Genomic DNA, 138,986 nt, shown 5'->3' with positions numbered 1-138,986 from the left:
CAGAGTCCATCACACCATCACCGAGTGGAGAGACCCCCTCTCCCCAGGGCCCGAGGGGGGAGTCCCTCCAGGGCAAGGAGAAGGGGGTAGGGGTGGGAGGGTGGGGGAGACTTATCCCTCCAGGACGAGGGGGGGGGGCAATCCCCTCAGAAGGACGAGGGGGAGAACCCTCGGGGGCTGAAGGGCCAGCGTGTCCTCCGCCCGGTGGCTCCCGCAGTCCGGGTCATGGGGCTGCCCTGCAGGATGTGTCGCTGGGCTCTGTGCGCCCTCGGAGGTGCCGCCCGGTCCCCACGGATGCGGTGATGTCATCGCCAGGAGGAAGCGTGTCCTTCCGTCCGGAGTGCCGGCCGCCCTTGGGGTGAGGGGGCCCTGGGCGGAGCAGATTGCCCTTCCCCCACCAGGAACGAGTCCCCACCTCCCTCCCCTAGAGGCCTGGCCTGGTCCCCAACACGCCCTCCGCCCTCCCCGTTGGCAGGGCCTGTGTCCTGTTGACTCCCTGCCAGCAGCAAATCAGGAGCGTCCTCTGGGGAGGAACTCGGGGAGGGAGCAGCTTCCTGCATAAGAAAGTCTCCCTGCAGCCTGTGACCTCACACAGCCTATCTCACATAGTCCTGTGACCTCACCCAGCCCTGTGACCTCACTGCAGCCTGTGACCTCACACAGCCTATCTCACATAGTCCTGTGACCTCACCCAGCCCTGTGACCTCACTGCAGCCCTGTGACCTCACACAGCCCTGTGACCTCACCCAGCCCTGTGACCTCAGACCAAATGCTGGTCGATACCTGCTTGTCCACAGAGCCTGGGAGTGTCTGTCTCACTCAGGGTTGTGCTCCCAGGCCTGGCGGCTCCTGCCTCCTCCTCTCCTTCTGTCTCATTCCTTCCTGCTGACGCCTCTCACTGGCCCTGCCGTCCCAGGCAGTGCAAGCAGAGACTCCGAGGGGCACAGCAGGCGTGGGGTCAGCATAGGGAAGGGGTCTCAGAGGAGACCTGAGACCTTCCCCAGAGGAGAGGCTGGGCCCCAGAGCAGCATCGTCCAGGCTCCTCTGCGGGGTCAGTGCGAGGCTCTCCATGACATGGGGGCAGGAGGAACGCGGCCGCAGAACTGGCCACAGATGCGGCAAAACTATGGCCTGGGGTCCGTGATCCAGTGCCTTCGCTACGGCTTAGCCTCTGAGCTGCAGAGGAGGACGACCAAGCTGAATTCCGTGTGTGTGTGTGTGCATGGGTGTGCACACATGTGTGTGCACACTCGTACATGTGTGCTGGCAGCATGTGGCCTCAGGCGTGCGGGCCTGCTGACGTCAGAGAGAGCACAGCTTCCCAAGAAGCGCTGGTTCCAGCCTTTTGTTTCTTTTTGATCAAACCGTCAGCTTCCTGCTAGAGCCACAGGCAGGGTGGGTGAGAGCCAGGCCCAGCTGTGTGGCTTCTGTTCGCTTTGTCATGTCACAGGGCTCCGCGCTGCTCTCGGGGTTCATTGGAAAGAACCCCTCTGTGTCCGCGAGCCGACAGCGTGGCTGCACGGGTTGGACTCTCTTCGTTCGTCCCAGCAGCAGGAGGGAATCACGTGCCCTGTGTGTTTGCCGTGTGTGTGTGTGTGTGTGTGTGTGTGTGTGTGTGGTGGGGCCTGTGTGAGTATTGGAAACATTCAGCACCTTCTTTGTGCCTGAATGTTTGTCAGCCTGAAGGTGCTGCCCTCACGTTACCTGTTCTTCAAATATTCATTCACAATGCCCCTAAACTGCAGTGTTTTCATCTAAAGAAAGCAATACCTTAATTCAGTGCAAAGTGAATTTTTCTTATCTTCTGAATTCAAAACACTAACAGATTTCATTTTAATTAGATGCAGTTCTGTATCTAATACAAAATTAGAGATCAGAGCAACGGCCAAGGAGGGTCTTGGGGCTGGTGGGACTGACACAGGCGCACCCACGGGGGCTCCCGGTGAGGCCCCACCCTGACGTCCTCCACGTCCTCTCCACGGCCACCCAGTCCGGTTCCAGAACTTCCTTTCATTTTACTAGAAACACAGCAAATGCAGGAACGCCTGTTTTCTAGAATCTCAGAGGTCAGTGGCTGCTTCCTGCAGACGTCCAGCTGGGACTCTTCTCCCTAAGGGCTTCCTGCCTCGCTCACACCCCGCCCCCCTCAACCCTCCTCCTCCCCCTTCCCCACCCCCGAAAGCGTGGAAGTCCTTCCCGGACAGGACGCCTGGAGCCCTGGTCCACCCGTGGGCGCAGCAGCGTTGGGGTGCCTTCAAGGGGTTCCCAGGAGGCAGCACGGGCACCCCGGAGCCTCAGTCTTTACACTGAGACCCTGGACAGACCCTGGGAGCCACCGGACTGGCCGGTGCTGGGCCTGTGGCTCTGAGCTCTCCTGTCTTATGCACAGGAGCCTCTTCCTCTCAATCCACCTTCTCAGCCCCGCGTGGCTCAGGGCTGAGCATCCTCCTGTGAACCAGGAGGTCAGGGTTCCGTTCCCGGTCAGGGCACAGGCCTGGATTGCGGGCTCCATCCCCAGTGGGGGGCGTGCAGGCGGCGGCCGATCCATGATTCTCTCTCAGTCATTATGTTTCTCTCTCTCTCTCTCTCTCTCTCTCTCTCTCTCTCTCTCTCTCTCTCTCTCTCTCTCTCTCTCTCCTCTCTCTCTCCTCTCTCACTCTCCTCTCTCTCTTCTCTCTCTCTCTCTCTCTCTCTCTCTCTCCCCTCCCTTCCTCTCTGAAATCAATAGAAATATATTTTAAAAATAGATGCACCTTCTCAGTTCCTGTCACTCCCTCATGGGCCCTCCAGTGACCCAGTTCCACCCGCCCACCCACCTCCGGGACCAGAGACCAGTCCCAGAGCGGCCTTGCCTCTGGCAGCTCCACCTTGCGTCATGAATTAACATTTACCTGTCCCCTTCAGGCACAGGACTCACACAGAGGGGGTGAAGGCAGACACATGTGTGAGGGGGAAGGCAGACACACGTGTGAGGGGGAAGGCAGACACACGTGTGAGGGGGAAGGCAGACACACGTGTGAGGGGGAAGGCAGACACACGTGTGAGGGGGAAGGCAGACACATGTGAGGGGGAAAGGCAGACACACGTGTGAGGGTGAAGGCAGACACTCGTGTGAGGGGTGAAGGCAGACACACGTGTGAGGGGGAAGGTAGACACACGTGTGAGGGGGAAGGCAGACACACGTGTGAGGGGGAAGGCAGACACACGTGTGAGGGGGGAAGGCAGACACACGTGTGTGAGGGGTGCAGGCAGACACACGTGTGAGTGGAGACGTCCAGGGGAAACAGCCTCTTCGCGCTGGAGCTTCACCTATCTTACTCCGGAGACCCTGGAGTGTTCGGCTCAGGGTCCCTCTAAGGAGTGGGCGGGCCTGATGGATGAGGCTCCCTGTTATCAGAGCCCTGAGGGTGGCCCGGAGCAATTACCAGCATGTCTATTTGAGCACAAACTTGCTGCCTGGTTATGGGCCAGAGGGAGACCTGCAGCCACTGCCCGGAGCACAATTAAAAAGAGTAGGCCCAGGCGGCCTTTGTCATGCTAATGTGTGCAGCGCCAGGTCCCACCTGAGGGGGGCAGGGCTGTGTGAGAGCCGCCCACCGGGAGGTCCCGGGAGACACCCGCCCGCCCACGGACGGCTCATTAAAGCACCTGGCACAGACCGCCGAGACCATCTGCTTGTCACACTCATCAGATGATTTCTGAAATCTTAGCCCGGATCCCAGACTCACGGCGCACGGACGCCCTCTGCCTCGTGTCCCAAAGACACATTTCCCCCGGTCACATCTCTAATGCTCGTTAAATACAGAAACAAAAGGCTCACACGAGTCCCCGGAGTATGCCCCGCGTGGCCGTGGCTGCTGGCTGGCTCCTTCCCACAGAGCCAGGCTCGGGGTGAACCCGTGGACGCGGGGCATCCAGAGAACAAGCTTTCCTGGCGCGTCAGAAACAGGCTTGGTGCGCTGGGCTTCCTGGGCGTTGAATCCTTCTCCCCTCTCCATCCTGCCGGCGGCATTCAGTGTTGGGGTGAAGCTCAGTGGGACAGACACTCCAGGCTGCAGGGAGTTCGGCTGGAGGAGAAAGTGCACCCCACCCCCTCCACGGTCAGGGACCTGAGCCAGAGGGACGCTGGGTCAGGCAGGGCTGGGTTCTCTCAGGGTTGGGTCACAGGGCTGTGCGTGCCCCTTGAACCTGTGACTGCCCATTCGCCGGCACCTGCTGGGGATTGAGACCACACCTGAGCCCTGGCCGGGCATGGAACCATGACCTCCAGGTTCATAGGTCGACACTCAACCACGGAGCCACGCTGGCCGGCTGCTTTGCCTTTGTAGACGTTGAGTTCCTGAAGGCAGGAGTGCTTTCTCACTGTGTCCACGCAGCACAGGCACTCGGCATTATTCACTGAACACAGCAGCACAGGAAACTCACCACCTCGTCCGTCCTGCGTGTACAGTCCCTGCATGTACAGTCCCTGCGTGTACAGTCCCTGCGTGTACAGTCCAGGCGTGTACAGTCCAGGCGTGCCAAATTCACTCACATTGCTGTGCAGCCCTGAGAACTTTTCATCTTGTAGAACACGCTGTCCACCTGCCCAGCACACCTCTCACCTTCCCTCTCCCGAGTGGGAGTGGATGGGTGCCCTCATGAGGATCACACGGGGTTCATCCTCCTGGGGCTGGCTCACTGACTCAGCACCGAGTCCGCTGAGTGACACCTGTCACAGGGTGGCCGGCACTTCCCGTCCACTCACCGTTGTCCATGGACACCGGGTGGCTTCCGTGTGTTAGCCATTGTCATAGTGTCGCTGTGAACACGGGTGGACACAGACCTGAGGCCCTGCTTCGATCTCTTTGGGGTACGCACCCAGAAGCAGGGGTGCTGTGACAAATGGCAGCTCTGAGTTTGCCGTTTGGAGTAAACCACCCTGCTGGCGTCCACAGCATCTGCCCCACTTTACATCCCACCCACAGGGACCCCAGTTCCTCCACATCCTCCAAACACTGTTCTTCCTTTTGTTGTTTTTAATGACAAGCACCCTGACAGGTGTGAGGTTGTGTCTCGTTGTGGCTTTGACTTGCATTTCCCTAATGATTACTGCATGGAGCATATTTTCACATGCTTGTAGGGGATGTATATATTACTATGGCCTGGTGCATGAAATTTGAGGGGGGTTCCCTCAGCCCAGCCTGCACCCTCTCCAATCGGGGACAGCTGGCTCCTAACAGTTCACCTGCCTGCCTGCCTGATCACCCCTAACTGCCTTTGCCTGCCTGTCTGATCACCCCTAACTGCCTTCCCCAACTGCCTGCCTCTGCCAGTCAATTTGGTTCTGATTAGTCAGTTTTTATGCCAGTCAGCATCTCTGGTCCTATCAACAGGGCCTGATCAGAAAGAGGCCCTGATTAGCAGGCCTGGAGAGAAGTGGAGGTCTGGAGAGAAAATGGAGGCACAGCCAGGAGAGAAAGAGAGAGGCAAGTGCTGATCAACAGCTGCCACAGAGGCTACAGATCAGACCCTGCTTGTCTCTTTAGGCCTCTCTCTGGCCTGACTGATTCACAGCCCCCTCAGCTATCAGTGCTGGGTCACTGGGCCTGCAGCCACAGCAGTGTTGGTGGTTAATCCTCACCCGGGGATATTTTCCAATGATTTTTAGAGAGAGGGAAAGACAGAGAGAAACATCAATTGGTTGCTCCTGCACAGCCCCCACCCAGGGCCCAGACTGGGGAGGAGCCTGCAACCAAGGGACATGCCCTTGATCAGAATCAAACCCGACGCTCTACCCAAGCCAAACCGGCTGGAGCCACTCTGTTCTTTTCCAAGGTTGTCAGGGCTCTTTGTGGTTCCGTGAGATGCCACGTGGATTGAAGACAGATTTTGTACTTTTAGAAGGATGGCGCTGGGGCTGGGGTGGAGGGTCACTTCTGGAGGGAGGTCACAGGGCCCGGGGCGGCAGGAGGCGTCTGCCTGCTGACCCTGTGCTCCCCGCGTAGGGTACCCAGCACAGATCGGAACTCGCTGCCTGCCTGCCCCTTGTGGGGCTGTGTTTGTGGAGTTCCTTTGATTTAAACAGAATCCCTCAGCACATCCTTCACCACCATCTGGAACTCCAGTTAAAAAGCTTTTAAAAAGTCTTTCAAATGATTTTGACTATAACCCCCAAAGGCACCCCAAAGGATCAATGGATGCTTCATCTGCTTTTAATACCAGAACACAAACAGCAGTGAATACCCTTCAGCACAGCACACGAGAAAAATTAGACAGGCCGAACCGCCGGGAGCCTCTTCACCGACATGGCCTGGGTTCAGGGGCCGCGGGGGACAGGGCACTGGGGCCCCAGGGCCTTGGCAGGTCACGGAGTCGTTAGAACCGACTCCACAGCAGAGCCCGGTGCACAGGCCTGCACGGGCCCACACGCGGGATCTCATGGTGATGGAGTCAGCTGAGGAGGAGGCGACTGGCCCCGGATTCAGTTCCCTGGCTCAGACGGACAGAGGCTGCCTCTCAGGGGCACTGACGGACAGGGGCTGCCTCTCAGGGGCACTGACGGACAGGGGCTGCCTCTCAGGGGCACTGACGGACAGGGGCTGCCTCTCAGGGGGACTGACCGCTCCCCCGTTTCTTGGCACGTGTGTCCTTGGGGGCAGTGAGCCACCTCGGAGCCCCCCGTCAGGGCTCAGGGAGGCAGGTGTCCTGGAGGCCATGCCAGGCTGCTCCTGGGACCTGTGGGCACAGAGAGGCAGACAGAGGACGGAGCTGCGGCCGCTCACCCAGCTCTCACAGGGGCGGGGACCCGGGGGGGGGGGGGCTGAGGCTGAGGGGTGGTGCCAGCGACGCCCAGGGCATTGGGGGCCGGAGACACTTGTCCCAGGAACCCTCACACCTTCCTTGTCCCCAGCTCTGAGGAGCCGACCTTCTGTCAGCTTCCAAACGCTGTTTGTGGGCCAGGTTGCCTGTGCCGTGTTGTGGGCCATGTTGTCTGTGCTGTGTTGTGGGCTGTGTTGTCTGTGCTGTGCTGTGGGCCATGTTGTCTGTGCCGTGTTGTCTGTGCCGTGTTGTGGGCCATGTTATCTGTGCTGTGCTGTGGACCGTGTTGCCTGGGCCGGGCCATGGCCATGCTCTCTGCTGTGTCCTTTGCACTGACCGCAGGGAATGTGTCCTGGCTCCATGTGCCTCTGGAAGCCCAGCACGGACGTCATGTGCAGCCCCCTCTGCACACGTGTGAACAGACCTGCAGTGCAGACATCTGGCCTTGGTTCCAAATCAGAGCAGAAGCAGCAACAGGCTCTGGATTAAAATGTGCGCTGCCGGGCCGGTGCAGGCTGGGAGGGGGTGCAGACTGTGAAGGGGGTGCAGGCAGGAGGGGGTGCAGACTGGGAAGGGGGTGCAGGCCGGAGGGGGTGCAGGCCAGGAGGGGCTGCAGTGACTCCCCAGGAGGGTGTGGGGTGGCAGCTGCAGAGCCTGCAGGGTGCTGATGGCAGGAGGGGGCAGGGGTGAGTCTTCCATGAAGAGGGGGTGGGGTGGGGGTGCCTGCACACGTGTGTTACCGGACCTGCCTCTGAGCTCAGGCCACCGAGAGGCAGGACGCCGGCTGCGGTCTCCGCTGCGGGTTTGCTTCTCGCCGAGAAGCCGGCGGCTGGACCTGTGGCCTCACTGTTCTTCTAGCAGAGCCCAGCCCGGAGGAGGCCGCCGCCCTGCTGGGCACGGCTGGCCACGCGGGTCTCCGATGCCGGGTTAATGGGCTGAGATTCAGGGCTGGGGGCAGTCTTCCATCCCTGGGGCCCATGCCTTATCCTGGGACCACAGGCCCCATCTCCCTGCCGCCTCTGGCAGTCCCGAGAGCCTTTGGGGGGACTCCCTGCCCCCTGAGGACGCTGTCTCTGAGCAGACACGGGGCCCCTGGCTGGAGCCTCCCCAGGTCCTCCCACGGACCCACCCCACCGAGCCGCAGGCCTGGCCCCGAGGAACTTCCACCAGGGCCGACGTCTGCTCGCCGCAGAGCCCCACGCGGTGGCCCTGAGGTGGCTGCCAGCAGCTCTCCGTGGCCCCCACGGGCACCGCCCAGCAGGGTTGGGGCCTCGGCTGTGTCTCTCTCGGGGCCCCTGAGGCCGGGCCCGGGTAGTGCTTCCCGCACTCACGCCATCTCACACGACTCTGACCGGCAGCTCCTCGCAGGCATGAGACTCGGTGGGCGTCAGTGGCCGAGGGAGCCGCTGTCTCCCTTTAACTCTGCAATGTTAGGAGTCACTGCACCCCCTCCCGCCTGCACCCCCTTCCCAGTCTGCACCCCCTCCTGGTCTGTATCCCCTCCTGCCAGCACAGACAACACGGCCCACGGCTCCGGAGACCCACTGCTCCGGAGACCCACTGGTGGCCCCGCTCCCCCGGACCTGGCCCCGCTCCTGGTGGACAGTGGTCACGTGACACCTCCCAATTAGCTGATTTCACAGCAGCCGGAGCCAAGCCCCGAGGGCCGTGACTTATGTCCTCCTGCCAGGATGCTCCCTGCAGGGGCCCTGGGCACCGGGGGCTCCAGCCCCCCTTCCCAGCTCTGACCCAGCCAGGCCTCCCTTCCCCCACAGGTGAGCCTGCAGGCTGTCAGGATGGGGGTCCCAGGACGGGGTCCCTGCGCGGAGGGTGACCTGGGCGGCCAGCCTCAGGCAGAGGACAGGCGCCCGGAGCCAGCCCGCCCAGCTGCTGTGCGGCCGCCCGAGGTGGGGCAGGGGGGGCGGCTCCACGCTCACAGCTGCAGCCTTTGATCTAAATCCCTCCTGCACTCAGCGCGCTCCGGCGGCTCCTGCCCAGTTTCGGGTTCCCTGGCCGTCAGGCTCCGTGTCCTCCTCCCGCCCCCTCGGGCGCCGGGGCCTTGAGTGATGACAGCACGTGGGTGTTCGCCTGTCCTCCGGGGAGATGGACGGTCCTCGCCGCCGCCCCCCGTGCTGATGGGATCCACAGAGGTGGCCGCAGCTCACAGCTGTCAGCCGCCGCCCGGCCTCGGCTGCTCCGAACGCCGTGTGCTCCCAGCTCCCGGCAGAGCAGGCCCGGGGCCCGGCCCCAAGGGATGCAGCAGAGTGGGAGGCGGTGTGACCTCGGGGCTTCCCTCCGGAACATTCTGTCCCCCTCGTCGCTGCCCTGGGACCCACACCGGTGACTGAGCTGGACGCGAGAAGCCTGGCTCGAATGCCGCCTGAGGACGGAGGCACAGACCGGAGCCGCCCAGGACGGCCAGAAGAGGCCCAGACGTCTGTCTGTTTCCCTCCTCTCTCACGTCCAGGTCCGACCACGCTGCCCGGGTCCACTCGGCTTGGACCAAGATGCAGAACGGTGCCTGATCAGCTGCCTCCGGGCCACCTGCCCTGAGTCTGTGGCAGCCACCTCCGTGGGTCGGGCAGGCCCAGGGTCCCTTCTGCTCTGGCTACTCAGCCCTCCCTGAGCTCCTGCCCCCTCCGGCCCCAGCCCCACGGGCCACCTGGGCGGTCAGACCAGAGCCCCGAGGTCTTCCCCCAGAGCACGCTGTGTTGGCTCGTTAGAGTGATAGGTTGTCCGTGTTAGTGACGCGGGGACCTGGGCGGAGGGACAGAGTGCACAGCCCCGGGCGCCTGGGTCGCATGTGCTCATGTTCCCGGGGGTCTGCGTGGTGGGAGCCACGTGTACACACGCCTAAGGGCTGCCTCAGCACAGGAAGCTCCAGTCCCATTGGGCCGCGCTCATGGAGCCACGCAGCGATCGCAGAGACACGCGGTGCTCACAGAGACAGGCGGTGGTCACAGAGACATGCGGTGGTCACAGAGACACGCGGTGGTCACAGGACACACAGTGGTCATGGAGACACGCAGTGGTCACAGGACACACAGTGGTCACAGGACACACAGTGGTCATGGAGACACGCGGTGTTCACAGAGACACGCAGTGGTCACAGAGACACGTAGTGATCGCAGAGACATGCAGCGATCGCAGAGACACGCAGTGGTCACAGGACACACAGTGGTCATGGAGACATGCGGTGGTCACGGAGACACGCGGTGGTCACAGACTCGCACGGTGGTCACAGGACACACAGTGGTCACAGAGACACGTGGTGGTCACGGAGACACGGGGTGACCACAGAGACACATGGTACTTATGGAAACACGCGGTGCTCACGGAGACAGGCGGTAATCACGGAGACACACGGTGATCATGGAGACACCCGGTGGTCACAGAGACACGCGTTGCTCATGGAGACACATGATGGTCAGAGACTCACACGTGGTCCCTGCTCCAGCTTTCAGGAACAGGCCCGCCCGCCATCCCATACAGGCTGGTCTAGGACCAGACGTCCCGCCCCAGCCGGGAGTAGACATGGGCCACGCACTGAGGGCTGGCTGCTGCAGCCCCCGCCTCAGCGTCTCAGCTCCGGCTCTGACCCGGGAGCAGCGTCCAGAGCGAAGGCCGAGTTGCCTAAGGAAAGGCCCATGTGGCTGTGCAGCCTAATTACCCTCAGAGCCTGCGTGTGTGTCTACTTCTCCTCAAAGTGGATGCTCTTATTGTCTCCTAATTAAAAACATCACTTCCCCAAAGGCAAAGACACTCCAATTCATCGATTTTTCTTCCTAAAACATCCTTTGCTTTGAAGCTGGAAACCAAACGCCCAGGTGGGGAGCCAGCCGACCGCCCTGCAGGGCCCGCGGCCCGCTGGGTCTCCTTTCCCTCACACGGAGCGGACGCGTGGTGAGGACATGGAGAGACGGCCAAGCCCCCTTCCCAGCACGGCCTCCGGGAGGACCCAGGGATGGCTGCCGTGTCCCTCAGCGTCTCGGCCCCATCGGGGCCGGAGCCGGGCCCACGGCCTGGGCCACACCAGACCCCCGTCATGGAGGACGCCTGGGCTGCAGGGCAGCTGCTGGGCAGGAGCAAAGGCCATCCCTGGGGACACGGCGAGGGCACAGCACCCCGGTCTATAGCACCAGGAGCTGAGCCACAGCTGTGCCGGCATCCAGCACAGCCCCTGGCACTTAGGAAGCGTGGCCTGTGTTAATTACCAGTGCCCGGAGGTGCTCTGTCCAATCATCATTATGCCAGGTTACAGTTAGGATGAAAGTTACAATAGGTTAAAATTAAATTAAAATATATTAAAAGAAATTATGACCCAGTTAAAGAGTCAAAACTAAGGCAAATGAAAAAAGCATAATACTAATAATTTAGATGTGAACATCCAATTGCTCCCAAATAAAAAGTACTAAGGATGACAGAGCACGGAGGATGACGGAGCACAGAGGATGATGGAGCACAGAGGATGGTGGAGCACAGAGGATGATAGAGCACAGAGGATGATAGAGCACAGAGGACGGCAGAGCACAGAGGATGGCAGAGCAGGGAGGGTGCTATTGGACTCTTCTCAGGAGGGAATCGATAACTGAAGCTCTCGGGAAGGCATGGAAACCATCTCAGCTAGCAGCTGAATGCTCCACCCAGTTGACGTCTGCCCAGCGCTGTCCCCAGCACTGGCTCATTTTCTTGTCACCTGTCCCATCCAGCCCCGAGCTCTCTGTCTGCTGCTGGTCATGCACGCTCTCCCCCGCCCCTGTTCCACCTAACATTGCCGCTCAGGATCCTGGCTCCTGACTCCCTCCTCCTGGCAGGACACCTGGTCTGGGGAGGGGGACAGGGGAGGAGGGCCCAGGAGGGCCCTTTGCACTGGCCCAGGGCCCGGGCTCCCCACACGGCTAACGAGTTTGCCTGAGTTTAAGCTGGTTCCTCTGTTGCACTTGACGTCACGGACTCCCTTCTCAGCAGCTCGTTAATCGAGGAGACAATGGCTGCAGGAAGGAGAGGGGACCTCAGGCCTGGGGGAGGGGGAGGCAGGTGGGTGAAAAACAGTACGGGGTCATTGGGCTGCTGCACAGCCTGGACGGGCAGACAGGCCGCCACCTTCCACCCCTGTCCCAGGGGGAGGCCACCGAACAGGACGAGTGAGCCTGCACCACTGCGAGCGCCCGTCCCCGTCCCGCCCTGTCTGTGCTGGCAGCACCACCCGCCTCAGCAGGAGGGCAGGAGGGCAGACCAGACCAGACCCTCGCAGACCTGGCCTCAGGGCAGCATTCTCACTAAACCAGCGCTGTGGGGCCAGATGCACGTGTTCATCTGCCCGGTGGCTGAACTCGCTGGACAGCTCCCGCCGACGGGCACGCATGGGCGTGGGAATCGCAGACACGGCCGCTCGCTGCCTCGACTCAGGAGGGAGCGCGTGCAGGAGAGCCGAGCAGTCCGGGCCCAGAACCGTGAGAGCTCACTATCGTGCCGGCAGGAGGAAGCAGAGCCACCCGGCCACCGAGGCGGGCTGGCTGGGAAGGCCGGGGCTGCTGTGGCCGCTCAGGCGGAGGCTGAGGGCAGCCAGGCCCCGGAGGGGACGCCGTGGACGCCCGCCGTGGACGCCCGCCGTGGACTGGGCGCATCACCGACCGGTTTGTTAGTCGTGACTCAGGGGCACAGTCTGGTTCCTGGTCCAAATGTTCTCCCCAAAGCACAGGTGTTTGCACCTGACCTTGAGAGGGGACGTGTGTGACCCTGAGGAAGACAAGGGACACAGGCGTGGGCGGGAGCGTCTGTGCCGGTCTCACCTCACCTCTCTGGTCAGCCCAGTGTCATGTGGCCAAGGCCAGAGAACTGAATTCTGTCCAACTCGGCACCAGGCCTTCTGCCTGCGCTCGGAAGGGTCAGGCCCCTCCGTCACTCCATCCCGGCCACACGCCTGCACGCCGGGAGGCACTGACCACCCAGGCTCTGGCTCAGAGGGACAGCACAGGCGGAGCCACCAGCCCACCAACATCTGGGCTCCGTGTGGCGCCCACAGGGCTGGAGACTTCACAGGCCGGAGGCGTGGACACTTGCCTCCCACGTCCTGCAGCCCACGTGGATCTCGCCCAGACAGCCCTGGGCCCGGAGCCAGCACGGGTGTTCTCAGGGGGTCTGGCTACCACTGTCCACCGGCCGCTGCCAGGGGCCACCCTCCCCGGTGACAGATCCGGATTCATCCAGGGACAGGGAGTGGCCGCACTCAGCGGGCACCCGGAGGCCACGGCCCCTCCCCAGCGTCCTGTCCTCCTGGACCCGCATTCCGTGGGGTGTTTGTGTTTAGTGACATGGGATGCCACTGCGCCCGCCGTCAGAACCCCGAGCCCAGAACGCGCCAGCAGGCATGTCCGTGGGGCCTCCTGTGTCCCCTGGGCCGGCTGCATGGGAGACCCGGCCTCGGTGTGAAGGCCTGCGTGGCCTCACACTCGGAACTCCCTGCTGTCTGCTCAGTTCTTTCCCAGGACGAGCAGCCCATGCCTGTTGTGTGTCCCCAAAGTCACCTGTCCCCGAGGTGGCCTGTCCCCAAGGTCGCCTGTCCCCAAGGTCGCCTGTCCTCGAGGTGGCCTGTCCCCAAGGTCGCCTGTCCTCAAGGTCGTGGAAAACCAGACCCAGCTTTTGGAATCGTGCCTCCCACGCTGTGTCCTGGAGCTGGGGCGTCCCCCATGGGAATGCTGGGCAGCGGCCCTTCTCCCGGAGCCTGGAGCCCAGAGCTGGAGCTAGGAGTTGGGGTCCGTCCCGATGCTGATCTGTCCCATCAGGTGCCATGTGCCAGGTGCCAGGTGCCAGGTACCAGGTGCCAGGTGCAGGGTGGGAGTCACGAAAGGTCCAGTTACCAGATATGTGGGAGCCACTCAAGGCCGGGGCCTCTGTGTGAGTGTGAGTGTGTGTGTGTTAGTGTGTGTGTGTGTGTGTGTGTGTGTGTGAGTGTGTGAGTATGTGTGTGTGTGTGTGTGTGTGTGTGAGTGTGTGAGTATGTGTGTATAAGTATGTGTGTATGTGTGTGGGTGTGAGTGTGTGGGTGTGAGGGAGTGTGTGTGTGGGTGGGTGTGTGTGAGAGTGATTGTGAGTTGTGTGTGTGTATCTGAGTGTGTGTGTGTATCTGAGTGTGTGTGTGTGTGTGTGTGTGTGTGTGTATCTGAGTGTGTGTGTGAAGGGCTGGGTGCAGAGGGTCCTGAGAGTGGGTGGTAAGTTGGTGGTAAGTTGGCAGCCCAGCATCGCACTGCAGCCCGATATGAACCCCAGATTGGGGCGGGGGGGGCGGGGGAGGCTCCAGGCTGAAGGTCACGGCCACAGGGCCACACGTCCGCGCACTTGACTCCGAGCACCCGGTGAGCTCCGGGCACGATGAGGCACAGCCCAGCCCAGGCCATCAATCACACAGGACCGCCGAGCGCGGGCAGATGGCTGTGGACACAGAACTTCATTAATTAGGGGACTGCGTTCCCACAGAGGAGGGGCTGCGATGGGCTGCCTGAGCCGCAGGCTGGGCGGGGTGAGCGGAGCGAGGTGGAGGCGGCTTCAGACTACGCTGGCAGGCGCTGGGGTTCAGGATTCGTGGTCACATCCGACCCTGGACCAGAACTTGAGGGAGAGGGAGAGGCTGTCCCGGCTGAGGTCTCAGAGCCTGACATGCCCCTCCCGGGGAAGGCGAGGGCGTTGAGGGGAGGAGGGTGCCCCTGGGTGTCAGGAGCTGGGGGACGAACCCCACGCCTGCAGAAGCCCAGAAAGCAGCGTGCTCGGTGCAGATAGGCTGCTCAGTCTGCCCCACACAGACTCCAAATGCAGCTGAAGCCGGTGAGACCCTGCTCCCACCCGCCCCCCAATTAATCACCCCCCACACGGCGAGCCCGGCCCCGCCCCACCGTCTGTGCTGGGAAGCCGGCCTGGTCCTAATTGACTCTGGGCCAGGCCTGATTGATGAGAAGCTCAGCCGCCCCGGCTGCGGGTCCGTCTGGGAACCGGCAGACACCCGCCCACCTGCCTGTGAGGCTGAGGACCGGCTGATGGCTTCACCTCCAACGACAACACCTCCACCCTCCACCTTCCGCCCTCCGCCCTCTGCCCTCCGCCCTTTACCAATGGGGTGTGTGTGTGTGTGTTTGTGTGTGAGAGCCGGCGCTGTGGCCATCCACATGAGCCACCCCCAGCGCCCCCTCCTGGGCGCACACAGTGAGACCGGTACCCACCACAGCGTGTGCCCATGGCGAGGGGTCACTGCGGGAAGGAGGGCAGTGACCTGGGCACAGAGTAGCCAGGGCGTGGGGACGGGGGGGCTGGAAGCTGAAGGGGGGCAGGCACCTGAGAGGGAGGGCCAGGCTGTCCAGCAGGCGATGCTGGGCGTGGGCCCGCCCCCCACCTCCCGGGACCCAGGCCCTCGGGGCTCATTTCCACCGTTGCCGGCTGAGCCCGGGTTGTGAAGACAATTCCCGAGGCTGCACAGGAAGGGGGGGGGGGGTTCGACCTGCTGCTGAGTGGGAGCAGAGGTTTCTGGAATGCAAACAAGTGACTCTGGCCCGGCTGGCAGGCTCAGGGGACCAGAAGGTCACAGTTCTATCCCGGTCGGGGCACAGGCCCGGGGTGTGGGCTTCATCCCCAGTGTGGGGGTGCAGGAGGCAGCCGGTCCGTGATTCTCTCTCATCACTGATGTTTCTGATGTTTCTCTCCCTCTCCCTTCCTCTCTGGGACCGATGGAGACACACTTATGGTGAAACAGGCAGAGCCGGGGCAGCTGGTGCGTCCGTGCCGTCTGTTGGGGCGCGGAGGGGTGAGGTGCGCTGGCCGTTCTCCGGGAGGACTGGGCCCCCTCTCGGTGACATCGTCCCCCCTCGCCTCGCGGGTCAGACGCGGCTGCCCCCGGCCTCTCCACCGTCACGGCGTGATGGCAGGCGGAGGAAGGACTTTGTATTTAACCGGTAAAAGCGACAATGGAACGCCTTCAGCCTGTTTTCCAGCATAAACGCAGAACGGCGTGGGGAGCGCACCAGCACGGACACGAATGATGGGACCCTCCTCTGGAGGGAGGTGGTGGCCGGCTGCGTCCGGGGGTCAGGTCCCCACACCCTCTCCGGGCATGGACGCCACGTCCCCGGGGGAAGAGCTGGCAGGCCGCACCCAGAGTGTGTGTGGGGGTGGGGCTGAGTGGGGGGCCGAGGGGCAGCGCGTGAAGGCTCCTTCCTGACGGTGGGACTCGGAGACCCCCACAAAGCAGTTACTTCTTGTTTTAAACCTGACACGTCGGTAACGCACGGCCGAGGGGGGTGGTGGTAACCTGCCAAACGGGCCAGTGGAACCAGGGCGGCTTACCCCTCAGGAGCCGCTGGTCTCCGCCTCTCAGCCCTCGGAGCACGCACAGATTTCCCCAAATTGATTTAAATCGGATTCCCTTCCCCTGAGCCCCAGGATGGCGTTAGAGCACATGGCGCCCGATGACACAGCTGCAAACCGCCACTCCCTGTGCAGACATCGGTCCCGGGGGCCCCTGTGGCAGACAGACGTGCGTGGGTCCTTCTGTTCCATTTTCTCCAAGGGGGACACACCCCAGTTTAGCTGCTTTGGGGTCTCAAACCAGGAAACCAGGCAGTGACCGGCCCCCAACACCGGTCAGATGGGCAAATCTGAACCCAACAGCGCACCCCGCACACGAGGCCCCTCGCCCACCAGACGCCCTGCCGGTGGGGGCCGCAGCGAGGGGAGGGGCGCGGGTGCAGGAGGCTGGGGTGCTTCCCCTGGGGACTGGGGGCACGTCTTCCAGGCCCGGAGCCTCGCGTCCTCTCTGCGCCCCGGGAGCTGCGGCCGGAGCTGTCGGGGACCCGGGGCCTCCGGACAGCAGGGCCTGGCCGTCTACACCCGCCAGCACCCTCCTCCCACCAGGAGCCTGAGGGAGCTCACGTGCACCCTCGGGCGAGCCTGCTGCCCGGTGGGGAAGGGACCGCTCACCCGATGGGAGCCGAACGCTGCCCCGTCTCCCCCGAAGCGTGTTCTGTGGGAAAGCCTGGGCGCTCCACCCCCGGTCCCCGCGGTCAGCACCTCTGCCTCCCGCCTCCTCTGACACCGCCGAGCGGCACCTCCCCACCTGCACGGAGCCTCCGCTTTGCTCTCTTTGCAAAACACGCGGTGACATTTGGGGAAACACTTGTGCTCTTCTAAAAACATTGTAAAACTCCCGTCTGTAAATATTTTTGAATTTAACAAGTGCTGCTCAGCAAGTTTTCTTAACAGCTTTACTGAGACAGCAGAGGCACAAGAATTCGAGCAGGAGTGGCCTTCCTCTCCCCTCTGCTGGCACCGGCTTCCCTCCGGCACCGGGACCGGCTCCTCCGGCTGCCCACGGGCACCAGGACCTGGGCCGGCTTTGTCCGGAATGACGTGGGTCTAATTAGCACCCTCTCACTATTATGGATAATTTACACTTAAACTTTATTCCGTCACACACACCGTTCTGTGGGTTTGACAGAGAGTGCGCGGCCGTCAAACTGAATGGAGAACATTTGTCCACGTCCCTGCTTCCTGTCCCACGGCCCCCACGGCCCTCCTGCCCGTCCCCACGGCCCCACCCCCCTCCTGCCCATCCCCACGGCCCCACCCCCCTCCTGCCCGTCCCCACGGCCCCCACGGCCCTCCTGCCCATTCCCACAGCCCTCCTGCCCGTCCCCACGGCCCCACCCCCCTCCTGCCCATCCCCACGGCCCCACCCCCCTCCTGCCCGTCCCCACGGCCCCCACGGCCCTCCTGCCCATTCCCACAGCCCTCCTGCCCGTCCCCACGGCCCCACCCCCCTCCTGCCCATCCCCACGGCCCCACCCCCCTCCTGCCCGTCCCCACGGCCCCCACGGCCCTCCTGCCCATTCCCACAGCCCCCACGGCCCTCCTGCCCGTCCCCACGGCCCTTCTGCCCGTCCCCACGGCCCCACCCCCCTCCTGCCCGTCCCCACGGCCCCACCCCCCTCCTGCCCGTTCCCACAGTCCCCACCCCCCTCCTGCCAGTACCCACGGCCCCCATGGCCCTCCTGCCCATCCCCACGGCCCCCACGGCCCTCCTGCCCGTCCCCACGGCCCCCACGGCCCTCCTGCCCGTCCCCACGGCCCCACCCCCCTCCTGCCCGTTCCCACAGCCCCCACCCCCCTCCTGCCCGTTCCCACAGCCCCCACCCCCCTCCTGCCCATCCCCACGGCCCCCACCCCCTTCCTGCCCGTCCCCATGGCCCCCACGGCCCTCCTGCCCATCCCCACGGCCCCCACCCCCCTCCTGCCCATCCCCACGGCCCCCACCCCCCTCCTGCCCGTCCCCATGGCCCCCACCACCCTCCTGACCATCCCCACGGCCCCCACCCCCCTCCTGCCCATCCCCACGGCCCCCACCCCCCTCCTGCCCGTCCCCATGGCCCCCACGGCCCTCCTGCCCGTCCCCACGGCCCCCACCACCCTCCTGACCATCCCCATGGCCCCCACGGCCCTCCTGCCCGTCCCCACGGCCCCACGGCCCTCCTGCCATGGGAGGCTATGTTGGGGAGACCAAGAGGTTGAGTCTTGGCTGCTCTGCCATCGACGCCGCTGCTTCCTCACTCAGGTGCTGACACGGAGGAGGCCCTGCTGTCATCGCCGTGGTGACTGGCAGACGCCCTGCTCCTCCCAAAGCACTGCCTGCACCCTCGAGGGCAGCCTGCAGGGCGGCCCGGCCTCCACCGCGTCCTGCTGCCTCTACCCCCCCCCCCCCCCCCCCCCGCTGCTCTGGGGTGGGTGTTCCTCTGGGAAAACAGCTCAGGTCGACGGGTCTGGAACCTCACAGAAGCCAGTGTGACGAGGCCTCTAGACCAGTGACCGCTCGGGAGGGGCCACCCTTAGCCCAGCTCGGCCGCTCCTGGCGCCACCCAGACCCTGCGTGGGGCACCCGCAGCAGCCCGCCAAGTGGCCCGCAGAGAATGGGGGCCTCAGCCTCTGTGCCCGGGGTCAGGGGTCCATGGCACCCCGAGTTCCATGCCGAAGGCCTAGCCCCAGCACCTCAGCCCGTGGCCTTACTTGGAGATGGGGTCCCAGCAGAGGGGAGGCGAGGTCACGGCAGAACGAGGTGTGGGTGGGGGGTGGCTCCCTTTGTCACTGTGACACAGATGTGCAGAGGACCTCGGACATGGGTCAGGCCGGAGCCCAGCGCCCTCACTGCAGCCCCGGGGAGGCGGCCCGCCCACACCCCGGCCTCCGACCCGGCCTCGGACCCCGGCCTCAGACTCTGGCCTCCCACCCGGCCTTGGACCCTGGCCTCGGACCCCGGCCTCGGACCCCGGCCTCGGACCCCGGCCTCAGACTCCGGCCTCCGACCCGGCCTCGGACCCTGGCCTCGAACCCCGGCCTCGGACCCCAGCCTCGGACCCCAGCCTCGCACCCCGGCCTCAGACTCCGGCCTCCGACCCGGCCTCGGACCCTGGCCTCGGACCCCGGCCTCCAACCCGGCCTCAGACTCTGGCCTCGCACCCCGGCCTCCGACCCGGCCTCGGACCCCGGCCTCAGACTCTGGCCTCGCACCCCGGCCTCAGACTCCGGCCTCCGACCCGGCCTCGGACCCCGGCCTCGGACCCTGGCCTCGGACCCCGGCCTCGGCCTCCAGGTGAGAGAGAAGCTGCTGTTGTAAAGCCCTTCTGGGCGTGTGGGCCGGGCCGCTGGGAAAGCACCGCCCCTGGCAGGCCGAGGCCCTGCCCTTGTGAAACGGGAGTGAGACGAGAGGAGAAAATAGAGCCCAGCACACAGGGGGCCTTGCACACGCGAGAAACCGTGCACACGCGCTGACCCTCCCACACGCGTTCGAGCCCCGGAACCGCTGACGCCGGCGAGGGGTGGGTGGGCTCCCCAGGAAGGAGTCACAGTGACGTTGGGAGCCAGCCTGTGGGCGTTGAGACTCCACGGCCCGGGTCCTGGGCGTCTCCTGCCTCCTCCACCGTGTGGGGTGTGGACAGGCTGGGGGCGGGCACCCCGCTGCTCCCGGCGGACACAGGGTGAAGGGACGTGGGGGTGGCGTGCAGACTGGCCGTTAGCACCGCGTGGCGATGACCCCTGAGTGGGGAAGCTGGGGCCAAGGACGAGATGCCAGCCTGGCCACCGTGGCCTCAGGTTACATCCACTGGACGGGTGTCGCTCTGGGTAGAAACCGCGCCCGGAGGAACCAGGGCCCTGGACAATTGGGGGAGGGAAGGGGGCGCTGCAGCTGTGAGAGGCGGAGAGCCTGGGGCTGGGCAGCGACCCAGGCGAGCGGACGCCAGACCAGCTCTGGGGGTCTCAGCGTTCAGGCTACGCGGCTGATCCTCCCGGACACCTATGGTCCCGGCCACACCGCACCGAGCTGGCTGCCCTCCCCGGCCTTACAGCCTGTGGACGCTGGGCGCACGCTCCTGGAACAAAGTGAGAATCCACACCCTGGGAGCTGCGGGGCTCAGAACACCCAGGTCGGAGGGCAGAGGGCGGAGGGCGGAGGGCGGGGGGGCGGAGGGCGGGGGGGTGGAGGGCGGAGGGCGGGGGTGGGGGTGGAGGGCGGGGAAGGCCAGCTAGGTCAGAGCAGGTGCCCAAGGACCCCCCCCCCCCAACACTGAAGACCAGGCTGGGCCTGGGTGCGGGGCTGGCAGGGAAGAGGCCCCCCAGACCAGGGCCCCCCGGAGGAGCCGGCTGCTGATGGATGGGAGAGAGCGGCTTTGATCTGGGCCGGGGCCCGCAGGGGACCGGCTGCAGCCAGACCTCCTCGCGCTTCCGGCTTCTGTTGCCCTGAGACCTGCCCTGTGCCCTGACCTGCCTGGGAAGCCCTGAACCCAGAGGATGTGGCCCCAGAGACACCAGGCGCTGGGCCAGCCGGCCTCCGCCCTCAGCTCAGTGCCCCGTCCGTGGTTAACCCTCACCAGAGGCTGTTTTTCTCATTGATTGTCAGAGAGTGGGAGGAAGGGAGACACACAGGCAGGAGAGACACGTGGACGTGCTGCCTCCCTTGCGCCAGGGGCCGGGGGCGGGGACCCAGCCTGCCCCTGAGGAGTGTGCCCTCGACAGGACTCAAGCTCGCGCCCTTTGTTCGGGGGCTGATGCTCTATCCGCTGAGCCACACCTGCGGGGCAGCTCAGCACTCTTAAAGGGGAGAAACGCATTATTCAGGCCCGGGCGCTCCCCAGCCTGGCCCTCTCTGTTCCTGAGGCTGAGCTGGAGGTCCCAGCCCTGCCCCCCAGGCACACCTGGCCTTCCTCAGCGCACGCCCCTCCTCCTCCTCGTCCTCCAAAGCTGTGGGCACCCTAAGACCCCCTCGACTGGCAAAGCACCGAGCCTTGTCGGAAGCGTTCCGGGAAGGCAGGTGTGCGGCTCGGAGGGGGCGTGGCCGCGGGCTGCTCGGCCCTCCTGCTGCACATCCCAGGGCTGGTCCAGGTCCGAGAGGCCGCCCGGCCACGGGCCATCGGGAAGTCCCACATCCTGCCCTCCCTTCCTGCCCCATCCACGCTTCTCCGGTCCGCGGGCAGACGGGCTGCTCGGCGGTGCCGGCGGAGCGTCCTGGGGCGCCTCTGTCCCCCTCAGTCTGACGGGGCGGCCCTGCGCTGGGGGGCCACCAGGGACCGTTGGCTGGTTTCCCCGCCGGACGCCAGCCCCGGAGGAAGGCACCGGCTCCCGGCACCGAAGCGAGGGGGTCCCTCAGCCCCTGTGTCCGCGCGTCCCCCAGCCTCTGTCACCCCCGGGGCGGCGGCCTGGCTGTGCTCACTCCGGCGCCGGGGAACAAAGGAGGCGGCGGCTCGGCGCTCGTGTGATGGACGGACCGGGAATTTATGGCCGTGGCCCGTGTGCAGGGACGCACACGCATGACGATGGCACTCAATAATTCACGCGATGGCTCCCTGAGGCCGGCCGGCCACGGGCCACGCCGCCCGGATCTGTGGGACGGCCGGGTGGGGGCCACCCCGGGCACTCTGCACGGCGGCCCGTCAGCGGGAAATGAGGTCCCTTCCCTCCGAGCAGCTCGCCGGCCATACATCACGGCGCTGCCGGGGTTGCCAGGCGACGGAGGTTTCATAACGGGACCGGCCACGACTGAATCAGCGGCCGCTACGACAGCACTTGCCAAGACAAACACTGCGAGGCGTGTCAGCGAGCGCCCGAGGGCACAGCCTGATTACCAGATGGGGCCAGAGGAAGCCGCCCTGCCCGCCCCCTCCCCACCGGCCTGGTCACCGTCCCCTCGCAGACCCGCCCGCACCGACTCCTCCGCGTCAGGAACCTGTTTCCTGCGTCTACGGAGGCCCCGCCACCGTGCGTCAGGGCACAGGACACGCCGAGAGGCACCCTTTCCACGTGGAGCCACGCGTGTGTTAGGTTCCCCAAATAGGAAAAACAAAGAGCGGATGGAGTGCAGGTCGGGAAGGGCTTACATACAAGCTCACACATACTCACAGCACACAAACATACATACACACCACGCATGAACATGCGTGTGCACGCACAAACACCTGCACAATTGCACAGGCATAGACACACGTGTGCACACACCACAAACATGTACACACACGGCTGCACATGCACACATACACTGCATGTGGACATATGCACACACCACACATACACATCCCGATGGCAGGGACTTCCTTTAAAGTTGTGTCTGGTGAAACCCAGGGCTCCTCTGGCGTAGAGTGCAGGGCCATGACGGCCACCATCGCGTGGGCTGCCCATGGCCAGCGGGTCGTCACCTCCTCCACGCTCCCGGTCCACGCCCCACCAAGTCCATCGGCAAATCCCGGCTCAGAAGGCGGCGGCCGTGTGCGGTGGAAATGGGCGGTAAGTGTTAGAGGCTGGAGGAGAGGGAAAACTGGGGGACGGGCCCAGATTCCCTAGGCCCAGCCGTGGCCCACGGGGGCGTCAGGAAGGGGCCGGTGGCGCCCACTCACGGCCGTCATCCGGCTCCTGTCCCTCCTCTGGACCCCGAGTCCCGTCTGACCTGAGACCTGCACCCTCGAGGCCCCTCGGATGACCGGGACGCAGCCCCGCTGCTGTGGTGGCGAGAACGTCCCTGAGGGCCGGCGACTTCCGAGAGGACACGGGGCGAGGCCACGGGGCGAGGCCACGGGGCGAGACCACGGGGGTGTCGGTGACGCTGTGCAGCTGGCTGCACACGAAGCACACACTTAGTAATCATGAGTTTGCGTGTTTGGTTTTTAAATGCACGTGAAGCATTTTATGCATCTGAAGTGGTGAATGTGTGATGTCAGAGCATAGTTAGGTTTGCTAATTAAATTGGTTCAACTTCCAATGTCGGAGGCAGTGTTCTCAGCCAGGGGATTGTGCCTCTGCCCCAGGGGCGTTCAGGGCGCCCGGGACACTTCTTAGTGTTGTCACGCTGCGAGTGCCACAGGCACCGAGGGTGGGGGAGCCGGGACCCCTGGACGCCTCACAGCGAGGGGGGCCGCTCGGCGTGTCCACAGGACCTGGCCGGGAACCGCGGGGTCAGCTTTATCAGCCGGGCAGCCGTCAGACACTGCTCTTCACGGAGGAGCCTCAGTGCTGGATTTATGTTTCTTGACTCGGTATTCGAGCCCCAGAAGGAGCGGCGTCAGATTTATGATGATGCTTCGAAATGTGACCTCGGGAAGGTTCAGTCCATCAGCTGGCTTAAAATATTCATGTGCATTTTACCCGCAGAATTTATAGCTGAGCATTAAGCCAAAAAAAAAAAAATAGAGAACATGAGTCCTCTTCATCTTAACATAAAACGTACCATGTTCATAAACACAGTGTGTAAATCGCAGACTTAGCAAAGACTCTGCTGCTGGGTTTACACCGACAGCTAACCTAGCCTTGAGGCACTGTGGGACGGAGGAGACGGGTGCGGCTCAGGCGTGGCGGGGAGAGCCAGTCCCGGGGATGCTACAACCTCGACACCAACCAGGTCCCCGTCCTGCATCGGGGGAGGGGGCACGGCTCTGGGCAGCTGGTTTTAGGCAGTCCCTCCTGCAGCAGATCTGCCACGTTTCCCATGCTCCTCCAGGGCAGGCGCCTGCCGACGTAAGGGTCAGAGCCAGCGGTGCCTGCGATCATGGCCGGGGAGAGGAGCCACCGAGCCACCCCCTCACTGACCGTCCTCTCACCGACCACCCCTCTCACTGACCACCCCTTCAGTGACCGCCCCCACTGACCACCCCCTCACCGACCACCCCCTCAGTGACCACCTCCTCAGTGACCGCCCCCACTGACCACCCCCTCACCGACCATCCCCTCAGTGACCACCTCCTCAGTGACCGCCCCCACTGACCACCCCCCACTGACCACCCCCTAAGTGACCGCCCCCACTGACCACCCCCCACCGACCACCCCCTCAGTGACCGCCCCCACTGACCTCCCCCCACCGACCACCCCCTTCACCGACCACTCCCTCAGTGACCACTCCCTCAGTGACCACCCCCTCAGTGACCGCCTCAACATTTTGGCAGCGCTGCCTCTGGGTTCGGCTTCTGAGCCCCAGGAGCTCTTCATCGCCTCCTTCACGTTAGCCACGCAACATTCTCTCTCCAGGACCACCCTCTGTCACCCTCTGCGGCTCCAGCTCCTGAGTTCACTGTTCGGATCGGTGGCACTGACCACCCTGTGCCCAGCCCCAAAGAGACGGGAATCCTTCCTTCCTCTCCCTGCTCATGGCCCGGCTGAGAGGAGAGGCTAGACCGGGACCAGGACCAGGACCGGGACCAGGACTGGTGCCGGGAAGACTGCAGATTGTGGGCTTCCAGTCGTGAAGCAAGACGCAGGAGAGAGAATGAAGGGGCACGTGCGTCATTGTAAATCCCACTGAACCCCCAAAACACAGGCTCGTTCACCCCAAAACAGCGCTGACAGGGCCCCCCGTCACTGAGCTGGCCACCCTCTCCTCCAAACTTCCACAACGAAATGGATGAGCAGGAACTTTCTGAAGACGTGCTCTCCCTCCCACACCAACTGCTCAGATGCACTCAGAGCCCAGAGCCAGCTGGTGAATGAGACACTGAGGTCCCTCCCGGGTTGCTTATTAACACTGGTTCACCGGGCAGCAGACAGGAGGTGTGAGGGCTGGTCAGGGGAGGAAGCTGGGATTTTCCAGTCCGTGTTGCTGCTATTAACCATCATTAATAATTACAAGAAGGAATGGAACTAATTCCCGTGGTTTGGGGCCCAGGAGGATGAGCCTAAACCATGTGTCAGGACGTGACTCTGGGTGTCTGTGGCTGCAGCCAGCAAGCCCACCCCAACTCCAGGACGAGGGCGGTGGGCTGCAGCTCCCCAGCCCCGGTGGAGCCTCTGCCTTTCCTTGTCAAACAAGAACCATGAGACCCACTGCCCCATGAGGTGGACGGAAAGACTCCTCATTGCCTACAGGGTGACACAGCACTGAGAGATGGCCCCTGCTCCCCCAATGCAGTACATGCCCATGGTGAAGGTGATGATGGTGGTGATGGTAATGGTGGTGATGGTGATGGTAATAATGATGATGGTGATGGTGATGGTGGTGGGATGGTGGTGGTGATGGTGGTGTGATGGTGATGGTGATGATGAAGGGATGTGATGGTGTTGGTATTGGTGTTGGTGATGGGGGTGGTGATGGTAGGATGGTGATGGTGATGGTGATGGTGTGCTGGTGATAATGGTGATGGTGGTGGTAGTGATGGTGGTGATGATGTTGATGGTGGTGGGATGGTGGTGGTGATGGTGGTGATGATGATGATGGTGATGATTGCAGTTATTATGATGGTGATGATGATGTTGATGGTGGTGGGATGGTGGTGGTGATGGTGGAAGGATGATGGTGGTGATGGTGATGGTGATGGTGATGGTTGTGGTCATGATGGTGGTGATGGTGGTGATAGTGTGATTACAACATAACACTATTTTAGTTGGCCCCTGGCCCTTTCATACATGTCCTGTGCAGAACACAGTGCTGTGGCACTCTGGAGCCCTCAGGTCGATGGGCATCCCCCCGGGTGTGCCTGTGTCCCCAGCAGAGCCGTGCTCACCCAGAACCATGTGTTTGTCTCAAACCAGGCTGTGCCGGGTGTACCTACGTGCTGGACACTAAGGAGGCACAGAGTGCGTGTACATAACAAAGCACACAAGGCATTGCTATCTGAGTGCACAGAGGAAAAGAATCGTCTCTCAGAGAGCTAACATGGATTTCTTTCTTTGTCACTAATGCTCACCCGAGGATATTCTTCATTGATTCTTAGAGAGAGTGGAAGGGAGGGGGAGAGACAGAGAGAAACATCGATGTGAGAGAGACACATTGATTGGTTGCCTCCTGCACGCACCCTGACCAGGGCCAGGGGAACCCACAATCAAGTGCATGCCTTTGACCGGAATCAACCCTGGGACCCTTCTGTCCTCAGGCTGATGCTCTATCTACTGAGCAAAACCAGGCAGGCGCAGTACGGATTCTGAATGACCCTTTAGAGGCGCGTGTCACACCGGACGCGGGAGGCCTCAGGCCGTTCTCCAGATCCCGGGGTCCCCCCGCACTGCCAGCGGAGCGGGAGCCCGGCCCACACAGGAGCGCCCTGTGCATGGTTTGAAAGTGAGATGGATGTTCGCAGAGAAATTAAAGTTGTGGGTTTCTTAGGACAGAACCTGACATTGAGGGAAGAGAACAACAAAGACCCTCATCGTGTCGGATAGATGACCCCCCCCCCATCACCTGACCAGAATCCAGTCCAGCGGGCGTGTGGCTGCCGCCGGCCCGGTGTTCGGGGCTGTGTGAGCCGGGCCGGTGACCGGCCACCCGCGCAGAGGAGCCACCAAGGGCAGGAGCAATTTCCTGACCGGCAGCTGGGTGACCGCCGGGTCCTGGGTGCACTTCCTGTTCGCGGAGCCTCTGAGAGGGCTTCGCTGCCCCTTCCCAGGCGGCGGCGCTGGGAACGGGGCTGCCGGACGGGAGCGGCGGCCTGAGCGGTGACCCTCGGAGACAGATTAAACAAACGTGTAAAAATTAGCTGTAAGACAAACTTCCTGGGCCCCAGCACACACTCCCCGCGCTGCCTCCCCCTCCTTCCTCCTCCTCCTCCCTCCCCCCTCCCCATTCCCCCTCCTCCCTCCTCCTCCCCCCTCCCCCCTCCCCCATTCCCCCTGCTCCCTCCTCCCTCCCCCATTCCTCCTCCCCCCCTCCCCTGGTCTCTCCCTTCCCCCCTCTCCCATTTCCCCTCCTCTCTCCCCCTCCCCCTTCCCCCATTCCCCCTCCACCCTCCTCCCTGTAGCTCTCGCTCCCGCTGTCCACTCACCTGGCGCTAGGCCAGGACGGGCTGGGCTGCTGGGAGCTGCTTCCTTGCCAGAACAGGTGCCCAGAGTGCCATCGGCGGGAGGGTGGGCGGGAGCCCTGTGCCGGCCCCTCTCTCAGACCTGCCTCTTCACCTCCTGAGCGTGAAGCCGGTCACAGCCCGACACTCTGAGCCTCGGTTTCCCCGCTGCCAGGGCGCTGTGAGCCCCTTCTCGGTGTCCTCAGAGCGGCGGCATGGGGCCGGAGGGAGGGGTTGGGTGCCCGCTGTCACCGCAGCCTCCCTCCCGTGCACCCCGGGAAGCGGAGAACCAAGGGCCCTGGGTTCCCTCCTGCCTCCCAGCGTCCCCCGCGGGAGCATCTCCTGCCGCCTCCCTCGGCGCTCCGAACTCGCTGGGTGCCCTGCCGGCCCTTCGCCCACATTCCCTTCTCTCCAGGCTCTCAGGGTGGCAGGGAGCCTGTTCCCCTCCCAGCGCCAGGACATGGTGCTGCAGGCGCGCACCTGCCTTCACTCTCAGCCGTTTCCGGAGCCATCCGGGCGACAGGGGGACGTTGAGGAGCCCGTCTTCCCGCTTTTACTCTTTATGCTAATTAACTGAGGTGTGCCATATCGGTTTCCGGTGCGCAGGTAATGGCCTGCAGCTTGTCCGCATTGGGGATGGTCTCCGCCTGAGGCTAGGTGATGACTACCAGGAGAGGGCCTGGTGACAACAGCAGCCCTCACCCTCACCCGAGAACCTCACCCTCACCCTCACCCTCACCCTCACCCTCACCCTCACCCTCCCGCGCCGAGCCCTCCGGATGCGTGGCCGCTCCGTGGAGGAGGGAGCACTGGCCGCAGCTCCCGGAGCCGCTCAGGGCCTCTGTGTCCGTGGTGGTCGGTGTCCGTGGTCCAGGGCCTCTCGGTGTGAACGGCCATTGGCTCCCTCTTCCCGTGGGGAGGAGGCCGCCTTTCTCGGGGCCATAAATCTGGCGCGGCAGCCCGGCCGGCCGGAAGATGACCCAGGAAACCGGACGCTCCGTCGGAGAGGCTGCTTCGACCTTGCACTGTCTCGTCCCGGGTCAGGGGCTGTCGGCTGGGACACCTGGCTTTTCCCTTCGCTTCTCCCACCTGACACCTCCCTGTGGGACCGCGAGACAAATTAAGTCACGTCCCGCGTCTCCATGTCTGCAGAGCGAAGGCAGAGCCCACAAGACAGCAGCTGATATAGCACACTCATTGCACACATTCATTGTACACATGTGCATACACATTGTACATGTACACACATGCATTGCACACGTGTGCACACACAGACTCCGTATCCAGGACGCAACAGCACTGCACCAGAGAAACACACAAAACTGTCTCTGCTTACATGTAGATCTGCATGTACACTTGAGCACAGGCACACACACGGGTCTGTGCACAGAGGAGAGCCTCACCCAGGAAGTGTGACGGTCTTGGCCACTGTCCCAGGCCTCCTGTCCTCATCACTGCCAGCCACTGGGCTGTGCCCCCCAACTTCCCTCGTCCCGAGGAATCACACCCACCCACACACGAACACGTACATGGACATGGGTGTGCATGTAGTGGCATGTAGAGTGTGTGTGATGGTGTGAACTGGCTCTGAGCACAGACTGCCGTTTCCTGGCAGCACAGACCGTACAGGATGTCAGTGCCATGCCTCCACGTGGGTCCTCTGGGCACGGCAGGAACGGAGCCGACGGCCGGCCGGGCCTGCGAGGCGCCCTCCTCCGCAGAGGAACGTGCCACGGCCGAGCCGGGGTGGCTCAGGGCACGAACGTCGACCCAGGAGCCCGGAGGTCCCGGTCTGATTCCCAGTCAGGGCACGTGCCTGGTGGTTGGTTCGATCCGTGTGGGGCCTGCAGGTGGCAGCTGACGGGTATTTCTCTCTCATCCTTGATGTCTCTCTCTCCTTCTCCCTTCCTTTCTGAAACCAATAAAAAAATATTGTGCTGGGAAGCCAGATTGCTGACCTAGGACATCACCGTGCGGGCTCATGGGCCAGCAGATCCGGAGAGGACCAGCCACGCCCGTGGCCGTGCCCTCGTGGCAGTGTGCAGGCACGGGGTCGGGCCTTGGCACCAGCGGGCGCCGGGCCAAGCCCGGAGCAACAATGACTTAAAGCTCCAGAGGCAGCAGCGGTGACGTTGCTCCGGGCCGGCCGGGAGGCCAGGTCGCGGGGCAGGGCAGACGCACAGGTTTCCGCTGGCCGGCTGTCAAGGCCTCTGTTTCCTCCGCACAGGAACCGGTGCAAACAGCCCGAGTCACTCGCTGATTACATCAAAGCGTGTTTGTCTTGGGCTGCAGCCTGTTTGGGTGAAAACCAAGATAAATTGCAAATTGGCTCGGGCTGCTAACAGCACACACGTTCTCAGTCATTTCTGCTGAGGAATGTAGCGTGTCCAGGCCCTCCACCCTATCCTTCCTTATTCAGCGAGGCCCTGGCAGGAGCCACGGGCCGGCCGCGGGCGTGGGGTGTGGGCCGCGGGCGTGGGGTGCAGGGTGTGGCTGCGGGGTGGGGTGCAGGGTGTGGCTGCGGGGTGGGGTCCCACTGCCCTGCTCCCACCGCTGTGCTCAGCCAGGCAGGTCTCCAGGTCGTGCCCAGAGTGGGTGCTGGAGGAGACAGGTACAGCCAGGCCGGCCCTGCCTCCGTCAGCTGCGGTTGGACATGTGACCGCAGACGTAGCAGCTGGAAGCAGCAGCAGGCGGTGGGTACGGCCAGGCTCCACGCGGGTCTCGCCAGCTGCTCTGCGCTGCTCTGCAGGGTCCTCTGCCAGGGCTCCCTGCTTGTTGGTGGGGCGGAGGCTGCCAGAGGACACCGCTGCTCCAGAGGGTCCCCCCCTCAACCCCCACCCCCGCTCATGGCCCTGCCCACCCCGCCGGGGCCCGCCCCCACACCCGGTGGCCCCACCCACAGCTCCCATTGGCCTCCACCAGCCAGCAGGGGGCTCTGACGCCTCAGCCACTAGCAGGGAAGACTCCGCTCCCCGAGGTGCAAGCGATTAGGTCCGGCCGGGGTGTCCCCCTCTCAGGGCTCCCTGGTCTGGACGGTGTCACAGCAAAATGCCTCCGGCAGCAGGTGTGCTGGTGGCTGAGGGCCGAGGAGGGGCCGCCACTCCATCTGCCACAGCCAGGACCCCCTCACCAGCTCACACAGCTCTCCCGCAGCCCGACAGGGGTGGACAGCAGGACAGGGATGGACAGCAGGTCAGAGATGGACAGCAGGACAGGGACGGTGGACAGCAGGACAGGGGTGGACAGCAGGTCAGGGATGGACAGGGGTGGACATCAGGACAGGGGTGGACAGGGGTGGACAGCAGGACAGGGGTGGACAGGGGTGGACAGCAGGACAGGGGTGGACAGCAGGGAGCGGCCCTGACAGTGAGTCTGACGTGCGGTCAGGACAGCTCAGGCTGACCTGGCAGGCCCGGTGACTGGCAGGCCCGGCTGTGCGGCCACGGCTGCCTGACAGATGTTTTAATCTGCGGGTTGAAGGATGGCTTCTGCTCGCTCTGCTGAGCGAACATCTGTTTCTGTTCAGAGCAGCGCAGGCATTTCAAAGGCGGCGGCCAGACCCCACGGGCTGAGCACCATGTGCTCCCCGGGGCCTCGGCCCAGGTTCCCGGCAGCGGGCGGGACACGCTCCTGCTCTGACCCCCGCCGTCCACTTCACAAACAGTGAGCTTCCCAGGCCTGGCCTCATCTGCCCACAAAACACCAGGGGCAGAAGCTCGGACTCACACGGGGTGGCTCCCTGGCTTTGCCACAGCCATGGCCCACCGCGGCCACGGCCCACCGCGGCATGACCCGGCACGGTCCAGGCCCACCACAGCCACATCCCACCGCGGCCCAGGCCCACCGCGGACACGGCCCACCGCGGCCCAGGCCCACCACAGCCATGGCCCACCGCGGCCACGGCCCACCGCGACACGGCCCACTGCGGTCCAGGCCCACCGCGGCCACGGCCTACCTGTCCCGCCCACAGTTGCCTCGGACGGACGGAGGCAGCGGCCCGGGGCCCTTGGCAGAGTGGCACTCCCCACATCTGGTCCGGTCCCCGGGGCCGCCCCTCCTCCACCCGGGTCTGACCGGGTGTGAGCCGGGCGCAGGCATCTGCTCGCATAGGCAGATTCTTATTCTTTGTGCAAATAGCAGCTTTCCCTGGAACTGGGGTGTGGGGAAACCGAGGTTCGTGGGTCACAGGGAACGGGGGCCTTGGCCGAGATGGAGGGAGAGGGAAGAAAGACACCGGCTTCCCCCAGCCACTCCCTGCAGCTCCCCGGCTCCCCACGCTCAGCGGCACCTCCATTCCGCGCAGGGCCGTCTCGACGTGGTTCCTCGGCTGAAGTGAGCCAACCTCAGCCGGGAGGGGCGGCCCAGGTGACCTGGTGCTGGGAAGGGCCCAGGCCACGTTTCCCGCGAAGGGAAGGTCCACCTGGTTTTGCGAGCTACTCCTCACCTTGAGACGTTGCATCCACCATAGTGTCTCTCCCCCGCCACCACCCGTGTCCTGAGGCCCGTGTCCTGGACCCGCCCCACGTGCTCGAGTCCCGTGCCCACTGTTGTTCACGGAGACATTCACCGGCACCGCTCACGCTTCTCCAGAACGTACCGTGGAGCCTGCAGTCCGGCCTCACTTTGAAAATTAACCAGCACAGCCCTAGCTGGTGTGACTCAGTGGGTAGAGCGCCGGCCTGTGAACCGAAGGGTCCCGGGTTCAATTCCGATCAAGGGCACGTGCCCAGGGTTGTGGGCTCGATCCCCAGTGTGAGACTGTGATTCTCTGTCATCACTGATGTTTCTCTCCCTTCCTCTCTGACATCAATAAAAATATGTTTGTTTTTTGTTTTTTGTTTTTTTGTTTTTAAGAAAATCAACCTGCACTCCCAGGATCGGGGAGCCGGAGGGCAGAGCTCGGACGAGGCCCCGTGGGGTGGGCTGAGTGGCCGAGATGCTTGCCGTGTCTCCAGGCTGTGGGGTGGCTTTTCGCTCGGAGATAAACGAGGCCCCAGTGAAATGCACCCCGACAACCCCACACCCCCGGGAGAAGCCGGGTCCCTCTGCTTCTTTTCCTCCTCACAGCGACTGGAGCTGGGAAGGGACCGGGTTTGAGGGCACAGTGGTGGCTGGGTGAGGGCAGAGGGGACGTGGGGAGGTGGCAACTCGCTGGGGGCTTCAGGGTCCCCGGCGGCCCCAGCACAGGAGAGTGGGGTGCGAGGCCGAGCTGCGGCCCAGCTGCACGGGCCCGGGCCCTGCGGCCGGCACCGTGGCCTCCCTCGAGGGGAACGTGCTGACCTCCTGGCTCACGGCGCGAATCCGACGGCTGGCTGTGTATGAACGTCTGGATCTCTCGGTCTGGGCCTTGGGTTCCCGCTCTGCCTCCATTAACAGTCCCCTTCACCCAGACGAACTGCGAACGGCCCCATGTTTACGGAGCCCATCGCGTGCGGGACCGGGACTGTTTGCACGCGGAGTAAATATTTAAGACGGCCGGTCGCAGGGTTTCTGTGTACGTTACCCCGCTCCCTTTCCGGTCTGAAGAAGGGGTTCGGGGAGCGGAAGCAAATGTCCAAACAAACACGTTTCTTCCTCCAGCTGGTGGGCCCCTCGCCTCCGGGAGCCGGGGGTCCCGCTCTCAGTCAGGCTGCGGGCTGCGGTGGGGCTGCCGGGGAGCACCAGGGCGAGGGCGGGCTGGGTGTGCCGGCAGAATGGATGTGATGCGGGAGGGAGGTGTGTATGGTGTGTGTGTGTGTGTGCGCTGTGTGTGAGGGGAGGGGACAGGAGTGTGTAGAGTGTGGTGTGAAGGGGAGGTGGTGTAGGTTGGGGTGTGAGGTGTGTGTGCATGCGGGTGTGTGTGTGTGAGAGAGAGAGAGAGAGGCAGAGAGAGTGGGGGGCAGAGAGGCAGAGAGAGAGAGAGGCAGAGAGGCAGAGAGAGAGGCAAAGAGAGAGAGAGAGAGAAAGGGAGAGGGAGAGAGAGAGAGAGAGAGAGAGAGAGAGAGGCAGAGAGAGAGGCAGAGAGGCAGAGAGAAAGGCAGAGAGAGAGAGGCAGAAAGAGAGAGAGAGAGAGAGAGAGAGAGGGAGAGAGAGAGGGAGAGAGAGAGAGAGAGAGGCAGAGAGACTCGGAGGTCGCAGCTGGAGGCCCCGGGAGGGCGCCTGGAGGGAGTTCCCTCCCTGGGGGTCCCAGCTTTTCTCTCCGTGTCCAGGACGGGGTGCGGCCCACCACATCTCACACGTCCACCGATTTCAGCACCAGTCACTCTAAAACGTACCTTCTCGGCCACGTGAACACGGGGGTGGGGCCACGTGAGGACAGGAGGCTGATAGTGGAGGGGTGCAGCCAGGAGCCCCAGAAGCTGAGGCAGGAAGGACCCTCCCTGGAGCCCTCTGAGGGAGCACAGCCCTGACACCCCGATTTCAGATTCTGGCCCCGGAACGGGGGAGCACAGTTCCTGTGGGCGGAGGCCAGTCTGCAGCCATCGGAGCAGCAGCCCCAGGACAGGGACCCTCCTTTGGGGGCTTTGCGGGGTTCTGGGAGCAGCGGAGGCCTGGGCCCCGCAGGGGGGACGCCACCCCGCCCTCACCTCCCGGGCCTCCTCTTCCTGGGGTTGACAGGAGTCAGCTCCTGGGTTGTGGGCTCAGAATTCCAGATGCGTGTGCTGCTCTGCTGGGCACCAGCCACAGGGACACGTGTCGGTAGCGGTGTGGTGGGCCCAGGTCCGCCAGGCTCGGGGTTAAGCAGAAAGGGCTGGTGGTGGCCACTGCACTGGGCCTCGGTGTGGCTTTACTGCCCAGCCTCCGTCTGCCCAGCTCCACGCCGAGGAGCCCACGTCCCAGCATCCCCTTCTCCCAGGGCCTACACAGCCCTGGCTGCAGGCACACGACCTGCACTCGGGGAAGGAAATCACCCTAAGACCCGAGGAGAGACGAAGCCACTGCCCATACCGTGGCCAGGAGAGCTGTGTGGACGACCCTGGAGAGCCGGTGCAGGAGGGACCAGGCTGCAGAGAGGCAGAGAGGCAGGAGGGTGGTGGGCGGGAGAGGAGGGGGAGGGGATGGAAGGGCGGGGGAGGGGATAGAGAGGAAGGGGGAGGGGATGGAAGGGGAAGGGGGTGAGAATGGAGGGGAAGGGGGGAGGGGATGGAAGAGGAGGGGCGGGAATGGAGGGGGAGGGCAGGGGTCAGCATGCATGGGCCACGTGGGGCCAGACACACGTTAATGATCTCAGCTGTGCCCTCCTGCCCGGGATCCAGAGGCGGCAGGGAATGGCCTTTGAGGAGCAGAGGGAACAGCTGTGCGTGTGGTGCGGCGCCTGGTGTGGGGGCGGCGGCTGCTGCTGCTGCTGGGAACTGTCACCCGGGACAGGGGGCACCGCGGGCAGCGTGGCCAGAGGCCGGCTCTGCAAGGCGGCAGCGTGGAGTGAGCCTGCAGGGACCAGCGAGGGGTCCTGTGGCCCCTGCGCTCCGAGAGGGCCGGGACGGTGAGGGTGAGGGCAAGGACGGCGTGGCCCAGAGAGGAGCCAGCACCACGGCCCTGCGGACACGGACACAGGCCATGCTTCGTGGATGGAGGAGGAATTCTCCATCAAACCTGAGTCGGCTGACCTGGCCCATAACATAACAGTGATGGGTTCCCACCCACCCCGGCGCCCTCTGGGTCCCAGGAGGCCACTTCCCTCTCGCCGAGTGTCCCCCTCGCCCCCGCGAGGCCGAGGAGCTGGAGGCAATAAACAAGCCCGGGAGCAGGCGTCTCAGAACAAACGGATCCGCCGCCTCTTCCCGTCCCGCTCTCCCCAAGCGCTCTCCCCGTGCTGCTCTGCCGTTGCCACGGAAACCGGGGGACGTGGCTTTCCTGTGTTCGTACGTATCTCCTACGTGACTTCCAAAAGGTGCGCCCAGGTCAGTTTAGGTTTCTGGACGACGTCTGTGGATTCCACAAACATGCCCGCTGCATGCCAGCTCTGCCGTGCCGACCTGCCCGCTCTGCGTGGCGGGGCCGGGCACCAAACGGAAGCCCTTTGGGGTGGCGTGATGGCGTGATGGCACCGGCCCGCGGCTCCTGCTGGGACGTCCTGCTGCGGACCCGCGACGCCCAAGAACAGCGGTGCTCACGGAGACCTGTGCTCTGAGCGAGGCAGGGACACGGGACGTCGGCTAAAAGCTGGTGTGAAGCTGGTTAGAGGTTAACCCTCCAACAGATCCAAGGAGTAAAAAAAAAAAAAAAAAGAATCATCTTTGTAGAAGCTGAGGAAGATAGACTTTAATGACATCAGATTAGATAAATGCTTTCTTAACATGATAAGGTACATACATCTCAGCCCTAAAGACAATAACGAGTGAAAACTGTGTACAAATAATACAGGAATTTAGCAAGCGATCAGGATGTAAAATTAACACAGAGAAACCGATGGCTTCCGGAGATGAAATGGGAGAAACGGCCCCCATTTAACAGGCCAAGAACAAAGACGAAGTATCTGGGAATAAACTGAAGTTAGTATCTGCAGGATGAGCTTTTCAAACCCCTCGGAAGTTCAGACAAGGAACTAGTGTGAGCGGACAGAATGAACAACCGGCCATTTGTTAGCAGAGTTAACATCTAGAATGGCAAGTTCCCCACTTGTCTTATAAATTAATTTGACTTCAGTAAAAATAATAAAAGTCAATTTTTTTCTGGATCTTTGTGTTTTAATTTTTTTTTATTGTGGGTGAGGACTAGGCAGTCTGACTCTAACATTCGAATAGAAAAGGAACAAGAACAGACAGAAAATCCTATAAAGAAAGAGTTAAGAGAGGGAGGCAGCCCCACTAGGTCCCAAATCGGAATAGTCCTAATTACGACCTCGCTGGGCTGGCTCACGAACAGACACACAGAACAATAGACAAACACACAGCGCAGGAGACACACAGTACGTGGAGAATTAATAAATTAGTATGTAATAGAGGCGACATCCTAGATAAGCAGTGAAAAATGACTGTGATCAATGGCATTAGGACAACTGAGTCGCTATCCAGCAAAACAAATAAAATAAGTTACACCATATGTCACACTGTACATCAAGATAAACAAGTCAATTACTTAAATGTTAAAAATAAAACCATAAAAGTACAAACAGAAATCATGAGCAAATCCCTTTACAACTTTGTGGTCAAGGGTAGACTCTTCTAATTAAAACAAAAAATCCAAAAGTAGTAAAAGGATAAACTACGTAACAATAAAATGTCTGCACACACACAAAAATAACCTGCCCTCTGCACATTTATAAACCAAGATAGACAATGAGAGAAATAAGCATTTCACCTTCTACCACAACCTATACCTTTCATATGTAAAGAGCTCCCAGAATTCAGTAAAAAGACAAAGATCAGCAACCCGACTGGTAAGTGGGCAAACAGCACCAGAATCCAGTGAAGAGAAAGTACAGAGATCTCGGCCTTATTGACAACAGAAACCCTGCCTGGGTGGCAAGAGTCGGAACTTTCTGATAGTGAATGAGCCAGAGGCATGTCCTGCGTCAGTGAACATGCCCACAGCCTGTGTGGAGGATCACCTGGAAGCAGCTACCCGCCACAGAGGCACAGGCTTGTGGAGCAGTTCCACTCCTGGGACAGGCAAGAGGGCATCTGTGCCGGCTTTTGTGCAGCACGATTTGTTATAACAGAAGACTCCCATGGTGGGCTTCCAGGCTGCCCATCGATAGAGCACAAGCTCACAATGGAACACTGCACACCTTTAGAAAAGGAGTCTCCATGTGTGAGATTCCCTGACACATTCCCGTGAGCAAGAGCTGGTGGGGCGCAGGACACTAAGATACTCCTCTCTGAGTAAGAAACGGGGAGCGGAGTGCGTGTATGCACTGAGGTCTGTTCACATAACCCAGGAAGCCCAGGGCACTCAGCGAATCACGGCTCCCGCCTCCACTGGGAGAGCGCCGAGAGAGCAGCAAGAAAATAACTTCCACCTGAGCACATGCCGCTGACGCCCCGTGGCCAGCAAACGGCGGCTCGCGAGCCACAGGCGGCTCTTTGGCCCTTTGAGTGTGGCTCTTCCACAAAATACCACGGCCTGGGCAAGTCTATGTTGAAGAAGTGGCATTAGAAAAAGTTTTAAAAAATTGGCTCTCCAAAGAAATTTCAATCGTTGTGCTGTATTTGGCTCTGTTGACTAACGAGTTTGCCGACCACAGTCTTAGGCCAGTTTCAGTCACTAGGAAAGCATGTGCTTTGTGTTTGCGATCGGTGTCGTCACAGGCACAGGCTTCTCAAGCACCACAAGGTGTACGTCATTGACGTGATTCCGCTTTCTCTCTCTCCCTGACTGGTCACAGACTCAGAGACCACTGACCAGCTGCTTCCTGGAGCCCAATGTCCATCCCATCTGCAGCCTAGGTTTCTGCTGGCGGGGCCACGGGCTCCCCCTGCTGTCCGCCTCCGCCCGTCAGCCCAGGACAGCAGCTGCCAGGCCTCTGCGGAGCAGCCTGTGACCAGAGCATCCTGGCACAGCGGCCTGGGATCCCATTAGTCCCCGAAAGGCTACTGCTCACACCCTGCAGGGCCGGCCAAGCCCCCCAGCCAGGCCGGGCGTGACGTCTGCAGCCCCGACCGGCCAGCCACACAGCCACGTGAGCGGCGTCTCAGGAATCAAGTCTCCGCAGAAATCCCACCCGACTGGCTCTAGCTCCCGACCTCCGACCTCCGACCTCTGGGGTGAGGCCCGCCTCGCAGGGTGGGGTGGGGTGCTGACGTCCTGAGGGAGTGCCATGACGTGCCTGAGGCGACGTGGGTGCGGGAGCACCCCGCTGCTCAGCCACCCGCCGGGCCCCACACCCAGGCTGTTTCCACGCCTGGCCTCAGACCGGAGGGTCGCTCTGTCCTGGTCCCTGCCTGTGAGACACGCCCAGAACACAGAGAGGGCACCATGGTGTTCCTGTCCCAACATCCAGCTGGGCCACGGGGACCTGTACCCTCCGCACGTCTGGAGCAGCTGGGCGGGCGGGGAGCTCTGAGGGCCGGCGTGGGCAGGAGGACACGGGACAGGAGCGGAGCCCGCGTGGCCTCGGGTGCTGGACGCCAGGGCCCACCTGCCGAACCGCAGCGTCTGGGCGATCCCCTCTCAGGGATCCGCCTCGAGAGGGAGGGCGTGAGGAGGGAGGCAGGGGCCAGCCGGCAGAGGAGGCCGGAGCAGCAGCCATGCCCTGCAGGAGTGGAACCCGGGGCGGTGCCTACGCCGCAGGGTCTGTGCCCCTCGCCCTTCAGGGGAAGGCAGGGGCGCCGCTGGGGGCCCCCAAACGAGCCTGGCTCAGGGGCCTCTGAGTCCCGGGAAGGGACAGGCAGGGCAGAAAGAAGGCCTGGGGGGGGGGGGAGATAGCGAGGGGAGGGGCAGCCAGGACCCCCGCCATCTGGATGCTGCCCCCTAAGGAAGCAGCACGGCCGCCATTTGTCCGCCTGCGGGACGCTGCACCTCGGCCTGTGGTGTCGGCTGCTCACACCTCCCGGTTTGTCCCGAAGATAAACACCGCAGGCAGATGGGCTGACGGCCCAGCCCCTCGGGTCTGTGTGTGTGTCCATGTGTCCATGTGTGTGCGTGTGCGTGTCTGTGCGCGAGGTGAAGGCCCATTGATGATCTGTGAGTGCAGCCTCCTAGACCAGGGGTCCTCAAACTTTTTAAAGTGGGGGCCAGATCACGGTCCCTCAGAGAGATGGAGGGCCAGACTATATGAACTACTAATTCCTACTGTAACACCTCGGCTGCGCTCACTGCCCAAAAAACCTGGCGGGCCGGATCAGACTCCTCTGCGGGCCGCATGTGGCCCGCGGGCCGTAGTTTGAAGACCCCTGTCCTAGAGGAAGGACGGGAACCGGGACGAGGCACTGGCTCCCCATGGCAGCTGCACCCTCACCCCTGACCCCTCTACTCCCGGGTAGCAGCCTCCTAGTTGTATTCTGCAGCCACTCCCTGTGCACGGAGGCTGCTTAGCACCTTCTCCCATTCCCTTCCTCCCTCTCCCTCCTCCCCTCCCCCTGGCCAAGCCTGCCACCATCACCTCCGCACGCCCAAGCTCCAAGGGCCCTCCTTTGCCTCCATAACTTGTCTTCCTCAGCCCATTTCTTCCCAGGAATTGCTTTTTCTGTCTGTTTTACCGAATCAATGTTCTCTTGCAAAAATAAAAAGCGAATCCATGGGCGCTCACTCTTCCCCCGGCAAAGCCCCTGAGCAGAGGACAGAGCCCTCGGTGGCGAAGCTCAGTCCCGGCCACCACGCCTTGCTCAGGGCGCCACCCCGTGGCCTGCCAGGGAAACGCGCCCGAAGCCCCTGCAGCAACCACAGGGGAGGCGAGCTGCGCCCAGAGGCCCAGCTTTCCTGCAGCAGCTCCAGGCTGAGGCAGCACCACCTCCGAGGCTTGTTGCCTGTTGCTGGGGGCTTTCTCCTCAGGCAGAGCCCACGGCCCTCGCTGCGTCTACACCCGGGTGCCCGCAGAGGGCACTGCCTGGGCGGGACCACCACTCCCTCAGCTCTGACCCCGAAGGGCAGCACCTTTTTAAAAAATATATTTTACTGATTTTTTACAGAGAGGAAGAGAGGGATAGAGAGCTAGAAACATCGATGAGAGAGAAACATTGATCAGCTGCCTCCTGCGCCTCCCCCGCCCTTTCCCAGAGAACTCTGGTGGCGAGGGCCCTGGTGATCACACACAGGAGCAGGTCGGTCTGAGTGAGGGTGTGCCCAGCACCGGCCTGTCCCCTACCCTCCATCCCTCCTCGGGCTCGGCATTTCCCGAGGGCCAGCCTGGCCCTGCCTTCCCGGCGGGCTCCTGCTGGCTCCATGCTGGCGGCAAGTGGCCCAGTCGCCCCGGTGCTTGTGGGAAGAACTCGCCCAACAGGCCCGGAGGAGCGGACCAGCCGGGACAGCAGGGGGAGGTGGCTGTGTCCGTCGTCCCCTCCACAAGCCCCTCCCGCTCACGTGCCCCTCTCCCCACAGCCATCCTGGGCCTCGGCCGGCACGGCGCCCGGCCCGCCCTCCTCACGTCCTGCGTTCGTCTGTGCTGGCGCCGGGGGCGCGTGGCCGGCTGCTCTCACCCCTGAGGGGACTCGGGGGCTGGCAGCCCCGGGAGAGGCTCCCCGTGGGCGACGTGGCCGTGGGCGATGTGGCCGTGGCCGCCGGGCGGGGACCCGGTGGGGCCTCTCCACTCCCCACGCCGTGGAGAGTCCCGGGGACAGGCAGCCGGCTGTCAGGCCTGAGCCACACCCTGAGGGCTCTCTGAGGCTCATGCAGCAGGAGGCCTCCGGCCTCAGAGACGGTGATAAGTGAGTGCAGGAGAGCAACATGCTGCCACTTTGTACCACCCACGCCGTCAGGGACTCACCGGCCCACGGAGGGCAGGCTGGGAGGACGGGCGAGGGCTGACGGAGGAGGACACGGCACCACACAGGGACCGCGTGCTCAATGGCGTGCTGACAGAGGAGGACACGGCACCACCACGGGGACCGCGTGCTCGATGGCGTGCTGACAGAGGAGGACACGGCACCACCACGGGGACCGCGTGCTCGATGGCGTGCTGACAGAGGAGGACACGGCACCACCACGGGGACCACGTGCTCAATGGCGTGCTGACTGAGGAGGACACGCACAGCACCACCACGGGGACTGCGTGCTCGATGGCGTGCTGACGATGGAGGAGGACACGGCACCACCACGGGGACCGTGTGCTTGATGGCGTGCTGACGGAGGACACGGCACCACCACGGGGACTGCGAGCTCAATGGCGTGCTAACGACGGAGGAGGACACGCACAGCACCACCACGGGGACCGTGTGCTCGATGACATGCTGACGGAGGAGGACACGGCATCACCATGGGGAGCGTGTTCCTGGCACCACCCCCCCTAGACCCCCGTTTGCAGCCTGTGACGTCCATCCGGGGAGCTCCTGGCGTGACGGAGCTGCTGCCGTGTCCGTGGGGGCGGGCTCTCCGGGAGCCCCCGCTCCGTGGATGAGCAGCTGCCGCCTCTCGCTGAAGGCCCAGATGCCCAGCAGCGCCGTGTACGTGAGCCGGGCCGCCTCGCCCCACCGGTTCCTGCCAGGGCTGGTGCAGGCCGCCAGGTTCTCGGTGAACTGCAGGACCGACTTCAGGAACCTGGTAAGGAATTCACTTCATCTATCCCACCCACCGAGCACAGAATTCACCTCTACATCTATCCCCCTCTGAGAATGGGACGGGGATGCGGATGTTTTCTCTCTGTGGGAATTACAGCCAAGTGCTGAGTTCACTTTCTGTCTGCAAACTCCAGGAAGAGGTGCCCACACACGGACACAGCCCGGGTTCCGTGAGAGAAATGCTGCCACGGCACCGTCCCTGGGAAGTGGATGGGCTCCCGGGCACAGGACACCCCAATGGGCACAGGACCCAGCCCCACCGGGCACAGGACTCAGTCCCCACCGGGCACAGGACCCCCCACCGGGCACAGGACGCCCCAATGGGCACAGGACCCAGCCCCACCGGGCACAGGATGCCCCACCGGGCACAGGACACCCCAATGGGCACAGGACCCAGCCCCACCGAGCACAGGACCCAGCCCCACCAGGCACAGGTCCCAGCCCCACCGGGCACAGGACCCAGCCCCACCGGGCACAGGACACCCCAATGGGCACAGGACCCAGCCCCACCGAGCACAGGACCCAGCCCCACCAGGCACAGGTCCCAGCCCCACCGGGCACAGGACCCCCCACCGGGCACAGGACGCCCCAATGGGCACAGGACCCAGCCCCACCAGGCACAGGACGCCCCACCGGGCACAGGACCCAGCCCCACCGGGCACAGGACCCAGCCCCACCGGGCACAGGACGCCCCAATGGGCACAGGACACCCCAATGGGCACAGGACGCCCCACCGGGCACAGAACGCCTCCGGGAACCACCCGCTCAGGACGTCAGTGGAGGCTGAGACCCGACTAGACTGCAAACAGCAGCCGGCGGCTGCCACTCGCTCACCCTCCCCGGCTCTCACTCTGTGAAGTGCCGACTGTTCTCACGTTCCCTCTAAACAAGCCCCGAGCTGCCTGCGGAGCCTAAAGCTGGGGACACTCGGAAGTTTGGGGGAGCAGCCGCGGCAAACACAAGACAGATCCCGCACCTCTCCTGGGTGCCTGCTGCTGGAAGCTCTGCATGTAAGGCGGGTCACACACGTGTAAGGCAGCTCACACACATGTATAAAGTGGGTCACACGTGTGTAATGCGGCTCACACACATGTAAGGGGGTTCAGATGTATGTAAGGTGGTCGTGTGTGTGATCTTGCTCTCAGAGCCCAGGTCTGGGCTCCTAACGGGGGCGTCCGAGCTGAGAACATTCGCTGTAAACATCACGTCTGGTGTGTGCCGTGACCGAGGCCGGGGCCACACAGGACCAGCCCCGCAGAGGTGCCCCCGCAGGCGTGCAGGGGGCGCTCGGGCTGGGCAGGGGGCGCCCTGTGCCCGGTGGGGGCTCGGGCTCTCGCACCGACGCTGGAGGTGCCCATGCAGGGAGCAGCGAGGCTCAGACACCTGAGGCCCGTGCACAGAGAGGCCAGGCAGAGGGTGGGCTCAAACCCACCACGGCGGCTTTCTCCGGGCGGACACCCACCTGAGGTACCGCTGGCGGCCGCACGGCTCTTCTCCACAGACCCCGTGAACGCTGACCAGTTCCAGCGCCACCAGCAGCACAACCAGGGACAGCACCGTGGACAGCAGCTTAACACTGAGGACAGTAAAGCAGATAAAGTCTGTTCAATAAAATGTCTCCAAAAGGGAATGACAAGCCCTTCCCACCCAGAACAGGTAATCCAATTCCAACCAGCAGCTATGTTTAAACAATGTGTCCATTTACACTTGAATGGCTACACCTTTTGATAGCCTAAGGGCAAGTTTACATGTAAACAAGTTTGCTCTCAATTCCCAGGGCAGAAAAAAAACAAGGTTTAAAATTATTAGATTTTAAATTTTATTCTTAGAAGTGTAAAAGTTTATTAATTAAAAACAACAACAACAACAACAAAAGGAGATTGAAAAACCTGATGAACAATAATAGCGGTTCATTGTAGTAGAGTCAGTGATATGGGAGGGGAGTGGACTGACTGTTCTGGGGGGGGGGAGGGGAGGAAGAGACTGAACATAAACTGTGCACCTATGGATGAGGACAATGGGGGGTGGGGAGGGGGCGGAGGGTGGGGTGGGAACCTGGTGGAGGGGGGAAGAAATGAGGAACCTTTGTAATAATATGAACAATAAAGATTGATTTAAAAAATAAATAAAAAATAAAAATAAAAATAAAATGTCTCCAATTTCATAAAGAAAATGATGTTTCACCTGACCAGCCCTATGCCACGCTGCCCCCAGCCAGAGCCCTGGGCCACGGCTGGGCCACGGAAGTCCTTGGGGCGGGGGGAACGTGGTCACCTGCCACCAGGCCTCCCTCCCCACGCCCTCTCGTCTAGTTCTGAGCCTGCAGAAGAGGAGCTCTCTGGACGGGAGCCCTGGAGGGCCTGGCCTGCCCGAACCCGCCTGGCCCCTCCTCTGCACCCGTCAGCGTCTTCCTCACAGCCCGACGGGCAGTGAAAAGCTCGCAGGAAGAGCAACGGAAAGCTTACGCGTGAAAAGGTGTCCGTGGCTCTGGAACTCAAAGCAATCCCACCTAAAGTGAGATCCCCTCTTCCCGGTGAACTGGCAGGAGATGCTCTGCTCCGGAGGATGTGTGAGCAGCCCTCCTATCGCGAGCGGCCGGCAGAGCGTAAACCAGAGTTCGGAAGCCGTGGGCACCGAAAGCCGTACAGACGCCCCTCGACTCAGTGCTTGGCATCTCCCCCCGAGGAGGCGGCACACGCCAGGACACGCGACACAGGAAGCAGCCCTAACGCGGCTCCCAGGTTTCCACTGCTGTGCGTGCGATCCACTCACCCGGGGGGTCTTCCCGGGCTGCACCACAGTAGCGTGTCCCATGACTTCCCTGAAATCAGTATTTCTGCCAAAGTAAGAACCAGAACTGCTTCCAGAGGCAACTCCTGCCCCAGGCTCCTCCGAACCAGGCAGAGGCACTCACCTGTTCACCGCGCAGACGGCACACACTCACCTGCTCACCGCGCACACGGCACACACTCACCTGCTCACCGCGCACACGGCACAGCGCTCACCTGCTCACCACGCACATGGCACACACTCACCTGCTCACCGCGCACACGGCACACACTCACCTGCTCACCACGCACACGGCACAGCGCTCATCTGCTCACCACGCACACACTCACCTGCTCACCGCGCACACGGCACACACTCACCTGCTCATCACGCACACGGCACAGCGCTCATCTGCTCACCACGCACACGGCACACACTCACCTGCTCACCGCGCACACACTCACCTGCTCACCGCGCACACGGCACAAACTCACCTGCTCATCACGCACATGGCACACACTCACCTGCTCACCGCGCACACACTCACCTGCTCACCACGCACACGGCACACACTCACCTGCTCACCGCGCACACACTCACCTGCTCACCGCGCACACGGCACACACTCACCTGCTCACCGCACACACGGCACACACTCACCTGCTCACCGCGCACACACTCACCTGCTCACCGCGCACACGGCACACACTCACCTGCTCACCGCGCACACGGCACACACTCACCTGCTCACCACGCACACGGCACACACTCACCTGCTCACCGCGCACACGGCACAGCGCTCATCTGCTCACCACGCAGCCGCTCACCTGCTCACTGCGTACACGGCACACACTCACCTGCTCATCACGCACACGGCACAGCGCTCATCTGCTCACCGCACACACGGCACACACTCACCTGCTCACCATGCGCAGGAAGTTCTGCCTCTGCCGGGAGCGCAGCGTCTTCTCCGCCCACTGCCGGCCCCGGAGCTCCAGGGAGGCCGCCACCTGCCGGGACACCTGGGCGCAGCGTGAGCTGATGCTCCGGAGCACCGTCAGCACCTCCAGGACGGCCCGGGGGCAGAACAGGGTCGGCACACGGAGGCTGCAGACGTACGTGAGCGGCCGGGGCCACCTGCGGTCAGAGCACGGTTCTGTGGGCACGGCCCCGTGGGCAGGGCTCTGTGGGCACGGCCCTGTGGGCACGGCCCCGTGGGCATGGCCCTGTGGGCATGGCCCCGTGGGCATGGCTCTGTGGGCAGGGCCCCGTGGGCACGGCCCCGTGGGCATGGCCCTGTGGGCATGGTTCTGTGGGCACGGCCCCGTGGGCACGGCCCCGTGGGCACGCACGGCTCTATAGGCACGGCCCCATGGGCACGGCTCTGTGGGCACAGCCATCGCCAACCTCCGGGTGATGCCACCTGCTGCACTGAATCCCGTGGTAGCCAGCTTGCGTCTGCTCTGGTTCGCGAGTACAGCTGTTACACACACCGGGGTTCGAGCCACGCAGGCTCCCCTGGGGCTGCCATCACAGACCAGCCACGTCGAGAGCACCGAGTCAGCTACTGACTCCTGCGGGAGCCCCGTGGGGGCTGACCGACCACCTCGCCTATACACTTTAACAGAAAGCAGCGGTCCGCGGCCCGGCTCACTCAGGCAAGTCCGGACGAGGGCAGGAGGACACTGACCTCTCAACAGGAAGGCTCTCCACACCCTGGAAAGGGCAGTGGTGCCCGGGCACGTGGTGGCACAGCTCAGACATGATCTTCATAACCAACGGCTCACAGGCACTGGCTTCCGCACTGCCACCCAATCTGGAAAACAGGAGGCATTTACGCGTACCTGACATAATTCAGATGCCCGGCTAGCGCCTGTGCAAAATCACATTCCTGTGCCCGGTTCACTGAGGAAAGTGCTTAATCTGAAAATGGTTCCTCAGCTATAAATGAAAAGGCTGCAGCTGGAGGCCGTGGTAAAGTCCTGGTGCCCTGGCGGGGTGGGGCTCAGTTGGTAGTGATAGGGGACTTATAACCTGACTAGAGGCCCGGTACATGAAATTCCTGCACAGGTAGGGTCCCTAGGCCTCCCCAGCGATCATGGCTTCCTTCATTCTGCACCGCCCCCCCCTGGTGGTCAGCACACGTCATAGCGAGCCATCAAACGCCTGGTCTACCAAATTCCTGAGGGGACAGTTTGCACATTAGGCTTTTATATATATAGATAGGTAGAGTACCTGAATCAATTTAAAAAATAATCATATTATATCAAATCTTAGAACAAATATACTATGTGAATAAGGGGCTAAGTTTCTCATATATGATTGAGGAGGTAATTCAGCTGTGAAACCAGTAAACAGAACCAATAAGCATGGATAGCCAACTCACCAGGAGTCAAAACACCATCTCACCACACCATCTCACCACACCATCTCACCCACACCATCTCATCCACACCATCTCACCCACACAATCTCATCCACCATCTCACCCACACCATCTCACCCACACCATCTTATCACACCATCTCACCCATATCATCTCATCCACACCATCTCATCCACACCATCTCATTGCCTGATGACAATAGCTGTTGTTTGTCCCTCAACCCTTTCCCCTTTATAGTTCTGTCCCCTGCACCTGCTGGAAGACAGGATTTGAATGCCTGTAAGCATCCTGTCTTCTTGGTTGGCAGGCCTTCTCCATAAGTGCCTTAAATGATTCAACCCTGCCTTTGTTATTGGACACAGCAACTGGCAGCCGGAGCCCAACCGGGGTTTCCCAATAACAGTTGGAACACCGTCCTGTGCATTGGAGGATTTTGGGTTTGATTCCCAGTCTTGGTGTATATGGGAAGCTATCAACTGATATTTCTCTCTCACATCAATGTTTCTCTTCTTTCTCCCTACGCCTCTCTTTAAAATCAAATATATATATTGCCGAAACCGGTTTGGCTCAGTGGTAGAGCATCGGTCTGCGGACTGAAAGGTCCCGGGTTCGATTCCGGTCAAGGGCATGTACGTTGGCTGCGGGCACATCCCCAGTAGGGGATGTGCAGGAGGCGGCTGGTCGATGTTTCTCTCTCATCGACGTTTCTGGCTCTCTCTCTCTCTCCCTTCCTCTCTGTAAAAAATCAATAAAATATATTTAAAAAATAAATAAATAAAATAAAATATACACACACACACACACACACACACACACACACACATATATATATATATATATATATATATATATATATCCATACATCCATCCTTGGGGGAAGATAAAAAAAAAGTCAATGGTACAATATGCTAAAAGCAATATGCTTTGTTGACTCCTGTGATCTGTCTCTTACTCTACAATCCAAAATCTCTCTGTTCCCACTTCTAAGAGTCAGACCCCCTTTCTGATTGTCCACATTCTCAGTCTCTGTAGAGAGGTCCTGGGAAAGGCCCCTGAGCTGATTGTCATCTGAATCCAGCAGTGCCTGGCAGAGCCATGACCTGGAAATATTGGAAACATACCTTGCCAGAGGCAGGTGTGTTGTCAGCTTGACCTTCAGCTCAGGTTCAGGGAGTTGGGTTTCATTATCTAAATCCAGCCAAGCACCAGGAACAAACACGATTATCCAGGCCCACCCAGAAGTGACAATTACAAAGAAGCCACAAGAATCTGGGGGAGATAATAGATCAACTGAACGACTTGTATACATGCATATAAGTATGACCAATGGACACAAAACTCTGGGGGGGGGGGGAAGAGTATGTATGGGGGAGCAATGGTAAGATATGTACACAGATAATAATTTAATAAAAAAAAAAATAAGGGAAAAAAACAAAAACAAAGAAGCCACAAGAATGCACATAATCTCCTTTGTCTTGGGCTTTAGTAAAACTCCCTGGTATTTTGCTGTATAAAATAAATATAAAATAAATGTGCTGTATTGGCTCTGGGTCACTGTCCATCAGAAGACAGTGGTCCCACCTGGCCCCAGCTTTTTCCTTCTATCTCTGTGTCTGTCTCTTTCCTTCATTTTCTCAATCCCCAGCCACCTCTACTCAGGAACCAGACCGCTCTCTAGCCGCACTGTCTGTGGAAAAGAGAGAAATATTTATAGGTCTCCACAAATACCCACCCCCAGTTGAGCTCTGAGCTGGGCGATCACCCTTCTTCCTCTCCACCCCCTACTCAACCGTCACCAGGCCACAGTCCCTCCCAGGCATTTCCCGCCCCACAGCCCGCTGCCTCCCGACAGCTGTGAGGCCTGCGCCTCGGGGATGGAGCTCACCGGGCCGCCTCCCTCGCAGCGTCCTCAGGCAGAGGCAGCAGAGGCCACGACAGGATGCTCTCCTCGCAGCTCAGCACCTGGAGGAAAAGGCCCAGCTTCTGAAGGCTTTGCAGTAAGGTTCTAGAAGAAACTTCGTTGTAAAACCTTGTTTTTAAATGGCTACAGGTGCGCCAGTCACTTTCTAGAAGCCTGTGTGTAAAACTGCTACGGGTATTATGTTTGAAAGGCAGGTGGTGGGTGTCGGTTATTCATTATAATGAGGTACAGAAAGGCCAGAGACAGGACAGGTCCGTGGGAGCCATGTCCGAGGCTGTGGAGCTGTCCAAAATTCCGATGCCTGCGGTCAGGACAGGGCCAGTCCCTCGGAGTGGGACTCCCTTAATGGGCACAGTCCCAGGAGCCTGTGGGCGGCGGCCGTGGGTGGCCTCCCAGGCTGGGGGGAGGGGGTATGGGGGGGAGTGGGGCAGGCATGCTGCTCCCTGGTGCTGTGGGCTACACGCTCTGGGTGAAGACCTGGCCAAATGCCAGCACCCGGTTCTCGTACCAGACGGGCCCCCAGCCCCCAGCCCCAGCCCTGACCCGCAGACCTGTAGGAGTCAGTGCTGCTCAGTTGGAAGGCAGGTCGTCTCGTACACCGAAAGGTTACGGGTTTGACTCCCAGGCAGGGCACTTACCTCAGGGGTGGGTTTGCTCCCCGCTGGGGAGGATAAAGAAAAGTAAGGAGATGAAGTGGCTACGGTAGACACCACTGCCCGTGGTGACTTCTATGCAGCACGTTCTGCAGAGACCGCACACCTGAGCCACCATGCGAGGCCAAGCCTCTGAGTGATGCACTGTGGTGGGAGCGCTAAGCCTGCCGACCCCGGAGTCCGCCCGCCCGACGAGGCAGCTCTGAGCCTTGAACCTCCGAAGCAGGCGCGCAGCCCTGCCCCCGAACAGTCATCCACAGCTCACCTGTTTTTTAATCAGCGCGACGGGGTGGAAGCGGGCACAGTAGCCCTCCGCCAGCCTGACCAGCGCCTTCACTGCAGCCTTCTCCTGGGGGAAGCACTCTGGTTAGGCTGCCAGTGTGTTCTATGGAAGGTCGAGCCCATAGGAGTCCGATTCCTCAAGACTTCCCTCCGTCTCATCCCGTTCAGCTGTGACAGCTGAGCTCTCCCCAGAACAGGTGTGAGACGGAAATCACAACATTGTCAACAAAATGATGTTCGACGAAGTGATGATAGTGATAGATTAAAAAGGCACACCCACTCTTGTCCACAACGCAGCAAACACAAAAAGAAATAAGAAGATCCCAAACATTTGGGAAATTTGAGAGATTCTCCAAAAAAATAGGATATAGTAGAAATGTAAATGTAAGAGTCAACACATGTAACCACTGCTCACGTACGTGTGCTGTCGGAGGCACACAGTAAGCCAGGTAAGTGAAGCAAAAGACGACGGAGTGAACGGCCTTTAAAATAAACCACGTCTCTCAGAGCTGCAGGGCAGTGACCTGCCTGTGTCCCTCCCACCACGCTACCTTGACCTCTGACGCCAGGTCTTCCTCCGCGAATCTCAGCAGCAGCACCAGGGAGAAGGCGAGCAGCTGCTCGGCCAGGCCCCTGGGGAACTCGGGGAGGCTGACTTCCCCGTGGCTGAGGTGATCCCGCACGCGGGGGCCCTCCTGGTGGTTCAGGAAGTCCCAGAGAAACTCCTTTCGGGGAGACAGAGAACACGCTCGTTAGCATCCTCAGCGGAGGGAGGAGGGCGCGGAAGCCCAGCCGGACAGGCGGAAGGAGCATGCTGCCGGGAACCGCTGACTCCGGGCTGGGAGACAGAACCGGACAACCAGCAGCTGGCAGGCCCGGCGCAGCCAGTGCTCACAGGCGGCTGCTGAGACGAGGCATCGGGCGGAGGGCTCAGCATGCTCTCTGCGCTCGGCACAGGCCAGTCAGTGCCACGTCAGAAACATGCAGGTCACACATGGAACACAACAACGGCAGACCAGCCAAGGCCTTACCATGGCAGGCTCCCCGAGGACAAGAGGAAGTTGATTGATCTCGCCGTCACTCAGGTGTTGTGCCAGCATCTGAAACACCGAAAACAGGCACGTGAGCTGGGCCTCAGGCACGTGAGCTGGGCCTCAGGCACGTCAGCTGGGCCTCAGGCACGTCAGCTGGGGTCAGGTTCACACAGGCCTTCCTGCCTTCGCTGCGAATTGTTAAATACGCCCAAGCCAATCAGGGGAAGTGAAGGCGTCTCCAAGGAAACCGCCACCAGGCCAGGAAAACTTCTCTTCACCCGTGTAATGGCCTCAGGACACACACCTTTTTAGCTGTGAGGGTGTGTCTCTCTGTGTGTATGTTTATGCGTGGCTACATGCATGTGTGTATACTTGTATATGTGTGGGTATCTGTGTATGTTTGTGTACATGTATGTGTGGGGTATGTTTTATGTATGTATCCATGAGTATTTATGTCTACTTGTAGATGTTTGTGTCTGTGTCTCTCCACATGTACACGTGTGCTTGTGGGCTCCGCATCCACCAGTTGCTTCACGAGTCACTCTGCTCACGAGGATGATGGAGTCCAAGCAGGAGCCAATCCTGAGGCCCGAGTCCTGTACGGACCTGACTGCTGTCTAGTTCAGTCCCCACAGCCCCAAACACACACCCCTAACAGTGAGTCATTTACTGACGGGATAAATCTGCCGTGAGCAGGCTCCTTCCTAACCCCTCCTCCAGGTCCCGGAGCTAGGTTATCCAAAGGCAGAGTGACTGGAACCCGCCCCCCCCAGGGCTCTCCCGTCCTCTCCGAGCTGCCGTGGTGTCACAGGCATTGGGGTCTGTAAGGGTTCCACCCGAGAGGCACACAGAAGCCGTTACATTCTCCCAGGGACAAAACATTCCCTGTGACTTTCACTTCCCACCCTCCTCCTTCAGACCCCCCAACCCCGCAGATGCCTGTCTCGGTGACCACCACATGCTCACGGCAGTAGCTGAGGTGTCTTGCGCTCGCCGTAACTGATGTTTGAGCCCCTAACAACCGCAGCGCTTGATGCTGGTCCGGCACTTTCCAGCCTGTTTCTGCGGCTTTAGCGGCTTGGTGAGTCATTCTGGGCCCACTGGGTTATCCTGAAACCGATGCTCAGCTTTAAGGCTGCTTCTACTTACACGACTACCAGCGATTTCCTGTAAGCTTGTGAATCAGGCTAATCTTTTGCTTTGGATTTAAAAGAATACAGTCTTTCATTTCAAGATAACTTGTAAGTTCAAGTTCACTTACTTCATCAAAGGTGGTGTACAGAGCTGCCGACTTCAGAAAATGGAAGAAAGGAAATAATTACAGCACAATACGAGCAGGTGAACCGTTCAAAGCAGGCAGTCTCGCACGCTAACAACCGCACACCTCATCTAAGGTCAGCCTCCACCCAGCAGCACTTGGGAAGAATGTGTGGACAGACACCCACGTGATGGGACGTGGGACCCCAGGGCGCCCGGCCACTGGAACTCCGCCCCTGCTCCCTGTCCAGCTCCACATCCTGGCACCTCCAGGTCCACAGCATCACACACCACTGCCCACATGGGTGCTTCTGCTGACGGCATGAGGCAAGAACAACGGGACATCTCCCCACAACAGCCCGGCTCCCACACTTCTGTGTGACCAGTACAGTCTACAGACACTGGCGGCGGGCCAGGGACCTCAGCTTGGATCCCTCCTTTGACTGCTGCCACGCAGCTCCTCTGCACAACAGCAGGGGGAACCAGCTGGAAGCCCTGGGACCTGTGTGCGCGGCACAGGGACGCCACGTGGCTGTGGACACTGGAGGCCACGGAAGATACAGGAATACGTGTTGGTTTAGAAGACATTGAGTGGCAGAGTGAGAATGGGTCAGGAAGGAAGAGCAGTGTGAAGACTGGAGGGGAGAAGAGCTCAGGGGAGGGGGACAAGGAACCAGGGAGGCCTCAGGGAAGAAAGAAGGGACACAGAATCCATCACGGAAGAACCAAGAGGCTGTGGAGAACAAAGTGCAGACAAAGACAGGGCAGGGCTAAGGTTTGGTGCCAGAGCCACCGAGAAGCCAAGAATGAGGAATTTGTAGGAGAAAAAATATGCTTTTTAAAACTAAAGTAAGTGTGAGATGCTGCAAAGAGGTGTCCATCTGACTCAGGAGATAAAAGAACTGGTGAGAGCCAATGCTTGAAGACCCTGGAACTTAATGCTATGAATTGTCCTCTTAGCTGCTTTAGCTGCATGGACAGCCTGTGATATGTGGGACTTCCATTTTCATGAGGTTCCAAGTGTTTTCTAGTTGTGGTCCCTGCAGAGGTGACAGCTTTAGGCATGGGGTGTGTGAGACCTCCCAAGGAGCAAATGTAAGGAGAGGACAAGGTTGAGAGGAGAATTTTGAGGAATGTTGACATAAGGGGCAAAAAGAGGAAGATGAACTAGTGAAAGAAATGAGAAAAGGAGACATGGCAGATGCTGCTGCTCACCCTATAATTCAGGGTCCCCTTTCCTTATCCATGGATCTTTCAATAGTTAACTGGGCACATTGCCACCCAAGCCTCCCACTGCGGGGTGGGCTGAGTTCTGGCCAAGAGGAGTGGGGTCCTCAGAGAGGGCGCATGCTGCAGGCCATGGACCACCTTGTGGGCTACGGTGATAGCAAGTGTAGCCACAGAGAGGAAATGCGTGATAACTAGTTCTGTGACATCACCGAGTTTAAAAGAGCACTTTTAAAATATTACAGAGCTACCAAAATCAATCACGAGTAAACATAAGTCCTATAAAACATTATAATAGAAAGGACAGCTAAGTCCTCAGAGGGAAGCTCTTAGCTAACAAGTTCATGAGCTGCAGACAGAATGAGATGCTAAGATCATTTAAGAGGCACAGAAGCCCGCCACGCCCACGTGTACCTCGGCCGTCAGAAGTCTCCGGGGACACCGGTTAACCGTGGCGAACAGGTGTCGCAGCCCCGTCTCCAGCTGTGTCAGCAGCAGCATGGCACAGTCGGCGAACCTGTGACACGGAAAGAAAGCACACCGCTGTGAGGTGGGCACAGCCGGCACGGGGCAGTGTCCAGGCGGGACCACTGTGTCCAAGTGAGATGGAAGCAGAACCGGCCTCCTGAGGCTCTGATGCCTGATGGGCCACAGTGAGTGCCTCAGGAGAAAACGGCATCCAAAGCCGCCTCGTTCCCTTTCCAGAAAGTACTCAGACCCAGGACACGAGTGGGCTCTCGGTCTCCACGTGGCTGTCCCGGTGACACGGCCCACCCCTGAGGTCTGAGCACCAGCTTGCTCCTCGGCGCCCGAGACACCGATTCCCGATTTCCCGGTTCGCCAACGCTGGACACAGGGTTTCACTCACAGAGAAAACTCAATGACTTTTCAAGTTGATTCTAAAAAACAATCATCTGCCGAAACCGGTTTGGCTCAATGGATAGAGCGTCGGCTTGGGGACTGAAAGGTCCCGGGTTCGATTCCGGTCAAGGGCATGTACCTTGGTTGCGGGCATATCCCCAGTGGGGGGTGTGCAAGAGGCAGCTGTTTCTAACTCTCTATCTCTCTCCCTTCCTCTCTGTACAAAATCAATAAAACATATTACAAAAAAAATTAAATAAATAAATAAATAAATAAATAAATAAATAAAAATAAAAAACAATCATCTTCGCGGCTGTCCCGTGATCCCAGGCCGTTCTCCTGGTCAGGAAGGGGTTTCCCACAAGGCCCCTCCAGGCAGCCGCCTGCCCAGGCCGAGCCGCGCGGGCCCAGCGGCAGGGGCTCCGGGAAGGACAGGCGCCCAGACCCAGGAGCCACCTCTGTGCCACCTTCCCCTCACCTGTGTGCCCGGAACCTGGTCAACACGGCTTCCCAGTACGGCAGCATGATCCTCAGGACGAGAGAGGATTTCCGCACCACTTCCTCCCACACCGAAAGGACCTCGTCAGTAGCAGCTGCAAGACAGCAAGAGGCCGAAACCGGTTTGGCTCAGCGGAGAGAGCGTCCATCTGTGGACTGAAAGGTCCCAGGTTCGATTCTGGCCAAGGGCATGTGGATTTGCTGTGGGCACATCCCCAGTGGGGGGTGTACAGGAGGCAGCTGGTTGATGTTTCTCTCTCATCGATGTTTCTAGCTCTCTATCCCTCTCCCTTCCCCTCTGTAAAAAAATCAATAAAATATATTTAAAAAAAAAAAGACAGCAAGAGGCTTCAACACAACCGCAGGCACTGACAGAGAAGCTGGGACACCCTCGGTCCGAAGCCGGCGTCTCTCCTCACACAGGCGAGCTGTGGCCCAGCCCAGGGCAGCTCGTGGCCAGTGAGGAAGACTGCCTGGCCCTACGCGGGCAGGGGACCGGGCTTTGGAGGAGGCAGACACGGACCCTGCATCTCATTGGTGATGCGGCTGTGACCTTCCTGAGAGGTGTTCAAGGTGGAACAGGTGGCTGCCGGACCAGGAAAAGGAACCCCCACAGGACACGGGAACCTCAGGTGAGTGCTGGGTGAGCGACACACTCGGTGGGTTCATCCTCGGTGACAAATGTCCGTCTCGGGTGCTGACATGGGGGAGGCTGTGGGCAGGCAGCGGGGAGAATGGGGAATTTCTGGACCGCCCTCTCGGTTTTCTTAAACCTTAAAACCGCTCTAAAATGTCCTCACCGTTTGTATGTGTTATTGGCCGTCACCAATGACCGCCAGGGTCCGTGCGCGGAAGGCCGAGATGTGGGCCATCGTGAGCCACACTCTCACTGGCAGACACAGAGCTTGTACTGCAACGACCGGTGAGGGGCAGTGGGCTGGGAGCAGGTGAATAGCTTTCAAAGCTCTGGCCCCTCCTCCCGCCGTTGGGAAGGGGCTCGGGCACGGGGAGGATCCACAGGTGAGGACCATTCCGCAGCGAGGGCTCGGGCCCAGCGAGGGCACAGGCACTACTGTGCATGGGCGGCGGAGGCGCCTTCCAAATGGCCTGACACCAGGCACGCCAGTCCCTCTGAAGGACAGACTGAACCCGCCACCAGCCCGGACCATGGTCTCCCCTCAGCGCCGGGCGGCGGGAAAGGTTGGGTCTGGGTGGCTATGCTGCACACACGCTTCATGCACTGTCTCCCACGTCACCCTGGAGAACACGCCCCGGATGGAGCTCACGCCTGTGCTCCTGGATGACAGCATCCCTGGGGCCCCCGGGGAGACGGGGTACTTGCCAGGGAAGATGGTCCAGTCCTCCGAGTCCACGAGCCTGAGGAGCGGCCGACGGGCCAGCGTGCGCTCCGTGTGCCGCAGGTAGGCCTCCAGCCGCTGGCCCAGCCCCGCGGCCAGCAGCACCAGCATCGAGCAGTACCTGCGGGGGATGCCGGAGACCTCAGCCGCGCACATAAAAGGCTCTCCTTTCAGGAGAGAACGTTCACACGTAAGAAAGCAAAGTGAGCCGAAACCGGTTTGGCTCAGTGGATAGAGTGTCGGCCTTCGGACTGGAAGGTCGCAGGTTCCATTCTGGTCAAGGGCATGTACCCTGGTTGCGGGCACATCCCCAGTAGGGGGTGTGCAAGAGGCAGCTGATCAATGATTCTCTCTCATCGATGTTTCTAACTCTCTATCCCTCTCCCTTCCTCTCTGTAAAAAAAATCAATAAAATATATATATATATATATATATATATATATATATATATATATATATATATATATTTTTTTTTTTTTTTTTTTAAAGAAAGAAAGAAAGCAAAGTGAAGCGATGCCACGTTGGCTGGGACCTCAGACCCGCAGGAGCTGGAACCTGAGGACCCTGCAGGGCTCCGCTAGGACACCCCACTTCCCGCTCCACGTCCTGCGGAGATGTCCTCCCTGCCCCACAGGAGAGGTGAACCCCGGTGCCCTCGACGGGGAGGCCCTCCTGCAGCACCCACCTGGGGGGAACTTCCTGAGGGGCCGCGAACCCGTGCCACAGGACGTTGCGCAGGTTGAGTCCGCGCGGAGAGCCCACGAAGACCGTCAGGACGTCCATCTGGGGGGGGACAGGGAGGGTGGGCAGTGCGGTCGTTAACAAATCACTGGGTGCAGCAAGGAACGCTTTCTCCTTCCAACCGCCACTCCCCCTCGTGCGCGTCGACGTGTGGAGGTAACAACAGCCATCAGTTCCTGAGCAGCTCCTGTGTGCGCCCGCCTTGCCCATCCTCGGCCCGCCAGCGAAGAAGGCGCGGCCATGAGGCCTGCTGTGCAGGCGAGAGGAAGTGCAGAGGGGACCCCGGGCGGTGAGAGGTGGGACCTGCCCCAGGCGGTGCCGGGCATCCAACAGCCCAACGTCCAGACAAACAGACCCAGGAGGCAGCTTGGCACAGAAGCGCCACAGAGTACCGCATGGGCTGTGTGTGAGCAGGACGGGCAGCTCGGAGGGGAGCCGAGGCGGTGGCCGCTCCCCTCGGGAAGCTCTGAGTCCCCTCCACCTGTGATGTGACAACACTCCCATCAGCACCTATTTCTGAGGTGCGCCAGGGCGGCGGGCGCCTCCTCTGTGGCTGTGGGGGCAAACTTACCACAGGCTGCCCGAAGACTCGAGCAAGCTCCGCAGAGGCAAGCAGGTCTCTTAAAAGAAACGGGCATTCCCTCCCCACCAGCAGAAACACCTAAAATTCAAACAAAATTCATGTAACACCTGCATTCCAAGGAGCCGAATGATATTCAGAAAAAAATCACCCGTAAGGCAACTGCTTGGACAAAGGGTGGGAGACAATGACTGAAGTCACCCATGTTTTAATTTCACAATCATAAAAAAAAACACTAAAAATCTGTACCGAATAACTGCACTTCATAGGAGAACGATAATTAAAATCAAGGAATCTTAGGGCAACTACAGAGCAGTTTAACATTCACTCGGTACTTTAGGGGCCAGACGAGGACAGCTCTCACACTCACATCGCCCAGGGCCCGCTCCAGACACGCCGTCAGCTTCATGAGGCTAAGAGCAACCGCAGGGGGCTCACGGCTCTCCAGGGCATCAAATATTTCTGGAAACAGCTGTTTCGAATAGACACGCTTTAGAATTTCCGCTCAGTAAGAACTGCTTCTCAAGGTAACAGTGCTGTTCATCAGAGTCAACCCTCTGAAGATTTTGATGATTATATTTTAATGATTTTGGGGGTATAGGTAAAAATTTTCTACAAATATAACATCTACATTGAGTGGCCAGATTATTATGGTCTCTGAACACATAACGATCTGGCCACTCAGTGTGTGTGTGTGTGTGTGTGTGTGTGTGTGTGTGTGGCCTGGTGCATGAATTCGTGCATGGGTGGTGTCTGGCCAGCCTATGCAGGGGGAGGGGACATGGGCAGTTGGCCGACATGCCTGCTGGTTGAATTCCTGGTGGAGGAAACAATTTGCATATTAGCCTTTTATTATATAGGATAGACACTGAGTGGCCAAACTATTATCCATTCAGAGATCATAATAATCTGGCCACGCAGTGTAAACAGTAAAAAAGTAATATCTAAGGAGTTCTTTAAGTGTTCTTTGTTTAATATTGATTGAAAACGGGAAGTGTGGTATAACTGCACATCGAGCAGTCAATTTTTTTTTTTTTTTTTTTTTTTTTTACAGGGGAGAGTGTGAACGCAGTGCAGTCCCCCACTACCACAATTTATGAGTTTCCCACATTTGGGGGAACTGCAGGGGTCAGCACATCCAGAGTGCAATGGATAAGCCTCACCCTGGGAAAACCACCTTCGTGATCATGGTATCTCCCCTGCCAGAATTGTGCAGTCAAATATTTTTACCTCAATCTTATTTCCCATTTGGATTAGTTCTGAAGATAAACACACGGCAGCTCCCCCTGCCGCTTGTGAGAGCTACTGCAAAGGGAGCAGAAGTGACCCTTTCACACTGACGTAGGAAACTCCACGGGTTCAGAAGCAGCCTTGCTAGAGTTACTGCTCCACTGTCATTTAATGCACCCCGTGACACAGCTGGTTTTCACCAACGAACAAAGCAGTTAAGCCAGGTTTGGGCCTCCAAGGACCCTCTACCTCCAATTCAGCAGGACCGAGCCCAGCCAGGCCTGGGGCCGCTGCATCAGATGACCTTGCTCTGCCAGCCGGCTGTCTCTCTTCTGCAGAGGCCCCTTTGCCTCTATCCAGGACCAGCACCCACATACCAAACTCCCTCCCACCCCCACCCTGATGCTGCACCTCGATACTCCCCTTGGTCAAAGGGTGTGCTTCTCAGCTCAGACCCAAGACTCTGCAGAACAGTCCCAGGATTCCCTCTGGGCCCTCCAGAAAGACCCCTTTAAAATTAGCAAGTAATAGGGTTTCTAAGTGGAATTTGCAAAGGCCGAACCTCTGGAGAACTTGTCCACTGGAACCACGGTGCATACTGGACTTCAAACTGCCCTTTGGTCAGAGATGAGAAATGCATGTGGACAGCCTCACACACAGGGCCCAGCAGCCTCACGCTTCCCTCGTAATCCAGACCCTGGGCTTCAAAAATGAAAAGCAAGTTAGCACCTCAGCTCCATATCATGGGGAGAGAAAGATCTCCAAGTCATCAGAGGAAAAGTGCTCTAATTACAAAATTCCCACCAAGCCCGTATCCAGTTTATAATTGAACTTACAAAAGATATACACCTACACTGAAATAAGTTATATGGTACTTATCTGGTAATAAAATAAAAATATGCTATTGGTAGAAGACTTGGAAAATACAGAAAGATTCAAACAAGATTCTTTACCTGAATATAAGTTTATAGAAAATCAGGTTCAGACAGTATATATAATACTTTAACCTGATTACTTGTTTAAGAAAAATATATTTACTGATTTCAGATAGGAAGGGAGGAGAGAGATAGAAACATCAATGATGAGAAAGAATTATTGATTGCTGCCTCCTGCACTTCCCCCACTGGTGATTAAGCCTGCAACCCAGGCACATGCCTTTGGCTGGAATTGAACCAGTCCACAGGCTGACAACCTATCCACTGAGCCAAGCCAGCTAGGGACTGATTTCTTTTTACTTAACAGTAGACTGTGTGATCTCCAATGATCTTAATTATTTTAGAACATATTTATAATATGAAATATTTTATAAGTTTGGGTCTGAACATTCTCATGGTTCATGATAAAAAAATATATATAAGAGGGTAAGTCTCCCTCCTGGCCTCTGAATTCTCCTTCCTAGAGCAGCTGCTGTTATTAATTCTTTGTATATATTTAGAAATATTTACACACATTAAAGCAAATGCAAATATATGATCCTCATTTTTTCACTTAGTAACACAGCTCCAAGATTCCGGTGTTCAGAAAGCCAGGCCTCCTCATTCTTTTTCCCGCTGCATAGTGTTCCTCTGGGAAATGTTCATGATTGTCTTAAGCGATCCCTACTGCCTGACATCTGGATGTTTCCAATGTTTTTTCTTCTTGGCTATTACAAAGGACATTGCAGGAGAACCCTTGCTGACACACAGTTGGCTATCTGTAAGAGTGCCAGTCCTATAAATTCCCGGAATGGAACTGCTGGCCAGAGCACATTTATTTGTCATTTTTATAACTGTTGTTAAATTTCCAGGCCAACTCCCTGCTTAAAAAAAAAAAAAAAAAAAAAAAAAAGTGCAAAAACAGATGGAAGACATCTAAAATAATTGTGTAACATGTTACTGGTCCTTTCATACCTAATTTATGACTTGTATGTTCTACCCTCTTCCATCTGGACTGCTGGCCTGGAGCCGAGACCATCACCCTGACTGCCTCCCAACCTCCCTTCTCACACATGGGTTTCTTAGCCCAGCTTCCCCTGAACTCCTCTCTGCTTCTTTGGCCTCATTCCCTCTTTTCACAGCAATTCTTTTATCTTTTGAGTGAGGTCATTATGATAACACCCTCTGAACAAACAAACAAAAAAAGCAATGGTAGGCAAGGGGAATACTACTGGAGGCCAAGACATTTTAAATGAAAAGCATCCATGAGCCGAAACCGGTTTGGTTCAGTGGATAGATTGTTGGCCTGCGGACTGAAAGGTCCTAGGTTCGATTCCAGTCAAGGGCACGTACTTTGGTTGCGGGCACATCCCCAGTAGGGGGTGTGCCAGAGGTAGCTAATCAATGACTCTCTTTCATTGATGTTTCTAACTCTCTATCTCCCTCCCTTCCTCTCTGTAAAAAATCAATATATTTAAAAAGAAAAAAGCATCCATGGATGTTTGGGGTGTAGAGAAAGTGCAGACCTGACTGGGCACCAACCACACAATCTGTGATTGTCTTCCAGCACACATCCCCGTTCCCAGCCACAATGCTACTGATAGCACGATGTTCTTGGACTTCACACCCAAGTTCACAGATCAGGTGGTACACCGGGGCAGAAAGGCATGTGGTAACAGGATCCTCCAGGGATATCTGAAATGTAGAACATAAAAGATACTGTCTTACAGGAAATAAAGGCACACAAGTACTAACTATACACTTAACCCAAGAATATCCTCCTATTTAATAAAAGGCTAATGTACAAATTGACTGAAGGGCAGATCAACTGGTTGCTATATCTGTCACTGACCACCAGGGGGCAGACGCTCAACATAGGAGCTGTCCCTTGGTGGTCAGTGCCCTCCCACGGGGGGAGCAGACTCAGCCCGAAGCCCTGCAGCAGCACTAAGGGTATCTGACTGCCGGCGTAGGCCCGCTCCCCAGAATCGAAGAGGGTGAAGGCCGCGCTGAGGGAGCACCCAAAGTGAACGAGTTTTGTGCATCAGGCCCCTGGTTCTATCTTAAGAACAGAATATACACAGGTCTAACTAGTGGGAGAGCTGTTTGTTAAAACATCGTGATTAAATTTAAAGATAATTTACGTAACGATTTTCAAATACAAACGTTCAAAGATTGAAATTTAATTATTCATAGTACTAGTTCAGTGTCAGTTTACAAAAGCACAGTGTTTTATGGCTAGCGCCTTAGTCTTCCAGCATTCCCACCTGCCGCGACCACTCTACCTCCATGACTTCTGGGTCCGGCAGCCGGCGCCGCGCGATGACGCGGCTCGCCCCGCCCGCCCTCCGCGCCGCTCTTCCGGAAGCACTTCCGGCCTCCGCGGCGCAGGCGCGAGATGAGCTCTCGCGGGAAGTGGCGGCGGCGACGTTGGGCTCCGCCGGTCAGAGACGCGGGGCCGGGCGGGTCGCTGAGGCGGGCACGATGGAGAAGCGCGGCCGCGGTATGAAGGCGCCCGGGACTCCGGCGGCTCAGCAGTCCCCGACGGGGCCTCGGAGGGAGAGGCGGGCCAGCATGTTCGAGAAGGAGGCAGTGAGTGCTCGGGTGGGGCCTCCGGTTCCCAGGCCGGGCGGCTGGAGGCTGGGCTTTCCCGCCGCGAAGCGGAAGCCGAGCTTGGCCGCCGGTCCCTCCCCAGGCCTCCGGGACTCCTCAGCTGGGCATGTCCCAAGGCCCCCGAGAGTGTGGGTGTTCGGACAGAAACACAGGGCGCTAGGCCTCTTTTCACCTGTATTGTTGGAAGCATCACCACGCCCCTTCTCCCTGCCGGGACTCCCAGCCCGCCCCGCCTTCACCTCTCTTTTTCGGAGCCCGTGGGCTGTGCCTGTACGCACACCGGTTCTTTGGTTAACCAATATTGTCCCAATTATGCCCAAATTAACTGATTATCTGTCTAGACTCGGTGGGACCAACGCAGGTGACAGGAGTCAGCAATCACGGCCTGGTGCTTCAATGTCTAGGCAGCTGAGCCGAGCCGGAACACAGGACACACAGACAGAATTAGTATGCAATCACACAGGGTTATTTACCGACTCCTAGTGGGTCCTGGGCTCCCTCAAAGGCTACCGGCGATGCACACTGAAGGACAGAGACAGACAGGCGGCCGCAGGTGGTTCAGGCTCACACAGCAGAGCAGTCAGGGGCTTGTCTCGGACCTACGTGGAGTTCTCTTATCGGGCAGGAGACCTCAACTGCAGCTGGTCCCGGGTTATATGGACCTTGGTAAACAAGTGTCCTCATCAGTGTGGGCCAGACGGTGTGACTTATGCTGGGAGCAGAGCTTTTACATCGAGATACTGGGGTGTTAATTTTGGAAGTTACACAGAGTATTGGGGGGTTCCATACAGCAAATATTCCACACAATAATTATTTTATACATTAGAGGGGTTACATTATCATAACCCCTTCCCATCTGCCTCCCCTCTGAGATGCCGCAGACTGTTCATGCTGTACTTAGCGCCATCCTGCAAACCAGAGGTGGTATGTCAGCCACAAATGAGTGTGTGAGCGAGCACTGTTTTCAAAAAGAATATCTGATACACCAAGCAGAACAAGTAGATATTTTCAGTTTTTTTTTAAAAAAACAGCAGTAGACTCAATATTTGAAGAATATACAGGAGAAAATACGGCTAGTTGAAGATATTAGGCCCATTAAGTGATTGCCTAAAATGGATGAAAAAATGTTCAATTTTAGGGGTGATATAACACCGGGGTTTCTGTATGACCACATTCTGAAAACCATTATTGTAATCAAGACTCCATATTTTTTTACACTTGAACAGAGAAGTGTTTCCAAGAATACAAAGCTGTGTAGTGGTAGAGCTGAGACTAGAACCCGTTGCAGCCCACTTGTCTTTTAATGGTTTCTTTTCACACCTCCTTTGTGGGAGTCAAGATGCAAAATCATTTTTAAGTCCTAATATATTTCAAGCAAAAAGAGAATCCTCAAAAAAAAAAAAAAAGTCACAGTAACAGTTCAGGTTCTAATGACAGCTCTCTGGTGTCTATGTTTTACAGAGGAAGGAACAAACTGAAGGAAGAATAATAAGCCAAGTTCGCACAACTAAGAAAAACAGCAGAACAAGGCTAGAAACCTTAACTTGTACTTTACATTTCATGCTCCCAGAAACTGCTTTATTGCCTGGCAGTAAGTCTGATAACAGGTCACCAGCTAATAATAAAGATTTCTGTATTCTGAGGCAGACAAAGGTGCCTTTTATAATTTTACTGCCTACTAAATATCGGAATTGGTCTAGAGAAATGAGGAAGGCTGAATCCAAAAGGAGGAGATACTTATAGGTACATGGGGTATATGGGCCAAAATCTGGAAATATGGGGACATGGACAAAAGCAGTTCTTAGTTATTTGATAAGGGTGTGATTGATCATAGCTGTCTTTAAAATCTAGCTTCTAGAGGTAAGAAATTTTGAATGGACCCATAATTGGGAAGAGACTTAAGAGAGGATTCCACAAATGCTCACTATACTAAGTGGCCAGATTATTATGATCTCTGAACGCATAATAATCTGGCCACTCATTGTAAATCCTATATAATAAAAGGCTAATATGCAAATTGTCCCCTGGACCAGGAGTTCAACCATCAGGCAGACTGGCCAATCACCCATGTCCTTTCCACCTGGCCAGACTGGCTGGACCCCACCCATGCACGAATTCATGCACCAGGCCTCTAATATATTGTATATATATACATACACACACACACACACTCAAGTGGCCAGATTATTATGTGTTCAGAAGTCATAATAATCTGGCCACTCAGTGTATACCTGAAGACAATTAGTGTGTCAATGAGTCATTTATAACTTGCAGGTAGCTGATAATTCCTATGTTCTAAGCATAGGAAATACAGTAGGTTCTCCGTTTACATCAGCAGATCTGTTCCTATGGAGCAACATAATGTGATTTTTTATTTTCTCCAAAGTCGGAACCTACCTACATAATTACTTACATCCCTCACATGGAGCACATACACAGCAGTACTGAAATGAAACAGTAAAAAAAATTTTAAAGGTAACAATTCCTGACCTTGTGGTAAATAAATAAAAAACAAAGCACATATGTGCAAAAATTATTTATGCAAAGATAAATAAAAGTAAAATAATTAAAATTATAAGGAGCCAAGAAGAAAAATATTTCATAATCCCAAGGTAAATAACATAAAAGGTTTTCCTTACATACTTATCTCCTAGCCACTCAGTTGCCCTTTTTGGAGGACACTCTTGTTTCTAGTTATTTTGCATCTTATATGGTTATTCTTAATATATGCAGGCAAATTTTTGTTTATAGTTAAAAGATACCAGTATATGGTAGCTAGCCAGATTGTGTGTGTGTGTGTGTGTGTGTATGTGTGCGCACGCGTGCACATGTGCACAGCATATTTGTTTACAAAATTGGTAGCCAGGGGTGAATCAGTGATTCTAGGATTTAGTAATCACATTATCATACAAGTCTGTTATAATGGATTTCCAGCTTTGTGTCAGCCCTGTCCCATTCCACCAGGATTCTTAAATCTAAAATTTTATTTTACAATTTAAAAATAATCTCTCCCAGAGAGAGATTAAAAATGGAGGCGGTGCCAAAACCGGTCTTCGGACTGAAAGGTCCCAGGTTCGATTCTGGACAAGGGCATGTACGTTGGTTGCGGGCACATCACCAGAAGGAGGCAGCTGATCGATGATTCTCATCGATGTTTCTAGCTCTATCTCTCTCCCTTCCTCTCAGTAAAAAATCAATAATATATATATATATATATATATATATATATATATATATATATATGTATGTATGTATAAATAAATGGAGGCAGTATAAGAGGATGCTACACAGACATGCTCCCAGGAACAAACTAGGACAACAGCTAAAATACAGAAAAAACTTCCTGGATTATCAACAGAAGACTCACTGGAAAGAACCCTGATACCCGAGAACTGAAAGTGGAGACTGCATAGAGTCTGGTAGGAGGGTTGGAGGCACAAAAGGGCTGACCTGGCACCCACCGACGGCAACTGAAGTTATAAAGAGATATCTCAGCCGAGACCGGGTTGGCTCAATGGATAGAGCGTTGGCTTGGGGACTGAGGGGTCCCGGGTTCGATTCCTGTCAAGGGCATGTACCTTGGTTGCGGGCATATCCCCAGTTATTTGGTAAGGGTGTGATTGAGGCAGCTGATCGATGACTCTCATCCATGTTTCTAACTCTATCTCTCTCCCTACCTCTCTGTACAAAATCAATAAAATATATTTAAAAAAAAAGATATCTCAGCTGTGGGGGTTACCACTTAGAACTCTTGGATCCAATCCCCAAGTTGGGCCCCCTGCAGAGAGCAGCACAGCTGAGAAGGGTACCCACATCTGGCTGTGAGAAGCAGTGGGGTTGCTTTCTGCCGTGAAGTGACAACTGAAAATTCAGGGACCCTCTTAAAGGGCCAATGCACAAAATTCCCTGTGGATCCACACACCTATGCTCCAACAGAGGGAGGGCAGAGTGGGCTGGAGCTGTGAGAGAAGCCAGGATTGGGGACTCAGGGGTAAGAGCTCAGAAGGCAGACAGCCCAGATTCCGGTGCTAAGCCATTCCCTCACACAGTCTAGGACTTCTTTCCCACACAGACATTTGCCTTGGGGGTGGGTGGGTAGACAATTGACACACAGCAGACATACTGGAAAACACCTTGTCCTGAGGCCACTTAAGAGACTAAAAATAATTATTAGCCTCCAGGCAGAATAAACTGTCCCAACCTGTTGAAAAAAACTCTCACCACACTTGAAAATAATTGCCTGGGGCCATTCAAGTCAGAATCCTATCAGTCTGTAGGCAGAGGTGGTCTCTGGAGGTTTTGAGTCTTTGATCTAATAAGTCAGAAACACTGTCCTGCACTAGAGATTGAGAGGCATAGAGAATCTAATACATAGTCACAAACCCAAACAACCAAAATGAGAAAACCCACAAGTTAAAAGAACAAGAGAATTCTCCAGAAGAAGAGAAATGAAGCAGAGATAAATTTATCCAAAATAGAGTTCAGAATAATGATGGTCAAGTTGTTCCACAGCATGATAAAAAGATATAACAACTATGAAAAAAAGAACAATTAGAAATAATGGCATAACACAAAGAACACATTGGAAAAAATACACAGCAGATTAGGGGAAGCTGAAGATCAAACCAGTGAATTAGAAGACAGGGCTGAAAAAAGCACTCAGAGAACCTAAAAGGAAAAAAAAAAAAAAATGAGGCCAGCTTAGGGAGCTGTGAGACAATGTGAAACGTAACAATATTAGAATAGCAGAGGCAGAAAGGGAGGAAGGGATAGAGAACATATTTGAAGAAATGATGGCAGAAATTTTCCCTAACATGGTAAAGTAAAAATTCGTAAGTTCAGGAGGCACAGAGAATCCCAAGCAAGAACCCAAACAGGACCACACCCAGACATATAATTAGAATGCCAAAAATTAAAGACAAAGAATCTTAAAGGCAGCAAGAGAAAAGAAAACTGTTACTTACAAAGGAGCTCCCATAAGGCTGACACCTGATTTCTCATCAGAAACTCTACAGGCCAAAAGGGAATGGCATGAAGTACTCAAGGTAATGGAAAACAAGGATCTGAAATGAATGAAAACAAAAACATCACCCAACTATATTCTTTCTGCAAGAGACCCACTTCAGAACAAAAGATATACGCACATATAAGAATAAAGGGATGGAGAAAAATTTTCTGTGCAAATGGAAAAGAGAGAAAAGCTGGAGTAGCAATACTCATATCCAACAAAATAGACTTCAAAATTAAGGCCACCACAAGAGACAACAAAGGTCACTACATAACACTAAAGGGATCAATCTAACAAGAGGATATAATCCTGGTAAACATATGTGTACCCAATATAGGAGCACCTAAATATATTTAAAAAAAAAAAAAAAAAAAAAAAACTTCTAGAGGACTTTAATACAGAGATTGACAACTTTATAACACCCCACTGACTTCACTAAATAGATTTTCCAGACAAAAACTTAACAAGGAAACAGTGACTCTAAAGGACACACTGGATCAGATAGGTTTAATTGACATTTATAGAGCATTTCACCCCAATGCAGCAGAATATACATTCTTTTCAAGTGCATATGGGTCATTCACAAAGATAGACTAGGACACAAAAAAGTCTCTACAAATTTAAGAAGATTGAAATACAATAATACCAAGCATCTTCTCAGATCACAGTGGAATGAAATTAGAAAACAACTACAGTAAAAACACTCCAAAACATTAAAACACATGGAGGCTAAATAGCATGTTACTAAACAACTAGAGGCCTAGTACACGAAATTCGTGCACTTGGAGGATCCCTCAGCCTGACCTGCGCCCTCTTGCAGTCCGGGAGTCCTTAAGGGATGTTCCACTGATAGGAAGTGGGCCTAAGCCAGCAGTCAGACATCCCCCAAGTGGTCCTTAGCACTGCCACAGAGGCTGGAGAGGTTTCTGCCACTGCCACTGCACTTGCCAGCCATAAGCCCAGCTCAGGGCTTCTGGCTGAGCAGCACTCTCTGCCCCCTGGTGGTCAGTTCACATCATAGCGACCAGTTGTTTCACTGTTTGGTCGATTTGTATATTAGCCTTTTATTATATAGGATGAATAGGTTATGAATGAGATCAAGAAAGAAAAAAATTTCATGGAAACAAATGAAAATGAACACACACAACCCAAAATCTCTGGGACACAGCAAAAGCAGTTCTGAGAAGGAAGTTCATAACACTACAGTCATACCTCAAAAACAAAAACAAACAAAAAACAAGAACCAGCGATAAACTAACCTTACAACTTAAAAGAACTAGAAACAAGAAAAGCCCAGAGTAAGTAGAAGGTAAAAAAATTATAAAGATTAAAGCAGAAATAAATAACATACAAAAACAGTTTTAAAAAATCAATGAAACCAAGAGCTGGTTCTTTGAAAGGATAAACAAAATTGATAAATCGTTAGCCAGACTCATCAAGAAATAGATAGAGGAACCAAATAATAAAATCAGAAACAAAAGTGGAGAAGTAACCACTGACACTATAGAAATACAAAGGATTGTAGGAAAATAGTATGAACAACCATATGCCAACAAGCTAGACAATGTGGATGAAATGGACAAATTCCTAGAAAAATACAGTCTCCTGAAACTGAATCAGGAGGAATCAGAAAACCTGTGTAGGTTTTAACACCAACTAATGAAAAAAAATAATAAAAACCAAAAAACTCCTAGCAAACAAAGCTCAGTTCTGGAGGGCTTCACAGGGGAGTTTTAGCAAACATTCAAAGAACTAACACCTAGCCGAAACCAGTTTAGCTCAGTGGATAGAGCGTCAGTCTGCAGACTGAAAGTTTCCAGGTTCGGTTACGGTCAAGGGCATGTACATTGGTTGCAGGCACATTCCCAGTAGGGGGTGTGCAGGAGGCAGCTGGTCGATGTTTCTCTCTCATCGATGTTTCTAGCTCTCTATCCCTCTCCTTCTCTGTAAAACAATAAAATATATTTTAAAAAAAAAACAAAAACAAAAAACTAACACCTATACTCCTCAAACTATTTTAAAAACCCAAGAGGAGCCGGGACCGGTTTGGCTCAATGGATAGAGCGTCGGCTTGGGGACTGAAGGGTCCCGGGTTCGATTCCGGTCAAGGGCATGTACCTTGGTTGCGGGCATATCCCCAGTAGGGGGTGTGCAAGAGGCAGTTGATCAATGACTCTCTCTCATCGATGTTTCTAACTCTCTATCTCTCTCCCTTTCTCTCTGTATAAAAATCAATAAAATATATTAAAAAAAAACAAAAAAACAAGAGGAAGGAACACTTCCAAAGTCTTTTTATGAGGCCAACATAATCCTAATTCTAAAACCAGATAAAGGCACTACAAATAAAGAGAATTACAGGCCAATATTCCTGATGAACATAGATGCTAAAATCCTCAATAAAATATTAGCAAATTGCATCCAGCAATATGTTAAAAAGAGCACACATTATGACCAAGTGGGATTTATTTCAGGGATGCAAGGCTGGTATAATATTTACAAATAAACGTGATGCATCACATAAATTAAAAGACAAAAATCACATGATCATATCAATAGATGTATAAACTGATGAACGGAATGGATCCAGAGACATGGAAGCATGGAACAGAGTGCGGAACCTCAGAGGGAAGGTGGGGGAGGGTGGGTGGGTAGGAAATAAACAATTAATCCCGTTGTATGCATATACAAGGGGAAATGCTGGAGGGGGATCATTGGGGGAAAAGGGGACATTTGTAATACTTTCAACAATAAAGAATTATAAAACAAATAAATCCTGTCCTATATAATAAAAGCCTAATATGCAAATTGTTCCCCGGGGTGGTGGTTCAACTAAGAGTTTTGACTGCCCACTATGATGTGCGTCGACCACCAGAGGGCAGCATGGAACATGGCAGGCATCAGTGACAGTGCTAGCAGTGGGCCGCAGTGGAGGGGCTGCTGGCCCCAGTGGGCCCTGTCCAGAGTGGGGGATGGTGGATCAGGTGAGAGGGCAGTGCCAAGCCAAGGCGGGCGTGAGCTGGGGCTGATCACCCCACTGATTGCCCCACATATGGCAACCAATGGCGGTGGGCGGGGGGGGGGGGGGGGGGAGGGGGCAGCCCCTATTGATCACTCCGCAGGTGGGATGGTGGAGCAGGTGAGGGGGTGGCACCAGGCCAAGGTGGGGTGCCAGGCAGGGCTGTGGGGCTGTGAGGCTGGGGGCGCGAGCTGGGGCCCGATCTCTGCAGGCCACCCCAGGGAGCCCACCCTTGCACAAATTTGCAAAAAAAAGTTTTTTCAATTGATCTGAGCCACCTATTTGGAACAAAGCACCGGGCCTGTAGTAAATAACTACCTCTCCCCACCTCTTTCTTTCAGTATACACAGATTTTAAAAGAAAGGCTGAAAGAGTCATCTCATGATATTCTGTATGTAGAGCCTCCATTTGATGATTCCATTGCTGAGATAAATAAAGAATGGAAGAATTCTATGGCAAAATTTAGGTTTGCTAATACATATAGAATGGAGCCACTGAGAAAGTTCCAAGCTCATTCAGTAGAAATTAGAGTCCAGCAGATATTAACGGTAGGTTGATAAATGTGTATGACATAATAGCTTAGCTTTGGGGATTTGGTAAACTATATTCAGGTTTATGGCAGTACAGTTACCCTCATTTTTTGTTTTTTTTTTTTATAGCACTCAAGTGAGAATATGAAAGTACTTTGGGTTTGTAGTCAATAATCTTCACATTGCTGCTATGAGTTAGATGAAAGGGAACATGCTTTTATTTCGTTTAGCTCTTAATTATCCATAAACTGTCCCTCTGGTTCCATGTTTTGCCCATAATTGGAGGAATGAGTGAAAAAGAACACATTGGCTGTGTGTATTTGTGTGAAAAACTGGTTCCTGACTATGCTAAAACATCTTTTAAGTATAGACCATCTCCAGCTTAGGCATCCGTTATTTTCTTTCTTTAATTGACTGGAATATAAAGTTCATTAAAAACAGTTGTTTGAAACTCAGACACGTGATCCCAGGCTTATTCAAAAAAGCTTGTTAATTTTACAAAACTAACCCTGTAATAATATTACTACTAGTATTAACTCTACTAGTTTTGGTGTCTGAAGGCTACATTGTTCAGATGTGAGGAATTCCCTTTACCATCTTTTCTTGAAAAAGGACCAAATGACAACATTTTTTATTATAGGAAACTCATTTGAGGCACAACCTTTTCTGAATCCCCTTGTCATCTGTGGTCTCTAGTTCTGGGCACCAGGCACCAGGACTTTCCTGATAAACAGATGCCCTTGGTGGCGTTCCGCCCATCATTCCACTCCTTGTTTTAAAATTACCTCCCCCTCCAGGTTACAAGATGCATTCCTGTGGGAACCCTTAACAGGACCCGCGTGATTAGGGCCCACTCAGGGTCCGGTTTCTGGAGGAGCCACACACTAAAATGAAGAGAGAGACTAGAAGAGTTAATTTGGGACAAATGGGGGGCCAGGCGGGAGTCAACCTCTAGTGGGAAGACTAGGCTCTGGCCTTGCTCTCCCTTTTATTGAGGCTGCTATGGGAAACACCCAGTACCCTGAAGCAGCTATGGGATACACCCATAGCCCTTAAGCAGCTTTGGGAATCACTCATAGCCCTTAGACAGGTAATAAGTGGATTATCATATCAGTAAGGATTTACATGATTACAAGATGGGGAAGTTGCCTCAGTTACTATTGTCTCAATTCCATAGGGTGTGGTTGGCTCTGACCTTTCAGAGCTTCAAGGTTGACCAGCCTTTTTCTATTAGTGAGACAATAATTGGTTTCCGGCACATTCCTTCAGTGACAGCTGATCTGAGCTACCTATTTGGAACAAAGCATAGGTTTAATTTGGTTTGTATAAATGATTAATAACTTTAAATTTTAAATTAATTAGCTTTTATTAATATAGAAGAATAGTTAGGTGACTCTCCAGTTTCTCTACACTGTATAAATATATTTCTAAATGGAACTAACAATTGTCAGATGATATTTGATGAAGATATTATGGCTCATGACTTCAGGAAATAAATAAATCAACTCAATTTTAACACAATAAATTAACTATTGATTACCTTCTTTACTGATCTAAACATTAATAGCAAGCATTTGTGATGTGAGAGTGTACATTCTGGTGTGTCACTCAGTTCTACCACATAGACTGAGTTCAAATTTATTGAATACTAGAGGCCTGATGCATGAAATTCGTGCACGGGTGGGGTGTCCTTCAGCCTGGCCTGCACCCTCTCCAATCTGGGACATCCCTCTCACAATCCGGGACCACTGGCTCCTAACCACTCACCTGTCTGCCAGCCTGATTGCCCCCTAATCACTCCCCTGCTGGCCCGATTGCCCGCAGCTGGCCTTCCATGCCAGCCTGATCACCCACAACTGCCCTCTCCTGCAGGCCCAATGGCCTACAACTGCCCTCCCCTGCCAGCCTGCGCGTGGCCATCTTGTGGTGACCATTTTGCGACAGTGTGGTGCATGAGGACCACCTAAGCTTTTATTATTATAAGTGGTAGGATTTCAAATCATATTTAATTTGATAATTTATAGAGTTTCATTGGGCTTGATGAGGCCTAGAAGAGCTTATTGGGGATGTAGGTGGATGACTGGGGTCATGAAGAGGTCAGGGATTTCCCTGGAGTTCAGGGAACACTGAATGTAGTTCTAGACACAGAAATAGTATATATTGATGGAGCTTGTGGGTATTTTTATATAGGGAGTGCTTATTTAAGAGCCCTTAGGTAGAGAAAACGTGGGGTATGTTATGAAGATTCAGAAAGGAGAGTGGTGGTTGCTAAGTGTCCACAAGTTAGAGCCACAGCCAAGCACCTGAGGGAAATCAATGCTTCTAAACCCCAATTTTAGACCAGAGCATTCTAGAAGGAAACCAAAACAACAGGAAAGAGCTAGTTCTTTGGTTTTACATGCCTATATATTAGCTAGGAGTCCATTTATTATCACTCAGAACCCAGAACATTGGCTAATGTATCTTTGGTCCCAGTCAGCCAGTCAGAGGCATATGCTGTCTGCTCCCTAGGTGGTCCAGGCCTGCTGATGGTTTGGAGGGCAGTGCAGTGCTTCAGGGCCCACACCTGTCACTGCCCTCACAGCAGTGTGCTAGCTAATTCGTTAAGCACGCCGAGAAACCTGGTTTCCTTGGCTTTTCCTTGGCCACAGGAAAACTCCACCGAGTAGGAAGCATAGGAAGAGGTCGGGAAGAAGTGGGCTTTAGCCAGAAGAGATGGAAGAGGGAGACAGGAAAGGCCCAGTGCAGCTCTGGACCAGGGAAACCCACATTTGAGCTTTAGCAAGTATGTGCACTTTAAGAAGTTGGCTTCCTCTACCGAAGAGTTCCCAAAAGCTTTCCTTTAAAACTCGCCCCCCCCCCCCATGTCTCCCCAATTGTCTGTAACACAGGGAAACTTACATTTTAACCGAGAGGAATTGAACAGAATTAAAAAACCAAAATAAGTTTTCTTCAAAATTGTGATTGAAATAAATTGGTAAGCATGACATGCATTAAATATTTGTTTTCAAAGTTATATGTATTATTTAGACATGTTTTTTACTTGAATTTCTATTTAGAAAATATTTAGTTTGAAAATTAAGGTCTATTTTTTAATTTTTTAAAGGACACTCTTAAAGAAGTCAAATATGATGATAAACTCTTCTCTCGCTTGTCGCTTGAATTATCAGACCTCATATTGTCAGCAGTCAAAGACTTTGCATACCAACGTTATAAATTGATTATAAAGGTATTATTTATTCAAAAGTCTGGTCAGGCAATAAATGTGAGTACCACTTTATCAGTTCGAACTATGAAGTCTGTCCTTTAGTCTGTCCTCACTCAGCCCTGTGCTGGCTCCAGGGCATGTCAGGCCCTGGGGTACCTGGGAATGAAAGGATAATGTGTTAAATTTATTTTCTTTCACTGTAATTATTGGAAAGGTACTTAGAAATGACAATTTTCTATTGATAGGCATTAATGAGTGTTAGATATTGAAGAATTTACAGAGAATTATAAGGAATGACTAATTCTCAAAGAGTTCTTACTCTAGTCAAGGAAATAAAAAAAACACAGCTTAGCGTCTGAGAAAAAAAATACTGCAGATAGTGTAACAGCCTCGGTTTGGGAGTCGGATTGGGTTGGATATGAATCCTGGCAGAAGCACTCACTGCTGAGGCCTGGGCATAGTTTTTTGTATAAAATCAAGATCATAAAGTCCACTTGCTGGAATAATTGTGAGGACTAAGTGAGATTAACTGTATTCAAATCCTTAACATTTTCTCCAGCACAGAGTCCTCAATAAACAGCAGGATTATCATTATTTACAAATAAAAATGCAAACCCACTAGGCCATGTAATTATGTGAAGTTGGGTACGGTTTGCAAGGCTTCCTCGAGGAGAGAGCTGCCCGAGGAAGCCTGGGGAGGAGGACCTGCCCGGCCGAGGGAGGCTGACTACACGACAGGCAGCAAGACAGAGGTGGCTCCGGGGAGAAGAGAATGGCCACCCCGTGCTGTTAAACACCTAAGGATTGGAAGGCAGCTATGCTCACCGCTATACCACCAACGCGGACTAAACACCTAAGGATTGGGCAACTTCTAGACGGTCCTAAGTGCTCAGTAGAGAAGATTAGGGCGGGAGGTGAGCTAGAGTGACAGTGACTAAATGTCTAGAGACAGGGAAGACCCTGATGTCTCAACAACAGGAAGAAACCAGCGGTGCCACAGGTCAGGGAGAGCTGCCAGCAGAGAAAACGTGGTGAGCAGAGGTGCCGGGCAGGCCAAACGCAGTGTGCTCGAATAACCCACTGTGGCTGTGGGATTTCAGGCAGCTCAACACATCACCCCAGAACTCAGCAGCTTAAAACAGCAGCTATGTATGTGCTCATCAGTCCGTGTGGCAGTTCAGCCTGGATGGGCCCTTTGTTTTTTCTGCTGACTCACTGAGGTGCCTGTAGCCACCTGGTCACTCCGCTGGACCTGGAGGTCCAAGTGGGCCTCAGCCATGTGTCTGATGGTTGGTGCTGGCTGTTGGCTGGGGCATCTGGTTCTCCTGCACGTGAGCCATCCTCCTCCAGTGGACTGATGGGCTCCTATTCGTGGGGGTCTCCTCACAACGTTCCGAGAAGGCGAGAGCAGAAGACCTCTTAAGGCCTGGCTTGGAGTGGCACAGTGTCACATTCTTTTGCTCAAAGCAAGTTCCCATGACAACGCATATACAAGGGGGAAATAGACTCAACCTCTCGATGGGAGAAGCCAAAAGGATCTGTGGCCATTTCAGATGCAGGGCAGAAAATTAGGATGTCGTCAGGTCACACGTGGCTTTGTAAGCAAAGCACAGGAGTTAGCATTTCTCTCATAACCATTTGTATAATCAGTGCCATTTCTTCATTTTGAGACAAGGTCCTAACAAATTCCCCGTTGAAAATCTCTTAAGGGTGGGAAGGGTAATTCCTTAAGATGGATTATAACACAGATAGTAGCACTGTGCACTGAGCTGCTAGACCCAAACCGCAGAGGGGCCCCTGCTCCTTCCCGGACATCCTGCTAGGACGGGCGTCTGCGTTAGACAAGGACCAGCTGTGTGTGTGTGTGAGAAGCTGGACCTGGGGAGGTTCACTGTCAGTCTCCTCAGGAAAGGGGCCATTGGACCAAGTATGTGTTACATGAGCAACTCGCTAACATACCCATGTGTCTTTAAAGAAATCAGACTTGTGTGGGTTTTAAAATTACTTAACATGTTCAACTAAAGTTAATTTTTTAATAATGTCTCTAGGTGGCCAGTCGGTGGATCTGGGATGCTGCCTGGGACACCTGGGTTGCAGCTAAACATGAAACAGAAACTTACGTGGCCTTGGCCTTGGTATTTGGTCTTTACTGTGAATAACTTGTGACATGTCTGAACAACGTTTACTTCTCAGCTCCTCAAATACATGAAGTTTATAGATTTGTAAACCTCAATAGTATTGATTAGCCATATTTTTATCTCCAATTGGAGCATGTAATTGCATTAACAACAAACAAGTAAAAGCTGGATTTTTCTTAACTTCATACTTGTACTTACCATATTTATTAACACTATTACCTCAAAATATAAAATACTGAATGCTTATAGTAGATTAGAGGCCTAGTGCACAAAATTCATGCACTTGGCAGGGAAGGGGATCCCTTAGCCCAGCCTATGCCCTCTCACAGTCTGGGACCCCCCCGGGGGATGACTGCCTTCGGTGGGGCGGGGGGATATCAGGCCTAAGCTGACAGTCAGACATCCCTCTCACAGTCCGCAGCTCTGACAGTTCAGGACCCCTCGCTCCTTACCGCCTGCCTGCAGTAGAGACAGGAGAAGCTCCGGCCAACGCCGCTGCACTTGCCAGCCGAGAGCCCAGCTTCTGGCTGAGCGGCACTCCCACTGTGGGAGGGCACTGACCACCAGGGGCAGCTCCTGCATTGAGCATCTGCTCCCTGGTGGTCAGTGCACATCATAGCAACCAGTTGTTCCACTATTCAGTTGATTTGCATATTAGGGTTTTATTATATAGGATAGGATTATAATATGGGAATATTATTCTTAGATTTAAAAAATTATAATTGACTATAGGAAATTAGGACACAACCATGTAAAGTATCAAATTAAGTAAATGTTAAGGTAAATTTTAGAAAATTTCTAAAGGCAGATTATTTTAAATGGCATTTTATTGCAGTATATGCATTCTTTTGAAGGGAATTACCAAGTTTTAAAGAAAAACATTGATATATTTCATACTTCCCTAATGAATGACTCCTTCCCAATCAGAATGCTTACAATTGTGTGGTCTTTCTGTATGTTAGGAGAGCAAAGCTGGCCAGGCAGAGGGTATTTGAGTTGACAGTCTTGTAGCTACAATTGTATGTAATTGGGTTAGGCTCTTTTTAGATGCCAGAACAAAAAAAACCTAATATAACTGTGTGTTTTTAAAAAATACGTTTCTATTGATTTTTTTTGAGAGAGAGGAGGGGAGAGGGATAGAGAGATAAAAACATCGATGAGACAGAAACATCATCGATTGTCTGCCCTGCCTCCTGCATGCCCCCTATTGGGGATGGAGGCCACAACCCTGGACATGTGCCCTGACTGGGATTCAAACCAGTGACCTCCTGGTTCCTGGGTCAATGCTCAACCACTGAGCCACACTGACTGGGCTAATATAATTGTGTGGGTTTTTTTTTTTTTTTTTTTTTTTAAGAGGAAACTTATACATCCCAGGCATTTGATCAGGATCCATGTTCTTTCTGTCTTTGTACTCTCCCCGCAAGCTTCTGTGTGCATTTGTTTAAGCTGATAGAAGTTAATCAGGTTCTCATAACTAGACGACACAATCCCCTACCTGGGGCTGCAGCTGGAACCCCTCTTCCCTGACGCATGTGGCCACATGAAAGGAGTGGCTGTAACTGAACATCGGAGCTCCTGGAGCAAGGAAAGAATGGGTGGGCTTGGGGAAGGCAACTGATCATGTCTAAGACAGTTCATGCAATTTCATGGTTACAGTCACGATGCTGTGGTGGTGTCCTGTCCTATATAACTTATATAATAAAGGCTACTATGCAAATTGTCCCCTCGACCGGGAGTTGGACCAGGAGAAGGGGCCAACCCACCGACTGCCCACAGTCCCCCCCCCCCGCCCCCCCCGCCGGCACCATCAGCCCCTAATGGGGGGCAGGCCAGCCAGACCCCACCTATGCACTAAGTCGTGCACCGGGCCTCTAGTGAGATTATAATGGAGCCAAACACTTCCTGTCACCCGGTGACATGGCAGTGATTACAGCGTTGCAGTGCAGCACTTCTCGGCTGCCCACAGCACCCAGTGCAGTGACACGCTGCACAGGCTTGTGGCCAGGAGCAGCAGGCTGTGGCATGTGGCCCAATGTGCAGGAGGCCCTGACGTCTGCACATGGTGTGTGCACAACAATAAAACCGCCTAGTGACCCATTTCTCAGAGCACATCCCAGTCCTTAAGCACCACATTCGGGCAGACCTTGGAGATGCTGCTGGTTTGGTTCCTGACCACCGCAATAAAGCAGGTACTGCAATGAAGCAAGTCATGTGGATTTCTTATTTCCCAGTGTATATAACTGTTATATTTACACTATACAGTAGTCTGTTAAGTGTGCAATAACATTGTTTTTTTAAACAAACAAACAACAATTTACATACTTACTTAAATAATGCTTAATTGCTAAGAAGATGCTGACCATGATCTGAGCCTTCAGCAAGTTGTAATCATTTGCTGGTAGAAGGTTTTGCTTCGATGTGGATGAAACCACAGTTATCTACAAAGCACAGTAAAGCAAAGCGCACGAAGAGAAAGTATGCCTGTAATCAGAACTCGAACATCATGTCGGACTTACAGGACAGTAAAAAAGACCCATTAGCTGATTAATCTATAAATAGGAAGACAAGACAGTAGAGGGGTCTTCTTTTTACTTATGTATTACAAAGACTTGGTTAACCCAGGACTCACAGTTCCGTACCACACAGCTTAAACATGAAAGCTGTAGCTCAAAGAATCTTCAAAACAGGAGCTCCCCGCTGCTAACTTCCACAGAGAAAATTGGAAATAACAAACCTGTGACATAGTACATGGTAAGCAATGTGCCTTCCTGATGAACTTGTCAGGATAAATGAGTTGTAAGATATACTGCCTGGTATTTGAGTTGACCACCTTGTAGCTATAATTGTATGTAAAATAAGAATCACACCTTATTCCTAAGGTTAGTACTGTCTGTGAATTGTAGGTTATATATCATCAAGAACTTGTGCCCGTACTTAGCATGGCCCGGAGCATGCTGAGTCTTCTGTTACCTGTCATCGTTCAGTTTAACATGCCAGAGTCACACTAGCTCTGCTCTTCCTCTTGCCCTTCTCCCAAGTCCATATATATTTACTTGTTAAAGTCTATAGATGCTGTATTTTTTTTAAGTGACTCAGAATTAGTCACTATGAAAATCTGAACATCCCTAATCCGACGCACTGCGTCTCAATGCTCCTTATAGAACTGTTCCCACTCCTCCAGATCTATTTTGAGTTACTTTCTGGACTTTTCCCTGAGAGTCCCACTGCAGCGTCTCAAGTGAAAGCTGTTTTTCCTCTCAGGTCCTGATGCCTCAGAGCCGAGAGGTAGGACAGGCAGCCCCTCAGCTCCCGGAAACGTGTGCTGTCTGGATGCACGGTGCTTTACCTCTGGGTCACGGCAGCCTGCAGTCCCTGCTAGTTCCTTCTCGTCACAAGCTTCCCCTCCGCACAGCTCCTGCCCCCGTTGTGACATCAGTATCCAGGCAGGTAATCATCTCCGCAGTCCTCGCTGTGCATGGTTTTGATGTGTACAAGGTCTAGTTACCACAGTATTAGTCCAATATCGGCAGTCCCCTAACAACTGGGTTCAGACGTCAGCTACCACAGGATATTGGCTGTAATTTCAGAAAGAATCAGCTCCACCGCTCGCTCCTCAGTCCACATGCCACTGTGCAAGGAGCAGATGGCGTCAGGATCCCGTTTTCAGTCTGTCCGTCACGGTCACTGCACATCTTCGCTCAGCTCTGCACCTGCAGCCACTTGCTCTCTGCCTGTTACCAGGATGGGCTGTGCTTCCCCATCAGAGGCTTCTTGCCTTCTGGCCTTCTTAAGGGCTGCTTCCCAGCAGCCCTCACCTCTTTCCAGCATCATGGTTTCTCACCCTCCTGCCGAGTCATTCTTGGCAGCATGCAAACCGGCTCTAGATTCTCCTGTCTTTAAAACGGCCACCCAGCTGACCTTTTTCTTTATTGCTCTTCCCAATCAAGCTTCTCTCCCCACTTGGATCCAATTGCTGGCAGCCTATTTCTTCTCAATTGACTTCAGCCTGGCTTCTGAAACTGCCACTGCATCGAAACAGCCCAAAACCATCGAGATTGCTGATTGTCCTCAAATGCTGAGTAGAACGGACATTTATCTGTCCTCTTCTAACTCAGCTTCTCAACTGACAGGCTGGCCATGCCCTCTTTCTGAAAGACTGCAGTGCTTGACACTTAGTTTCCTTCCTTCTCCATCTGGTCTCAGGCCTTCTCACCCGTGTCTGCCTATCCTACGTGGGCTCATACAGTTGTGTGGCCTTTTCACTTTAACACTGTATTGTTAGTGCCCAACTCAGGTCTAACTTAATAAATAGTAAGGCAGTATATCCCTGTCACCTAACATAGTCCTTAGTTAATAGTTGATTTCCATAAAATATTTGTGAAGTGATCAAATGGGCGCTATTATTCTAACCCTGCATGCGAGGCAGTGGAGGGCCTGAGTTAAATAACTTACAACTGTAACACCAGAGTGGCACGCTGGCGTTCAAACTAAAACCTTAACTTCACACCATTCCGCCTCTCTGCGCAGTGTATCCCTAACTCCTAGAAGCTCCCTTCGTTCAGCCTGTTCTCAAGCCACCCTGGGACAATTGACGCACCTGAATACGCCTCTGTCTTCCCACTTCTAAGTCTTTTGGGGCTTGAAATCCTACTTCCACGCCCAGTAGTATGTTTATCTGTAGTTGTCCTGCTGCTCTTTTACTTTTCACATTCCTTATCAACCTTAAATATCTTTAGTCCAGTAAGAATTTTCTCCCACCTAAACTGCCTTTACATATAATTGTATATTTATATTCTTTCAGCATTGAAAATACCTATGGGCTGGGATTGTAATCTACATAGTGACTCCTTAATATTCTGCCTCGAAAGGCGGAATCAGTGTTTGTTGACTTGGAATGAAGAGTTTTAAGTGTGTATTTGACTAGAGGCATTTCCCAAGGAAGAAGAGTAGAACCAAAACCTGAATATATCACAATATTTATAGACATAAGATTAAACTCTCTCCCTCTCTCTATACTAATATATGTGTGTGTGTGTGTGTGTGTGTGTGTGTGTGTGTATTAAGCTCTATCCAAAGGATCTGACTGAGGGCTTTTATCATGTAAGAGAATTTGGGGAAAAGGTTTTGTTGCTTCTTGGCGGATTTAGACAGATCTATTTTCTTCTGTGGGTTTGTGGATGCTGAGAAGACACCTCTGAAGGACTCCTGGTGTCTAACTGGGCTCAAGTTTTAAAAAACAAGAGTTCAGCAGCCTTTTCTGCACAGGCACTTCTCATGCAAACCATGCATCAGAGAGAACCCTGCACCAAACTGCCCGCCTGCACGGTGTTCCTGTGCCTGAGCTAGCCCTTAGGAAGTTCCTGGAATCCTATTTCAACCACCAGGACTGAAGCTTTCCTCATCCAATCGGAACTTCCCATCTATATCTCTGCCCACCCCATCAGCATCTTCACAAAGCAACTTTATTGTGACCAATCAGGACAGTGCCTTTTGGCCCAATCAAACTTCGGATTTAGAGTAGCCGTTTGCATGAGAACAGACCAATGAGGGACCCGGGCCAGAGACTAGTTTCTACAAGGCAGCTCCCCTCTGGCTGGTAGGCACTTTCCCTTTCCACAGAAGACTGCTTTTCTGTTGGAGATGAAACATCAGAGACATCCTATCATTGCAGAGCCAGTGCCTGGAGCTCCTGATAGCAGTGCCGCTTCACACTGTGCCATCTCATCACTGAGCTGAGACACCACCAAGCTGTGCCACAGCCCAGCGTTATCATAACCGAGCTGTTTGCACGGAACTAAGTTTCCTTCCTCACTGCACCCCAAATTGGGGATTCCTGTTGGTGTTGCATTGACACCGACTGTCAGGATCGTGATAGGAAAATGAGCTGGTCTGACTGAGAAAGCAAAGTCCACTAGTTGCAAATTGTGAGTCTAAAGTTGCTGTTGATGCCCCAAAGCAAGTCACACACGTTCTAACATGAAGTGTGTGCTGAAAGTGAACTTTAAACGCGTTTCCGACACCCTGGTCATTTTATCACAGCTGTATATATGCCCTGTTAAAGTTCTTGAGGTTTGTTTTTTTACACTGAAGTCCCAGAAGTGACCGAGTGAAGCCTAAGAAGCTGGGTTAATTCAATCTAATAAAACAACTCCCATTTTCTTGAAGTATTTCATGGGCCTATCATGTACTGTGGTCTGAAGCATCCCAATATATATAAAAAGTCAGGGCCCTCACAGATGGAATGACTAAACGGTAACAGTAACAGCCACACAGCAGCTGCGTGGGGTGGCCAGGCCAGCAGGGTGATTAGTGAGGGGCAACCAAAGGATTGACCAGCAGGCTGCGTAGGGTAACCAGGTCAGCAAGGGGGGCAGTTAGGGGCAATCAGGCTGGCAGGCAGTGGCAGTTAGGGGTGATCAGGCTGGTGGGGAAGGCAGTTAGGGGCGATCAGGTAGGCAGGCAGGTGAGTGGTTAGGAGCCAGTGGCTCCAGATTTTTAGAGGGATGTCCAACTGCTGGTTTAGGCCTGATCCCTAGTATCGCGCCTAAATCAGCAATCGGACAACCCCTGGAGAGGTCCCAGATTGGAGAGGGTGCAGGCTGGGCTGAGGGGATCTCCCTCCCTTTGCACAAATTTTGTGCACCGGGCCTCTAGTCCTATAATAAAAGGATTATATGCAAATTGACTGAATGGAGGAATGACCAGTCGATATGACGCACACTGACCGCCTGGGAGCAGATGCTCAACACAGGAGCCCGCTCAGCCAGAAGCCAGGTATAGCAGGTGAGCACAGGGTGGTGGCGGCGCCTCTCCGCCTCCGCAGCAGCACGACGGATGTCTGACTGCGAGCTGAAGCCTCAGTTGGACATCCCCCAAGGAGGGACTCCCTGCCCCCGGGTGCACGGATGTCGTGCACCGGGCCTCTAGGAGTACTGGAATCCTCAGTGACTTGTCCCCACCTGACAGATGAGAAAGAGGTTCAATGGTTGGCCAAGGCTGGAGGGAGCAGCCAGCCGGCTAGAACCCAAAGGCCCTGTGCCCTCTGCAGCGCCCCCGTCTGGTTCCCTTTAGGAAGCCACCTGCAGCCCTTCGGAGCTGCTGTCTGTCCAGTCCCACTGGCCACCGTGTCTCTGCCCTGCCGGCCACTGCGGAAGTCCCGCTCCAGCACAAGGTCGCGAGGTGCAAGGTGAGTTTCAGCGACTTTGCAGGACTTGCGGGTCGTGGAGGTGGACGTGGGTAAACTTCCAAACAGCGAGGCTGCGGATGCCCTGGGCGGCACGCTGCTGTCAGGTGGCTCAGAGCCGAGCTGGCTGCCAGCGGAGAACAAAGGCGGCCGGGCGGCGCGGGAGCGGGCGGGAGGGAGGGGAGCGAGGGGAGGGGACCCCGGGCTGACGTTGGCGGGGCCGGGCCGGGGGCGCGGGTGGGGGCGGAGCCGGGGCCGGGGGCGCGGCGGGAGGTGGGGCGGCGCATCGCGGGGCGCAGCGGCGGCGGCGGGGTGTGCGCGGCGCGGGAGCTCGGGCTGCAGGGCGGCGGCGGTGCAGGCCCGGCGGAGGGGCGCGGGCGGCCGGGGCGCGGCGCGGAGAGCGGGGCCGGCGGGGCCGGGGCCGGGCGGGAGCCGGCGGCGGGGAGCCGGGCGGGGGCGGAGGGCCGGGCGGGAGCGGGGCCGGGGCCGGGGCCGGGCGGCGGGGACAGGGCGCAGCGGGGCCGGGCGCGCGGCGCTGGCGGCGGCCATGGCGGTGGCGGCGGCGCTGGCCCGCGGGGCGCGCGGCGGGAGGGGCCGGCCCCCGGGCGGCGGGCGGGCGGAGGGGGCGGGGCCGGGGCGGCGGGCGGCCCGCGCGGCGGTGGCGGCGGCGGCGGCGGCGGGGCCGAGGCGGCGGCGGAGACGGCGGCGGCGGCGCGGGGCGCTGGGGCTGATGGCGGCGGGACCCGGGGCCGCGCTGTCCCCGCGGCCGTGCGACAGCGACCCGGCCACCCCCGGAGCGCGGTCCCCCAAGGTGAGCCGGCGGGGCTGGGCGGGCGGGGCGACCGAGGGCCCGGACCCACCGCCCCCGCGGCCGCGGCGGAGCTCGTTTCCGGGGCCGCGGGCGGGCGGGCCGCGGGACCAGCCTGCGCGCCGGGCGCCGCGGGCCTGACCGCGCTCCTCCCGGGACCGCCGCGGAGGACCCGACTGCCCCCGCCGGGCTCGGGGCCGGAGGCAGAGCCGCGGTTTGAAGTCCGAGCGGGGGCGGAAGTGACGCGGGCTCCGCGCGGACCCCGCGAGGGAGCCGGGGTCGCGGGAGGCGGGGGAGGGCGGGGACGCTCCGCCCGGCGCCCGGAAGCCGGCGGGGGGCGGGGCCCGGGCTCCCGGGGCCGCGGGACCCCCTGGAGCTGGGGCTCCGCCCGCACCTGCCCCGCGGGGCCCGGCCCCGTGGGTGGACGGGCGCCCAGCAGGCGGGCCGGTACAGTTTGCCCTCCCCCCGGTGCTGGGGAGCCGGCCGGCCCGCGGGAATGTCAGCCCCCTCCGTTCCCGTCAATAACACGTTAGTCTTTGTGGCCGCGAATTCAAACGCAGCCCAGGAAGCTGGGGTTTCAGCTTCTCTGAGGACATCGAGTTTTTAACTGTGGTCTCCTCCGAGTGCTCCCGTTTTCCAGCCAGTGAGGATGTGAACACATGGACACAAAACCCGTAAAACCGCAGACGGGAGTAGAATGGGGAAAGTGGAACGCTCTGCCTGCAGTATTGGCTGTGACATGTTTCAGTCGGGAGGCCGTTAACTGTCCGGTTTTGGAGAACAGAGTTAGACCCTCCATCATCTACCTGGCTGCCGGTCTTCATAGGACATATGGAGCTCTGTAATGGAATGTATTTTATAAGAACCGAGAGGAGAATATTCTGTGCATTTACTGTTTGGGAAAGAATCTGAGCAAATTCCTAGCAGCTGGGGCCATTTGAAACTTCCTAATTATCATCATCATCATATTAACTCTCTTTAACGGGCATTTGGTTATTTGCTGGATCTTGCTCTGAAATGCTTCCCACTGTTAACCATTTCAAGCCTCCATTAGCGGGCCTCGCACGGAGGAGCGGCTCAGAGGAGAAGCTCAGCGTGTGCAGGGCTGTGGCCTCGGCTCCCAGCAGCCCGGCTGTGGCTGCCTGACCGGAGCCCCCACTACCTCCTCAGTCTTCCGCAGGCTCCTTTCCTTTAATATGCAGCGAGAGGAACGCGGTGTTTCACAAAACTGTTAAGCACAAAACTGTTAGTCATAGAAAGCTCCATGGCCAAGGCCTCTGAAGAAATATCTTTTAAGTCTCCTATTCATTAAGCCTTAGCTAATATGTGAGTGAATATATTTCCTGACATTTGATAACCTCATTCATTTTCTTAATGTAATGGTCCAACTTACAGCCTTGATATTATCCTATAGAATAACAGGCTAATATGCAAATTGACCGAATGGCGGGAAGACTGGTCGCTATGACATGCACTGACCACCAGGGGGCAGGCGCTCAATGCAGGCGCTTCCTCCTGGTGGTCAGTGTGCGTCCACAGCGGGAGCACCACTCAGACAGAAGGCAGGCTCACAGCTGGCGAATGCGAGGCAGTGATGTGACAGGAGCCTCTTTGCCTCCACAGCAATGCTGAGGATGTCTGACGGCTTGAGGGCACAGGCCAGGCTGAGGGACCCCCTCCCCCCAGTGCATGAATTTCGTGCACTGGGCCTCTAGTTGTCACATGATGGATGATGTCACTTAAATTTGTTTAAGCCTCTTTGTGTGGGGAGGGAGTTGCTATGTAGAGGTGATGGTTCTTATCAGGTGACTGGTGGCTTGGTGCATGGATTTGTGCACATCGAAAGGAAATTAATCAGAAGGTTTTAATGCCGCTGTTCGCCCTTTCTCAACATAACCCACCGCCAAACGTGGAATGTGCAGCCCCAGGAGGAATTGGGCTCCCTCTTCTCCCGTTCTGGGTCCGGTTCTGGGTTTGGTTTTGGGTAGCCTTTTATTATATATATAGATGTTTTTGCTAAATTTTTGCAACGTAAGAAGAAAATTAACAGGGTTGGTAACCTCTTTTTAGTTGTCGTGTGTCCTCTGAGACTTAAGGACCTAAAACAGCGAATTAGTATAGTCCTGTAAACCAGCTGCAATTTAAATTGAACACTAAATGATCCACATACTTTACTTTTTTAGCTGGGATAGGAGGCTTGCTTGAATATTTAGTATCATAGCAATTTCATGTGTTTATTTAAGCTAGAAGGCATTTAAAAATATTTTTATTGATTTCAGAAAGGAAGGGAGAGGGATAGAGAGATAGAAACATCAATGATGAAAGAGAGTCATTGATTGGCTGCCTCCTGCATGCTCCATACTGGGGATCGAGCCCGCAACCAGGGCATGTGCCCTTGACTGGAATCGAACCCAGGACCCTTGAGACTGCAGGCCGACGCTTTATCCACTGAGCCAAACCAGCTAGGGCTAGAAGGCATTTTAACCTTGGTTGTAACTCAGTTGGTAAGAAAGCAAAAGTAGATTTAGATTTAGATTTATAGGTAAATTGAAAGGTTGTATTTTTTTTAAAATTGTATTAAAGATCAGTTTTTAAGCTTTTTCCAGGTCATGCCCATGCCACATTCTAGGCCTCTTTTTAATTATCATAAAGAGTTAATATTAGTATAAACAGTTGTCCTTCGAAAGTCTTTGAGTTTTTTAACGAGTATGGGAAGTATCTTTCTTCTTACTTGTTCTCTGACTGTTTAATCTTTAAAATGTCTAGGATGACAATGAAGATAATTCCAATGACGGGACGCAGCCACACAAGAGGCGGCGGACAGGCTCCGGAGACAGCTCCCGGAGCTGCGAGACCTCCAGCCAGGACCTCAGGTGCGTCCCCTCGCGGCGCGGCCGTTCTGTGGTGTGTGCTCTTCTCTGCGTGCCTGCGCGCTCTTCCCTCCCCCAGCCTGGCAGAGGTCCTCCTCAGAAACGAGGATGTGTTGTCATGTTCTCAGTGCGGTTTTTTTAATTCGGTAAAATGCACATAAAGTTCACCATTTAAACTACTGTGAAGTGTACAGTTCAGTGGCATTACTTCCATTCATAGTGTTGTGTAGCCATCACCACCACCCATTTCCAGAACGTTTTCACTACCAAAAGCAGAAACTCGAGACCATCGAGCACTGAGGATTCTCACTCCCGGCCTCTCCTGCCCCCGCAGCCAGCACTGTCATTGTGCTCCTGGCGGGAGGGGAATTAGACTGTTCATTTTGTGTCTGGCTCGTGTCTCAGAGCTCACCCATGTGGTGGCAGGTATTAGTCATCTCTTGAAGGCTGAAGGACACTGTTGTGTGGAGGTACCATGCTTGCTTATCCATCCATCCACCGATGGACACGGGGTCCGTCCCACCTTTTGTTGTGATCATGTTGCTGTGAACACTGGTTTGTAGGCACCTGCTCAGAGTCCTGTTTTCTAGCCTGTTAGCTTACACGGTAACTTAGGTTTCCCACAGGAGCTGCACCATTTCCAGTTCCCTCTCCTTGTCCATGCATGTCAGCTGAAGGTCGTGGTGTCAGTTCGTGCCGATAGGAATGCCCAGTTTGGGGGGCAGTGAACCCACTCAGTGGGGGGACATGGTTCGCAGTCTCGGGTGGCCGCTTGAGGCAGAGGGAAGCGGGCTCATGGAGACGGAATTCCCACCCCGGGTCCCTGGCGGGTCTGTCCTCACAGATTATTGGGCCAGAAGTCCCTGTCCTGATTGGGCAGAACAAGAGGTGCTCCGGCTGGTCGGGAAAGGATGGGAAAGCCTCAGTCCTGTTGGTAGAAGTGGGACTCCAGGAAACCTTCCGAAGGGCTGGCTCAGGCGCAGGAACCGGCCGCAGCTACCTGCAGGCTCCTCCGGATGTGGGTTTGCAGAGAGGCCCCGGTGCAGGCCTGGTTGCCAGCTCTTTTTGAATTGGTTTTGTGTTTTTTAATTTAAGCCCCGGTAAGCCACCAGGAGCCCCCCTTCGATGGTGTCTTTCTCAGGGCCCACAGGTATTTCCTGGCATTTTTCTACAATAGCAGTCTTAAAGCCGTGAAGTGGTATCTCATTGCGATTTTGGTTTGAACTTGCACAGTGACTAATGATGTTGAGCATCATTTCATGTACTTATTCCATATTGTGTATCTTCTGTGGAGAAATGTCTAGTCAAGCTTTTTACCCATTTCTTAATTGGATTGCTTTTTTTGTTGTTTAGTGGCAATTTTTTTTTTAATAATATATTTTATTGATTTTGTACAGAGAGGAAGGGAGAGAGATAGAGAGTTAGAAACATCGATGAGAGAGTCATCGATCAGCTGCCTCTTGCACACCCCGTACTGGGGATATGCCCATAACCAAGGTACATGCCCTTGACCGGAATCGAACCTGGGACCCTTCAGTCCCCAAGCCGATGCTCTATCCATTGAGCCAAACCGGTCTCGGCTGAGTGGCAATTTTTTATATATTCTGGATATTAATCCCTTATAAGGTACACGATTTGCAAATATTTTCTCTCATTTTGTGGGCTGTCTTTTCATTCTGTTGATTATGTTCTTTCATGCACAAGTTTTTAATTTTTGCCAAATTCCTCATTATCCTTTTTTCTTTTTTGCTTGTGTTGTTAGTATCACATCTAGAATCTATTGCTAAGTCTGTGATCGTGAACATTTACCCCCCTTCTGTTTACTTCTAAGAGTTTTCTAGTTTTAGTGCTTATGTTTAGGTTGCTGATCCATTTGTTGAAGTAATTTTTGTATGTAATATGAGGTAAGGGCCAATTTTATATTTTTTCATCCCAATATCCTGCTTCCCAGCACCATCTTGGAGAAAAGTTCTTTCTGTTCGTTTCCCTTTATTGGATTGATGCCTGACATCCTTTCCCCTCCTGCCTCGGGCACTGCTGACGAGGTCCGAGGTCGGGTTGGTGTGAGTCCAGGGAGCTGTCGCCTGCCGTTCAGGTGGGGCCTGTTCCACAGGGCATTGCCCCGCAGCTGAGGCCCATCTTTGCCTCGGATCTGTGGTGTCAAATGAGAGCGGATAGTTACGATTTATAGTTCAGTTTGTTGAGAAATAGGCTTTAGGGCCCTGCTTTCTCGACTTCTTGAGACTCACTTCACATCTCGAGTGGATGCCACAGCAGCCGAGGGCGTCAGGCTCACGAGAAGGGACTCGGGGCGGGCCCCCGCCCTGCGTGCCCTCTGCTCTCTGAGGCGGGGCTCTGGGCGGCGCAGGGAGGAGCGTTCCCGTGGCCCTCTCGTTCTGGCGGTTTCCTTCCCTTCCCCCTCCTGCAAGGTGTCCTATGAGAACGTACGAAACCCTGAGGATGTCTTTGTGTTGCAATGCTATAGAAGTCTGAGAATTAAACAATTAAATAGTTTTCAGTCCCGGCTGGTGTGGCTCAGTTGCGGGTTTGATTCCAGTTCAGGACATATGCCCAGGATTTAGGGCTCTATTTCCAGTGGGGGGCGTGCAGGAGGCAGTCGATTGATGTTTCTTTTTTGTTTTAAATATATTTTTATTGATTTCAGAGGAAAAGGGAGAGGGAGAGAGATAGGAGAGAAACATCAGTGATAAGAGAGAATCATTGACCGGCTGCCTCCTGCACGCCCCCTCCTGGGGCTTGAGCCCGCAACCCGGGCCCGTGCCCTGAGCAGGAATCCATCGAACCAGCACCTCCTCCTGGTTCATAGGTCAGTGCTCAACCACTGAGCCACACCGGCCAGGCAAAAAAATAAATAACCTTAAAAATAACAGGGGATAGAAGCCACCTGTAAGGCATAATGCCTGTCTGTGTCCAGCTTTAGCTACTACCCGGCAGAGAACTTGATCGAGTACAAGTGGCCGCCCGACGAGACGGGGGAGTACTGCATGCTGCAGGAGCAGGTCAGCGAGTACCTGGGGGTGACCTCCTTCAAGCGCAAGTACCCAGGTATCAGGGCTTGGTCCCGTGACGGGCACGTCTGACGCGCAGCGAAGTGGGTGTGTGTGAGGCCCAGTGTGGATCGCAGCGAATGGGGGTGTGTGTGAGGCCGAGTGTGGATCGCAGTGAATGGGGGTGTGTGTGAGGCCGGGTGTGGATCGCAGCGAAGGGGGGTGTGTCTGAGGCTGAGTGTGGATCACAGTGAATGGGGGTGTGTCTGAGGCCAGGTGTGGATCACAGTGAATGGGGGTGTGTCTGAGGCCAGGTGTGGATCGCAGTGAATGGGGGTGTGTGTGAGGCCGGGTGTGGATCGCAGTGAATGGGGGTGTGTGTGAGGCCGAGTGTGGATCGCAACGAAGGGGGGTGTGTCTGAGGCCCGGTGTGGATCGCAGTGAATGGGGGTGTGTGTGAGGCCGGGTGTGGATCGCAGTGAATGGGGGGGTCTGTGAGGCCGGGTGTGGATTGCAGCGAATGGGGGGGTCTGTGAGGCCGGGTGTGGATCGCAGCGAAGGGGGGTGTGTCTGAGGCTGAGTGTGGATCACAGTGAATGGGGGTGTGTCTGAGGCCAGGTGTGGATCACAGTGAATGGGGGTGTGTCTGAGGCCAGGTGTGGATCGCAGCGAATGGGGGTGTGTGTGAGGCCGGGTGTGGATCGCAGTGAATGGGGGTGTGTGTGAGGCCGAGTGTGGATCGCAACGAAGGGGGGTGTGTCTGAGGCCGGGTGTGGATCGCAGTGAATGGGGGTGTGTCTGAGGCTGAGTGTGGATCACAGTGAATGGGGGTGTGTGTGAGGCCGGGTGTGGATCGCAGTGAATGGGGGTGTGTGTGAGGCCAGGTGTGGATCACAGTGAATGGGGGGGTCTGTGAGGCCGGGTGTGGATCGCAGTGAATGGGGGTGTGTGTGAGGCCGGGTGTGGATCGCAGCGAATGGGGGTGTTTCTGAGGCTGAGTGTGGATCGCAGCGAATGGGGGTGTGTGTGAGGCCGAGTGTGGATCACAGCGAATGGGGGTGTGTGTGAGGCCGGGTGTGGATCGCAGCGAATGGGGGTGTGTGTGAGGCCGGGTGTGGATCGTAGTGAATGGGGGTGTGTGTGAGGCCGGGTGTGGATTGTGTGTGAGCTGTGTCCTCCGCTAGCTGATCTCCTTCACCTCCGCCTTTGGCATCTCTCTGTACGGCAGTTGGTCCCTTTGCCTTCTACATGATTTAAGAGGATAATGAGGGCGACACATTGCCCGGGGAGCCTTTTAGAAAAACGATTTCACCGCAACACGAGCCACAGGCCCTGGCTCTTGCCCGTTGCTTCTCGGCCCGAGGCGGGAGGCAGCTGCGGACACGCGGGGTCTGCCTCCGAGAAGGGCTGTCCGTCAGCTGTCCTACTGCACTGCGCATGCCCCTTCTTACTTTGAGTTACTCTGTTTTGAGTTTCATTTTAAATTTTGTTCCTTGAATTTAAAGATTGTTTCTGTGTATTCTTTTTCATAATACTTGGAATATGTAATATGAAGTACTTTTTAAAGTCTTTGAATATTCTAACTCTTTAATAATTTTAGAAAGTGCTTAGCTTTTAGAAACGTCACAGATGTGCCATGTGACACATGCAGACAGTCGCCTTTAACGGCCCTTCCTCTCTGTTTCCTCTGGAGATCTAGAGCGCCGCGACCTGTCGCACAAGGAGAAGCTCTACCTGCGAGAGCTCAACGTCATCACCGAGACGCAGTGCACGCTGGGTGAGGGCTCCGTTCACGGTGGTTAGTGCTGTGAGATGTTTTCTTCCTAAAACACCTCACAGCATTAACAAAACACACTGAGTTATTTTAATGCCAAATTATTTACTTCAGTTTTGGTTACTGTTACAATAAAAAGGGGAATGGTGTATTTGGTAACAGTACCATGTGCAGAGTAGTTTGAATGAAAAGCACGTTTTAAAAAGTGGTTTTGCTCCTTTAGTCTTAATTGGTTTTCTTAACCTGTTTTTGGTCTAAAACAGGTTTAACAGCATTGCGCAGCGATGAAGTGATTGACTTAATGATTAAAGAATATCCGGCAAAACATGCTGAGTATTCAGTTATCCTGCAAGAGAAGGAACGCCAGCGCATCACGGACCACTATAAAGAGTATTCTGTGAGTGTCGAGGTGCTGGCGCCGTCTGCATGGTCTGGGAGATGGCAGGTGGTGAAGTTAATGTGACTTGCAGCTGCAATGCTCTCATTTCAGCAAATGCAGCAGCAGAACACACAGAAGGTCGAAGCCAGCAAAGTGCCCGAGTACATTAAGAAAGCCGCCAAGAAAGCCGCCGAGTTCAATAGCAACCTGAACCGGGAGCGCATGGAGGAGCGGAGGGCGTACTTTGACTTACAGACACACGTAGGCGCCCTCTCCGCCCTGCCCCATGCCTGCTGTGGCTGCTGCTGGCCTCCTCCCTGCCCGTCCCCTTCACAGTCTGTGCCAGCAGCCAGCCCTCTTCTCCCCAGAACTCAGGCGGTCATTGTTAAGGACGGCCTGCTGATGCTAAGGTTACACGTGTGTGTGTGTGTGTGTGTGTGTGTGTGTGTGCACGCGCGTGCATGCCTGTGAAGGTGTGCACACGTGCTTATGTGTACATGCACGCACATGCCACACCCATGCCTATGGGTGGCGTGTGCATGCGTACATGTGTGTGCATGCATGTGCATATATGGATATTTGACTCTGTGTGTGTGTGTGTGTGTGTGCCATGTGCAGTGTCTTTGCTGTGTGGAATACATTCTGCTGAGGGGCTGATGCCTCCTGTGTGCTCTGAGGGTGGCTGTCAGAGTTCCGTTTCAGTCGCTGACCTCGCACCATCAGGTGGAAGTGGTGTTGCTTCTGTTTCACAGTCCGGGGCGGTGAGCTGGAGGGTGGGTGCTGCCCGGCCGGAGGGCTGTGCAGTGGGTGGTGCCTCTCCTCGGGAGTGGGGCTCAGGGGAGCAGGGTGGCGGCTGAGGAGAGGGACGAACCCCCGCAGGACGGAGATACCCGTGCCCCTGGCGGATCTCCTCACGCGCCTCTGGCGTGGCTCCGGGAGGCGGCGGCGCGGGCCTCTTCCTGACCGGCTCCTGCCTGGCTCAGGTTCGTGTTTCTCTTCCCGCCCAGGTCATCCAGGTGCCTCAGGGGAAGTACAAGGTGTTGCCGACAGAGCGGACCAAGGTCAGCTCCTACCCGGTGGCCCTCATCCCCGGACAGTTCCAGGAGTATTACAAAAGGTGGGAGTGGTTCCTGACCGTGAGCATGGGATGCTGGGGGCTCAGACCCTGGAGCCTGCAGGGCTCGCTCTCACCTCCCACGCGCTGGCCCAGGTCCGAGTCCGGGCTCCGCCTCCGGGCCTGGGGGGAACTCCCTTCAGCCAGGTTTGCTTTCAGGCGGAGCGTCTGCTCCTGACACACTTCCTGTTCTGTGGGCAGGCTCCCGGAGTGGGTGCTGTCCGTGGCACTGCAGTCACGAGCAGTGAGGGGGCGCAGGCCGACCTGAGCTCCTCTCAGCCTCCGGGCCACATGCAGATCACACTGGAGAAGCCCGGGCGGGGCCTGCCCAAAGCATGTGGCTTCACATAACTTGCTACTGAAAGTTTTTCTTTTTTTCTTTTTATTTTATTTCATTGATTGCAGAGAGGAGAGGCAGAGAGAAACATCAATGATGAGAGAGAAGCATCCATTGGCTGCCTCCTGCACGCCCCCACTGGGGATGGAGCCACAACCTGGGCCTGTGCCCTGACTGGGAATCGCACCCTGAACTCCTGGTTCATAGGTCGATGCTCCACCACTGAGCACACTGGCTGGGCCTGATGCTTTCTTAGTTGGTGTCATGGACCAGGCACTGCCACGACTCGCGCGGGCTGGTTCACTCACCCCCGAGTCCCGCTCTGCGTGTGAAGTGGAGAGCACGTGGGCCGGAGCCGGGGAGAGGGCGCGGGGGGGCGGGGGGGGGGGCGAAGCGCGGGGCCGAGGTCTGTAGGATCCGTGTTGCCTCAGTCCCCCTGCCTGCTGGCACTCGTTTTTCTGTATGTGGGGCTGAGGGTGAAGGAGGCCACGTCTGGGAATGAGGAATGAGTGTGTGTTTTAGCTCAGTCTGGGGTTCACGTGTTCGTGTTTTTTATTTATTGTCCCTCTATGGTCATGAGAAGTCTTGTTTCCTCTGATCATTTCACAAGCATTGGGCTCCTGAGGAGACCCGGGCTCTCTCCTCAGCTCGAAGGGCACCTTCCGCTCACAGGGAGGGAACTGAGCGTTTCCCCGCAGGTACTCGCCGGATGAGCTGCGCTACCTGCCCTTGAACACGGCCCTCTACGAGCCGCCGCTGGACCCGGAGCTCCCCGCGCTGGACAGCGACGGCGACTCGGACGACGCCGAGGACGGGCGCGGCGACGAGAAGCGGAGGAACAAGGGCACCTCGGTGAGAGCCGGGCCGGCGCCTGTCCTCCCCTCGGGCTCGGGCTGGCTGCTTGCCTGGACGTGGGTCCCTGGGTGGCCGCCGTCGCTCTGACAGCGGCGTGGCCTCTGTGAGCGCCGTGTCACCGCGGCCGTTGTCACGGCAGTGCAGGCGGGGGTGCCCACTGCCGTCTGGCGGGGAGCCCCTTCCCCGTGTCCTGTTGGTCATTTCAGGCTCCTCTAGGGAACACTCCGGGTCTGGGTCTGTCATGTGGTAGGTTTTCCTGGGAGAGTTTTTCCCAGTGAAGGGCGTGGGCAGGTCTGTGGCAGTGGGTGCTGTGGAGCATAGGACAGGCTCCGACTTGACTCCTCCCCGCTGCTCCGCGGCCGGGCCTGACGGTGCTGCCGTTCGGCGGGCAGTGACCACCGTGCTCACAAAGGAGGCCACCCGTTAGTGCAGGGCGCCCTCCTTCTGTCGCGCCGTCTGGCGAGGCCACGCCTCCTGGACTCTCGGCCACGCTGCCTGTGGGGGTGTAAGTAATCCCGCATTTCAAGGGCATGGGGACCGTGATGCCAAGATGGACAGCTTCCGCGGTGTGCGATCCACCACAGGCACACTAAACCTTACCCCGAGGACCCGGTCAGGTGCTGACAGTTTAATTAGAAAACAGATGTCCGTTGGCGTGTGAGTAGTGTTTTTTACTGGAAATTAGAGATGCATCTCATGTTCCCGGTGGGGGAACATATACACTTACGTGATAGAAGTGCAGTCCAGAGAACACATAACTGTGACAAAATGCACGTGACCCTTAAGAAGTAAGGCACACGTGCACACGCGTGCATGCAGTGCAATCCAGTCGTTTTGTAAAACTAGGCCCGTGTGTTGTGAGTGGGTGTCTGCGAGTGCAGACGTGGTGTTTTAATCCCCAGTTTCGTAGTTTATATGAACACAGCATTGCCACTTTAAGCAGAAAGTATTAAGTTAAAAAGTGAATTAAGTGATCAGATATCGAACTCCTGAACTTTGAGCTTCGAAACTCTGTCGGTGACCTGGCCCCACCACACCTCTGCTGGGAAGCCATGTGTGTGCGGGCCGAGCTCGCCCCATGACCCTGTCCCTCAGGGAATGCCCATGCCCGTCTAGAAGTTTCTTTCCTAAGCGATCCTTTTGCACGAACGAGCATGCTCCTGTGGCCGGCGTGGCGGCGTGGGCTGCCGTGGCCGGCCGTGGCCGGCGGAGGCGCAGTCCCGTGGAGCCGTGCTGAGGAGACGGTGCATGACTCTGCCTTGGCTCTGAGTCTGCCCGGCGGCGTGGTGTACTTAGAATTACCTTCTCATTTTCAAGTCGATGGGGTGTTAACGATGATTGGACTGTGTTCTGTGGTCTCACATTTCCCTCAAGCCTGTGTGAATGCCAAGGAATGTGCCTTTGCCCCGCAGGACAGCTCCTCCGGCAACGTGTCTGAGGGCGAAGGCCTTCCCGACAGCCAGGAGGAGCCTCTCCCGGGGAGACCGCGGCCCAAGGACAAGGCGGCCACTCCGAGGAAGGACGCTGCCAAGCACTCGGTGCTGCCCAGGTCCGCCCCCGGGCACAAGGTAGAAGAGAAAAGCCCCCGACCAGCCTCTCCCCGAAATGTTTGCCTTTGAACCTCTGCGTGGTGGAGCCGCCGCCGCCGCCCCTCTGGCTGTGCTGTCCACTCTCCTGTCGGCTCCTCTCCTGGGGGCTTCCTGTCACTTTGGCTGTGGTTTAGCTTCTGTCTTCTGTATGTGTACAGCTTATAAGAGAATCTCCTTTTTTGCTTTTAAATAATGAGCAGGCAAGGCAAGTATGGGTTTTTAAAAGATTACTTTCTAGGCAGAACTTGACACTCTGTTTCCTCGGAGTTAAGGCCGTAGCTGTGGGACATGGTGCGGCCCCTTGTACATAGGAGGAAGGCCCTCTGTGCCCTGGACGGTCCAGTCGCTCCGCCCCGCTGGCACTGAGGCAGGTAGTAAGACTGACTAGTCGTGGCAGTAGCGTCTCGGGGCAGAAGCCTGCAGAGCAGTGTTTGCTGCGGCAGCCGGCTCAGTACGCCTGTCGAGTTCTTGGTCTGGCTGCTCAGAGTAAGGTCGCAGGCTGTCGGCGATCCTGTTTGTGTCATTTCCGAGATGTCTCCCTCCCCTTTGGAGGGTCAGGTGTTTGTTGGTGGGGATTCAGGAAACCACCAACGGGGGTAGCTGCACAGCTTCATGTTTTGGTGGCGACAGTAAGATATGCAGTTGTTTGGGTCTGGAACGTCAGGATATGCCTTGTACTGTGGCTAGGAAGGTGTTTGGAAGGCTGTGGGAGTGTGGTGGTGAGGAGGTGTTGCCGAGTAGAATTACAGCGCTGTCCCGAGTCAGAGCTGGGAAGGAGGGAGAGAGCAGGTCCCGGGAGCCCTGGCCTCGGCCCACGGCAGCCCCATGCTCCGCTCCGGCCTTGCCCGGAAGCGAGAGGTGACTCCGAGCACTGCATCCACACTGAGCTAGAAAACGCCTTTATGTAATCAGCTTACACGCGTGCTTTTTCAGCCTCGGGCAGACACTCAGCGTCGTCCAGCAGGGCTGGCTTCTGGGCTGCTAGCAGGCAGTGGCTGTGCGATTTTTTATACTTGTGTTTGCTTAGATAGCTTACATCATTTTTAAACTAAAGGTTTAAGTTAGCACTTAAATCACTGAAAGCAAATGAACTCTAAAGATTAAGTTTGGTAAGTCAGCATGTCGGTCCGCACGTGGGCTGGGGAATGGCCATGAGCGCACTGGTGGACGGAGCCGGTCAGTGCCTGGGACCGTGGCCTGGGGCGAGCGGGTGGGGAGCCGGAATGCAGGCGTGTGCTGGCGTGGCTGACCGTGGAGGGCACAGTCGCCTCCGTCGGTGTACGCGGGAGCCTGGCTGCGGAACCGCCCGGGGCTGCGGATGGAACCGCGCCAGCGTTTCACAGTCTGGGAGCCGGTATTAATACCGGTATTATATTAATACCGTGCCCTCATGCGAACACACTTATGGAAAGCTGACCTCTATGAAAAGTATTAATAAGCCAAGATGTGCCTACATATCGGATGCTTCAAGCCGAAAGTCGTGGATGTAAATGTTTAAATGCACCTGGTATCTTGCTTGATCACGGTCGCTCATGCTTGCCCTTCACGCGTGGGACAGTGTAGTTCAGGGCACGTTAACCGAAATGGAAGCACACGTGCTGGGCCTCGGCCCACGTTCCATGTACAGATAAACTGTCCGTGCTCCCGAAGGCTCACTTGCCTCGTGTCTGCGGAGGCAGGAGGACCGTGTGTCTGAGCCTTGGCGTTGGCGTGTTGAAAGCTGTTGGGACAAGTGTTTGTTTTCGTGTCAGTGGTGAAGCTGAGGTTGCCGTAGTTGCAACTTATCGCAGACCTGCCAGGGGTGTTCTGTTCGTTGCTCTTCGGGGGCTCTGCCCACTCCCCATCCTGCTCCCCTGAATCCAGTCACTGAGATGCCTCCCAGCTAGTGACTGCTGTTGCTGGGCCAAGTCCTGGCGTAGACACCAGCTTCTTCCCACTTGCGAGGCCGAGGGAACCCAGCGTTTCTATGCTGAGCCTGGCAGCATCTCAAAATGCTGGAGGCGCCCTCTCGTGTGCTCCCCCTTCCCCCTCCCCCTCGTCTCCTCCCCTTCCTCTCCCTCCACCCGTCTCTCTGTTTTCAAGATGAAGACTGTCGGGTAAGGACCATTGTAAGGGTTTAACATACATGGTTTTGAGCTCAGAAGTTAAACCGAGGGTTTTCTTGGTGTCCCTTTTATCATAGGTGCTTCATGTAAATGTTAATGATTGTGGAGCTTGAATTGATCTAGAATGTGAATGACTAGCCTTCGGCGTTGTGAAGCGTCTCCCGTGAGGAGCTCTCCTTTCAGAGTTCGGTGTTGTGCGGCTCCTTCCTGGACTAGCGCCCTCAGGGCCCGTCGAGTGGTGTCTGACCTGAACTGCGAGTGTTAAATAAACGTAGCTTTCACGTTCAGTGCCGGGGACGGAGCCAGCTTGGTAGGCTGAGGGGTTGCTGGCTGCCTATGTTATGGTAGTGACAGTCTGACCATAACTGAACCTGCACCTGGTCCTGGGTGTACTTCCCGGCTGTCTTCTCGGAAGCGGGGGGAGGCTGAGAGCCGGATGCTTAGAATGTAGCCGTGACCACAGGGCACCACACGCGAGGCCGAGCGAGCGGTGCGAGCTGTGACAGGACCCTCGCCGGGGGAGCAGGGTATCAGGATGCACAGGAGTGTAGGTTAGTTAACGGTCAAGTTTTATATGTATGTTTACTCCCATATTTATTATTTTGTAGAGCTATTTGTGATTGTTTAGAGTTCCTGTTTTTATTATATTTATGTATAAGGTTGACTTTTTAAAATAAATAAGACAAAAATTATTTTTGAATGCCTCTGTCATCTTTTGCAAAGAAAGACAATTTGAAAAGTGAAAACGCTAAGTAATGTAAATTTAGAACAAATTGCATAGGCGACCAGGTTTGAAGGTAGCAGTGAGCCGTGCCCAAGATGGAATCCTACAATAAATGAGAGTCGGAGTTCTGTGGGCTTCTCTGTGGCTCGGTCACTTAGGGAAATGCAAGACGCATCTGGCCAGGCTGGAGTAAACAGAAATTTAGTGATTCTACTTAAAACGATTGTTCTCCCCATGTACACGCATGGAGGTGCCCATTGGCACTTGGCCACATTGCCTTTCTCCGTCGCTTACCTGCCATTGAGTGCGAGCACGCCTCGTCCCCGCTGCGCGCAGCGTCTCCCACCGCGGTGTCGGGCGCAGGGCCCTGCTCTGACGCTCCCAGATGCCTCCACTCGATTGAGCATGCTCCTCATAAGAGAAGTGAATGTGCTCAAAATAGAAGGGTGTCTGTGTGTTTAAGTGATAATTATTTTCTTGTCTGAAAACTTGTTTATATATTATTAGAGGCCCAATGCACGAAAATTCGTGCCAGAGGGGGCCTGCCTTCCCCCCCGCCGCCGGCACGGCTTCCCTCTGACCGGGCTTCGTCAGGAAGGACGTCTGGAAAGACATCCGGAAGACGTTTGGTCTAATTAGCATATTACCCTTCTATGATTATAGATACTGAATGCTTTGCCCCTAAATGTGGGTCCTTTTATTATTTATTAGATGTACAAAGGAACTAATCTCACAACTTGGTTTTCCACAAACATGTGACGGACTGCATGAGCTACCTTTCAATAAAAAATGTTAAAACCTTGGTTTTGTAACTTAGGTTTTATAGGCGCAGTTTTATCACTGGCAAATGTGTTTAAACAAAACTAGTGCATAAGCTGCTCACATTTGTCTCCTCCTCTGCAGTGAGCCTGGCTGAGTGGGAAGCCACTGGGAACTGGGTCTCCTCCTCGGTGAATAGTGCCTCTGGGCGGGACTGTATGACGCGGGATCCCCGCTGACAGTTTAAGATGAAACCTGAGGCTTAGTCGTATCTTTGAAAAAGGTCCTCAGCAGCAAGTCACCATAGTAAAGGCAATCCAGTGACAGAATTCCCTTTGAACCCACAGCAGGCTCTTCTGGCATGAATTTATAGCCCTCTTCTACCCTTCCAGCCAAAGGTCATTCCCAATGCTCTATGTGGAATTTGTCTGAAGGGTAAGGAGTCCAACAAGAAAGGGAAGGCTGAACCTCTAATACACTGCTCCCAGTGTGAGAACAGTGGTAAGTACCGCCCCTCTACTTGATGCCCTAACCACCTATCTGTTTGTCAGCTAGACTTGCCCCAGAGAATTGTCAAGTATTAAAGGGTAATTTGTAAGGCATAGACTAAGCCCATGCATTTTCTTCAGCTCTGCATTTTCATTTCTCTTTGACGATCTTAATCATCGTAGCCATTCTTGAGAAATCACAAAGCAGCTAGCACTTTATTATACCATTTTAAGTGAAACATTCTCTTGTGAACTGGTGAATTCTACTAACACTGATTTTGGTTTAGGCCATCCTTCTTGCCTGGATATGACCATGGAGCTTGTTTCTATGATTAAGACCTATCCCTGGCAGTGTATGGAGTGTAAGACTTGCATTATATGTGGACAGCCCCACCATGAAGAGGAAATGATGTTCTGTGATGTGTGTGACCGAGGCTACCACACGTTTTGTGTGGGCCTGAGTGCTATCCCATCAGGTAAAGACCACGAACGGAAGGCTGGCCCCTTCGAGGGGCTTCTCCCACCCCGACATGAGGCGGCACACACACCAGTGACATGCGGGCCTGTGCTGTGACACCAGTCCCTCCCTCCCCCCTGGGCATGTCCACCTGCTGTCAGAGTGACTAGTCCATGTTTGGTGTAGAGCTCAATGTATAGAATGAGCCACTGTTTTTCTACTAAAATAGCTAAAGCAACAGCCTCCCTTTATTTCAAACCCTTGATTTTATTTTCATGTCATGGACACAAAGTTAAAATGATTCCTATACCCTTGGACATGTTAGTCCAGATTTCTATCAACCAAGGCAGCACAACAATCCAGGTAGCTTTAGAATTAACACAGACTTGAAGGATACATCCGGTGTCTGGACTGAAACATTGCACACATAACTGCAATGTCAGACCGTACTTGCATAGCTGACACTGTGTGATGCTGTAAGAAAGAATGCCTAGAGCTACACTTCCCGGGGATAAGAAGCAAGCAACTTGAACAGCTCCCTGAAGTCCTGCCGTAATTCAGACAGGTCCCCAGGGCGGCTGATGGCTGTGCCGTCAGACACTCGGCCTGTGTCCACTCAGCCCTCACCCACCAGGACTAGAGGATGCTGGGACACAGCTGCCAGCCAGCAGCAGAGAAAGGGCTGGAAATAGGCGAGACAACAGGTGGACGTTAGGTGTCAGTTGCTGAACTGAGCCTGCAGTGCTGGGTTTCAGAACGCATAAGGATCTTCTAAAGGTTCCTAGCACTCAGCATTGCTCTGCTACTCCCCCTCCCCGCCCCCCAAATACCACTTGGCTGGTTATGCTGATTATCTTCAGAGTTTACATTTTTCTCCTTTTAAGGAACTCGAACTCGTAGTGCCCTTCTGCCCACAAGTCCAGAGGAGCAGCATCAGTGATAGCCAAGGAAGCTCAGTGGGTGTACGATTCAGCCCTAAATAAAGTCCATTCTCCATTAACTAACAATTTTTCTCCTAGGTCGCTGGATCTGTGACTGTTGTCAGCGAGCTCCCCCAACGCCCCGGAAAGTGGGCCGAAGGGGGAAAAACAGCAAAGAGGGATAAATAGCTCCCTGACCCCAATGTTGTAACACACATTTAAGTGAATTATCTGGTGCCAGCTTATTTCCAGTTCTCGTTTTTATGCCAATAAAAGATTTTTGAAACGAACTATGTGCTTAGAATCTGCACGTTGACTCATTTCTGCTCTACGCGACTCTTACCCGGGGAACCAGCTTCAGGTGGAGAAATAGTTCCTCTTCCAAAAGGTTTATTTCATAGAATCTTGGCTGTCTTCAGAGATTCAGAGGGAAGTATTAGGCATTTTCATTTGAAATAATTATTTCCTCCACTAGCCTGAAAGTTACTATTAGTTTTAAGAAGTTTTCCTAGTCTTTATGGTTTCTGGACTACCACGGGGACACGACAGGATTTGGTCCTGGGAGACTCCAGATAGGCAGGCGGCGATGACAGTCACCTAGCAGCTGGGTGAGAACTGCCATGAACGCCAGGAACACCTGCTGGGTTGTGGCTCCCGCCCCTGGGTGTGGGCCTTGGTCCCTTCTGCCGAAGGTGGGACTTGCTTACACACCAGAACTTCTTAGACTTGTGTTCTGACCCTGATCTGCTCAGGGCTGCTGTTTTGATTTCTTAAACACCTCTGTCCCTGCAGCTTTCCTTTGAGCCACCTGACAAGCTAGGGAGAGGGGAGTTTAAGCCTTTTATTGTGCACATTACTGTTACAGGGACTGTGAGCTTGCCATCTCCTGCTTTTGGGGTAACTGAGGTAACAAACTGTATGGCTTTATTTCCCATCCCCACCCGGAAAAGGAGTTTCCTGCCGTCACTTGCACAGCCAAAGGCTGGGTCCGCCCGAGTGTCCATCCATCGTCAGAACAGGATTTCCAGGAGCAGCTTCAAGATGCTGATGAGTATTGTCCACAGCAGGGACTCCTCCTCTTGCGACGAGCCTTCCGGGTCGTAGGCGTGCGTGTGGCTCGCTTCGCTGTCCGAGTAGGCCGAGTCCCCGAACGGATGTCGCTGGACAGTCCGGTCGAAATACACCTTCATCTCGAACTCGCTGTCCCGGTGCGACGGGTGCCCGTACACGCCGATGCCCACGGGGCGCTGGAAGTGCGCGGGGATGGCCACCACGTCGCGGCCGCACGTGACAGCCTGCAGCTCGTAGTCGTCGAAGCTGGGGTGCAGGGTGCTGTCCGACACGTAGAGGTCGGCGTCGCCGCGGAGGCTGCGCATGGCCAGCACGATGCGGCCCTCATGGTTGAGCCGCAGGTAGCTGTAGTTGCCCGCGCCCACCTGCCCCTGCACCACGTGCAGTAGCACCCACTCGGCCGGGACCTCCTCCTCCTCCTCCTCCGAGGCGCCCGCACGGGACGCCGCCGGCAGCAGCAGCAGCAGGAGCAGCAGCAGGCGCAGCGGCAGGGCCCGGGGTGCGCCCTTCCCGGGAGCCTTCATGCGGGTGACGCCCGGCGCGGGGCCAGCTCGTTCTGCGGAGACACCACGGGGCCCGCGTTGAGCACGCCCGGGGCGGTGCGGCCACATCGGGGCCCCCTCGCGGCCCTGGGAGGACGGGAGGGCGGGAGGGGCCGGCCGGGGGGGGGGGGGCGGCGAGGGCGGGAAAGGGAGGGGGGGCCGGAGGGACTCACCACCGTACCCCAAGGGCCAGAGCCGGGCCGGGCGGCTGCGCCGCAGGAACCGGAAGTCAGGTGGCACCCGGAAGTGGGGGACGCTTGGAAGGGGGGACGCTCCGGAAATTGTGGGCTCCGAGCTCTCGCGAGAAAGGGGCGTGGCGCCGTGCGGCGCTAGGGTAGTAACCACGGCGACCGGAGGGGGCGGAGCGCGCACCCCGGGCTCTCGGCCTGTCCCGTGGGGTCGCAGGTGAGAGACGGTGCGCGGAGGCGGCCGGTGTGGACACCGGTGACCTGTCCTCTCCCCTCCTGAGCGTCCGCGGCGCTGCGCTGGGGGCGGGCCCCGGAGCCACAGGTCTAACAGCGCGTGTGGGAGGGGCGCGGCGGGTGGAGCGCTGGCGGGCTGAGGGGAGGGGCAGACTTAGGGGAGGGGCGGGCTGAGGGCGGGGCGGGCTGAGGGGAGGGGCGGGCTGAGGGGAGGGGCGGGCTGAGGGGGAGGCGGGCTGAGGGCAGGGCGGGCTGAGGGGGGGCGGGCTGAGGGGGGGCGGGCTGAGAGGGGAGGCGGGCTGAGGGCAGGGCGGGCTGAGGGGGGGCGGGCTGAGGGGGGGGGCGGGCTGAGGGGAGGGGCGGGCTGAGGGCGGGGCGGGCTGAGGGCGAGGCGGGCTGAGGGCGAGGCCGGCTGAGGGGGAGGCGGGCTGAGGGGGAGGCGGGCTGAGGGCGGGGCCGGATGAGGGGGGGGGCGGGCTGAGGGGGAGGCGGGCTGAGGGCGGGGCCGGCTGAGGGGGGGCGGGCTGAGGGCGGGGCGGGCTGAGGGGGGGCGGGCTGAGGGCGGGGCGGGCTGAGGGGGGGCGGGCTGAGGGGAGGGGCGGGCTGAGGGCGGGGCGGGCTGAGGGGGGGCGGGCTGAGGGCGGGGCGGGCTGAGGGGGAGGTGGGGCTGGCGGCGGGGCGGGATGTGTCCCTGTGTGAGCACAGGGGCCATTCCAAATGAAATGTGGAAAGTAGCGCCTGCCTGCACGTGGTGGCATTTGAAGGTTTTTTGTCTGCATGAAATAGCGCACCTGCAGCCGGCGTGTCTGCACTTGGTTTCCAGGTGGGCGATGGAGGAGCCACAGACGTCCCCCGCGCATGATGGCCGTGGGGGCGACATAGTCACAGAGAGATTCCGGGTCCAGTCGAAGCGGTCCGCTTCCCACGTCCAGCTCGCGTGCCGCGCGCCGCACTGCGCGTTCCCCGTGGACGGGACTGCGCTCTGTGTGCAGAGCACCGCGGACCCCGCCCAGCAGGTGCGCCAGGTCCCCTCTTCCCCGTGCCGCGGGGGGCAGACCCCGTGGACCCTGCCAACAGCCGCGGGGACAATGGATTCGACCCCGACAAAGGCATCACATTTATAAAACTGCCGGGAATCACTGTATTAAAAAAATCTTCAGGAAGAACATGAGCAAGAATAGGTTTATCTCAACACAAGACTAGCTGAGATTGTCTAGGTTTCTAATATTAACACATTCAAGGAAGCTTTTTACGTTTCTTGCGGAATCTCCTACTTGAAGCTGGTAGTTTTAGAGACATTGAGTTCCACGCTGAGGCCCATTTCATGACTAGTGTCTGTCTGTGAATGCTCTTAACAAAACCAGGTTTCACGGCCCAATGTGGAAAGTAGTGGTGTGATGAGGGAGGGGACATCCCGCCCTCATCACCACCTGCACGTGGTGGCATTTGAAGGTTTTTTGTCGTCTCTGAGCTCGGGCATCTGAGGACCGTGAGTGCTGCTCATGGCGACGTTTCCTTGGACATTTCCCTCCAGCTCTCAGTCCTACAGGCAGTCACTTGGCTGATGGTGAACAAAGGGGACCTGCGTTTTGATTTTTTCCCCTGAGTTAAGAAATCCACGTTCAGAGCTCCAGCTTGCTCTCCTCCTTTGGCAGGGAATGTAAAACGGGGAGAGCTGTGTCCCAGGGACTAAAGGCACGCTGCGGTGGGCATAACAGACGTGGGGGGGGGGGTTAAGGGGGAGACCCCACCTGTCAGTCGGTGCTCCCTTCACCCCCCGGAAGGGAACACTGTCTTCACTCTAGCACCATAGGTTAGTTGAGCTCACATTTGAACTCTGCACAGTGTGCATCCCCTCCCTCATCACACAGCCGTCCCCTCCCTCATCACACAGCCCTCCCCTCCCTCATCACACAGCCGTCCCTCCCCCATCACACAGCCCTCCCCTCCCTCATCACACAGCCCACCCCTCCCTCATCACATAGCTGTCCCCTCATCACACAGCCGTCCCCTCCCTGGCACGCGGTGGGTGCAGCGTGCACTGTGCAGTCACACGCCATGGGTAAGTGGGGTGAGGGCGCTGCCCTTTCCTGCTGCCTGTTATTTGCGATACTGAGCTTCGGTGCCATGCCGAGCCTGAGACATTTGTTTAATAGTACACAGGGTTTTAATAAATGAATACGCGAAGTCGACCTATTTGAAAAATTCATTTAATTTCTGAGGTTTGAGGTTACATTGGTATGTTATTTTGGTTGTTACCTCTAATCAATGATGTTTTTGTGAATTTTTTAGCTTCTGATCTTAAAAGGACACCATCAGCCAATCACTGCCGTGGCATTTGGCAACATGGAGCACCCGCTTGTGGTCTGCTCTGCCTCCCAAGACCACGTGCTGATGTGGAGGCTGGAGGAGTGCCGAGAGAACGTGCTTCAGGGTGAGTGCAGACCTGAAGCCATTTCACACTGTCCTGGGCCAACTTCACCTGAATAGCCCGGTGCATAGGGGGCTGGCCCTGATTGACCCCTGTGACCCCTGTGACCTGGGGAACACGGCCGAGCGAGAAGCCGCTTCCCGAGCTCAGTGGGGGTAATCTTCACGTTTTCTTGTGTTGAAACCTGTGGCTTTTGTGGCACTGAAACCTGGAGGGAGTTGAAATATCCTTCTCTTATGGAACTGGGGGCAAGCTCACAGCTTATAGTGGGAAACACAGGCATGTGGCGGTCACCAGCCGTGCGGGTCCGTGGAGAGCGAGGCGTGGGCAGGTCATGGTCGACATGCTCATGTGGAGCCATCGGGCGGTGGCAGATGGGAGGGTGGGCAGTGCTGGGAGCACCTGTGAGGCTGAGGGATCTGGGGGCCTGGCCTGGGCGCCATGAGCTTGGCCTCGCTGAGGAGCTGAGACCAAGCTCTGTGGGTGGTGTGTCCGAGTTTTACCAGATGGAGGTGAGACATTGGTGAGGACCACAGTATGGAGCTACACTCAGAAGTTACGGAATTCCTCCTAAAACCAACTAATTTCAGGCAGCAGCCTATATAATAGTTTATACTCCACCTTCTTTTTTTTTTTTTTAATATATTTTATTGATTTTTTACAGAGAGGAAGGGAGAGATATAGAGAGCTAGAAACGTCGATGAGAGAAAAACATCGACCAGCTGCCTCTTGCACACCCCCTACTGGGGATGTGCCCGCAACCAATGTACATGCCCTTGACCGGAATCGAACCCGGGACCCTTCAGTCCTCAGACCGACGCTCTACCACTGAGCCAAACTGGCTTCAGCAATACTCCACCTTCTTCATAGTATGGTCACTGTAGTTCAGGTGTCACCACTGACATCTACACACGTGCACATGTATGGCAGCACACACATACCCATGTAAACACATGCACACAAATACAAACACATATGTACACACACAGCCCACACACAATATAAGAACACACATGCACAATATGCACACATGTGCACCCTACACAATATAGCGCGCACACACACGTAAGCACACATGCACACATGGCACACAGCACCCCATACAGCACACACACATACATAACAGACACACACACCACACAGTACATACACTCACATGTAAATGCACACGCATGCAAATGCAAACACATGCACACACAGCAGGCACCCACCTGCAGTGCATGCACACACGTATACTTTACACGTATGAACAACACACGTATACACACATACACAAATCCATGCACACATAGCACCAATACACACATATACACATGCATGCATGTCTACTACAATGTATGTAAATGCACCATATTCATGATATACACACAGTACACACATTCATTATGTGCACATACTACGTAGCTCATACATATTACATGAGCATGTACACATGTACACAGCAATACACATATGCACAACCCAGTCATGCACATGTACACACGTGGTATATATGTGATACATTTATAGCACGCACACATCTAGTATGCACATGCACAGCACACATGCACACAGGGACATGTGTGCACAGCACACGCATGTTTAGTACACTCACACATACATATGGTATGTGTATGCATATAGTTATAGCACACACACACAAGAATATCTAGTACAGGTGTGCGTAGGATACATGCACATGTAGGCACACATACATACCGCACAGAACACATGCATGTATTGCACAGCTATACATAGTGTGTACACTGTGCACATGCGCCTGCGTACAGCGAGCCACCTGTTAGGAATATGCTCCCTCCTGGTTCTTGGTGAACAGGCAGTCTTATTGTTGGAGGGCAGGGCTCCCCAAGGTTGTCTGAGCGGAGCCCCACATGGACCTGGTATGTGGAGATCTGGGCCCAGGACGCAGCACCAGGCTCAGGGGCGTCCGGTGTCTCACCCCGCAGTGAGTCAGAACAAGCTCATTCTTCCCTCAAGGGGCTGCACGACGGGTTCTCACACGCTATTGCAGTTCTGGGCAATTCCACGTATTTACAGGGGGATTTTTACATTCAGGTGTCTAATTCTCTCAAAGAGTCAGTCCTCTGACAACCCAGTTACCCGCCAGTGGGTCCCTGCCTGGGAGCCTACTCCCTGGACTCGCAGTCCTGCCTCTGATGACCGACTAACGGCAGCACCTTTTACCCCCATCCCCCTCCCAGGGACAGACCCGCATGGGCTCGTCCTGGGCACCCGCCTGGGAGAGGTGCGGTGTGTGAGGTTCAGTCCGGACGACCAGATGGCTGCAGTGTGCACTGGCAACAGGGTCCTCGTGCTGGACGTGCAGGTGAGAGGTGCTGAGGGCGGCGGGCACAGTGCCGGGGGCCTGCCGGGCCCCAATGGGCGAATTTCTGTGAACACGTTAGGAGAGTGAGTGAGCACGTATGTGTCTTGCAATGGAGGCCCTGGAGCCAGATGCTGCTCTCTCATGTGGATGGAGGTCTCACCATGACGCCCGGGGATCAGGGCACACACGTGTTCTGGAACACAGAACATGAGACACGTGTATTTCCGGTCTTCTCTGTCAGAGCCTCACAGTGTGGGCCTTTCCTGTCTCTCTAATCAGCACTTGCTTCCCACTGAGAATCGGACCTTCTCGTTGGTCCTCCATCGGGATCAGCTGGCATGAATGTGCTGCCCCTGCAGGTTCTGTGGACTGAGGCTAGTGCTGGGCCACAGAACGGCTTTTGGGCCCGTGTCACACAGCGGATGGGGCTCTGTTCCCTTGGACCCGTGCTCGCATGGGATGCGCTGTGGGGACAGGCTGTGGTGTCACGAGCACAGTGACTGAGCACGCTGTTGGCCCCTCGAGAACCCCTGGCCATGTCCTCGTTAAAACCGAAGGCCAGGGAGGACCAAGGTGGGGCGTTGTGCTGTGATTATGGGGACCTGCTGTGTGCAGGTGGTGGGGGCACATCTGCCTTTGGACACGTCTCGGCGTCTCAGCTCATAGGCTGCACCCTGGAGGCTCACCCTGGGGAAGGCAGTGTCGGAGGTGACCTCATAGATGGAGGCAGACGTGTCCTGGGAGGGGGGCTGGGCAGGCTTCACGGGGCCTCGGCTGGAGCTGCGAGCACATCCTGTGGGAAGGGCCTGCTGCGGTCAGCCTCAGCGGTGTTTGTGGCCACCGGCTCCTGTGGCCCGGACGCCGAGCTCCGCTGTCCGGTGTCAGCTCCGTGCAGGGGCGCCAGGCCTGGGAGAGGGAGTCTGCAGGTGCATTTTAACGGAGACTCTCCTCTGCAAGACACAGGTGAGTCCTCGGCGGCCATTGTTGGAACATCCAGTGACTGGTCTCGCTGTGCAACCCACAGAGCCGAACCGCATGCGCCAAGCTGGAGGGGCACCAGGGCCCCGTGACTGCAGCCGAGTTCTGTGCGTGGCAAGTGCATGTGGTCATCTCGGGGTCTGAGGACAGAAGCTTCAAGGTAGGGGTGGCCCTGCCTGCAGACAGATGGGTGGGCGGAGGCAGGGCTGTGGCGTCTGCGTAAGGGTTGACCTTCCGCCATGTTACAGCAGGGCCAGGTGGGTGCGGGAGCCGATGACGCTCGCAGCACCTCTCTGTCCCCGAATTCCCCTGTGGGCTCGAGGCATGCAGTCAGCTGGTGCCTCCGCGGGTGCAGGGCCTCTGGGAGAAAACGATCTCTCTCCGCCGTGTTGACGACGGCCTGGGGCGGCAGCACCGTCGTCATCCAGTACCAGGACTCAGTCAGAACAGAATGGGGCTCCGGAAGAAAATAAATTACAATGCAAGCTCCGTCCCCATCACCGTCCGTGTCAGCGGTGTCACACGGCCGGTGCCAGAGTGAGGACCGTGCCCTGAGGGAAAGGAAGGAGAGCACTGACCTCACAATGCATGGGAAGGGGGGAGACGGATGGAGGGAGGGACAGCTCACCTCCCTCGGCACCCGGAGGCCATGCCAGGAGCAGCCCACAGAGGGTGTCACCCCAGCTCCCAGGATCCTCTGCTGCCCACAGGGGTGCCCACCATGCTGTGCCCCCGCCCCCCCCCCCCCAGGAATAGTGGAGTCTGGACCTGCGGTGCCACGCCTCGTGGGAATCAAAGGGGTTGAGTGTTGGGGAGCACGAGCCACTTCCCCGTGAGCGTGCAGAGCAGGTGGACTCCCACCTCACCGCTGCCCATAGGCCCGCATGTGGGTGCAGCCGGGCCTCGCGGGTGTGCGGTGCTGGGTGTCTGCCTCGCCCTCGGCGCCTGGAAACGCGGTGTCTCCTAGGAGCCCAGCGTCTCCCTGGGTGTGCAGTTCCCTCGTCCCCTTCTGTCGCCGTCTGCTCTTTAGGAAAGCACCCACAGGCTGGCGTGTAGCTGCCTGGAATGCCGGCCGGAGGGCGAGCCCTGAAGGAGCTGTGTGTCTGCCCGCAGGTGTGGGACTGCCGCTCGGGGGCCTTGGTGCACAGCTCGGCGGTGCTGACAGGTAACTGGCCCTGACCTTGGCTTTTCTCGTGGCAACGCAACTGCGCTCTCCTGGGGCAGGTGTGGTCGGCACACGGGGTGCCAGTCGGGGGCCAATGTCACCCCTCTAGTGGTCTCTCTCCCACACTGTCTTCACTTAAGCGTTAAAATCTGAGCATGGCTGGGAACTGTGGAAGGTAGAGGTGTGGGGAGACACGGCCACTGTGCTGTCCCTCGGAGCAGGCCCGGAGCTGCAAGTTGGCAGGACGACTGCCCATGGGCTCAGGCTCGCCACACACTTTCCTCAGTCAGTTCCCTTGCTCATAGCGGACACCGCCCACGTCACACACGGGCCCGGTGGTAGAGCCAGTCTCCATGGAGCCTGAGGTGCCGGGCCCAGGCAGCCTCCATGCCAGGCGGCCTCCATGCCAGGCGGCCTCCATGCCCAGTCCCAGTGTCTCTAGGAGGGGCTTCCTGGTCACTCGGGGTCCTGAGTGCAGACCTGGCTAGGCCCGGGCTCCTCTCCTGGGAAGGGAGCATGACAGCCGCATGAGGGAAGCGGGTGTGACCCTGACTCCGAGTCCCCGAGGCCTGTTTGCTGGGACATGCTGCTGTCACAGCTCTGGGCCACACAAGCAAGCCCGTGACTGGGGTTACGCTGGAATTACTCCCCAGAAAACAGTCACAAACGTGATTTGGATCCGTTCGTAGTTTCTAGGACGGGGGTGGTTTTAACATCTGTTTGTGTAACTCGCCTCCCAAGTCCTGGCAGTGTGGACACACAGTGTGTCCTCGGTGAACTGGCTCCGAGGCAGCACATTTGATAAGGAGCCATTGAACTGCCGTTCCTCTCGAACCCTCAGCTTCACGGGCCCGGCCATCGAGGACCGTCCTGGGGTGTCCTTGCTCCGGCCCTTGCTGTGCGGCCCCTACCCCCCCAGCCAGCGACTCGGAGCGATGCTGCGGGTGGAGGCACGGTCACCCTGCGGCGGCGCTCAGGAGAGCTCACAGCTGCACTCGTGTTCCTCTTCCTGTGGAAAAATGTGTCAGAACAGTCGGAATTGACTGAAGGAATAAGCGAAGCTGATAGTTTCCTTTGAACTGTGCCAGCGCCCTGAGGGTAACGACCATCTCTTCCTCTACCAGCCTCCCCTGTTTTGAGCCTCTTCATCGATGGGGAGAGCCAGCAGCTGGTGGCCGGGGGCGCCGAAGGCCAGGTGAGGGCACACCTGGCACACCTGGGTAACTACTGTCACCCTGCACGCCCGGGCCCTGGTGGCGTGCGCCTGGGGGAGCTGCAGGGGGTCTGCGGAGGCCTGTGCGATGCCCACACCCGAGACAGTGCCCTCAGCCATGGTCAGCGGGGGCCGTGGGCGGGGCTCAGACCAGGGCAGAGGCTCGGGGACCCCAGGGCCACGTACCTTCTCTCTGGGTTGCTCCCACCCTCATCCCTCGTCGGGCTCTCCCTGCCTTTCCTGGCGCCCGCTGACACAGGTGAGGCATCCATCTCTTTCGCCAGCTGTGTATCTTCAGTTTGGTGGAAGGTCATCATTATCGTCAAGTGACACGCGTGGACCTGAGGAAAGAGATGGGGAGTTTCTACGCCAGCCGGCCAGGTGATGCCCCTGACCTCTCACCTCTGGCCCTGATGTGAGGCAGGAGGGGTCACAGCAAGGACAGGTCCTGACCTCAGGCCTCTGCAGGCACCGCAGGTCTGGGATGGTGTCAGGGGGAGGGTATAGTGACCACTCCTTGTGGGTGGTTGTCATGGCGATGAGGGTCCAGGGTAAACGCCTTCCAGCCGCAGTGGGTTTTCCTCGCTAAGCAGCCTGCGCCCTCACTCAGGTTGGTTCCACCTGGATGGGCCCCGCCTGCCCTGTTACTTATCACCTGTTTCCCTCCTTCCCCGCCTCCCCCCCCCTTGCCCCTGCCTCCCCCCAGCCCAGGGCTCCGGTCCCGCGTGCTGCTGGTTCTGCCTGTAGTCAGCAGCCTCCTGCGGGAGTGCTGTCCGAGGCTCGGGCGGCAGCCACCTCTGCTGGCACCTCTGAAGGCAGCACCCGCTCAGCTGCGTTTCTTGCTTTCCGATGACTAGCCATTCCTCTTTAAAACCCTCAGGAACTGCCTTTATCCAGCATCTGCCTTTCCTGGTGCTTTTGAGCTTGGCTTTCGTGATTCCTTCTGTCAGTACCCGTTTCTCATGAAGGAAAGCTCAAACCGCTATGCCCCACGGTGGCCGAGCTCTCCCGCCTCTGCGGCCTGTACGGGTCGCCCGCGCCCGCGGCCTCCTGTCCTCTCTGAGGAAGCAGCCTCGGCCCCAATCGGCTGACGCCCAGCACCTGAGTCTGTCCCCCCCCATAGTTTAGCCCCCCTCCCCCCGGTGCTTCCCCTCCATGTGGGTTGTCGCTGGCTCTTCCAGGAGAGAGGGGGCTGGATAGAGGGGACGGGGTCGACGTGGCGCTCCCTGTGCTGAGCCTGGCGCACTGTGACCTGCCGCCGGGCCCCGGTCCCGGGCATGGATGGTGAGTGATTGCTTGGCCTGGCCCGGGGGGAACCTCTGGAGGCAGGTTGGCTTCTCAGGTGGTGGGAACGACCCGGCCATTTCGGTGTCTGTAGCTGTCAATGTTGTTAGCTATTTCAGGTCTTCAGGTTGGTAAACTTGGTCAGTTACGTCCATGTACTTGTATGAGAAATGGGTTATTTTAATGTTGCTCATAAATGTTGGCAGCTCTTGGCCTGTGTGGTGGGTGAAGGGAGCACAGTCCTATGTCAGTCTGCACTGTGTGTGCCGTGTGTCTGTGTTACCACGACACGGTAATGAGGAGCTTCCTCACCTCCGAGTTTGTAGAAATGTTACAGGTACTTGGCAGCACAGGGAGCCGCTGTCTCACTGGGATTAACAGGGAGGCGGTGAGTGTGTTCACCTGCGGCATGGAGCGTGGGAGGATTCGGACGTGTTAAGGACTCCAGCCCCACAGGAGGAGGGGTGGGGGAGGCTGTAGCGCTGCCTTGTGGCCTGGCTGGGGTGGCCCCATCTGCCCAGACGCCCCTGCTGGTGGCACCATGGCTGGAGGCCGAGCGGGGCAGCCGCTGGCGGGCAGGTGAGCTGACTGTGGGGTCTTAGACCATGGAGTTCGTCTCTAAGGCTGGGCAGTGAGGGAAGGGTCTGTACTGCGTCTCGGACCCAGTTTCCCTCCAGGACAACTGGCTCGCTGCTTTGTGGTCTGGCGTTGGATGTGAGGACGCCGGGATGCGTCCCGGAAAGCTGGGCTGCTGGAGGAGCCAGGTGACAGGGTGGTGCCTGGCTGATGGGCCCTCAGGTGCTGGAGGGAGATGGGGCCTGGAGGCCCTGCGTCCCCGCCTGCCTATCCAGCAGGGGGCGCACCGTCACAGAGGACTTGCATCTGGCAGGTAAACTGAAAACAGGAAGCAGCGGAGCTGTGTTTGTGCTGGTGCTCTGCTGCTTTGGGTACTTCCTCCGAGTTGGCTTCTTGTGTGCAAAGCTGCCCTAGAGGGCAGGGCCTCACAGGGCTGCCTGTATGAACTGTCCTGTGGGGGTAGCACTGACCTCTGTGACCTCAGGGAAGTACAGATGTCGCAGATCAGCACCAGAGACTGGATTCCAGGGTCACCCAAACCCTCTGGCACAAGCCCCTATGGGTGCATGTGGCTCAGAGCTTGTAGGCGGCAGGCACACTCACCGGCAGCGTCCTGGAGAGGCCCCTCTCGGACTCCGCGGTTCCACAGTCCTCACAGGAGCACGGGTCGCGTTCAGTGACGACACCATGGAACTGAGCTCACGGATAAGGCCATCCACGTGCCTCTGTTTGCAGCCTGTCCCCGGAGAGGACCAGCTGCGTGTGGGTCGGAAGCTCCACGGGGATGTTCATACTGAACCTGGCCAACTTTGAGCTGGAGGCGGCCCTGCATTACCAGGGTGAGCTCGGGTTCTAACCGCCTTCCACGGACGTTTACCGTCATGTTCATGTTAAGTTATCTGTGACTGCTGTGGGGAGGAAGGTTTAGGGCAGAAAGCCCTTAAACATCGCTTATTTCTCTGTGAAAATTCAGATTTTCAGGACCTCAGCATTCAGGTGGCCGGCTCGTGTGCTGTGATGAGCAGCTGTGGCAAGGTCAGTCCTCGGCGCTCCTGACCTTAGCATCTGGGGCGTCTATCTGTCTGTCTGTGTGCTCGTGCTCCCTTTCCTCCACGTGTGACATGCCCACTTCCCGGGAGGCCTTCGTGGGGAAGTAATGAGAGCCACAGTGCTGTGCCGACTCCCCGTCCGTCAGTCCGTCCGGCAGCACAGCTGCTGCGAGGACACAGCTCCCTGTGGTGACGGCTGTGTTCACTGTGTGGGGCTCGCTCGTCCACTATGGCACCACAGTCAGTCTCTCGTTCTGTCACCACCTGGCAGGCCTTCTGCTTACTCGCCTCCATGTTTGGGAATGAGATCACCTGCTTGGAGGTCGACCCAGCCGCTCTGGTGAGGTCCCAGCAGCACCCGCACCCGCACCTGGGAACGCCACTCTCAGTGCTGCCCAGGTGGGTCTTCTCAGGTGGATCTGGCAGGTGGGTCTGGCAGTTAAGGGCTCTATGTGGCTGTGTATCAGTTGGTAGAATTTAGAGCAAAGTTCAGTAAGCTCCCTACTTTATTAACCTTAAGTTTATTTTAATGTGAAACACGTTGTATTTCAGGATAGAGTGCAGATTATAAAACTGTGTTTTTATTAAAATACAAATTCACTTCTTGGGAAGATGACAATAAGCTTGTGAGGTGCCTCTTCTCCCAGTTCATGCCACACCTTCAGGGGCTGGTCTGTGACTGCCCTCAGCCCATGTTTTGTGGAAACAGCTCCCATGGTGCAGTTCTCTCTTTGTAGCTCTGGGGTCTCGCCGACCTCCCTTCTGTACTTCGGAGCCGCCAAGGGGACACATATCAAGCTGGCCGGCCGCCACCAAGCCGGTCAGTGTGACATGAAACATGAACATGAAAATACTGATGTTGTTGTCCTTAGTGTTGTGTGCTGCCGTGGTGTGTGTGTGTGTGGGGGTGGGGGGTGGGGGGGGGTGTTTCCAGGCCCTTTGTTGCCCCTCGCGTGTTTCTATGTGGGATGCGCTAGTGTTTCTTCTCCTGAACCGCTGCTTCTCCAGGGGCCAGCAAAGCGGCCTTGGTGGGCGCTGGGAGTCGATGTATCATGAGATGTTTTTTCTCGTTCTCTAACCGCCTTGCCAGCTGCTCAGAGCGTCCTGCGGGACCAGCCCCTGGTCTTCCACAGCCGCGTCCGGTCCTCCGGTTACACGGCTGCGCCCCAGTGAGTAGATGGCTCAGCTGCTCCCATGGGAGCAGGACGGTGACGGTAGCTGCGGCCCAGTGTGTCCTGAGGGCACCCGCAGGGTGGGGATGGGAGACAGGCAGGCGCTGCAGTTAGAACGGGGTCAGCCCGGCACAGCCATGCAGCAGCTGCAGGGTCAGCCCGCTGAGCGCTCACTATGCACTGGCCCCTCGGCCCCTGGGTCCTTGCCTGGCCGCAGTGGTGGTGACTGAACACCTGTGAGGAGGGACATGGCCTGACACCTGTCTGCACTGTTCCCCCCAGACTGCAGCCTCGTTCTGACCGCAGGTGTTAAAATGACTGCACCCAGAGCTGGGGAGCAGCGGGGCTGTCTGAGGGCTCGAGAGGACTTTCAGGTGCAGCAGCCGTGGGTCCCGGTGCTTCAGGGCCCATGTGTCGCAGAAGCAGACACTGCCCCCAAATCTTGACCCTTTGTCTGTTCTGAACCCTGTCACGAAACAGCCTGTGAGCTGGAAGCCTGGGCGCCCTGGTTGACTCGTCCCCGCTGACCTCCCCTCTGCCATGTTCCCCTGACTGTCCCCTGTAGCCACTCCTGCCTCCCCGTCATTCCTCCCCAGGGGCTCTGCCCCAAGGCCCACTGGGTGGTGCTTGCAGAGTGGCCAGGCCCTGCTCCCTCGGTACAAAGTCACGCCTCTGGCCATGCCCACCCCTCTGGCTCCTCCGGGGTGGCAAGATCAGCGCCTCCCGTGTAAGTACACTGCTACCCAGTGCAGTGCGCTTCCCAGCACACATTGGCCAGTGCTGAGTGTCTCAGAGTTCAGTCTCTCCGTGTGTGACTGCCTTGGGCGCGATGGCACGTGTGTGTCGCTGTGCCTTTCACTGTTCTCTTAAGAAGCTGCGGCCCGTGACCTCGGAGGCTGACGTGTTTCCTTTCTGCAGCATGACCATGTTCTCACCCAAGACCAGTGTCAAGAGAGGCTGTCAGAGACCTTCACGACGCAGGAGCACTCACCCCTGGTGGGCAGCTGGCTTACCCTCTGAGTAAACGTGGTGATTTGGAGAAACCCTTTCAACAGTTCACTGACTTTTCACACAGGTGTAGACCTATATGTGTCTCTGTGTATGTACACGTACACAGGAATGTACATGTGCACACTGATGTGTGTACATCGATGTATGTCCTTCAGCCCGTCCCCTGGTTTCTTTTAAAAGCTGGGAAGGTGCTGATCTGCTCACGGAGGAGCAGTTCGTGTCGGGAACACCATCCACAGGGTCTACACTCAGAGCAGAACCAGCCCTCCCTCCCCCAAGCTGTCACGGAGTCCCACCAGGCCACGTACATGTGGCCAGTGCTTGGCGTTTTGTGCTTAAACACATGTGTCTTGGCACGAAGGAATGCTGGCCTATCCCAAGTCATGTCATGGTGTTGAATGTAAGAGTTTCTGTGCATCTGAATCCGTGTAGATGGGCGGATGCAGAAATGGGGAGATCAGTGCGTTTTAGTTCCTGTCTCACCTTGACTCCCTCCCGACCTTTGTCTTCTCCATCTCTTCAGTCAGGAGTACCCTTCGGACAGCCCCGCGCCGACCCGGCTCCGTAGGCAGCTGTCTGTGGCCCAGGGCCTGGTGGCCGTGCGCTGCGTGCAGTTCTCAGGTAAGGTGGGAGGTGCTCCCTTGTGCATGGAGTTTAAGTGACCTTGAGAACTCGCGACCTTGGTGGCCTGGAACCTAAGGGCAGTGCTGGGTTTAGACCGAGATCAGCACTTGCCCCGAGTGTGGGAGGAGCAGGTGCAGAGCCTGGCGCACAGCCTGGGCTCCATCTGCACTCCAGGCTCTCCTCACGTGGTGGGCCGGGGCGGGGGGGGGGGGGGGCGTGGGGAAGGCTGCTCGGAGGGTCTGTGTGGGGAGGAAAAGCAGCCCCTCCCGGTCCCCTGGTGGGCGGAGGGGCCCACAGGCGGGGACTGTGTGTCCGTCAGCGCTGGCCCTCCAAGGCCAGGCCGCTCACCTCTGTGGCAGCTGTCCTGTCTCAGGGACATTGAGACCCCTCCTAGACTTCCCTCCTGGCCACCTGCGTTTTCCTAATGGATTTGGAAGGGGAGAGGAGGTGGCTCTCCTCAGCAGCTCCCAATCTCATGGAGCTCAGCTTTTCTCAGAGTAAATGCTGGTCCCCAGGCCCTGCCCTCGGTCCGTGGTGGGCGGGGCCTGGCCGGTGCTACACCTGAGCCACCTGTGCCCAGCCGCTGCCCAAGTGCCACAGGTGGACTCCTGAGGCTGGTTACAGCCATGCCGCATCCCCTTTGCTTTTCATGGAATTCCAGCCGAGGACGCTGAGGGTAACCTGGGAGGTGAGAGCTGGAGGTTAGCGGGGAACAACGGTCTTTGTGATGTTGGAAGCTTGTTCCTGAGCGTAGGATTGTGAGGTCGGGTCTGCAGTCGGAACATCCTGGAGGAAGTCGTAGCTGATTTCTCCCTCCTCTTAGGGAGATGGGAGACCGAACTGCTTAGCAAACAGGCTGCTTACAAGTCTGCGGGGGTGGCCGACGGCACGATCCCAGGGCGGAGCCCGTGGTCCAGGGAGTTCCGGGCTCGGACCCGCCCTGGCGCCTCAGCCTCGAGCCTGGCTCCCTGTGGACGAAGCCCAGCAGCCTCAGGGCTGGGTTCAGCGGGAGGGGAGCCAGGACCTGCTCGTCTCCATCCTGTCACTTCCCAAGGGAACGATCCGTCACCTGAACGAGTCTCTGCTTTTCTCCTGAGAGCAGGAGACGGGCGTCGGCTGGCCTGTGGCCTGGCCGACCACCTGGCCCTGGTCTTTGATGCCCATCTGACTGGAGCACCTGCTGTTTTCTCGGGTGAGACATGCGCCCCGGTCACCATGGGTTTACGGTGGTCTCTCCCGCTGGTGTTGATCGCTGAGGCCACTTCTGCTTCCTTTGAGACAAGACCAGAGCAGAACTGGACTTGAGTTGGGGGAGGAAGCAGTGAGGTTTAAGCCCTGACCTCTGCTGAGCTTGCCCCTCCACCCAGAGTGGGGTCACCTGTGGGCCCAGAGCTGTGGCTGGAGCCCAGTTACATGTGGTGACTTCCCGTGGGCAGGCGTCCCTCTGACGTGTGGCCTTGTCAGCTCTTTGCCGAGTGTGGGTGAGGGAGTCAGGGTGACCTGAGCCAGGAGAGGGAGCCACTTGGCTGGAAAGAGGATGCGTGTGGAGGTCTGTAGTTGGATGGTGGGTGGGCCTCCCTCCCCTGGGCTGCTCGGGGGGCAGCACCTGGATCTTCGGGCAACTGGGCACCCGGGCATCCGGGCACCTGGGCACCTAGGCAGTGGTGCAGAGCCTCAACTGCCATCCATTACCAGTGACCATTGTCAGCTCGCAGCAGCACGACAGAAACTCCCTGAAAGGCCACCAGGGAGCAGCAGAGTCATCTTTTCTTAGGTCCTATGAGAACTGATCAGAACCAATCAAATCAGACCTGTCTCTCCTAGTCCCCTGGTCTCGCGTTCCACCCCCCGCCCCCCCCCCTGTCTCCTTTAGGTCACGATGGGGCAGTGAACGCCCTGGGCTGGAGCCACGATGCCCAGTGGCTGCTGTCAGCCTCCCTGGACGGGACGGTGAGGGTGTGGTTCGCCCGCAGCCGGGAGCCTGTCCTGTGCCTGGTGAGCGGTGATTCCTGGCAATTCTGGTGGCCAGCCTGCCACTTAGAGGCCAGGGAGGCCTGGTGGGGCAGGTAGACCCTTCTCTATGCCAGGAGGTGGGAAACGGAGAGATCAGGAGTTTGCTTCAGGCACTGAAATTAGTGACTAAACTGTTTTTAACTCACAGTGGACACACATGCAACACACACACATGCAGTGAAACATGCCTTTCGTTTGTTAAGGTCTTAAGATGGCAAAGCTGTTAACACTGAAATGCAGGAGACCTTTACGTGTGCATTGAGTGTGAGTTGCGGTGAAGGCAGTGACAACAGCCCAGGCGTGGAATGGGGAGGACGTGCCTTTTGGGGAGAAAACAGCTGGTTTCAGTGAACCTGCGGATCATTTGGAAGCGGATGGGAGGAGAGATGGGAGAGGACAGGATGGGAGGTGACAACAGCAGGCCAAGGGGGTGGGCGAGGGCTCCAGGGTCGGGCACAGGCTTCAAGGAGGGTGTGACGGCCACATGTGTGGGCTGTGAAATGTGAGCCCATCACAACTACATTTAAAACCTGTGTAAGGTTTTGGCTTTAACAAAATCCTTGATACTTAATATCTTTGCTGCCAAGTTTTACGTGTCTTTCATTTTTAAGTTTTCAATGGCCAGACCTCAATACACTCATGACAAAAAAGTCTAGTCACAGCACCTTTTAGAAGGAGGGAGGGAGGGAGAAGGAACAAACGTCGTAAACTGGTTGAGCAGAGACTGTCTGACGTTTAGAGCAGGCGGTTGCCAGCTGTGAAGACGGAAGAACGCTGGTTAGAGCGGGTAAGTGTGAGGGCGACGTGAGGGTAGCATGTGGGTAACGGCGTGACGTGCTTTGCAGGGCACAGACGTGTTCCCGGAGCCGGTGCACCACGTGCAGTTCTACTACCTCGATTCGTTCATGCTCGTGTCCTCGGGCCCCGAGCTCCAGCTGCTCCGGCACCACCTGGACCCCTGCAGGGACGAGCTGAGAAGGTGGGTGGCCCGCAGGGCCTTGTCTCTGCAGTGGGAGGAAGTGTCCCAGCGACAGGCAATGTGGGGAGCAGTGTCTGCACTGACACAGTTTTCACCCAAACTTGGGGGCCTCACGTTACCGTGGCGCGGGGGGCGTAGAGGGCTGCCTCCTGCTTCCACGCCCGTCCTGAGCTTCATGCCCAACCCCGGGACTCTGCCCACTTTGCCCTGGAGCCTGAGCTGCCCCTGCTGGTCCCCGTACACTGGCGTCCTTCCTGCCCCTGGGTCACCCGTGTCGCCCACCTCCATGCCTGGCTCTGCTTGTCCCGGCCCAGACCACACCCCGCACTCACCTGTCCGTTGAATGCTGGCTCATGGCCTGGTTTGTCCTCACTGAGCCCCCAGCATCTCTGCCCTGTCACCTGCTGTACCTGCCAAGGCCCCAGGCCTCCCCGACCGGGGCCAGGCTGGCCACCCTGACTCAGCCACGCCCCCCTGGGGCAGCGCTCCACGCAGTCTGCGCCAAGGCCGAGACCCGCCATGAAACCTCTCGGAAACATGACGGTGTTTGTCCCATTCCCGCGGGATGCCTCCCAGGTTCGAGATTAGAATGGGAACGTGCTTTCTCATGGACGCAGTGCCGTGTTTGTGGCTGGAGATGATGGTATTATTCATGAAGTTGTAAGTCAGTCAGGTGGCTGACTCCCATTCCCTCATCATGAAACGAGATTATACTAGGGGTAGGAACACCTTTTAACGGGCCAGCGTTTCACAGGGGGACTTTAGCTGAGGAGGGAAATAGGCTGGTCCTCTTGTCTGTTCTAGGTACAAGCAGAGGAGCAGGTGCACCCGCGTGTTCCGGCTCCCCACGACAGGGGCCGCGGAGATCACCGGCCTGTCTGCCCCCAACGAGTTTTACTCCCGTATCCTTTCTCCTCCCGGCTGCGGCTCGAGCCCGGCCTCCCCACACCGCTGAGCGTCCGAGCTCCGCCCTGCATGGCGCTGCGGAGCTAGGCCCCGGGGAACTAATGTGAGCGATGTGACGGTTCGTCTCAGCAGGGAGAGCCTCAGAGAGAGGGGCCAGCGGTGCCTCTGACCCCAGCAGCACACGCGTGTCGGCTCCACGCTACGTAATGTAGCGGGACCAGGCCCACCCCACATGCCTCCAATAAGCTGCTATTCATGGGACATAATACAGGACCTAAAGCTTTACTTTTTTAGTTTTTAGGGCTAACACCATCCCTTTTTATTAAAAAGCATCGATTTAAAACTACTTAGAAGCAAAAAACAAAATCTCAGGAATCTATTTTATAACTTCTTAATTTATTCAGAGGCCTCATTGGAATTCTTTTGCAGAGTTCTGTAGTTGAAATTTCCTAAGGACTGTCCTATGGTGTTAGGAGGTTCTAGAATATTCTGTTAGATATGTGTTACTTTTATTCCAGAACCTTTTGCTACAAACAGAACTGACAGCCTCTGCAGAAGCGTGCTGTTGCGCCTATGGTTGCCCCGTGTGGAGGTTCTGCTCTGTTCCCCGAGTGGGACCACCTTGTGCCCCTTCCTGATGGCGCTTTTCAGGGGTTTGGTAGATTTTTCTGCTGTCTGATTAAGCACTGGCAATTGGGCTGTTTGTAGGGTCATGTGACCCCTAAGCCCATAAATAGTCCTCAGATCCCTCAGACCTGTGACGTGTCCCGGACGCGGCCACGCGGCCACTGCCAGCCTCAGACCGGCTCAGCGCCAGCCCCTCCTGCACACGCAGCACGCTGAGCAGCTCTGATTTGAGTCTTCCCCTCATTTATCTCCTGGTTTTTCACCCCGAAATCTGCTCTGCCCGGGCCTCCCCTTTGTCCTCAGCACTTCCCGCCCCTGCCCTCCCACCCCCAGCTTAGAGAGGCAGGGCCAGCATGGGGGGTGGACTGAGACCCCGCCTCCGTGGACCTTAGAGAGACGTTCCCTAATGGAGCCTAGACCTAGTGCTGGCCGCCAGCAGGAGCCGGACAGTGGAAGTCTTCGACCTCAACGCGGGCCGCAGTGCCGCCGTGATCCAGGGAGTTCATTCCCGGCCCGCCCACCAGATCTGCCAGAACCAGGTGAGCGAGGTTGGGCCTGGGCAGCGCCTGAAATGCCACGTCTGAGGCTGTCAGCAGTGCAATTGTGAGGCGCAGTTGTATGTTTCCCACCAAACCCAAGGCTACTTCCTATAGTTCCTGTCGGTCAGGAAGTTGGCTGAGCTTGGATGTGGGCCCTGGAGGCATTTTCACGTCATGGGGGTGAATATTTGTGTGCTGGACAGTGATGGCTGCCCGAGCCTCTTGGGGCCTCCCAGTCAAACCTTCTCACAAGGGCCTGGCGAGGGTCAGGCAGCCCTGACGGCAAAGTGACAGCCCTGACGGCGGAGGGACAGCCCTGACGGCGGAGTGACAGCCCTGACGGCGGAGGGACAGCCCTGACGGCGGAGTGACAGCCCTGACAGGGGAGTGACAGCCCTGACGGCGGAGTGACAGCCTTGACGATGGAGTGACAACCCTGACGGTGGAGTGACATCCCTGACGGGGGAGTGACAGCCCTGGCATGGGAGTGACAGCCCTGACAGCGGAGTGACAGCCCTGACGGGGGAGTGACAGCCCTGACGGGGGAGTGACAGCCCTGACGGGGGAGTGACAGCCTTGACGATGGAGTGACAACCCTGACGGTGGAGTGACATCCCTGACGGGGGAGTGACAGCCCTGGCATGGGAGTGACAGCCCTGACGGCGGAGTGACAGCCCTGACGGTGGAGTGACATCCCTGACGGGGGAGTGACAGCCCTGGCATGGGAGTGACAGCCCTGACGGCGGAGTGACAGCCCTGACGGTGGAGTGACATCCCTGACGGCGGAGTGACAGCCCTGATGGCGGAGTGACAGCCCTGATGGCGGAGTGACAGCCGCCGCAGGTCTGACATTAGACACATCTGGCATGTGGCAGGTTAGGCCGAATGCATAGCCTGAGGTCAGGCTGTGACCTGGGAACCGTGTTTGCATGAGGTCTCTGCGAGTCACAGGCTGTCATCCAGGCATCGGTGCCTCGTCTGGGTCCCCTGTACCACCCATCAGAGAGGGGCGTGATCCGGAGGCCCGGGCCACAGGGAGGTCTTTCCTGGGCAGTGACCTGGAAGAGGCAGGTCCGCAGCAGTGTGCAGGGGACACATGCTGACACCCGAGACCTCACACAGGCGCGAGGGCCTGGGGTCACAGGTCATCGAACAGGGATGGTGACCCATCCTTTCCAATGCACCTGGAGAGCTAAGGTCTCTGTCCTGTGACCTTCCTCCTGGCTTTCTGTGAGGAAATGTACATCGCTAGGCTGAGGTCACAGTGCACCGTGGGTAACTAATTGTTCGTATGGAAGCTTTTGGAGTTCAGTTGTGAAGTTGTTATGAGTGAGGAAAAAGCTTCTGGGAATGTCTGTGATTACTTGGATGCCATCCTGCTGGCTGTCGGCAGCGTGGTGGTGACTAGCTCCGTCTACAGAACACGCATCTGATCCCCTTGCACCCACAGGGCTCGCCATCCACCACCCAGCCGCCTCAGGCTTATAACCTTTTCGCAACCACCGCCGTGGGTGACGGGGTCCGGCTGTGGGACCTGAGAACCCTGAGGTGAGGCCGATGTTCTGTGCAGGGGCAGCTGTGGGGGGCAGGTGTGGGGGGACAGGTGCAGGGGGGGCAGGTGTGCTGGGGGGAGGTGTGCCGTGGGGACATGGGGGAGGCCAGGAACACAGGGCATGTGTCTATTGAAGTGCACGCTGTGAACGCAGACCGGCAAGGTTGGGGGAGTCTGTTCACACTGACCTTCTCAGAAAAGTGACTTATTCCCAGAAAAGGTCACATAAATATGGAAAAACCACAGCTTCTCGTCTTCCCTTTGAGTGTTGGCTCTGGCTGTCCCAAAAGGTGGGCGATTTTTTCAATAAACCCAGCTCCATTTCCCTTACTTTTGTTTTAAAGTTAAAAAAAAAAAAAAATATATATATATATATATATATATATATATATATATGTATTTTTTTTTATTGATTTCAGAGAGAAAGGTGAGCGGGGGAGAGAAATATCAGTGATCACTGATTGGCTGCCTCCTGCACGCCCCACACTGGGGATCGAGCCTGCAACCTGGGTCTGTGCCCTGACCAGGAATCAAACTGTGACCTCCTGGTTCACAGGTCGATGGTCAACTATTGGGCCACGCTGGTGGGCTGTTTTTGTGTTTTTTTAAAAAATATATATTTTATTGATTTTTTTACAGAGAGGAAGTGAAAGAGATAGAGAGCTAGAAACAATGAGAGAGAAACATCGGCCAGCTCCCTCTTGCACACCCCTACTGGGGATGTGCCCACAACCAATGTACGCACCCTTGACTGGAATTGAACCTGGGACCTTTCAGTCCGCAGACCGACGCTCTACCACTGAGCCAAACCGGCTTCGGCTGTGTTTTTTTTTTTTTTTTCAATAAACAAGTCTTAGTAGCTCTCTAACAGTTGGTTGTAAAACTTAACCAGCCTTGATAGAATGTTGCACCTTCCAACAGCCTTTGAATTATTGATTCAAATAACTTATTATTTTAAAAGGAGGTTTTTATATTTTTAAAGATATCCAGAATATACTTATCACTTAATAGTCTTCATATATAAAAAGCTTGATTAATGTTAGTTTGGTCATCTTTGAGAATTTATGGTTTTGAAGTCTTTTAATTACTTTTGAGGATCTCTAGAATAACCTGCTCAGTATCTAATAATCTTCACATATAAAAATGTTTTTGTTTGTTTGTTCATTTATGTGAAGAAAAGCAACAGGTCAGTATCCTAATTTGGGTTAAAATGAAAAAAAAATTTTTTTCTCCTGGTGTTTCTTTTATTTTTCTCGTAGGTGTGAGCGCCGTTTTGAAGGACACCCAACCCGTTGCTTCCCGTGTGGGATTGCCTTCAGCCCCTGCGGGCGCTTCGTGGCATGTGGTGCGGAGGACAGACACGTACGTGCTGCTCTGAGGCCCAGGGGCTGGGCGTCCCTGTGGGGAGAGGGTGACGTTGGTATACATGGCTCCTTCCTTCCTCACTCTGACTCACTGTGTGTGACTCCCAGATAGCAACATCTATATATATATATATATATATATATATATATATATATATATATATATATATATAAAAAAGCCTAAGCGACTATTCAACCATTCGACAGGTAGCTATGACACACACTGACCACCAGGTGGCAGATGCTCAACACACAGGCATGGAGAAGTGGAACAGACTGATGAATCTCAGAGGGAAGGGGGGAGGGTGGGGAGAAATTAACCAAAGATCTTATATGCACACTAGAGTCCTGGTGCACTGATTTGTGCACTGGTGGGGTCCCCTGGCCTGGCCTCCGGGATCAGGCTGAAACCAGCAGACTGACATCCCCCAAGGGGTCCTGGATTGCAAGAGGGCTCAGGCCAGGCTGAGGGACCTCACCAGTGTACAAATTTGTGCACTGGGCCTCTAGTTAATAAATAAAGAGACACATACCCTAGGATGGATTTGGAATAAATACTAATTTTATCCATTTGTTTTTAACCTATTTGGGAAGGTCTTGTGTAGTGTCTTGGGAATGTGGTAACGAATTATCCCAAACTCAGCAGCTTCCAGCAGCAGACCCTGGTCCCTGCAGCCTGGAGGCCCCGGGTCCGACTCAGGTGTTGGGAGATCGCCTCCCCCTCCCCGCCCAGAGGCTCTAAGGAGGGTCCAGCCCCCTTGGCCTGGGCTTCTCTCCACGCTCTGCCCCCTCCTCACTCGGCCCCCCCCTTGTGGGCCTCGAGTCTCACCTCCTCCCTTGTGTGAGGACACCCCAGAGCCACTGGAGCTGTCCCCATGGCGCCTGCCTCTCAGCACAGCCAGCCCCCAGCAGACTGCCGGCCCCTATCCCTGGCCTGCGGGATCGGGACAATCATGCTGTTTTCTCCATTTGGCTGCAGAGAGGATTAGATGAGCAATTATATAAAAGTTGTTGCTCAGTACATGTTTGCTATAGTCACTAACCTCTGTACTCTACCATTAAAAACAACAGATGCAGAGAGGTGTCATAGTTCCCCCACCTGTGTAACCTGGACCACAGGCAAGAGGGAGCCTGGGCCCCCGGAGCCTTCAGAGAATGAGGGCGTTGTCCTTGGGTGGGAATGAGAGGTGACTCACCTTGGCAGCCATGGCAGTTTGGAAGCCCTTGTGGGCGTGGTGTGGACCTGAGGGCCTGACCTCTCTGAGCCTGGGGCCCGGGCAGCCTCACCCGACCGTGCTGTCGGCACCCCCTGCTGGCCACCACTGAGCTGCTTGCTGAGCAGCACCATTCTTCGCCGCACCCCTGGCTGGCGGTTCCTGTTGGCACCAAATTGGCACCAGGGGCTATCCCTTAGAGGCTGGGGTACAAAACCTGACTGTCCTTCGAATGACCTCAAACAGAGCATGACTTTAAAATGCGCACAGCAGGGTCTCCTCACCTTCGCCTCAGTGAGCTGCGTGCTGGCTCTCCCCACAGAACACCTGGCCGTGTCTTCCAGGCATACGTGTATGACGTGGGCTCCAGCACCTTCTCCCACCGGCTGCCGGGGCACACGGACACGGTCAGCGGGGTGGCCTTCAGCCCATCCGCCCCTCAGGTATAGCCTCCCTGGCCAGGGGTCTCTCCCCACAGGTCCCGCCTCACCTCCCGTGTCTGTCGGACGTGATTTTGGTGAGGTTTATGCTGTGTAAGACCATGTGCCTGCTGGGATTGCGTGCAGGGTGGTCCTGTCCACGTAGGCGGGTCCTGTCCGTACAGGGGGTTACTGTCTGCGTCCTGTCCACTCGCACAGGGCAAGGGCAGTGTCTGACGCCATATCTGCCGCCTTGTCTAGCAAATGTTGGGAAATGTACCAAGCTTGTTCTGCTGGTGACCACAGGGCTCCCATGGGGAGTGTGTGTGTGTGTGTGGGGGGTGGGGGAGAGCCAACCTCTGCAATGTCAGGAGCAGGGACGGGGAGAGGTGGGCCCTGGGTGCCCCAGAGAAGCAGAAGCCCAGCAGCTCCACTGCAAAGGTAGAGCCCAGGCCTGCCCCGCAGGGCGCTTCTGCCCAGCTCTCCTGCGGGCTCGCGAGACAGGAGCTGCCCCTTTGAGCCTGGCATCTGCCCTCCACCGGGCAGGCAAGGCCCTTTAAATTTCTTCCAATGAAGCCAGCCAGTGAACGTGAAAAACAGGTGTTCTTTCCTCGTGGTTTGGATTTTAAACCTTAAAATAAGGAACAAAAAACTCATTTTTATTAAACTCAGCCTTAAAAATTGTGATGGGAAGGATTTTTGCTGCCACATCTGCTTGGCCAGTCTTTTCTGCCTTTTTATCTCAGGTCTTTGGCCCCTGAATCCCACGTTACTGGGATTTGCCTGACGTTCTCCATGGAAACGCCTAGGAGAGCTCGCAGGCATGGGGGGTGGGGGGGGACAAGGGGGGTGGACAGACCCAGCTGGGAACACAGGTCCGTTATGTCTGATGTGCTGCTGAGCATGGAGGTGTGCAGGGTCCCTCTGCACCCCCAGTGTCTTCTCCTCTCAGACCTGTGTGTGCCTGCAGGGGGCATGGCCAGCACTCACAGGGATGTAGTCACCACTCACAGGGGCGTGGCCCACACTGTGGGCCTGTTTCTCCTGTTTAGAAGCATGTCCTTTGGGTCTGAATCTGTGGCTCCCGTGCTGGTTGCACTGTGGGAAGCTTGCTGAGCCAGTGCCACACTGTGGAGACCCCTGAGGTCGAAGCCTCTGTCCTGGCCGTGGCGGCCGGCCGGGGTCCGAGATCCTGGGGCGGCTGGTCAACCCTCACCTCTCGGGTGGCTTCCTGCCATAGCTCTGTCTGTGCTCACTCCCTGTGACCTCTGTGCTCCTGGCTGTTTCTCAGGACACTGCTGTCCCTCAGCCTTTGCCATATGCTCCGCTCTGTCCTCCAGACCCAGATGCTGGTTCTGGTGTACACACCTAGAGGCTTGCACCCCTCCTGCCCAGTGCTCAGAATCCAGGCCAGCCCCTCAGGCCTCATCTGACACATGACCCATGACCTGGTGCTCAGTGCCAGGCTGGGGCCTGCACTCACGGGCTGAGCATGAAGGCTGTGGGGCGGGTGAGCCCTGTGGACTCGGGAAGGTGCCACGTGCCCAAACACAGGTGTCTGTGGGCGACTCTGGTTCGGAGCTGCTCAGGGATCCCAAGGGAGAAGGCCTCCTGCTGAGCCAGGCTCCTCACTGACCAGAGCTCAGTGCTCCACTCTGCGCGGACGGAACCTCTTGGCTGTTGGCAAGGACGCTGTAAAGGCGGCTGGGACGCTGGCTGTGCGGGGCTCGCTCGGGAAGCTGTTGGCGCGAGTGTGTTGGCTGGTTCTCATCCCTTTGAAGGAACTGCGTCTGAGGGAAGGCTGCGGGCTCCACGGAGACGGGAGTTGGACCTGGGGGGAGCGAGGAAGCTGCAGGCATCGCTCATTCGTTGGGAACACTAATCTGCCTGGAAACTGCACCCGACCTTCCCCACGGCTTCTCCGTTGCCCGCTCCCCACTCACCAGAAGGCGGGGCGGGGGGTCAGGTCTGGGTGGTTCTGGGTCGGGCAGACAGCACACGCCCAGCCGTCACCCGCACAGCCAGCCCCAGTGCACTGGGCTTAACTGTGTGAGCATGTGGGGAAGTTACCGCCGTGTCTCCCAGGGGGAGGTGAGCGCCTAGAAAGCGTCTTGCTGCTTTTAATGTTGCCGTCGGCTCCATGATTCATGTCAGATCATGAAAGAAAGAAGGAAAAGACCTAACAGATGAGTCCACTCGCCCTGCTGCTGCGTTAAGTATGTGAGCTTCCTGGCATTCCTGTAGTGTCCTCCCAATAGAACCCAGTGATAGTGTTTGAGTCTTAAAGGGAGTTACTGAAGGGGAAGGCGAGTGCTGAGCCTGCCTGCTCCTCCTCCGCTCACAGTGCTGCCCGCAGGCCACGCGGTGAGAGCTCATCGCGCTGGACGGGCCACAGGTCACTGGCTCTGTCTGCAGCCCATGCGAAGAGCCACTGCTCAGCACCCGGGCGCCGTTCTCGAAGACCAGCCCCCATGGCTCCGAGCCCTCGGCTGCTGCTCCACGGCCGTGCTGGCCTCGCGTGGGACTCAGTGTCCATCTTGTTTTCTGAGAAGCCACCTCATGAGATGAGACTTTAAGCGGCTCACAGAAGAACTCAAAGACATTCACAGATGTGTTGCATTCTTAAATATTCTCATAGACGGGTAGGAGATACACATAACTTCACCTTCTACCCGGGTGAGACTTTTGTATGCCCAGACGTTAGAACATCTATGATTTTGAAGGAAGGAAGTGAGGAGTTGGTGCCAGAGCTGAGCCAGGAAGAAGCAGACTCAGATGTCTGGACTCTGGGACGGAAGGGGACGTGGCTGCCACCCCACTAGGACATGGAGGAGCTTGGGTGATGGGAGATTCCTAGGAAGACACAGATTGTGGAAAGAGATCGAGAATGAATAGAGATTCAATCGTTGTATAAAAGTAACGACATTAAATTGTAATAAGTAATAACAAGTGTTCACAAAGCAAATCCCAGGATGAGATGACCTCATGGTGACCCCACTAGCCATTTAAAGGAGAACTGATCTCGCTTCACAAACACCTCCTCAGTCCCTGAGGTCAGCATCACTTGGATTAAAAAATGAGCAGAAAATTAGACAAATGTCTCCTAAAAATAGCTGCAAAAACTCTCTGCAAATTATTAGCAAATCTAATATGTAAAGGTTACCTACCGTCAGCATGAGACTTACGCCAGGGACAAAAGGGACAAAAGGCTGGTGTAACAAACAGAGGTTGATGTGTGTCACATCAGTAGATGACCTGACACCTGTTTAGGAAAGACTAACGGCAGCGATAGGACTTCCTCCGCCGATGCCACCATCTCTGACATTCATGCCAGCGCTCTGAGCGTGAGGCAACACTTTCCCGTAGACAAACAGGCCAGCCGTCCACACCCACCCCTTCTCGAGACTGTTCAGGGTTCTTTTCCAGATCACATGTGCATGCATGCTCCCTGGAGGCCAGGGCCAGTTGGTGACATGGTTGCCTGTGGGGTTGTTGGCTCCCTCAAGCATTGGGTAAAAAGCACCAGTCATTGCCATGGACAAGCCGGTGTCTCTTCCCAGGTCACCCGTGGCACTCAGTGTTGCATGTGGCCCCGTCGTGGTGGGCAGGACGTGGCTCTCAGCACTGCATGTGGCCCCGTCGTGGTGGGCGGGACATGGACCTCAGCGTTGCGTGTGGCCCTGTCATAGTGGGCTAGATGTGGGTCCCAGTGCCGGCAGTTTTTCCTCTGATCTCTGTCTGACGGGAATGTCTGAGCTGCTAACCGGTCCTGGCCAGGCCTGCTGTGGTAGGAACCCTTTTGGGGATGGGCAGGCTCATTTTCTGCCCAGTCCCTGTGTCACTCCCTGCAGGACGTGGTGGATCCCCATCACCCCGGGGCAGGGAGGTGGCTCCTGTAGCTCTGTGACTTGCTCCTCTAACAGCACCTCCCGTTTCCTCTCAAACACACCCCAATCACCCAACACACTGGCCTGTCCGTGTGCCGCGTCCCCGCATACGAGAGCCCGTGCAGACGCTGCCTCTGTGTCTGGGGAAACGTCTTGGTTCATGGAGCCAGACTGCTCTGCGCAGTCCTCTCAGTGAGGTGAGTGGTGCAGTCCAACACTCTGTCCGCACACGCCATCCGCACACACCAATCACACACACCAATCACACACGCTGCTCACACACACCACCATGCATGCCACTTGTGCCCAGACCTGGGGCCCCCGGTGACAGGCAGGGTCGCTCCCCTTCCAGGAGTTCCTTCGTCCCAAGCAGCTGGCGTTTCTCACGTGGCCTGTCCGGGCCTGGGTTGTAACATTGCAGGGAGTCAGCTTCCCCTCTCGTCCCAGCCAGCACTTGTGTGAGACCACAGGACGGCAGTGTGATGCCGGAGGAGGTGTTTGTAGCTCAGGGACAGACGGACCGGTGGAGGAGGGAGGGGGCCGTGTTCACTGTGGTCCTCCGGCCATGGCTGTCCTCCTGGTCGAGCGGCCACGGGCTTCCACGGCAGTGCGCCGGCCCATGGGTGGGGCAGGGCGCCTGGGTTGCCAGTGACACATTTGCAACCGTTTGTGCTGCAGCATTTGAGCCGAGGCCACGGGAGATGGTTCCCATTATCCTCGGTGGCATGGACTGAGGTCTGGCCGGTCTGTTCTGATGCTCTGGCCAGCCTCCGGCGGGCCACGTGGCCCGGCTCCAGCTGGCTGCGGTCATGGCACAGCAATGTGGCCGCTGGCGGTGATTCCAGCTCAGCCCCGTTTCCCTGTCTGTGATTTATAGGCCCAGCTTGAAGAATTCTTGTTGAAATAGGTTGCAGCATTTTCCTTTTCAGCACACAGGGTTCCTCTCACACATTTCTTGTTGTAGCTATTGCCCAAGGCCAGGAGGGCGGTGGGTTATACACCACAACTAGTTTCTATTCCAGGACGACTAGTCAGTGGACAGCTATGTGACGCCCAGGAGGAGGCACACGACACGTTGTGCTCCGAAGCCACCCGGACGCGGCCCTGCCTGTGGGACAATGGGCTCAGCCGCGGTGACTCATCCCGGGCCCAGCGCTCGCTTCTGCTTCCCTCACCCGGAGCCGGAGCCGGAGCCGGAGCCGGAGCCGGAGCCACAGCCCGAGGAAAAGGCCGTCCTGTCCGAAGAGGGGCTTGGAGCCGCCAGGATTCAGTGTGCGGCCTCTGTGGGCATTGTGGGGAGTCCAAAGGCACCCACCCCAGGGACGCCTTGGGGTCATCCTGCTTCAGAAGTGACCTTATTTCCAGATGTTCCCACTCCTTAGAGGTCCAGTAGAAAACATGCCGAGAAGACAAAGCAAGCACAAACGGGAACACAGCATCCGCTCTTGGTCACTCGCTTCCCAGGCACAGAGGTCGCTGCTCACACGTCTGTGTAAAATCTCAGGCTTTTCCTGAGCGTGTGTACACACAGACACATACACATACGTGTAAACTCACAGGCTTTTCCTGAGCGTGTACGGGCACATGTGTGTACAGACACATGCACGTGCACGGACTGGCTTCAGCCTGATTTCCCACCTGATAGCTTTGGGTACTCGGTACCATCGTTGATAGAATTCACACTCGAGGGGTGTCTGGTGGTTTGGCCGGGGTCTGACTGTGGGAGGCACCCCTTGTACACCTCATGCTCCTGGGGCCGTTCCCCCAGAATGCTTTTCGACGTGTGATTGCCAAGTCAGTTCCCTCACTCCTGAGCAGCTTTTAGCAAGTATTGTTGAGTTCATCCAACAGGTCTGGGTCACCTTGTCCGTCTCCTAACAGAGCATGAGGGAGTGTCCGCAGCAGCAGTGACAATGGCTATTTAAACGTATCGGCTGCAGAGCGCCGGCCCGGCCGCTGCGAGGGCTGCACGGTGCGCCGGTTCAGTTCTTTGGGGAGAATCGCCTCCTCCCCCTGCCCGCACACGCGGCTGGAGCGAACGGGCTCCGCTTTGTCTCCGGCGTTTGTATTCCACTTCCTGTGAATTATTTATCCGCCAGTTTTTATTCGGGATCAGCTCCTTTCCATATCTTAGCCATAATCTTTGTGTTTGTGATACTTTGAAGAAAACCTAAGATCTGTTTTTTTTTTATTAGGCTTAGGAGAACTTCGTGTTCATTATATTTTCTACTGTTCCGAGTGGACATAATCTGTTCTAAATGTTATTTAAAGGTCACCGCTGTGCCTGTGCCTGTGCCTGTGCGTGGCCCAGGGGACTGGCAGCACCCATCATCCCCATGTTCCTCGGGATGAGCAGTGCCCGGTTGCGTGAGGGGCTCGGCTGCTGCTTCACACGGCCGTCGCCCCGCAGAGCCCACCGGATTTTGTTATGCGGCTTCGCAATAGTTCTCCTCAGCAGCCCCCTTTTGATAAGGTTTTACTTAGTTCTTCTTCCAAAAGGAATGGCATGGTGCAGCATTTCAAGTCTCTAGGAGCAGGGAGAGCCCCCTGAGCCCACCACCAGCCCCCTTGCCCTCACCCTCAACTCTGCATCCAGCCCCTCACCTCAGGGGCAACCCCCTGAACCTACCACCAGGCCCCTCGCCCTTGCCTCCACGTTCTGCCCCCCCACCCCTGCCCCGTCACTGCAGCCAGTCCAGCTGTGTCCCATCTGTAAGTGTCTCGGAGGCATTTTGTTACGTAGTTTGTTGAGACTTAGCTGACATGGCACGAAACCCACCCCTTAACTGTGCAGTGCGGTTGCTCTGACCATGTTTAACTTTGCAGCCGTCAGCACTGCCCATGCCAGACCCGTGACCCCACAGAACCCACACCTGGTGGCAGGCAGCCCCTCCCCAGCCAGCGTGTCATTGAGAACCGTCCTTCACGTGGCTGTAGGGTTGCTGGGCAGGCCCCAGAAATTACCGCAAAAATAGACAATGTGAGCAGCCGCATGTGCCTACGCGACCCCGAGGCATGAAGCGGACTTTACCTTCCAACAAAAGGCTCGGGAAGCCGAGGCCTCCGGGAGCCTAGGAAGAACCCTGTTCCCCGAACCGAGCTCGGTGCTTCCCGAATTGTTCACCGCGGGAGGCCCCCTCGTCCTGGGCCCGCCGAGGTCGTCTCGATGGAGCGTCTGCTCAGTCCGCCCCCGGCACCTGCGCTGCCAGGCCGGATGGAGCTGGTGCTGTTGTCACGCTGCTGTGACCGCTGGTCCCTGGGCCCAGCTGTCCAAGGTGCACAGCCCGGCCAGGCCCGCCCGCTGTCCTGGGAGCAGCTCCTCCGGGCGTGGTGGGTGGAGGCAGGGTGCAGGAGGGGACCCCCGGACAGCGGGGATGGCGGTGTCAGCACCGGAGTGGGTGTGGACGCCGCCCTGAGTCCCACCCACCCGCCACGTGGCGGGAGCCTCCCTGCCTCTCACCTGGGCGAGCACAGCCCTCATGGCCTCGGCCGGGAGTCTGTGGGTGCGGGTGCGGGTGCGGGTGCGGGTGTGGGTGGGCCCTTCCCGCATGTGCAGGGGAGGGGGCATGGCTTGGGTCCCCGCCTGGGTCCCCGCTGGGCACTGAGTCACACCATCCACCTGGCAGAACCGGGATGGGGTTCCTGGAACCGCCGCCTCGAGCAGCCAGAGGCAACCACAAAGTGTTTCCACATGTGGGACTGGGCAGCTGCGAGCGGAATGTTTACCCTGGATCTGGGCGAGGAGGCGGGTTCGGGGGAGTGTGGGGCCTCCGCGGGCTGCTCCTGGCCATCTGGGGAGCTCCGAGGCTGAGCGCAGGCCGGCTCTTGCTCTGATCCAAAGGAATGGCCTTAACGGTTCTCCTCTGAAGCCAGCGAGCCTGGCAGCCTGCTGGACAGGGCACTCGGGGGGCGGGGGGGGGGGCGGGGGGCTCCCCAGCTCCCCACCCGCCTCTGCCCCAGGCCCTCTTTACGTGGAACCTTCCGGGCTCTTAGTCCAAAGTAGCCCCTCCCTCTCCACCCTGTGGGTGTGGCTCCCGGAGGGGCCCTGCATGAGGGGCCTGCCTGGAGGCGGGCAGGGGCGGGGTCCTGCCCTGGCAGAGGTGGGGTCGGAGTCCTGTCCAGCGCCTCCTGCACCGGCTCAGTGTCACCTCAGTGGAGCCTCAGCTGGGCTTGTCCCGGGGTCACCTCGTCCCCCTCTGAGGTCAGGTGGCCTGAGGGAGATCACGTGTCCACAGGAGCAGATAGCGGGATGTGATGGAGGATTTGATGAAAGGAAATGCAAAAAGTAACAAGGGCGTTGAAAAGCCTCAGGGGCAGGCACTTAAAGGGCTGGGATAGGGATCTTCCTTTAGCTTCAACCCGACCCCGATGGGAGCAACTCCTGCAAGAGGGGGACGAGGCAGAGGCCGGCCACCCCATACCACGCTCGTGGCCATGGCTTTACTCGAGTGACGGCTGTGGCCCGGCTTTGCTCTCACCACTCCGCTGTGCACCAGAGCCCCACTCCAGTCCACCAGCATCCAGGCAGGCTCGTCCACAGGGAGAGAGGCCCAGAGGCCAGAGGAGGCCAGGGACTCAGAGCCCCACCCCCTGCCCCACTCGCTGACCCTCTGAGTGCACTTGGGGCCACAGGGGGCGACTCCTCCCATTCCAGTCAAAGGGGGTTCCCGCGCTTGGAGAATGAGGAGTCCTCTAACCCCTACTCAGTCCTCCTGTGGGGCTCTCCCCCGACACTGGCGAAGCTCCCTGAGACCTGGGCACACTCACCGGGTCCTCCTGCCCCTGAGCTGAAGGGCAGGGGACCTAGGACCTGCTCAGCTGCCCTGGAAGGAGGTAGGGGGGCAGCGTTGTGGGCAGGACTGAACCCACAGGAGGGCAGGTACCTGTGACCTGGGAAGCCCTGGTGCTGCCCTGAGCCCTCGGCGGCTCGCAGCAGAGACCTGGGTGGAACTGGCCCTGGAGACGCTCGGTGCGTGGAGGCGGCAGGGCCGAGGGGCAGGCAGGTCTGTGCTGTAGACCAGCGGTCACTACTGGTGGTCCCTGAGGTCTGTGAGATCCGAAAGGTTGGCGACCGCTGATATAGACAATCCACACGGGGATGTACCTGCAGCCCTCCCCTCACAGCCTCCCTCCTCCTCCGCAGCTCGTCACCGCCACTCTGGACGGCAAACTCCAGCTGTTTGTAGCCGAGTGATGCTGCCCCATGCCGCCAGGCCCCAGCGTGAGATGGTGCTGCTGCGTCTGCCCACGGCCCTGGTTCTGCTGCTCACGGGACCCACACACCCACGGTGCTGCCCTTCCACGCAGAGTGCGGGGAAGTTAACGCCGATGTTCCCCAATAAATAGCCTGTATTTGCTTACAACCGAGACTCTGCAGAGAGAGTGAGAGTGACAGAGAGAGAATGACAGTAAGAGAGTGAGGGAGTGAGAGAGAGTAAGAGGGAGGGAGAGACTGAGACACAGACAGGGTGGAATGGGAGGGACGCCCTTCGCAGTGGTGAGAAAGAGGTGCCAGCCCTGACTATGCCCAAGCTCTGCTGGGGCACCGGCCTCTCCCGTGGCCTCCGTGTCTGCGAGGTTTGCTCCGGGCCTCCTGCCCATGATGCTGGCAGAGCCGGCGCAGAGGCCCCTCCTCAGACACAGTAGTTTCCAGGGAACCGTGCACAGCCCCGCTTCTGAAGGTGCCACGTGTCAGGATGCTTCTAGAACAGTCCCAACCCTGTGTCTGGCACCCTGGAAGGCACCTGTGTCAGGGCCTCTGCGGCAGCATGGCCTCACCGAGGAGGCCCAGTGTCACCCACCCTTCTGGGGACCCAAGGGCTCCCATCCCCCTGACCCTTCCCCCAACCCACCCCTGGGTGCACTTGCCATCCCTGCCCAGGAGACACCACAGGCTCCTGCCGGCTTCTGGTCATCACACACACTGCAGTGCACATTTCTTTAGAACTAAGATTAAGAGTTATCCAGACATTTTTATCCACTTATAATATCCCATTTATAAACATTTAACCTTTTAAATATCTCATCTGTAAACTCGTTTCCCACTTATAATTTCCCGTGGAGGCCCCATGGAAGGGCACTCGTTTCACTTGCAGGATTCATGGTGGGTGTATCGGGCTCCTGGGGAGTGGGAACGGGCGGGCCGGAGACGGAGCAGATGAGGCAAGGAAAGGACTGCCTCCTCGTCCAGGTGCCGGCGCCAGAGTGGGGGCCCTTGATGAGAGGCCCCGGTGCTTCTGGATGGGGGGGGGGGGGGCGCAGAGGCCGGTGGCCCGGGCTGTGGGAGACTTTGGGGATCTCCGCCAGCGCCAGTCCTGTGGGACGCCAGGTCTCACACACCCACAGGGTTTCTCCTGTTCTCTGAGCCGAGCATCCTTTCCTGTCACTCCCCCACCTGCTGGGGCCCTGGGGAAGGGGTGGGGGTGCGGCTCAGCAACCTGCTTGCCCCCAAACTGGTCTGAGCTGACGTGGGATTCCCTCCAGCGAGCTGTTTACAGGCACTTTTAGGCGACAATACGCTGGGCCCCAGGCCTGAACCAGCATGCATGCAGAATCAAGAGCCTTAGTCCCGCTGACCAGGAATAGCAGCCGGGAAACGTGTAGGTCCCACTCGGTCCCGGTCGGTCCCAGCCTCCGAGTGTCCCAGGCGGAAATGGGGTGGGGGGGCGGAAGCTGGGTCTTCGGAGCTGGAGTCGGGACCAGCAGGAGCAGGAAGGGTCTCAGTCCGGCTTCTGCAGAGTCGCCTACGTTTTGGTGTGTGTGCATCCATTTTGCTGTTTCCAGGTTTTTACAATTTCCCTTGGGCTCCTCCGTGGTGAGATGGCAGGTCAGGCCTGTGTGCTTGAGTCTCGTCCCTGGGAGTCCCTCTGCCCCAGGCGGGGGCCCAGGGGCTGGACAGATCCGTGGGGTGACATGGCCTCCTGTGCCCCTGCGGCAGGTGTCCCCCCGCTGTCCTGGTGTCCGTCCGTCTGTCTGCACTGTGTCCTTGCCGACCGTGGAGGAGTTGTCAGGTGCAGTCCTGGCAGCTTTGGCCCATGTGCAGCCAGTCCCCGTGAAGGCTCTGAGGGACCCGCAGTCTAGAGGCTTCTCCCGGAGCAGACGGCTCCCGCTGGGGGCAGTGCCGATGGCCCTAGCTCTGCACCTTCTGTTTCCTCTCCCACAGGCAGCTCCCACACCCACCCACGGGGGAAGACCCGCCCACAGGGGGGGGATCCTGCCCACAGAGGAAATCCCGCCCACAGAGGAAATCCCACCCACGGAGGGAGACCCGCCCACGGAGGGAGACCCGCCCACGGAGGGAGACCCGCCCACGGAGGGAGACCCATCCACGGAGGGAGACCCATCCACAGAGGGAGACCCGCCCACGGAGGGAGACCCATCCACGGAGGGAGACCCGCCCACAGAGGGAGACCCATCCACGGAGGGAGACCCGCCCACGGAGGGAGACCCGTCCACGGAGGGAGACCCGCCCATGGAGGGAGACCCGCCCACGGAGGGAGACCCATCCACGGAGGGAGACCCATCCACAGAGGGAGACCCATCCACGGGGGAAGACCCGCCCACGGGGGAAGAGCCGCCCACAGGGGGGGGGATCCCACCCACGGGGGAAATCCCGCCCACAGAGGAAATCCAACCCACGGAGGGAGACCCACCCACTGAGGGAGACCCGCCCACGGAGGGAGACCCGCCCACGGAGGGAGACCCATCCACGGAGGGAGACCCGCCCACGGAGGGAGACCCGTCCACGGAGGGAGACCCGCCCACGGAGGGAGACCCATCCACGGAGGGAGACCCGCCCACAGAGGGAGACCCGCCCACGGAGGGAGACCCATCCACGGAGGGAGACCCGCCCACAGAGGGAGACCCGTCCACGGAGGGAGACCCGCCCACGGAGGGAGACCCGCCCACGGAGGGAGACCCGCCCACGGAGGAAATCCCACCCACGGAGGGAGACCCGCCCACGGAGGGAGACCCACCCACGGAGGGAGACCCGCCCACGGAGGGAGACCCATCCACAGAGAGAGACCCACCCACGGAGGAAATCCCACCCACGGAGGGAGACCCGCCCACGGAGGGAGACCCGCCCACGGAGGGAGACCCGCCCACAGGGAAGAGCCGCCTCCACACATCGGATGCAGGGGGCTGGGCTCGGTGACAGTGACGGGTGAAGGTGAGCTCAGTGAGTGGTGGGCACCCAGGGCATTTCATGTCCCGTTTAACTAGAGATGCTGCACGCTAGACTAGAGTAGTTGTCCCCGAGGGGAACGAGCGCTCAGCCCACCACTCAGAACCTGGGAAGGCATCGGAAGGATTTTACCCCCAACTCGCCGCCTCGTTCGCGGCCAAGTCAGAAGCGAGGGTGATAGCGAGGGTCGGGGGTGAGGGTTGGGGTGAGGGTCAGGATGAGGGTGAGGGTCGGGGGTGAGGGTCAGGGGAGAGGGTCAGGGTGGGGGTGAGGGTCAGGGGTGAGGGTCAGGTTGAGGGTGAGGGTTGGGGGTGAGGGTTGGGGTGAGGGTGAGGGTTGGGGTGAGGGTCAGGGGTGAGGGTTGGGGATGAGGGTGAGGCTTGGGAGTGAGGATTGGGGGTGAGGGTCTGGGATGAGGGTCAGGGTGAGGGTGAGGGTCGGGGGTGAGGGTCAGGGGTGAGAGGGTGAGGGTCAGGATAAGGGTGAGGGTTGGGGTGAGGGTCAGGGGTGAGGGTTAGAAATGAGGGTGAGGGTTGGGGTGAGGGTGAGGGTCGGGGGTTAGGGTCAGGGGTGAGGGTTGGGAGGGTTGGGGGTGAGGGTCGGGGATGAGGGTCGAGGATGAGGGTTGGGG

At 56.8% G+C, this 138,986-nt stretch overlaps 5 protein-coding genes across 15 annotated transcripts; 3 read left to right on the top strand and 2 right to left on the bottom strand.

Annotated features, from left to right (window-relative positions):
- Nucleotides 1-39,591: 39,591 nt before the first annotated feature.
- ERMARD (ER membrane associated RNA degradation) lies at nucleotides 39,592-61,346 on the bottom strand. 8 transcript variants are annotated; one of them, XM_084889954.1, is made up of 19 exons: nucleotides 61,188-61,292; nucleotides 60,447-60,615; nucleotides 58,569-58,708; nucleotides 57,147-57,248; nucleotides 56,768-56,857; nucleotides 56,141-56,238; nucleotides 55,440-55,576; nucleotides 54,078-54,192; nucleotides 53,153-53,255; nucleotides 51,516-51,545; nucleotides 50,252-50,320; nucleotides 49,772-49,945; nucleotides 49,204-49,287; nucleotides 48,250-48,326; nucleotides 45,669-45,794; nucleotides 44,897-45,115; nucleotides 42,672-42,785; nucleotides 40,880-41,189; nucleotides 39,592-40,663 (listed from the first exon to the last, which is right to left on the bottom strand). In XM_084889954.1, the coding sequence occupies exons 1-18, from the start codon at nucleotides 61,209-61,211 to the stop codon at nucleotides 40,904-40,906; spliced, it is 2,157 nt and encodes a 718-aa protein (XP_084746080.1). In that variant the 5' UTR covers nucleotides 61,212-61,292; the 3' UTR covers nucleotides 39,592-40,663; nucleotides 40,880-40,903. The 8 variants fall into 8 exon arrangements, with proteins under 8 accessions (XP_084746080.1, XP_084746085.1, XP_084746081.1 ...); XM_084889959.1 differs by having other exon boundaries at nucleotides 39,592-41,189; nucleotides 58,569-58,703; nucleotides 61,206-61,346; XM_084889955.1 differs by having other exon boundaries at nucleotides 39,592-41,189; nucleotides 61,206-61,340.
- On the top strand, nucleotides 61,209-78,833 carry DYNLT2 (dynein light chain Tctex-type 2). 2 transcript variants are annotated; one of them, XM_084889970.1, is made up of 4 exons: nucleotides 61,209-61,512; nucleotides 69,899-70,105; nucleotides 73,194-73,352; nucleotides 75,344-78,833. In XM_084889970.1, exons 1-4 carry the CDS (start codon nucleotides 61,210-61,212, stop codon nucleotides 75,452-75,454), a joined length of 780 nt encoding a protein of 259 aa, XP_084746096.1. In that variant the 5' UTR covers nucleotide 61,209; the 3' UTR covers nucleotides 75,455-78,833. The 2 variants fall into 2 exon arrangements, with proteins under 2 accessions (XP_084746096.1, XP_084746097.1); XM_084889971.1 differs by lacking the exon at nucleotides 73,194-73,352.
- Nucleotides 78,834-83,151: 4,318 nt separating this feature from the next.
- On the top strand, nucleotides 83,152-101,096 carry PHF10 (PHD finger protein 10). Of its 2 annotated transcripts, none has more exons than XM_084889962.1 (12): nucleotides 83,152-83,430; nucleotides 86,194-86,300; nucleotides 89,233-89,363; nucleotides 91,005-91,082; nucleotides 91,343-91,476; nucleotides 91,570-91,719; nucleotides 92,466-92,575; nucleotides 93,608-93,761; nucleotides 95,177-95,332; nucleotides 99,334-99,442; nucleotides 99,717-99,905; nucleotides 100,906-101,096. In XM_084889962.1, the coding sequence occupies exons 1-12, from the start codon at nucleotides 83,167-83,169 to the stop codon at nucleotides 100,989-100,991; spliced, it is 1,668 nt and encodes a 555-aa protein (XP_084746088.1). In that variant the 5' UTR covers nucleotides 83,152-83,166; the 3' UTR covers nucleotides 100,992-101,096. The 2 variants fall into 2 exon arrangements, with proteins under 2 accessions (XP_084746088.1, XP_084746087.1); XM_084889961.1 differs by having other exon boundaries at nucleotides 90,999-91,082.
- LOC311625553 (UPF0669 protein C6orf120 homolog) lies at nucleotides 100,134-102,665 on the bottom strand. 2 transcript variants are annotated; one of them, XM_084889973.1, is made up of 2 exons: nucleotides 102,601-102,665; nucleotides 100,134-102,433 (listed from the first exon to the last, which is right to left on the bottom strand). In XM_084889973.1, the coding sequence occupies exon 2, from the start codon at nucleotides 102,399-102,401 to the stop codon at nucleotides 101,817-101,819; it is 585 nt and encodes a 194-aa protein (XP_084746099.1). In that variant the 5' UTR covers nucleotides 102,402-102,433; nucleotides 102,601-102,665; the 3' UTR covers nucleotides 100,134-101,816. The 2 variants fall into 2 exon arrangements, with proteins under 2 accessions (XP_084746099.1, XP_084746098.1); XM_084889972.1 differs by having other exon boundaries at nucleotides 102,593-102,646.
- A 147-nt stretch (nucleotides 102,666-102,812) lies between these two features.
- WDR27 (WD repeat domain 27) lies at nucleotides 102,813-135,902 on the top strand. The gene is made up of 25 exons (XM_084889952.1): nucleotides 102,813-102,929; nucleotides 103,665-103,857; nucleotides 105,134-105,275; nucleotides 107,474-107,598; nucleotides 108,623-108,736; nucleotides 109,690-109,741; nucleotides 110,866-110,936; nucleotides 111,239-111,335; nucleotides 112,136-112,238; nucleotides 113,550-113,653; nucleotides 113,788-113,849; nucleotides 114,135-114,262; nucleotides 114,601-114,683; nucleotides 114,954-115,032; nucleotides 115,954-116,031; nucleotides 116,570-116,667; nucleotides 117,773-117,862; nucleotides 118,544-118,665; nucleotides 119,529-119,662; nucleotides 120,467-120,564; nucleotides 121,613-121,734; nucleotides 123,185-123,282; nucleotides 124,546-124,648; nucleotides 126,209-126,307; nucleotides 135,314-135,902. The coding sequence occupies exons 2-25, from the start codon at nucleotides 103,672-103,674 to the stop codon at nucleotides 135,362-135,364; spliced, it is 2,439 nt and encodes an 812-aa protein (XP_084746078.1). The 5' UTR covers nucleotides 102,813-102,929; nucleotides 103,665-103,671; the 3' UTR covers nucleotides 135,365-135,902.
- Nucleotides 135,903-138,986: the final 3,084 nt, after the last annotated feature.

This window comes from Pipistrellus hanaki (assembly GCF_964339955.1).
Source record: "Pipistrellus hanaki genome assembly, chromosome: 7".
In the NCBI taxonomy this organism is placed as follows: domain Eukaryota; kingdom Metazoa; phylum Chordata; class Mammalia; order Chiroptera; family Vespertilionidae; genus Pipistrellus; species Pipistrellus hanaki.
This window is presented reverse-complemented; position numbering and strand designations above follow the sequence as displayed.

Coding starts and splice junctions, on each gene's coding strand:
- ERMARD (XM_084889953.1), bottom strand. CDS start 61,211: ATGGAGGTAGAGTGGTCGCGGCAG. Junction 56,858..57,146: donor TGGAGCGGGCCCTGGGCGAT/GTGAGTGTGAGA, acceptor TTTGAATTTTAG/GTGTTTCTGCTGGTGGGGAG. Junction 55,577..56,140: donor CCTCAGGAAGTTCCCCCCAG/GTGGGTGCTGCA, acceptor CATCCCCCGCAG/GTACTGCTCGATGCTGGTGC.
- WDR27 (XM_084889952.1), top strand. CDS start 103,672: ATGGAGGAGCCACAGACGTCCCCCGCGCATGATGGCCGTGGGGGCGAC. Junction 111,336..112,135: donor TTTCTACGCCAGCCGGCCAG/GTGATGCCCCTG, acceptor TGGCTCTTCCAG/GAGAGAGGGGGCTGGATAGA. Junction 124,649..126,208: donor GTGGTGCGGAGGACAGACAC/GTACGTGCTGCT, acceptor CGTGTCTTCCAG/GCATACGTGTATGACGTGGG.
- PHF10 (XM_084889961.1), top strand. CDS start 83,167: ATGGCGGTGGCGGCGGCGCTGGCCCGCGGGGCGCGCGGCGGGAGGGGC. Junction 83,431..86,193: donor CCGGAGCGCGGTCCCCCAAG/GTGAGCCGGCGG, acceptor TAAAATGTCTAG/GATGACAATGAAGATAATTC. Junction 93,762..95,176: donor GGAGGAACAAGGGCACCTCG/GTGAGAGCCGGG, acceptor TTTGCCCCGCAG/GACAGCTCCTCCGGCAACGT.
- DYNLT2 (XM_084889970.1), top strand. CDS start 61,210: ATGACTTCTGGGTCCGGCAGCCGGCGCCGCGCGATGACGCGGCTCGCC. Junction 61,513..69,898: donor GCATGTTCGAGAAGGAGGCA/GTGAGTGCTCGG, acceptor TCTTTCTTTCAG/TATACACAGATTTTAAAAGA. Junction 73,353..75,343: donor AGTCTGGTCAGGCAATAAAT/GTGAGTACCACT, acceptor TAATGTCTCTAG/GTGGCCAGTCGGTGGATCTG.
- LOC311625553 (XM_084889973.1), bottom strand. CDS start 102,401: ATGAAGGCTCCCGGGAAGGGCGCACCCCGGGCCCTGCCGCTGCGCCTG.